The sequence below is a fragment of the Mytilus californianus genome, unplaced genomic scaffold, assembly GCF_021869535.1.
Source record: "Mytilus californianus isolate M0D057914Y unplaced genomic scaffold, xbMytCali1.0.p SCAF_5, whole genome shotgun sequence".
Taxonomy (NCBI): domain Eukaryota; kingdom Metazoa; phylum Mollusca; class Bivalvia; order Mytilida; family Mytilidae; genus Mytilus; species Mytilus californianus.
In genome coordinates, this window is record NW_026262701.1 from 10,121,708 (window position 1) to 10,265,886 (window position 144,179).

Sequence of the window (144,179 nt, forward strand, 5' to 3'; positions counted from 1 at the left end):
CATACTATAAGCAATAGGTCATCTATATTCGGTGTATTAAATAATTGTATTAAAGGTGTACATGTATTTCCGGTTTGGTTTATCTGACCTTGACCTCATTTTCTTAGATCATAAATGTTAGTGTGATACTTGTACATGTAGTAAAATTTATATTTAGAACTTTCAACACAAAATCAATGGGCAGTATAGTAGGTGAGACATTTCAGCGTGTGCACTCTTGTTTAATTTCAGCTTAGTGTTTCATTTTAGTAAAAAGCAAGGTTCATATCTATATTAACTTGTTTTGTCCTGATATGCATGTAATATTTGCAACTGGACATTAAACACGAACTCATTATCATCATTCAGCCGAAAAACACTACTAAAATTTAAATCATTAATTTTTTTTCACATTTCATTAATGGTTGTGCTTTCTTACAAGCAAATGTTGCAACATTGTATTTAATATATTGTCTGATACTTGTTGTATGACATTGTATTTAATATATTGACTGATATTTGTTGTACATGTTGTCTGACATTGTATTTAATATATTGTCTGATACTTGTTGTATGAAATGGTAGCAGAGGTAAATTAATAGTATTTGAGAATTGATGAATGATAATTACTTTATTGATAAACTTCTTTGGTATCTATCAGTCAGATATAACAGACCAATATACATTGAATAGAGATTTTCCTTTAGAATCTACAAAAGTATATGAAAGGTACTTTAGTTCAGTTTTGTCCTGGAAGTTTAGGCAGTATGGTCAGGGTTATTCCTGGAAGTTTAAGCAGTGTGGTCAGGGTTATCTATTTTCTGGCAAATATTAATCAACCAATCAAAGTAGTATTTTGTTTCTGTCAGAGAAACGCGATAAAAATTAAAAATATAAAGAAAGTAATTTATGCTGGAAAATTTATGAAATTTATATAGCAATGCACATTGAATCAAGGCCAAATGTTGCTAATAACATAAATGGAGGAGTCGTTTCACTTTATAAATATACATTAAAGACTGAATGCTACCAGAAGATAAAACCAGGATTTGTATTACTTTCATATTTAATTTGGGCAGTAAAGTGTCAATAGAAATGATGACATACTGATGTGTTCAGAAATATATTTTGTTTTGTGATAACTACATAAATGATTATCATTACAGCTATCTATTGTGTTGTTTGTGTTCCAAAAAGTAGTTGACAGAAGGACTGGTCAAACTTTTACACCTAAAAAAGAAGAGACTCATAAGCGACCAGCTGATGATCAAATTAGGACTGATGAATCTGAAGCAAAATTCAAAAAGTGACATAACAATTTCAACATATTGTTTATTTTTGTAATAAAATATTCGAATGTTTGATACGTTCATCTAACATTAATATTAAATGTTATCTCTTCAATTTTTCATCCATCCTAAACCTCTTTCCAGGGGAAGACATTATTTTTGTAGTGTAATTTCTAAAATTACAAACATGTATTATACTGTATACAGTTATACACATCAAAGTTTTATGCCAGTCATTTTATTTGTTTTGGCATCAATTAATGTCCATTTCATTCAATACCAAGAAAAATATATTTTCGAAGTAGTGAACCTTTAACTACTTTTGTTTATTACCTACATCTTAAAATTGAGGTTGTTGTCTTTTCTCATACATCATTTCTCTGATACCTTATTCCATGTCCCTTTTCATTAAATAACAAGGTTCCAAGCTTACTATAAACTGGGCAAAGAATATTAGTCTACTGTGTAACAGGTATGAAGATAGGACTTGTAGGAAAATTAAACAAGTCTAGAATGTCTTGGTTAAATCTTAAATACAAAGGTTATCTTTTAGAAAGTGTTTTTTTATTCCCCCTGCTTGACTAGAGTCAGGAGTAAATAACAACATCATGTCAGTCTGTCCTTCACACTTAAGGTACCAATCCTCCCCCTCTAGTTTGTCTCTGTCAACCAACTAAAATGGCTGAAAATAAAACATGAAGGTAAATGGAAATAATTTCCCATATATCTTGAAGACCATAATATATGGAAAAAATCTTTAAGCAAACATGCTGAAAATGTCAAATATACCAGTCAACTGCTTCTAAAATTATTCGAACACCCCTTTTAAGAATAAGGGTATCTGGATGATTCGTTCCAACTCCGATTCGTACCAACAAATTCGTTCCAAGTTGCTTGGTCAGTTCGTTCCAACTTTTTCAAGACCATTTAAATAGCCTTATTATTTTAATTTTTAATGCTGTATTTATATAAAATGTATATAAATAGTTATCTAAAAAAATTTCTATGGTTTATTAATTGCGAAGAAAGATATATTGGGAATGATATTAGGTTAGTATTTCATGACAATTTAATATTTTAAATATGAATAAAGTACTAACTAGTGTTATTTTCAAGGAAATCGTTATCATTATAATTGATTATTGTATTTCAATGATGTGCACATAATAATTGTTTATGCATTCATCAAAAGAATAATGCCGTACTTAGCTTGGGTCAAAGCTTGGGTCATAAATGCTTGTAAATAATAATTGAAGCCATACCACATTTACTATGTTTTTCTTACGTGCAACGTTACTACTCATTAGCACTGGTTGTGTATGTTTTACAATATAAGATTTTACTCATTTTCCTTGTACGAATTGACTAGCATTCAGAATAAGCACCATTATTTTGACTTTTTGACCATTTTTTCTATCGTGTGTAAAAAATATAAATAGATGAACAAAAGCTTGTTATGTACAATAACAACTAAAATACATGACCTTCGTAATGATGAAACCATAAATTGACCCCTCATAGTTCAAGATAACGGGTTTACAAATAGTTGTTATATATTATTCCGATAAGCTTAAAATCTTCACCAAAACATGATCTTCATAAATACCAATATAAAGGAAACCATCATTTGACTGCTTAGCATCTTGCAAAGTTTTTTAATTTCAACTTTAGGTATGTTTATAATTTTTATCGCTCTAAAAAAGAGATGCAACAGCTACCCAAGTGATATTCAAACTAATCAGTCAAACACAAACTGGCAAAAAAAGGCGAAAAGACAAACAACATTACACAAAGCACAACAGAAAAAAAGAGCATCATGAACTCCACCTAAGCCGGGGGGATTGCAGGTGCTCTGGGAGGGTAAGCAGATCCTTCTCCACATGTGGCACCCATCATTTCAACACATTTCAACAAGTACATCTTATATATCTCAGTGAACTTGACAACAATGATACAACCGAAAATAGAAGGTTTGCTTTATGTTTATATATCTTGAAATAGACACTTACGGCCGGCTTCAACCTAGTATATGAGACAAAATGTGACAGTTTCAGTTTTCCTATTAACAACTTTATATTTCTCAGTAGCAACATCTCCTTTGACCAGCATATGATATTATCATATCTTAATGCACACCACACAATACGAACTGCTAGTTAACATTATACGGACCTTATCAACATGGGTGTGCTCCCTACACAGAATAATCCTCCAGCTGGATTTGAGAAAAAACGGTTGAAATTAACATTACACAAGTTTTAACTGCAACCAACACCATTTCAATGACTGAAAAGACAGGTCTTTGTCTCAACTCTGGAGAGAATTATTTCCTTGTCATATCCTACAATACCATGACTGGTGACGTTGCATAGCAGGAGACGCTTGCCTTGTCGAGTGTAAGTGGTGTTGGTAAGAGTTCATGCTACAAATCTCTCCTTTTCTTGTTCACGAAATGCGAAATATTACTGGATTTCCATGTCAAAGTGCCGAATGTCGGTGGTTTTCTCAGGGCTTCCTCCACCAATAAAAACTGACCGCCACGAAATAGCACAATAATACTGAAAGTGGCATTAAAAATCAAACAATCAATCAATCAACCATGTCAAAGTGAAAGAGGATAAACTTGCCCTTCTGGAGCACATGGGTGCACCTGTAGTGTTATATTTTGTGGGACTCGTGTTGGTTTTGCTTTAGTATCCTTTGTAGTTTTTTTATGTTATAAATATCAATATTTCAGGATTGTTTCTTTCTGACATTATCTTATAAATCCTTCATGATAGCTATGTTCCAATTGTGGTAACGACAATCTTTTCGTCTTTCCTCGAATGTGACCTACCGAATTCAACTTATCACTGGGTTTGTACTAACATTAGCAACACGATGGGTGCCACATGTGAAGCAAGAACTGTTACCCTTCTGGAGCAAATGAGGTCACCCCAAATTTTTGTTGGATTCGTTATGCTCAGCTTTTAGTTTTCTATGTTGTGTGTTGTGTACTGTTTATTTTTGTCGTTTGTCGATTTTTTTGGCATTACATTGGCAGTATGTTTTCGACCTACGAGTTTGAATATCTCTCTGGTATGGTATCTTTTCCTTTTCTTTTTCGTGTTGCTCAATATTCAGTATTTTGTATTTTTTTTTATGGAATGGTGGTATTAACAATGTTGTTCGTTGATAATAAGTCATAATATGAAAATGTTTTATTCTTTGAATTTTTTTTTAAATATATATAAAATGTATTATTCCATCTCATTTAGCCGTGCTGAAATAAAAATTTGAATAAGATAAGAACCATGTTTTTTTGCCCTTGAATTGGTAGAAATTTTCAAATTATGTAAACTTTATTGACAAATGAATATATTTACTTGTCACATTAATTGTGCATTTAACAAAAGTGATGATATTACAGCTTTCGAGTGTTTGATACTCGAGTAACTGTGAGAAACGCTTACAAAATGATTTATTTTGTTTTGCAAAGACCGTAATTTGTTAAGGGAAACTTCCCGATGAAAATTCGATCAGAAATAAAATCGGAGTTGCAAAATGCCAATATATGATAAAGATATTGTGAATAGTTTATTTACGTCAGTACTTAAAACCTTCCATCCTTTATGGGTGGATTTTAAATAGATAAATAAAATCGTATTATAAAAAAGCAAAATGAGGATGTTAAATTTGATGTATGCCTTTGTGTGCTTCTCCGTTACATTTGTTTGTTTTTATAGTGATTAAGATAATAACAAAATGTTGACTGCTGTACCCCTATTTTTGACAATTTTACCTATTGTGTCTGTTGTCTAGCTATAAAACCAGGTTCAATCCACCATTTTCTACATAAGAAAATGCCTGTACCAATTCAGGAATATGACAGTTGTTATCCATTCGTTGGATGTGTTTGAGCTTTTGATTTTGCCATTTGATTATGACTTATACCTAGAAATTGACTATGAGGGTCGGTTGAAAAACAAAACGTTACGACAAAAGAGATGATTTCAGCTTCCCAATTATGAATTTTCATTTTTAAACCAAGAGTTCCAAATGGTGGAGTTAAAATCATCACTTTGTAAATTTTATTGACACCATCACGAGTTGGTTGACAGTTATGGAATATCCGTTTCACAGATGATATCGGAAATGTTCCTTAACTACAATCCCGTTCCCTTTTCACGAATGTGACATACCGAATTAGACTATGTACCCCTCTTTGTGACATTTGTACCTATTGTGTCTGTTTGTTTTGTTCACACATCGTTGTCAATATAATGGAATTTGATGCGACTGTCATACAAGTAAGAGGTTTAGCTAGCTTTAAAACCAGGTTCAATCCACCATTTTCGACATAAGAAAATGCCTGTACCAAGTCAGGAATATGACAGTTCGTTTGATGTGTTTGAGGTTTTGATTTTGCCATTTGATAAGGGACTTTCCTTTTTGCATTTTCCTCGGAGTTCAGTATTTTTGTGATTTTACTTTTTATTGAATGCTTATCAGGCCAACTGAATACATACTTGCTGTTTGTCTCCATACAAAAAAAATAGACTACGTATGTATAATTGCCTTTTGAAAATATGCCATGTACACTTGTACAGTCTTTTTCATTGCAAAATAAACCCAAATGATAATTAGAATTATGAAGTTGCATACATAGTGTTAAAATACATCATGTGCGTAAGATTCTGAGATAGTTTTAAAATTTAGTTCAAACGGTTCAAAACAGTAGCGGACAAAAAAGGGTAACGGAAGGACGAACGAAAACCGCAATCACTAAATGACACCTGCTTAAAAAAAGTGGCGGTTTGATAAGCAGCAACCTTCTTTAAAAATAAGAACATCGACATTTTTGTTTGAGATATATTGTGTTAATTTTTCGTTTTCGGTAGGAAAATATTAATGACAAGATCTTGAAATTAGACGATATCTTCCAAGTTTTTCAGTTTTAATTTCGATTTTTGCAAATATGATCAATTACTTCAAATTACGTATATTTTCCTTTTGTAAAAGTACATCATGTGAGTTTTTTTTACAAGATTCTGAGATAGTTTCAAAATTTCTGTCAAACGGTTTAATCTGTCAGATTTCCTTAACTACGTAGTTTTATCGCTTCCGGTTTTGGTTAAAGTTCATATTGGACAAAGCAATAGGTTTAAGTGTGCGCTGTTCGGAGAATGTTTCTCTCTGTGCGTTCGTTGTGTTTCAGGTGTGTTTTATTTTGATGTACTTTTACAAAAGAAAAATATACGTCATTAGGTAAATCTGACAGATTAAATGATATCTTGAATCTAGAAAATACTACGATTAATAAATTTTACAACTGCGTGATTATTATATTTTAAATTGTGGAAAAGATGGCTTATCATACATTTTCCCTTTAAAAATGAACTAGAGTAGATTTATATCACTTCCGGTTTTGAGTAAAGTTCATATTGGACAAAGCAATAGGTTTAAGTGTGCGCTGTTCGGAATTCCTTCCGTGGGTTCGTTGTTTTTCATTTGTCTTCTATTATAATCCTCTGTAATTAAGAACTTAGGTTACTTATTCAACAATTAGTTCACATTAGACAAAACAATTTGTTAAAGTGTTGCACTGTTCCGTGAACTTTTCTTTCCGTGCGTTCGTTGTTTTTCGTTTGTGTTCTATTATAATCATCAGTAATAAAGAAATTATGTTACATATTCAACACAATTGGTTTGGTTTCTTATATCTATTATTTAAACATATCTTTCACTAATTAAAACTTACTGGTGTTGCTGTTGCATTCACAGAAACTGTCACACATGGACATTCACGACGGCAAGCTAAAACTTGATTACTGAAATAAAAATTATAATATTTCAATTGTTCGAGGTCGGCCATTTACCGGGTTTTATACAGGTAATCGTTACCTGCCTAACGGTCATTTAAAATGTTTTTAAAACAAAGCTGTTGATTTTTAATACATACATATTTGCCTTTTAATTACGATCTGTGACAAATCCTTTCTCGAACAACTTCGATCATGTATTTTACGTTAAATTGTAATAATAGTGAGAAAATGAGAACAGCAATTGTTTTGATTATGTGTTTGCTTAACAACATGAAGAGGGTTGAGGGAAACAAATTTTGCTTAAATTATGAAGGTTACATGGTTTTGTTAAATTTTGTATTGAAGGATATCATTAACAAAACTCCGAGGAAAATTTAAAATTGAGAGTCCCTTATCAAATGGCATAATCAAAAGCTCAAACACATCAAACGAATGGAAAACAACTGTCATATTCCTGACTTGGTACAGGCATTTCCTTATGTAAGAAATGGTGGATTAAAACTGGTTTTATTGCTAGCTAAACCAGCGTTGTTTAAAATCTTGAAGTATTCATATGATCGTATGTTTTGGTAAAGACTGAAGGACTTTTAGAAAAACTCGGCTGGCAGACAAATTCATAGGGAATTGGCCCAATCTCAAATTGTTCAATTTAATTCAGAAAAGTTTGATTACATTAGTTTATTTCATTACAAAGAAAAACAAAATATATCTTTATTGTTTCTTGTTTTTGTTTTCATCTAGTATCCTCCTTGTACAAAACTGGATATCCGAATTTCAAGCAGTAGATATTGGAATTCCAATTTGTACTGGATTCTAACAAGTTTAAATCATAAGTCCAATTTCTACTTGTAGATATTGGAACTCCAACTTTTACTAGGAGGATTTTTGATCCTACTGGATTCCATTTTGTACCGCAAAATATATATGAATTAAACAATCCAAATCTATTTACTATTGGATATGTGATATTTTCAAAAATTAGGGCAAGTGAACTCACGGTTAACTGAACGATTTAAGATCAAAACATTTATTTTTGGCGAACAAACTGCACTCCATGGTTCTAGGTTTTCTGTTTACCATGCAATGCTTAAATCAATGTCGAATTTAATCTGTCGGTATTGTTTTAAAGGTAAAGTAATTTTTTTATAATTTGTTTGGAAGTATGATGGAAGGAGGGCTAAGGGATGAACTTATCTGAGTGGTAATATTTGTTATTGTTGTGGTGGGGTGAGGGGTATTTATTCTTAATTAAGGTTACAATAAATTTTATCATGGAGTAACATTTGCAATGAAATTACTTGCATTGTATTTAGCGTTCATAATCCCTTTTTTTTAATATTTTGCAACATTAATTTACCATACAATGTTCAAATCTCATAAATGCAATGAAGGAAGATACAAATCAAAGTAACACAAACACAAAAGCTAAGGGAATCACATGAACAACCGCGTTCTTTGACAGTCAATATTTATTAATAGGCATGTTCCTAATCAGCAGCATGTAATATTCTGTTATTACAATGACTCAGCTTATAAGATTATATAACAATAACATAAACGGTACCAATTGTGCTGCACCAGATGCGCATTTCGACAATCAATGTCTCTTCAGTGATGCTTGAAGCCAAAATATTTTAAAATCCAAAGCTTATAAAAATGATGAAGAGCTATAAACCAAAAAGGACAAAAAAAGTATAGCCAAAAGCCGGGCAAGAAATCAGAGCTTTGCATGAGGGAGATATATTCCTTAATTAAAAAAACTTCCAGAATTTTTTAACAGCAAATTTTATTATCACAAATAAGGTATTTGCATGCCACGTCGGGATATTAGCGCGATTTCATATATGTTAAAGTTGCTACCTGACACTCATGTATTTATAACGTTACTTATATAGCAATGGCTAGACGTTAAATATACACGATCTATACACAACGCATTTATCTACTTTACACAACATTTTATGGTGCCGTGACTGACGGGAAATTGGTTCAACAATGGAAACAAAGTTAAAAGCAATACGTGCCGGCAACAAGACAGCAGTGACGAAGCTATGGACCAAATTTGAGGAGCTAAAGGAGAATCTGAACAATGTTGAAATGGAGGAATTCAAAGCCATAAAGGATGCCGTAACCCAGAAAAAGAAGATTCTACAGGATTTGAACGTGAAGATGTTAGAAGTCCTACACGAGGATCACATTGAACAAGAAATTAAGACTCGGATGAGTATATGTTTAATTTAGACAGTAAACTTAAGCAATTACGAAAACTCACAATCAATCAAATCAAACGAAACTTCAGATTTACAAGTACAGTCAACAATAAACGCTATATACCTAGATCAAAGAATTGTTATTCAAACACATCAGCGGTTTACTCGCGAATCACTAGTACAAGTATTCCTTACTAATTTACAATCATATAGTTCGCTTATACCACCACCAGCCCAACCACCAAGTATATTTAGTAATAACCATATATTACCTAAATTAGATTTGCCACATTTTGACGGGAATGTTTTACAGTGAAGCACATTTTGGGACTTATACGAATCTACAATACATTTTAATAGTAGCCTAACACCTATACAAAAACTCAGTTATCTCAAACCCAGTTTTAGGGAATCGCCGCCCAAACCATAGCACGATTTGCGCTTCCACACGTCAATTATGAGACAGCTGTATGTTTGCTTAAAGAGATTTGGACACCCACAACAAGTTATAAACGGTTACATGAAAGCTTGAATGGATCTTCCCTCGCCGTCAAATGATTAAAACAGTTTACGAAGTTATGGAGACTACCTAGAATCATACGTTAGAGGTCTTGAATGTTTGGGTCAAACACAAGAAATGTATGGCGCGGTACTAGTACCTATTTTTATAAGTAAATTGCCAGTAGAAGTAAGGAAAAGTATAGCCCGTGAATATGATAGCGATCATATAACCTTAGCAACTTAAGAAAAGCCATTACAAAAGAAGTGAAAATTCTTGAAGCGGGACAATTTGCCGACCAGTTTCATACGAGAAACATACTACAGAAGCTAATATTTTATTCGACGAAGTTGCCTAACGTTCATTTATCACCCAGAACATAGCTAAAAAATTATAAATGAGACCAAGCTGAAAAGACACAATTGAACTGTCAGCTTTTGGAGACAAGGAGAAGAATATACGCCATTTGGATACAGCCGTTCAACTACAAACTGACAAAGGTGAAATTGTAAACATTAATGCATTGATTGTTCCAGATATTGCAGTCCCACTTCAACACCAGATGAAATAAGTAACACGCAATTTGTCATACTTGAAAGATTAGAAAATCGCACATCCTGTAAATAACGATGGTAGCTTTGAAATATCACTCTTATAGGAGCCAATTATTATTTGGATATTCAAGATCACCTGATCAGAGGCAATGGACCTACAGCCGTCGCATCACAGATTGGTTACTTGCTATCTGGATCCGCAACAAGAACCGGAAAGAACTCGTATACTTCATCCGTACTTTTAAATGTTATTTCACACCATACAGAGGAAAGCGACATCGATAAGTTCTAAAATCTAGAATCGCTAGGAATACGTTCACCACAACAGGACGATGAGGATAGTTTTGTAAAGACTTATCAACAAGACTGTATCAAATTTGAAAACGAACGTTATTCAAAGTTGCCATGGAAACTGGATAATCCGGATTTACCTTCAAACATCATGATCGCTTAAGCAAGGACTGAAAACACAATTAGAAGACTAAGTCGTGAACCACATTTATTGAGAAATATTCAGAAATTATTGAAGACCAAATGAAGAGAGGGTTCAAAGAGAAGGTAGACGAGAAAAACGACAATGGCAAAGCATTCACTATATACCACATCATGCCATAAAAAGGATTCAACACCAATTCGTATAGTTTACGACTGTAACTGTAAAAAGTCTTCAGATCACGCAAGTGTATATGGCTGCTTAATGTCAACTCCACCCGACTTGAATGACTTGACAAAAATATTAATGAGAATTAGAACCAAAAAGAACGCAATAAGCACGGATATTGAAAAAGGCGTTCCTACATATTAGATTAGATGAGAAAGATCGAAATTTTACCCGCTTTTTTTGGTTGACCGACAAATCTAATCCCAGCAGTACTTTTACAACATATCGATTCAAATTCATTTTGTTTGGTCCAACACATTCATCTTTCATCCTAAACGCAACTCTGCTTAAACACTTGCATGCATGCAACACAGATATATCAGCATTAATGAAGAATGAACTTTACGTAGACAATATTTTGTCGAGTTTGGAAAATGAAGATGACGCCGTAAATGATTTTGTACAAGCCCGATCATTGATGTCGGAGGCTGGAATTAACCTTCGTTCTCGGAGTTCAAATTGCTCAAAACTTATAGATTTTGCCAAACAAAATAACTTATTTGAAAAAGAAACTTTAGTCAAAATACTTGGACTGGAATGGGATACAGATAAAGATACAATCACCTTTCAAAAAGTCGACTTATTTAAATTTGATATTGAACTTCCAAATATTACAAAACGTGAAATTCTTAAACAGTCGTCACGTATTTACGATCCGCTAGGATTACTTAGCCCTGTATCCGTACGATCAAATATTTTGAAGAAATTGTGGGAACAGAAATACAGATGGGATGAACCACTACCATTAGCAATACAGACAACATGAACACATTTAGCCAAGGATTTGGAGAAAGCGACCTATACAGAATTGAATAGACCGTACTTTACCAATTTGCCAAATCAGAAAAACCAACTTCACGTTTTTGTAGACGCTAGTACAACTGCATACGGAGCAATTGTATACATATGTAACTATCATGAGTCAGCTTTAGTTATTGCAAAAAATAGAGTAGCACCGCTCAAACAACTGTCAATACCACAGCTGGAATTAATGGGCGCATTGATTGGAGCACGACTAGCCGATCATGTTACATCAGCTTTACAAAATTTGATAGAAGACATATCATTTTGGTCAAACAGTCAGATAGTACTACAGTGGTTATTAACTTCAAAACAATTGAAAAGATTCATAGGAAATGGAGTTACGGAAATACGTAAATTGACCAATACACAAGAATGGAGATATTGCCAAACGAAAGATAATCAAGCTGACTTTCTTACTAGAGGACTCAGCGTGTCACAGTTTGAAAAGAACGCACTATGGTTCAACAGACCCGAATGGATCACCGATAAACCAAAATGGCCGTCGTGGAAGCCAAATGACACAACAGTGTTACTTACGAGCACAGATTTAGAACAATCAAGTACAACGGAAAATGAATAGATTATCAATAAGGAATACACCAGATTATGCAAATGACCAGATATAGTACATTTACAAAATTACTACGAATAACAGCTTATGTATTTTGATTTATACGAAATTGCCGTTCGACAATATTACAGAGAAATAAGGCGAAATACTTTTCAAGAGAGGAATTGCAGGATGCAATAGAGTATTGGATACTAAATTGCCAACGAACTTCATTTAAGGTCGAAGTTTTAAACTTGAAATTAAAGGATACTAAATTTAACCCATTGTTTTAGTAAGACAACTTAGATTATACCTAAATACCAAATACGCAATTTGCTGTTGTGGGAGAATTCATAACGCACCTGTATGTGAAAATACAAAATTTCCTTATTTATTACCAAGAAATCATCATTTTACGAAATTAATTGTCCTTGATATACACAAGTACACGAAACAGGCAGTAGTATTATCAACAGTGACCGAGATACGACAAACTTACTGGATACTCCGAATTCTTCAATACGTAAGAGGAATTTTGCGAGATTGCGTAATTTGTCGAATATCAACAGTAAACCATATACAGCTCCTGATCCGCCGCCACTCCCGAAAGTTCGATTACTGGAAGCGGCGCCTTTTACAACTACTAGCGTTGACACTACTGGAGCGCTGTACGTTAGAGATAAACATGATACTAAAACAAGGTTTTTATATGTCTATTTACTTGTGCTTCAACGAGAGCCGTACACCTGGAAGTTGTACCGGACCTTTCAGAAAAATAATTTTTACAAGCCTTTAGGAGATTCGCTAGTCGTAAATCTAGACCACACACTATGATTTAGGATAACAGTTCGACATATTTAGCCGCCTTGAAAACATTGAAGACATTAACCCAATCACAAACGCAAAACAATACATTGTCAACACATGGAACAAAATTGGAGATTTATACCGAAAAAAGCGCCATGGTATGGTTGATGGTGGAAACATTTCATCGGAATTACAAACAAAAACTTATTTGAGGAAAACATTAGGTAGATCTTACGTTACCATAGATACCTTTCGAACAATTGTGACAGAAATAGAAGCCATCATTAATGATAGACCATTGACCTACGTATCACCGGATATTGAGGACGAGGAGTCGTTAACTCCGTCACACTTACTGTACGGAAGAAGAATAACTTAAACACCATATCCACAACAGATAGTTGAATTCATTGCTGTAAATAGTGGAAACATGAACTGTATAAACATTTGAATAAACAATTGAGTTTAATAGAGAATTTTTGGAACCGGTGGAAATCCGTGTATAAAACGACACTGAGAGAATTTCATCGCCAAACAGAAAACAATTTACAAATTATTCGAGTTGGAGATGTGGTGCAAGTCTAAGATGATAAATTACTGAAAAACCGATGGAACATTGCTGTAGTTGATGAATTGATCACCAGAAACGATGGTTTTACATGAACAGCTATAATACGAACTTGTGCAGGACGCCCTTTAGTAAAACTGTACCCGCTCGAAATCCGAACAAACATTAACAACTTAAAGAACTAACATGATGATACTTCAACAGATAGATCTACAAAAATTCTATTAAAACGAGAGGCATCTGTGCGAGCTCGAGAGAACATCAATAAATGGACTACCAAAAAGTGATCTACTTGCGGACAACTATGTGTATTAACATAGACCTCTTTAAGAAAGAAAGTCGTTAATAAGTGAATTATTTTAATTTGTTTTAGATAAACAATTAATTATTTAATTTTCAGTAATATCTATTCGATTGGCATTTAAAGTAATTGATATTTTTTATATTTTAACTTTTGCCGGCACCGAGAATGTCGGAAATTTAGCGCAATTTCATATATGTTAACGTTGCAACCTGACACTTATGTATTTATGACGTCACTTATATGGCAATGGCTAGACGTTGAATAAACACGATCTATACACAACGCGTTTATCTATTTTACACAACATGCTAGTACCGTAGTACTAGCTACTGGGGCTTGTGATACCGTCGGCTACTATCAGTCCACTAGCAGAGGCATCGACCCATTGGTAGTAATAACATAAACGGTACCAATTTTGCTGCACCAGATGTGCATTTCGACAATCAGTGTCTCTTTAGTGATGCTCGAGGCCAAAATATTTGAAAATCCAAAGCTTATCAAAAGGATGAAGAGCTATAAACCATAAAGGACAAAAAATATAGCCAAAAGCCGGGCAAGGAATCAGAGCTTTACATGAGGGAGATATATTTCTTAATTAAGAATAACTTTAAAAATTTTGTAACAGCAAATTTTAATAACACAAAATCCGTATTTTCATGCCAGTACCGTTGTACTGGCTACTGGGGCTTGTAATACCCTCGGGGACTATCAGTCCACCAGCAGAGGCATCGACCCAGTGGTAGTAATAACATAACCAGTACCAATTTTGCTGCACCAGATGAATATGATGGCAAGGGGGTATTTTGCTGACAACCAGATTTCTATGATCTTAACTAGATCGATCCAACATTCAATCAAAATTGCTGTCTAGATATATATATTTGTGTATATTACTTCAGAATTGAAAGAAAAATATGATCAGCAAGACACAAATGTTCAAATAACTTGTGCAGAGAAGACCCGTTTCTGTATTCAACATTCAATAATCCCCAGCATGTATTATAAAGTACATCACTTCTAACCGCGGGTTTTAATAAATGTTTGATAATAAAGGTATAGAATGAGCATTTTCGGGTTTTGTAAAAAACACTTACGCGCAAAGTAGGCTACATTCATTACCATGAGTCTCATTAGTTGTGGAGCAAACTGGATCCCAAACCGCAGGACAAGTACAGCTATTTTGAGAATACACAATATCTAAAACGAAAACAATGCGACAATAAAAAATTTTCTTAAAAATTACACATTTAGTTTTTATTTCAGAGCATTTCCCTTTGAGCTATATTTGTAGCCTTTGGGAATACAAAAAACTCATCAAACACTGAAATTAATATATGTTTTTCTATTTTTACTAGATAAATTCGGAGAATCATATCGGTCCACAATGACAAATGTTCCACTAGATGATGCATTCGGAGAAATGGTGATTATCACCATAAATTTTGCCAAAACTCCATCTTGGCTGGTTGCATTGTCGAAAATGTATTTAGTAGGTAAGGTTAATATGACAATTTATCTCATCTAAACAATCCGAAAAGTTGTACCTGTCATGGCCATTTTAGATGGTGTATAATATCACTGTATTCATACGTTATCATTAAGGTAGAATAGCAAAGTTACAGAAATATCATTGCTTGGTTAAAATTTTAATTTTGTTTTCAAATATAGAGATTTATTGTGGAAGTATGAATCTGTCATACAAGACGGAAATTTTAACCAGTTTTAAAACAAGGTTTAACCAACAATTTTGCTAGTTAAATGAAGGTTCCAAGTCAGGAATATGACTGTTGTTTTCCAGTCGTTCATTGGTTCACATAGTCGAGTGTTTGAATTTCACCCGAATCACGACAACCTTATGTGTCTTTGTCCATCTATTCTTGTAATTTGCCTGCATTCTGCACTCGGTTTAATTGCAAAATATGTTTTAAGGATATGTTGTTCATGTTTATACTTTCACAAAAGCTATCCTATTAGAAGCACAAGTGATATTTATAAAACAAAATCTGATAAAACATAAAATTTATTCAACGGATTTGTTGAGGAGATTGCACTAACATGGTCCATCCGTCTGTCCTTTACATGCTTTACATATTTCTTCTGTTTTTGATTAAATAATGATTTGTTTGGACAAGAACTGTACGATATGTGTTTTGTTTTTTCGTCACCGTCAAATAGCGAGCGCATACTTTAACACACGACGGGTGCCACATGTGGAGCAGGATCCGCTTACCCTTCCGGAGCACCTGAGATCACCCCCAGTTTTTGGCGGGGTTCGTGATGCTTAGTCTTTGCTTTTCTATGTTGTGTCATCTGTACTATTATTTGTCTGTTTGTCTTTTTATTTTTGGCCATGGCGTTGTTTTCGATATATGAGTTTGACTGTCCCTCTTGTATTTGTCGTCCCTCTTTTAAAAGATATCACGTGCAACATAGTGTTGTTGTAAGAGTGTTTTGATGTTGATATACATAAAAACGAATATGTTAATCAAGGAGATTGTCCAGAAATATTACCTGTAGTTATGAACAGTATTAGGACAATCAACAACAGTTTCGTCATCGTGTCTTCTTTATAGGTCGCTTTAGTAAAACACAGTTATTCCTTCAACACAAAACATACAAAAGTGAGAGATTTTGATGACAAAACGAATAATAATAATAATTATAAAAATAATAATAATAATAATAATAATAATAATAATAATAATAATAATAGTGATTATAATAATAATAATAATATAATAATAATAGTACTAATAATATAATAATTATGAATCAAAAATAATATTATCAATAATGATAATAGTAGCAATAAAAATATAATGATAACAAATAAATCACTAGTAGCAAGATTTCAGTCTGAAACGGTCATTTTGGTCTGATCAAGTCTGAATCAACTGAATTTACCGCTAGGGAAAAACGTTAAGACTTTTTAAGACACTCAGACGCTGTTCAGATATGTCGTGTTCAGTCCGTTCATTCATGTCAAGATAAACAAGACAGAAGGCTCTAGCTGTTAAACAAGATATGTTCAGACGGTTTTAGACGAATTCAGACCAAACATAAAAAGTAATGTTCAAAATTTTCAGATCGGGTTAAGATCCGTTTAGTGTGTCAGAATGATATTAGGAGTTACGCCCCTTCATGTGGATGATACATTTTAATTATAAAAAAATTACAATATAAATGCTAGAATGAAAAACGTATATTTTTAATAATTAAACATAAAATCATTGGTTGACTTTTTATTTCTGTTGGTCTTTTTTTAAGAGATTAGTGATTTTGTTTTGTTGAGGAAATAACTTATTCGCCTATAACTGTTTATGATTTTATTTTATTTTTTATTTTCTGATGTTTATTTATGTATTTATCTACTTATTCTTTGAAAAGAAGTAATTGCAAATTTTAAACATAACATTATCAAAAGAGTGAAAACACCTTATAAATTTCATGCTTCTGAAGCACGTTTCTGGATTTAACTTCATCGGGAACGATCAACGTAAATACAAATATGTTTTATGTCAGATAATTTATATCGTTAATTTCGCTATCTTTCGATACTTTCCTCTAAAACTTAATAATTACTTCGTGGCATTTAGTAATCATTCCCCGTGCGTGCTATTCTTTTTATATTTGGACAACCGTCTCTTTTTTTTTTTTTTGCTTTTTTTTCGTAGTGATGCGTAGTCACCAAGGCCGCATCAGGGAACCATGTCTCCGAGTGCAGTTAATATTCTGAAAACTGCACTTAGACCGTGACGAGACAATAAAACTATAAATAACATACCATCGGAAAAAAGAAGATGTTGATGGGAGGGGGCGGGGAGGAGGTTACAGAATAGAGAATGAGTGGCAATAAATATAAAGAATAGAGAAAATGAATAAAAAAAAATAAAGAATAGAGAATAATAAGGTGCTTGAATATAAAGAATTGATAATAATAGACAAAAAGTTTAAAGAATAGAGAAAATCGGCATAAAAAATTAAAGAATAAAGAAATAAAGGACCCCCTCCAGATCCTCATAGAAGTTTTCGTTAACACAATACAACCTAATTTAAGTTCAGCATCGAGTATATATCCTTGTAAATGCGTTAATCCTTTCTTTCATTTTAATAACAATTTTATTTAATATAAAATAATTATGTATTTATTTGTTTATTCAAGTTGCACTATAGCAAATAATTCTTCTTCGTCTTTTTCTTCCTATAATAGTAATAAATGTATTCGTTATTTAATATTTTCTGTCAATAAAGATTGAATTCGATGGCACGTGCCACTAATCAAAAATGATCCTTAAACTATCAAAAACTTGGCAATTACAATGGCTATTTCACAATTACATCATATGTACACCTGTCATGGTATCATAGCTCCGTTCATGTATGTGTAATTTAAGGTTCTGACACATTTTATAATAGCTTCTTTCTGAACACTTTTGACGACATTCTTAAAACTGCACGAACATATCACAAAACCGCAAATTTAGTGGTTAAAGAATAAACGATAATGACAAAAAAATAATTAAAAACTAAAAACAAAACAAAATTCTGTTGGAAGTAGCATATATTTACATGTATAAATTGTCTAGTGCCTTTATTACAGCGGTATACTTGTTTTATACACAGACCATATTCTGATCATATTCTATGCTAAGATATTGACAAGACAGAAGTAAATATGTTAAAAGTCGTTTTAAATCAATTCATTTCACAGCTGAGGCAAATGTTCCTTCCCATTGTTGAATGGAGGTTAAATAAATGTGAACAATAAAAAAGATGTATATTTCTTAGGCATGGAGCTAGGCATTTCTGAAGTATCTTTGATAGCAATTTTTCCTATCAACAATGTATGCTGGTATATACGTAACTCTAGGTGTTTACCTAAAATGTTATGTATATGTAAAAGTTTAAGATTTTTTTTTTAATATTTGCCAAAAAAAAAACATTATCCGGAAAACCATATAATGGCGTTTTGTCCTTTAATTCTTTTTTCGTGATTTTCTAACCTACCTTCTAATTGATACGTTAATCCAAACAGTGCAAGTGTGTAATGCAAACATACAAAATTCGGCTTTGGTGTATCATGTTAAAACAATACCCATAAATTATGATAATTTTCAATAATTTTAGATAAGATTATGCAAGGAAATGTGTTATTGTTTTCTATTTATCTAGCAAAATTGTATCTTTTTTAACACAAAGATGTCGATAAATACATTTGATACCCTGCATTTATCATGCATTTCAATAGCATATTGTCAAATTGTTAAAAGATCTCCTCCTTAACAGGGAATCCGTTAGTATTGAAAGTCCCTGTCCTAAATTATTGAATTTGTCATTCTGCATTGACAATATTCAATTTATCTTGGTGTAAGTAATACGCACTCATTCGGGCTAACACCCTTAATGTGTATCTAATACATATTATTTTCTCCCTCGTTTCACCCCTCCGATAATAAAGCTTTTTCTTAACTAGATATCGTAGAAAAACCAAACACAGTATAGGGTTGTGCGTTCGCTACAAGATCGCCTTGAATTTAACATGTTCAACATAAATATATACAATTAGCCATGCAAAAAGGCATAACATTTGTGTCAACTAATTCTGCCTCTTTAAAGGTCAAATGAAAGTTAGTCATTTCACTCTACTATGGAATGAAATGAACGAGAGAACTTTTGACGTGGTATAGTTATAATATAACTGTTCTTTATACTTATACTTAGTTTGTACTGCAAGCCGAAAAATCCACTTTGCTCTCTGGATGTGGCTTGGTTTTTGTTTTTGTTTTTGGTTTGTTTGCTATATTATTGACGTAAATAAAACCGACAACTCCTTTTATTCAGATATATAATTTGAGTTCTGTAAATTTCTAGACGTACGTAAGAATGAAAGACGAAAATGCAGGTTTCATAAATGGTCATCAAAGAGCGACACAATTAAAAACAAATAAAAATATAGTTATTACAGCTACAGTCATTTTTTTTTTCTCTATCAAAACATATTTGATACTTTTTGCGCTATTGTCATATATCAAAAAAAATCTAACATTTCCATAAGCTTTCTGTGATTTCCCCGATTCACCATTATGATGTCATGCCACTTGCTATATGGATTCAGAAAACAAATTTACGAAATCTATGACCACACAATTGTAACTGTTCCTATCTTTATTAACAAAATTTAGCGTAAATATTTACAACTATAAAAATTAGTAACAGTGGTGGTCTATTCTGCCCGGAAAACAATGCGAACTAAATCTGTGTACAGTGCACGTGGCGGATCCAGTCTTTTTAAATGGGGGTTCCCACCCAAGGATAAAGGGAGGGGATCCAACCGTATGTCCTTATTAACAAGAGGGGGTCCAAAATCCGCCCCCCCCCCCCCCCCCATCCGCCACTGTGTGTACCACTGACATTAAATTTTACAAATATGCAAATCGATACTTGTTCTGTTAGGACAGTTTTCAAGTTTATATAATAGAAGTAGGTGAATTTTACAGCAGACATATTGGTTTTCAAAGTTTAGATAGAGGAATTGTCTACCCCCGATCAAGAATCTCATTAAATTGTACAGATGTGCATACGTATTAGTCTAAAATATAATCTTTCATCTTATCAAATTTGAATCTCATGATTTTTGTAAAAAGGCGGAATTAAATTTCCAAAGTGATATTCAAACTTTTTATTCAAAGACAAACTGACAACGCCATGGCAAAATAAAAAAAAAGTCAAAATGACAAACTGTACAGATATGCTAACTTAGAATATATAGAACATACTTTATGACTTCATAACCATAGAAAGACAACGAAAGATCAAATCATAAACAAAATTGTATTGAAAGGTCAATGATGAGAAAATTTTAACATTTGTTATACCTAGTACTTCATAATCTTTTTCTGAAAAGTTTTGTCGTCCTGAATATGCATGAAATGTTTGCCACTGGACGTTAATCAACCAACAATCAATTAATCTTTTGCTCTAAAAAATTAATTAAACAATATAAGCCACAATTGTATCCATCACTTGGTGTCTGTTTAGGGGCCAGCTGAAGCACGCCTCCGGGTGCGGGATTTTCTCGCTGTGTTGAAGACCCATTGGTGGCCTTCAGCTGTTTTCTGCTCTGTGGTCGGGTTGATGTCACTTTGACACATGCATTCCCCATTTCCATTCTCAATTTTGAATAGTATAAAAAGTTGTTTTATTTAAAAGAGACTTTGAATAATAACTTTAAAACACAGTTATGTTATAATTGAACGAGTTCATAAAAACTAGAAATAAAGGACTATATATATATACTGGAGTAAAACCAAAAGTTTGTTCCGACACTAGACTTGTAGGCAACGGCTCAGATGTACTTATTTATACTGGATAACCTATATGTGTGGTCATAAAAATTACAGACTAATTTCCTCTATGTAAACGGACAGAAAGTCACAGGACAAAAAGTCACAGGACATAAAGTCACAAATTTGATAGGACAAAAAGTCACAGGACAAAAAGTCACAAATAATTTGTTGACAATTGTTTGAATATATAAGAGAAAGATCTTGAAATATTTTCTTTTTATCACATATATTCATTTTTAAGTTAAGGAAATTGTTCATAAGCCTTGATAAATGAAAGTTTATTAAATTTTAATCATGCAAAGGATATATTTCTTGGCACAATGAAGCCATTTAAGTACCAAGCCACTTTGACATTTTGTTTTCATAACAACTATTTGATCATTTATATTTATTGAATAAATTTTAATTACAAAGTTGCTTCATATATAAAAGTTCAAGAAAAAACAAAAACTTTATTTTTTAAATTAGTGTTTTCTTGTTTAAAGAAAAATAATCTCAAAACTGAATTGTGACTTTTTGTGCTGTGACATTTTGTCCGTGACTTTTTGTCTGTGACTTTTTGTCCTGCGACTTTCTGTCCTACATTCTATGTAAACACAAGGAGATGTGGTATAATAAGAATTGCTAATGAAACAACTATCCGTAAAGTTCAAATGAGGTGGACGAAAGCCACCAGAGACAACCGTACGGCCTTCTAAAAACCATTCCGTTAAGTTGGCTAAAAACGGTCCCAATATGAAAAATATAAAATAATCAAACTCTGAGAAAACTAACGGATTTTACTCAGATCCATCCATCTTGACACCTCAATAATGCGAACACTTTATAATTTTAAACCTAACTGACTCGCAATTTTATAATAAACAATAATTATGAACTTTTTAAAATAAGTTATCCATGGGGAATACTTAAAAAATCATCTTATTCACGATGTAAAAATGAATATTTAAAACTTTTCCGTTATATGTTACCTGTGAAATGGCGTAGTTTTATTTTTTTGGCGCAAATGAAAGATTGATTTTTTTTTCAAAATTGGCGCAAATGCAATGCACCCCTCTTTGGAATCATTTAAAAAGGTAAAATTCACCTGTATTGGTATTGCTGGTATTGCTGGTGTATATTTGTCACACGTTCCATCTACAATATACGGAAATGACACGGCTGGGTATTGTAAAGTTACTGAAGGACGTTTAATGTCAAATTCATATCCCCGGGCGAAAACATGATTATTTACCGGTTTGTCAAAACGCCGTTTGTACACTTACCAAAGTGTATTGATCTTTCACGCTGTCTAGTCTAAGATTAAAAGTTTAGGCAATTTTTGTAGGTTTTTAAAGTGAACGGAAAATGAGCTTTGCAACAGTGTCTCTAACGATAAAAAAAAAATAATGTGGTCCGTCAATATGACATATTACAGAGGCAGGTATAAATATTTGTAAAATTGGCTTAAATATTTCATTTAACAGCAATTTGTAGAACTGATTATTTTGATCCCTCGAATACGTGTAAAATAATGAGTATTTATATTATTTAGATTCTTTCATATAATTGTTTTTGTTTATTGTATTCACGAATTTTATATAAACTCATGACGTTTAGACCTTGACATTTCGTGTAGACACCTGGGGCGTGTTTTATTGGTCTATTCTGCACATCTCCAGAATGTCTTCTGGTGAAGAGTTCAAAAAAAATGAATCTGGAGATAACCTGGAGATATTCTACGGAAGATCAATAAAACAAAAATTCAATTTGCCGTCGAATATAGCAGATTTTTGTTATGTTGGATGACATATTAAATGAAGTTTACGATGATTTTATAGAAAATTAAGATACGTCCGGTAGACATGACTGTAAAAGTGTGCTCTGTTCGTGACATGTTTCTTTGTTCTTTCCTCTGACTCAATTTTTCTAGACAAATCAGGCGTAACCCCCACTATTTGATTTTTAAGAATAATCTTAAACTGCACAAAAATTCGTCAATGTTTGTCTCGAATATGATCAAAAAGGACATCTTGTCTATTCAATTTTTTTAAAGTAACCAAACTGGATTATTTTTGTATAAAGCAAAGATATCGGAAAGTTCTCAAAATCATTTTTCTCTGGTGGTCCTTGAAGAAAATCTCCTGGTCCTAACTATTATTTCTATTGCATAATTTCGATGGTCAAAACCTTCGGACCACCACTTTTCAAAAATTTTCATTGTATATGGATCTATATGCAAGTATATATATAGAAAGTATACCAGACATTTCTCAGACTGTTTTTTCTTCTTTTTTTTTTTAGTAAATCCGTTGGTTGTGTACTGATTGATACTTCAGTCTTGGAGAACAAGATTTATTTCAGTACTATAGTTGTAATTAGCTTTGAGCAAACTTCCAGTAATTGCAAATACCCTTATTTTTGTGCTTTGTGTCTATTGTCTTAATGTAAGTTTTTTTGTGTGTCTCGTACCGATCTTTTGAGTTAATCTAATTGCAATTGATTTGTGCAGGTTGTTCTAATATTGTTCTGTTACACCACTGTCCCAGCCTCGGGGAGGGTTAAGCGCTCACAAACATGTTATTGTACTGTTACACCACTGTCCCAGGTTAGGGGGCTGGTTGGGCCGGATCCCGCTAACATGTTTAACCCCGCCACATTCTGTATGTATGCTCTGTCCAAAGTCAAAGTCAAATGTAATTCAGTGGTTGTCGTTTTTTGCTGTGTTAAATATTTGTTTTTCGTTCATTTTTTTTGTACATTAATTAGACCGTTAGTTTTCTCGTTTGAATTGTTTTACATTCGTCATTTCGGGGCCTTTTATAGCTGACTATGCGGTAAGGGCTTTGCTTATTGTTGAATGCCGTACGGTTTCCTATAGCTGTTAATTGCTGTGTCATTTGGTCTCTTCTGGAGGGTTGTCTCATTGGCAATCTTCGTTTTTATATCAACCCTGCCATATTCTGTGTGTATCTATCCCAAGTCAGGAGCCTGTAGTTTAGTTGTTGTCGTTGGTTCATGTCTCGACTCATATTTGATATTTTGTAAATTATTTTGTTATGTACAATTAGGCCGTAAGTTTTCTCGTTTGAATTGTTTCGCACACTTTTCACGTCTGGCCTTTTGACAGTATCGGGTTTTGTCATTGTTGAAGGCATTAATTACGGTTGTCTATAATTGCTTACATCCACTTCATATTTGAACTCCTGTGGATAGTTGCCTCATTAGCAATCATACATTTCTTCGTTTTTATTTATTTACCTGACTTTTAAACTCGTGTTTTGAACCGAGTCCTGAACATGCATGACATATTTGTCACTGGGCGTTAATAATTAGCAACAAACAATCAACCAATTAAACTTGTGTTAAATAAGAAGAAAAACCATTTGATATTCATTAATTTAGTGGGGTGGGCTGGTAATTAAGAGCTGAAAAATATGCATAATAAGCGACAGATTAAAAATGTTAATAATGCCCTCTATAAATTTAAACTGACAACCACGGAATAGCCCAACTTAGTGTTGAAAGTAGCGTATAACACCAATCAATCAAAATCCCTTCCCTATAATATCAAATAGTCGTCCCTTAACTTTTATTGTCCGTGTAGTTCTTATATTTATCCAGCTTATCGTCATACAGGGATGTCCTATTAAGACTGTCATACCATAAAAACGTTTATAACACAGCTCACATTCCAATATATCTGCATTCATAAATTTATTAATGTCATTTAGACTAAACGACGCCATGTTTGTTATGTGCCTCTGCCGTCTAAACTACCTATCAAAAAAGAAGAGGTGGAAGAGGGCCAGAAGATCTTCCCTATGCAAAAAAACAGAAATGGACCTCTTCTGGCTCACTACCGAAGAACAAAAAAACACGCCCCTGTTTCTTGTCGAAGACTGATTTACCCGGTACGTCTAAACACCACCTAGGCCGCCTTGGTGCACTAAGCTCTGAAAACTGCACTAAGCCCATGATGGAACAGTCATATAAGTACCAAGGTAATTCAGTATGATAATGTTGTAAATAAAGAGCATATATTTAAATTTTATTGTAAATGTATTTATAAATGAAAGAGTTATAAACATTTTACATGGCACGCGCCGACTTTTGTATAATGTGTCCAGTTATCATAGTGTTGATTGAATCCACCGAAGCTTGACGAGTTCATATAAACCAATACCAATATCTTTATTCCCATAACCATTGCAGATACATAGGTACAGAGAGAGTGCAAAATATGTACATGAATATGCATCTATTTACAAAACATATATACAATACAGTGGTTTCCAAATAATATACATTTTAGCTAGGAGGACCCACATGTTTATTTATACACTTTATAAACTTACATAATCTTTTTAGCTCTGAATTTTTGTTCAATTTGCTCATCAATTTTCTAAACTTTAGTGTATTAACATAAGCCAGATAGTACTTATCAAGGTATAATTTTCTACTGTCGTTAAAAAATGGACATTCTAGCAGATAATGAAATTCGTCTCCAATGCTACCAATATTACAAAGATGACATTTTCTATCATTTCTATTAACATTGTTCCACCTCCCTGTCTCTATTGAGAGTCTGTAGTTTGTGGTTCTATATCTACATAAAATAATACTTTCGTGCATATCCAACATATCAAAATATTTGTTTTCAAAATTTAATTCTAACTTAAAAATTCTATAATTTACTGATTATGTAGACTCTTGAAATTGTGTATTCCACAACTGTTTGTATTGGTCTTGTAATCGCAACTTTAGTGCATTTTTTAATCATATATCATTACCAAAACATTAAGAAATCCAAATGTTTGAAAAACCACATTCATCCAATATATTTTTAACTTCACTCACAAAAAATGTACATACATTATTAACAGTAAATAGTGTTTTTTATAGTGTATATGCGATAGAAGATAACTTAGTCTCTTTAGCAGATACTAATTTACACCAATAAGATACTATTTTTAATTTAAAGGATATCTACCAAGTTCTCCGTATACCATATAGCTAGGTGTGGAATTTTCAGTTTCAAAAGAAGTTTACAGAATTTCTGATGGATTCTTTCTATAATTTCAACATCACCATGCCCCCAAATTTCACCTCCATACAAAAGTATGGGTTTCACAACTATATAGAAAAGATCTAAGTGACACTGAGTGGAAATATTACGTATGCGGCCTGATTTCAACACCTTAAACATAGCTTGTGTGGCTTTTTCTGCTAGGTGTTTCTGTGCTAATTTAGTATTACCAGTTCTAGATAATAATATGCCCAAATAGTTAAATTCTTTTAATATTTTCAATGTCAGTGCCGTCTATAGCTATATAAAAATGTAAATTTGACGGTATTCTGCCTCTAGAAAAAATCATCACTTTAGTTAACTTTAAGCTTCCAAATATTACAGTATTCACTGAAAGAATCCAGCTGTTTCTGTAAATCATCAGCACTTTCTGCCAATAGTACTATGTCGTCTGAACTAAGGATATAAATGGAAAGGTTAAATATGCACCAAGATCGTAAATTAAGATTGATTATTATAATGTAAACAAATATGTTCAAAGTTGGTTCGAAAATCTTAAGAGATTTAAAAGTTATCATAAAAAAGAAGATGTGGTATGATTGTTAATGAGACAACTCTCCACAAGAGACCAAATGACACAGAAATTAACAACTATAGGTCACCGTACGGCCTTCAACAATGAGCAAATTCCATACCGCACAGTCAGCTATAAAAGGCCCCGAAATGACAATGCAAAACAATTCAAACGAGAAAACTAACGGCCTAATTTATGTACAAAAAATGAACAAAAAACAAATATGTAACACATAAACAAACAACAACCACTGAATTACAGGCTCCTGACTTGGAACAGGCACATACATACAAAATGTGGAGTTAAACATGTAAGCGGGATCCCAAGCCTCCCCCTAACCTGGGACAGTGGTGTAACAGTACAACATAAGAACGAACTATAAAAATCAGTTGAAAGAGGCTTAACTCATCAGATGGATACAAATACAAATACTACAAATACAAGTTAACATTTTTACGGGGCACGCGCTCTTCTTGTGTTATGTCTGATCACCTTGAAAATTGATCCAACCAATCTTTAACTGGTAAATTATGTTTCCTTGTTGCTAAGTAGTAATGATAAAAGGGCTGTTGATCTTTTCTTTGATGCTTTGTTAGAAAAAATATATTTGGAAAAAGTGATTGTTTAATTGCGCTATTTGAAATAAAAACAGTGAAACAATAGAAATTGGCTTTTACTCAAAGACATATCTGATTTACCTATGGCGTTTTTGTCGTTTGGTTGCTGTCAAATTGAAGTTTATTCCACATCTCCTATAGTTTGAGTTCTGTTTGATTACTTTTTATTACCGTCTCCTCGGAGACGGTATTAAGAGTTGAACGATGGACAGTCTGCGGGCTGAAGGCTTTCTTACTACCTAATTGGAAGATATTACTGACGCTGTCATAATTAAATTTCGTTCATTGGTTGGGACAATTCAAACCTAGTAAATGTCTTTTAATCCCGTAGAGTGTCGGATCTGAACTCTTTATTTTAGTAAATAGATTTGCCTGGTTACCAATCATGCATATCGGTACACAGGTAACACTTATCTATAAATAGCCAAATCTCCTGAAGATTTGTAAACACACACGTGATTATTTCATGTTACGTACATTTTATACGTGAAAACATAAGAAAACTTTTAGGAAAATGCCTTTTTCTTAAGTTATATTTATTTATACTCAGTAAGATTTGATTTGATTTGATTTTTGGTGTTTTAACGCCACTTTTAAGCACCGCTTTTAGGCTATTTCGTGGCGGCCAGTTTTTATTGGTGGAGGAAGCCGGAGCGCCCGGAGAAAACCACCGACCTTCGATAGGAAAACTGACAATCTTAGTCAATTAAGATTGGAGTCGAGTGCACCCGCACGAGCGGGGTTCGAACTCACAACCTCAGTGTTGACTGGCTAGTGATTACAGTAGTAACTACTTAGACCACTCGGCCACCGAGGCCCCCTACTCAGTAAGATAATCTACAGGCAACACAAACATTTTAAAACGGAGCTATCAAATAATTTCTGTTCGATTAATATTAATTTACACAAGAATTTTTATCTCAGGGGGCGGGGGCGGCGGCGGTGGCACTTCGATCTTTCCAATACCCCACCCTTTATATATATATATATATATATATATATATATTAACAAGTCTAAATTGAAAACAACGTTCAAACCTATGATTGCGTTGGATAAAAACCGCAATTTTTATACGTGTGCATGCAAAACAAATTTCTTGGTAGAAGGGTCTAAATACAGCACAAACAACATTTTCCAAAAGGCCAAATGAGTGAAAAAGTATATTTTAACAAAACGCATTTGACTAGCAGGTCGAACAACTGATGTTCTTAAACCCTGCTGACTGCCATTGGCGATTGACAAATAAACGGATCACAAGATGTAACAATAAGTTTTTATCATTAATTTATTACCAAACAGAAAACAATAAACTTGCGGAAAAGATGGTATACCGCAAACATGAGGTGCAAACATTTGTACACCATATCCGGATTTCGACAATTAATGTCTCTTCAGTGATGTTAGGAATCGAAACGGTATTTGGAAGGCCATATAATTTACCTCAATTTAGGATAGACTCTTGAATTTTGAAAGAGTCAAAATAGGATGAACGGATCATATAAGTCCGAAGGCAAATTTGACTATATATATTGAATGATAAAAGAACATACATGCAGTTACCCTAGCTATCATATATATTTTTTACAATAAGTATATATACCTGCACATAGCTATCATTGTTACGCTATTTCCTGGGGAGATACTAGTAAATAGATTTGACAAATATCTTAAACATTTACGAAAGTGATTTTAGAGACATATATACACAATCTCTGGTGATTTTAATTGCATCTGTAAAAAAATATCGACATCTGATTAGTTTCAGATTCAATCATCATCCTTGTCTTATATTTCACCTAAATTTCTCGACCTCATGCAATTTCATGAAGCTTCAAACAGTGACCTATCCCAGCGACTCATCCTTTCCACTCATTACATAATAAGTGCCCCCACACATACCCCAAGATCGTTTGGCTGAGTTGGATGTTGTCTAGATCTACCTAGCTAGGTCTTCCTAGCAAGATATAGCAGAGGTTGAAGAACAGAAGACTAAAAATATATCTAAAAGGGAATATAAGAAGAGCAAAAAACTACTCTCAGACGATGTATGCTAACATATTTTAAGCAATGTTTAATTTCTATGAATGATTTTAAAGGAGATGTGAAGTATACATAATTAATTTAGACAGCAACCCAATTAAGCAACAAACAAAACGTGACAATTTACTTCTAAAGTTCAATCTACGGTCTTCTTCAATGGACATGTCATTACAACATTTTAAAGTTTTGTATCTTCCCAAGTCTAACTATAATATATAGAATAGTTGTGAATATGTGAGCCAAAATTAGTTCCTGTGAAAAAAGTTCCAGTGGAACAAATATCACAGGAAATATATTCTGGGAGAACTTTTTTCACAGATAATTTCTATATGATTTGTTTCATCTCTATAAAATAAGTTCCACAATTTACCTGGTGAAATAAGTTCTGGGTTTGTGAAATTTGTTCCTTACCTAGTGAAATAAGTTCCAGGTTTGTGAGATTTGTTCCTTACCTGGTGAAATAAGTTCCTTGTCTGTGAAATATGTTCCACTGGTTATACAAGTTATCTTTTATACTGAGCATTGTTATCAGTGAGCTTAAAGTTATAATTCAAGTACATTATAAAAACATGTATTATATTGATAATGTAATAAATAAAAGGTGTAAACATCCAATATGGATTCTGTGGAGTATAGCAAAATGGTTAATTACATTATCCATACAAAAATATCCAAATGACAATAATTTAATGAGGCAGATAAGCGAAGAATAAGAAAAATCCGTCAGAAATTTTGTATAGATCAATCATTTATTTATGAATATTGCAATTCAACATATGTTACTTCATATCAGAATTTGTAGATAAACTGTTTTCACAGAAATATGTCTCATCCTTTTGTAATTTTGATTATGCAAATGTTGAAATTAAAATAGCAATACTTTAACATGTTTCATAAGTTATGCAAATATTCAAAGTCAATTAACCATGACTGAGGTACATGGCTAAACAATTTCCATGTAAATGAGATGTGCCAAAGCTAATACAACTGCATACCAAATACCATTGAATTATTATAAGTCGTTCCCTTTAAACAAACCTAAACACAAACATTAACTTATAAACTATGTAAAAGTTTCAAAGTCAATGAACCATGAAGAGGGGGTGAGGCTATATAATATCCATGGAAACGATATTTGCAAATGCCAATAAATTTGCATACCAAATATCGTTTACTTAACATTAGCAGTTCATCTTAAACTGATCTAATCACAAACTAATACATGTAAACTAAGCAAAAGTTTCTAAGTCGATAGACAATGACTGAGGGGGCGGGGCCAAATATTCTCTATGGTAATGAGATGTGCTAATGCTTATACAACTGAATACCAATTAACATTTGCCTACCCTAAATGGTTCCCCTTGAACTGACCTAATCACAAACTAATACATGTTAACTTAGCAAAATTCTCAAAGTCAATAGACGATGACTAAGGGAGCCAAATAATCTCCATGGAAATAAGATATGCCAATGCTTATACAACTGCATACCAAATATCATTGACCTACCACTAGTGGTTCCCCATAAACTGACCTAATCACAAACTAATACATGTAAAATAAGCAAAAGTTTCAAAGTCAATAGACCATGACTGAGGGGGCAGGGCCAAATAATCTCCATGGAAACGAGATGTGTCAATGCTAATACAACTGCATACCAAATATGATTGACCTACCACTTGTGGTTCGCCATAAACTAGACCTAATCACAAACTAATACATTGTTGACGACGCCGCCGCCGCCGACGCCGGAAACAGCATACCTATGTCTCGCTTTTTGACTCCGTCAAGGCGAGACAAAAAATGAAATAGTGTGTTTTAAATATTTATCGCAGTTGTTAATCATAGTTGTGCATTTGTTTTTTAATCATATTATCTACGTACAATATATATGCTGACTTAATTTGAATTTCTCAAAGATTTACCTTATTTTGAACGTTGTCGTGTTGTTTAAAGACTTCAATGTTGAATATTAAACTTGTCAGGTACAACTATAGAATGTTTTGCTTGATATAAAATTAATGCATCATGTTAATCTATAACACCCGGAACTTATTTAACATTTAGTAAAAAAATTAGTTCCGGAACAAATTTTACAGTGCTGGAACATATTTTCTTAAAATATATATTCCGGGTAAAAATTTTCTGTGATATAAATTCCGGTGGAACATATTTCCTATGAAATAAGTTCCAGCGGAACAAATGTCACGACGGAACATTTTTTTTGTTACAAAAAATAATCTTAATAGCAAAAAATAATTCAGATATTACTTGGAACTATGAGCAGGGTCAGGAACAAACTTCTAATGTTTGTTTTGAGGTTTATTGACTATTTATACTAGACATGCTAAATGAGAGAAAGAGAAATAAAAGAAAATTATAAATTTAAAAGACGAAAATACTGTTGGCACTTTAAAAGATTATTCTTAATTGTATGTTTTCTACAAGAATTGTAAAAACAAGTATAAACATACATATACTATGATCATAAAACAAAAAGACATTTATATGTCAACATACGAACGGTCTCCCACAAAAGATTATGTCAATCCAGTATGTCAAGTTTTTAAGGGTAAGTATGATAAGGGCCTTATTCGTCATCCAACATTAAATGGTATAGTAAATAAATATGAAGATATGTACAAGTAAAACAATAACAAAAGATACAGTATCAAGCTGTATGCTTGATTAAGTTTTGGTCAAATTTGTTGATTCTCTTATGTTGATGGCCTCATAGTGAACTTAGAGTAGCTTTGCCGAACTTATCACCTTCTTTATAACCAACGACGTCTATTATGATTTGAAAAAAAATGGCGGCGAAACTACTTTGTTTTCAGGCGCTTACAATAGGTCTTATATAACAAATTACCCGTCTCACGACTCTGAGTATTTTTCATCAAAAAATAAAATCAAGAAGTCCAATAAAACCAAATAATCTGAAAAAAGAAACATTTAATTGTTAAGGATACTCATTATTCAAATATAGAAAAAGAGGCGTGGGGCATTCCACATTGCAGTCCAACTACAATGAATAGACAAAATCTTCATCGACAACAAAAATAACCATATATATATGTGAAGCTTTACATTTTAAGGATCATTTTTGAAAAGATGTGAGATACCGTTGGAAATATATTAATTGTGTTCTTATATGTTTAAATTTTACTACGTTTCACTCTCTACCAGGCATGGGGCGAATTACATTGCAATGTTATGCATTATATTACAATTACTTTGACCAAACCATGCATTATATTACAATTACAATTACATGCATTTATCAAAGTAATGCATTATATTACAATTACTTTTGCAAAGTAATGCCTTGAATTACACATTGAAAATTGAATTTGAAAATTTTATTAGTGAATAGAAAAATTAAACATTTTGAAAAACAACTACAAGTCACAAAAGATTCTAGCTTATGCAGTAACTGTTCCATGAATTGAATATAAGTATACATGTAAAAAGTCTATTTAATTTGACTTTTACAATTTTTAATTATTTTAACTTAATGTTGACTTTACTTTTATAAATATACTTTTTGTTGTTTTTCTTTAAATTTTAAACGAAATATTTAATTACTGTGAATTACTTCCCTAATTATAAAATAAACATAGACCTTAATTAAAATTAACATATTCTTAATTAATCAAGAAATCTTAAATTTGGTTTAGTTAAAACTCCAACAATATGTTAAAGATGTAGTATGTGAAAAAAGTAATGACATGTAATGTAATGTAATGCATGAAATTACACAACTTTTTGCTAAAGTAATGCATTATATTACAATTACATGTAATGCACAAATTGCTGCATTACACATTGAATGCAATTACTTGGAAAAATGTAATGCATTACCATGCATTACAATTACAAATTTGCATTACCCCATGCCTGCTCTCTACACTTTTCGATGCCTATAATGAACGAAAAACTTTCAGGTGGAAGCGGCCATACTTTTCTAACACAAATAAACAAATAAACAAGCAAACAACCAAAGAAAAAGCCAACGAACAACTCCGATCTGTTTGAAAAAAAATAATCGATAAAAAGACATTACCCCCAATTTCCAGTTTTAATACTTTCCCCCCAAAAAAATTGGTAAATCTAAAAAAAGGTATAAGCCTTTTATAATTTGTGTTATCTACTACAATTTACATACAGTTTTGAACGAATTGAACTACAAAGAGAAAAAATTTTCCACTTTCATCAGCTATGAGACGGCTAGCTTTTTAGAAAAGCTATTACTTGTTCAGTTTATAAGAATTCATAATTGAAAGGGTTATTTGCATGAGTATAGATCAATTGCTTTTCTTTCACCCAAGCCATGCATATACTCAGAGGACAAAAAGGATAAAAAACTTGAACACAAGTACAGTATAAGTAAACTTTTTGAAAATAAAATAGTTCCCTACTTTATCATCTTACTATTTTATGACGTATTAGGACCTAAATTAAATAAAAAAATTTTGCAAAGTTTTAAAATATCCAGTTACCTTTAAAGAATAATGATAAGATCCGAAATAAGGTAACTTTAAACTGTGAAGGAAAACATGTATATATGATGAATCGTTCTAAACCCCAACCCTTTTACATAAGTCTTATAAAATAACCTTCTCATTATAAATTCTGATGTACGTATAGCACCTTTAACTAACAATTATAAGAAAGTTTAATTTAAGACCACTTAAATTCTAAATTCTTATTTGTAAATATATCCAGTTCTTACTTAACTTATTCTTACACTTCAGCACATTATGAATATTATTTTTAAAATTTTATGATGACAATCCTATGAATTAGTTATAGTATTAATTATTTAGTAATTATTATTGCCTTAATTCAGTCATCTGTACATAATTAAATGTTTCCTTATGTTCTAAGGTGTATATAGTTGCTACAATTATACCCTATGGGTAGTGCTCCACAATTAATGGAGGAATATACAAGAAACTGAACTGAACTGAACTGATTAATCGTAGAGAGATGTACCTAAATTTATGGTAAATAGTTAACAGAAAAAAGTTTCATTCTCAGTCTTATTTCAACTGTATTAATTTTAAAGACATGTCAGATCCAAACGAAGTCTACGTATATGTACATGTATACGTCTTGTCTTGTCTATAGTCGGGAAATTTTCAATTCAATTCATTTCATTTGAAAACGTTAAAAATAATATAGATCTTATTCATTGCAAAACGTGGCGTCCTTTTTGGATAAAACCCCTGTTTCATCTACGAGGAAAGTCCTATAATATAAGAATGCATTTATAGGTGTGGTTGAACATTGATAGTAAAAAAAAGGAAAATCTGGCATCAATAGAGCGCATAATAAATTAAAAAATAATTCCCGAAATAAATGTATATAAAATATGTGTGTGACTATTGAAAGTGTATCCACATATTTACAAGACACTGTCGCTTTTTTCACTCGTTCTTGTCCAGTAACACCGTGTATCATCGGTACAGCGGATATAGGTACTAACCAAGCGGACGTGATCGATTTTTCTTCTGACACGGTAAGAAAGTCTTTGTTTTGTTTACATAATATCAATGTGTACCTCAATCTAAACATAATTGTTGTTTTAAGAAATGATTTGGTCGTAGGTTGATGATTAGAGAAGTCTCATTATTTTCCTAAAACAAGAACGCTTACTAAAACATGTGCAAATACTTGTCAAAGAAGTTGGCGCTCGTCTCATCCGATATGATTCTATATTCAATATTGCAACTCTTTTTCTGATAGAAGGCCATGCACTGTGTGTACGTAATAAGTATAGCTGTTTCAATAATTGGCATTGAAATCTTTCATACATATGTTATTTTTCGATATTTTATTCCGAAAAGAAGCGTTGTGTACAGTGTATAGCTGACCACATAAATCCTTCTGTACAGTGCATAGTTAAATGAATGTACGGTATATAGCTTTTCACCCTTCGAAGTACCTATTAAGCTGTATCCGCTGTACCGATGAGTGAGTAATAAATTCCTCAAACGAGTTTGAATAGGGAAATACAATCTGAAGAAGGAATTTGTCATCAACATTTTAATAAGGCAATATTTGGTTTTAAATGAAGCCCGTTCTTATCTGTATTTGTTGCCGTACTTATCAAAATACGATTTTCAAATAATCAAACTCAAACAGTAAAGTTTTGTTTCTCCTTAAAATCGTTCTTCTCCAGTATTACCATGATTACAAGCCTGAACGAATTTCAATGAGAAAATAAATTCTGAATAATGAATTTGACTCCATTTTTCTGTCAGTTTTCTGTCCCAATCAAGACCGACCCCCCTTTCACAAACGGGCTAAAATAATGCGTACATTGAACTCCCGTCATTTATCATATTTGGTTTTTTTCTTAACATTTTCAGGTAGTAAGATTTGGTTTTAAATCGAGCTCATGAGAAATTATGAACTTTTTGGTCTTACAGAAAACATGTTATTTCATATCAATTTAATGTTGTTTTTGCAAGACTCATAATCAAGAATTGCGAGAAAGACTATTTCGCAGACTGTTGAAAGATATACAGTCCGTTCTTACAACGAATAAGTCCTTGTGCACAGATGTTTAATAAAAATAAAACAAAAACTCGCCCATAAGCCAAACCAAAGAAAGAAACCAATAAAAGCACGTACTCTACCAAGATATTAGACTTATCAAAACAAAACAAAAAACACATTGTATGTTTATATTAAATAAAATATGATATTCGTTTATTTAATTGATGTTGGAAAGGAGAAAAAATTCACGAAGAAAAACAAAAACGAACTGATAATAGACAAACTATAAAACAATATCAATTGTTATTTCTTTTACTTTAGAACTGCAGAACGTATAATAACAAAATTAATTTAGCTGACTCATTACACATAAACTGTATAAAAATACATTAAATGGGACTTTTGAGGTTTTTTTCTCCATTATCGTTAAAGTCAATACACAAAGTATTTAATTACATAAATCAATTTCGAAAAAACTTTAAAATTTCGCATTATTAAATTTTTATAAAAAACACTGTTTTAATAACATAATATTCATAAGATAGATTCATAAAATATTGAATCTGAATATTCATAAGCAATAAGGATAATCCAATCAATTTTGTTGATTGGATTATTCACGGCTGAGTAGTTGTGAATCAGTGACACGTGCCCTCATTATTTTATAAAAATATTGAATATCTATTTAAGTTCGTTTTCAAAATATTCCAAAAGTTTCCACTAAAATAGACAACGTGAAACGAATGTAAACATTTGTTCCTGTGTGCATATGCGATGACTTTAAAAGAGTCCTGGGTGCACTTTGTATGTCCTGAGTGCACTCAGGAGGTCCTGGGCAGTGTTTAGACGTACCCGTTGATTTGCAACTGTATTTTTTCTGTTTTGGCACATACTTATATATGAACCTCATTAAATTCGATCTCAAAATAGCGAATATAAAGGAACAGATATTTTAAAGTCTTAATAAATTCCATTGAGCACAAAACTAATCCAAATTCGATTTCAATTATTTCGTGATTCTAAAATACGTTTTTTTTGTGGCAGAAATTGCAATTATTTTTTTTATCTGATATGACTTTGAAACACTGATTTAAGATTTATATTGTCCACAAAATATCATAAAATATAAGGGATAAAAAAGACGCTTTTCTATTATTTTTTTACAAGTTTGTTAATTGTTTAATTATGTCGTAATTTGCTTGGTCAGTGGCGGATTAAGGAGCCGACATATCGCTTCCCCTTTGATTGGATAATATATCATTTTTAGCATAATTAAAAGCATCATTTTTTTTATCCTGGCTACACGTGGCGTTATTTCTCCGTCTGTATAACACAGCTAGTGAATTAGTCTAAATATCCATCCAATGCATAGTAATATTTCTTTTTCATCACTTTTTTTATTCTTAAATATAAGCGTTGTCTATTTCTATCTGACAAGCACACACATGGACTTTTTCATTAGTATAGAAAGTCCCTGGCCAACAATAGCAACAACGTCCTTTTGATGATCAATTCGTTATAAAAAAAACAACTAAACTCTCTAAACTAAACTATGTGGACAGTGGGTCATCGCACACAGGTTTGTTTAACAAGACAGCTGATTGGATAAATGTGATAGATTGTCACGCCTACATTAAACTGTTGTCCAATCAAATGTCAGCAGAAACCTGTCAATAAAAAGGTTACTGCAAGCGTGGATAAGTTAGAGATTTGATTGTGTATTCGATATTTGAACAAAAAGTTAGATAATCACTATTCGTTTAGAATTAAATTGCGAAGAAAGTGTTCGTGTAACAACCCTCCCCTTTATCCGTTTTCGCCTTCTTAATTTTACACTTTCTTTTTTAACAGAAAAGTATTAAATATGAGCGTACTGCAAGTTTCTGAATTTTACAAGCATTCTATATAGCGACTTGTGATTTCCGGGAACGTCATATTTTCAAGATTTCACAGACCTCTGAAAAAGTTAGAACATACAAGTTTCATCTACCATTTGCAGAAAAAACAATAACAAATTATATTTGTAAATTGGAAGAGATTAAGAATTATAGTTTAATATCCGTACTAAAAATCGTCTGAAATATAACAAAACATATTTCTCTCTGCCTGAATGCAATCGAAAGCAAATTTTTATTTTATTCTTCATCTATTTGCAAAAGACGATGAATTCTCCTTAAAACTGTAAATTATTAAACAGGCATACTAACTTTAAAGGATAAAATACAAGTTTGTACTACCATCCAAGGAAATAAGTGTTCCATAAAGTAACTAATCCTTAATTCACAACCGTCAAAACTCAGGACTCATTTTGATATTTACCTGAGAGATCATAAATGACATACATCTACCAAGAACTTATTATAACCAAAATGGCAAAAATGAAACAATATCTATTTTTTTTTTTGGAAGACGAGTAGCAAATTGAATAAGGAAATGTTATTGAAAGAGAATTAAGATATATGATAATTTTTCCAAGCAAAGTGGCAAAAACATGCATACATAGAGTTACGTAGGTGCAAAACAAAACTATATATTAATAGTCAATTTCGACTATTTAATAAAGGATTATAGGTCGAACACGACACACGATTTTTGATTTCCAATGTACATGATTTAAAACCGTGTTTTTTCTTCTACAGATTGCATTTTGAAGAACACATGCTTGACCATGATCGTTGAATGTTCAGCGTACAATATTACATAATATTCAGGATGATTTCAACGAAAAGCAAACGAAAAAGATTTATTTTTTTAAATCCGAGCATTCCTTAAATTCAACATTTAAAACCGTTTTGTTTTACGCAAAACATATAAAATTGAGAATGACTGATGTACTTTTTATTCTCTCTAACACTTAGGATTGGTAGTCCCGACAGCTTTCTCTCCATTAGTAAGGGAGGTCCTGGGTAAGGGAGGTCCTATTCTTAACAGTAAGCGAACACTGAAAAGTCACAGGACAAAAAGTCACAGGACAGGAAGTGACAATTGTTTAAGTATGTAAGAGAAATATCTTGAAAAATTACTTTGTATTACATATATTCTTTTTACAGTTTATGAAATTGTTCATTAGCCTTGGTAAATGCAGATTTATTAAATTTTAATCATGCAAATGATATAATATTTCTTAGCACCATGAAGCTGTTTAGGTACCAATCCACTTTGATAGTTTGTTTACTAAACAATTATTTGTTCATTTAATACATTTGTTTACAGAGTTGGTTTATATATACAATAGTTCAAGAAACATACAAAATATATTTTTTTAAATAAGTATTTTCTCTTTTTCAAAGAAAATAGTCTCAGAAACTGAATTGTGACCTTTCGTCTGTGACCTTTTGTCCACAAGCACGCATTATTTATGAGTAAAGTTGGAACAAAGGTCAATTTGGCTCTGATTCACAACAATTGTTCTCTTGTTAACATGACCTTTTTTGTCGACACGCGCTCGCCGTATCAGGCTAGAACAAATCAATGCATATCAATGTCACATGTGTCTTTTCCTCGACTGAATGTTATTAGCAATATTAATATTGGATACAATTGTAACGTAATGAATTGCATTTGATCCTAGTCCTAAGTTTAATTTTTGGTTGAATCAGTTGAACATCTAAGTGATCGTCGATGTGTAATATTTGACACTGGACAATATTTTAGGAGCGATGCAATACAAATAATGTATTTCTATCAATCATTTACTTCAGTTAAAGACTTTTGAATGTAACAATATGGTACAAATCGATTTGATTTACTGAATTGCATATTTCTTTTTATCGAAATGAAAATATTATAAACTGCTCCCGGTTAATATAAATAAGAAGATGTGGTATGTGTGCCAAATAATCATCTCCATCCAAGTTACAAAGTATAAAACAATTATAGATTAAAAATACGGCCTCAACACGGAGCTTCGGCTCACACCGAACAGCAAGCTATAAGGGTCCCCAAAATGACTAGTGTAAAACAATTCAAAATGGAAAAACAAAGGTATAATCTATAAATACAGTCATTTCGCTACGTTATTCTATAGCTTTTTGGTCAATTTCGAAAAAGCAAGTAAGCATCTCACTGTTTTTTAAATGAGAAGTAACGCTGGTGTTATAAAAAAAATCTGATACGAAACAGAAATATAAACCGTACACAAGATTTTATCAATCGTTGTTTGATATTTTTCTATATGATTTATTCTTGTATTAGTTCTTGCTAAAAAAACTTGATGATAAAAAAAAAATCAAGAGAGGTATCGAAATCGGTCTTTATAGGTACCTAATGGTAAATATAAACTGTCAACTAAATTCTTAAAATATTCTTTATTCTTGTTGCATTTTTTTTGAAAAAATAATGTTTTATTTGTCAATGTAATAATTTTACCCGGTAAATCCTTATATAAGATAAAACATGGAACTTTATTCATTTTACGTCCATAGATAAAACATCATAAGCGTTGCATGGGTAATTATTTAGATAGTTTATGACAACCCGTTTCGGTTGACTGCTTAGATAATCCGTTTATTGAATGGAAATAACTTTCACCAAGCAACTGTCATCTGTATAATATTTAAAAATTTAAAGTAAATTAGATACTTAGAATATATTTTTCTTGACAAATTTTATATGGATCAGAACTATTATTTTACATTAGAAACAAAAAATGTTTAAGAAAATTTCAGAACATCTTTAGGATATATTACTTATCATTATATCTTTACGGGCGGAATGAATAAATACAGGACTACTTTATGTCAGAAAGCACGACTGCAAAATCTTAATGACTAACACATTTCCCGGTTAAGACAAATAATCTTTTCTTATATAACCAATTAAATGTTAAAAATTCTATCGGGAAAAAATGAATTGTACGTTTGCATACGTTATTTAATGAAATAGATATACAGTATTACATTAAAAGACCACAAAAGAATATCCTCCTAGCTATGCCGATTTTATTCATAAAGGGGAGTAACCCCTGATAAACACAGATAAAGTGTCGCTCGTTTTATTTAAAATATTTAAAATCTTAACACGACTGAACACGATCTTACAGCAACTAAAGAGATTTTTTACCTTTGGTCTTATTTTATCTGAACGTGATCTAATCAAGTCTTATTTGAACGCTAGAAGAATCTGTCTTGTTTATCTTGACCCGACTGATCTGACTGAACACGATATATCGGAACAGAGTCTGAAAGTCTAAACCGGTCTTAACGTTTTTCCCTAGCAGTAAATCAAGGCGATTAAGACTTGATCAGACCAAAATGACCGTTTCAGACTTAAATCTTGCTACTAGTGAATGATACTAATGATTATAATACATATAGTATTACTAATAACAACATAATATTTATGATGATGACGACTGACTACATTAATAAATGATTAATATAAATTAAATAGACTACCTATAATTGTCTAAAATATGAAGGTTGTATGCGTTATACACCTTCCCATTCTCCTATCACATGTATTAGTCATTAGTTAATTAACCATTCATATGTGTAAATTAAACACGTGTATAAACATTTTATAGCAGTACATATTGTCGGCCATATTATCGATCAAACATTATCATTTAAACATTTAATTTGATATAACATTTCTTTCTATTCACAAACAAATTGTCCAGAATTGTGTTTTTGGGAATGCAATCAATGTAAGTGGGTGAACGAAGGTCAAGTTGACAACTTTAAGCAAAAATAACGATCGGTTTTATAAAAGATAGTTATCAATAAATTAATTAAGAAGGAATATGATGGCAGTACTAATATTGTTTTTAAAATATTGTTAATGTACTGTTTTAGAAAAAGTTAATTCTGAAATCAGAGATTTGAAAAGTGTACAAATTAAATTGAAATTAATGGCTTTTATCAAATAAAAAGATTATGTATCAAACATACTTTAAGATCAATCTGAAAGGTTATAAAACCGCATAGCAATGAGACGGAAATTCAAATTACTGCTTTGAATGTCTGTATAAAATGAATTGATGTAGTGAATATGATAATTGAAGTCTTTTGGGGTACAAGATGTATAAAAATGAAAAACGGGTTCAGAAAGTATTTATGTTTATACTCATCTCTAGCATTTCGTTAAATGACAGAAAACTCAAATATCCAATTTAAAAGTATGCTTGAATAGATGCTTCATAAAAAGTAAGATGATTTTCATATTTATATACATTTTTAATATGACTCTGGTCTTCTGTAGGAGGAATATTTGCAGATTGTACTTAACCTTTTTTCGATATGTATATATATAAATTACAAGAACAAAAAAGAATAAAGAACTATTGGATACATCCTAATTTGAAAAACGGATCGGTATTTTGTGCAATGATTCGTGTAAAGGTCAAGGGTTGTATATTGATACTCCTTCATACAAAGATTCGATTAATTATCTTTATCGTTATATTTAACTAAGTATTAGAATTTATATCATCCTTAAGTCAATTAAGGATATAAAAACAGAAAACCTGCCAAATGGTATTAAAGTACAAGGTACTAGCGCAATGATGCTTGTTTTAAATTGACCCATGCTGTGTTTACTATATAGTAAACGCATTTATCAGCTTTCATTAAACATGATGAATTTAACCTGTAATTTGTCATCATAATTTAACATTTATTTAACGTATTTTTAGATCTTGTTGTTTAAATTGAGAAAGGAAATGGGGAATGTGTCCAAGAGACAACAACACGACCAAAGAGCATATAACAGTCGAAGGCCACCAATGTGTCTTCAACACAGAGAGAAAATCCCGCATCCGGAGGCGGGCTTCAGCTGGCCCCTAAACTAAAATGTGTACTAGTTCAGTGAAAATGGATGTCATACTAAACTCCAAAACATATAAATGAACTAAAATTAAACTAATTAAATTTAAAGTTCAACTACATTTTCATGGGGATAATTCAGAAGCTTCAAATCTGCAATATTTTAATTGTTTCTTTTTATTAAGAATAAATGGACATTATATTTCTTTAAATGTTATATATTTATCTCGCATTTCAACCTTTCATGAGTAATTATTCTCTTAATTCTGTAACTAAAATAAAATTATATCTTAACAAAGTTTTGCTCCCATTTTACATTTGCTATAACAAATTATTTACCTTGTTATTATTTCATGTTCATAATAACCGCCATTTCTCTGATAAACTTGACTTTGGATGCTGGAAAGCCATGTGTGGCTACGGGGGCGGCCATTAAAATGAATAGTGGGAACTAGTAATACAGTCTTTCTGCATTGAATTGAGGGCAAATTACAGTAAATAGTTCATAACCACTTTTTCTGCATAGAGGGATCATGGGAAGCCAATGCAGAATAATGCTTTCATAACACTGCATTGGACTTGATCCAGCAAAATCAGTACTGTTCAGAAACTTTTCAGATAATTTAGTATGATGTTAATGTGTACACATGGTACAGGTAAATAACAACTACTGGTAAGTTTGAACATAAACTGTCAATAAGTCTGAAAATTAAATAAAAAACTGAAAATGACTTAATAATGTATTGTTCAGTCTTTTCAGAGCAGCTGTTAATATTCAAATGACCGTTTCAGGTCAAAATGAGTTTGCTAGTGAACGTATTTAATAGATTTTTTTTTTAATTTGATATCGTCCTGAATATGCATGGACATTTTCCCTCTTGACTTTTAACTATCAATCAATAAAATTCAAATCTCATACTTCTTTTTCTTCGTGCTTAGATAAAAGCTCACTCACAATCACAAATAAGTCTCTTATCTGTATCACGCTCTATTTTCTAACATTTTCCAATGTTAAAACGCAACTATCACCCGAATTAAGGGCCCAAAAATTTGAAAAAATAATCTAGCGGCGGGAATTTGAAGGAAAACCGTTGTTAATTGAGCAAAAATAAAGCTCGAAATCAAGCATATGTTAACTAAGCTGGACAGGCGAAATATGTAATAAATATATTAAAATCCGAACTGGTCTTTTAAAAAAAAAAATCGCCTCATGATGCAGAAATTCGGACCAAGATTGGATTTTAGAAACACATATAGCGCCAAAACGAAATCGACTCTCGTATGATTAAATGAGGAGTACAAAGACAAATAGGGGCGACATGCAAATGAGAAAAACGCAAGAAATCATCTGCAAAGTTTTGAATGATTCAATATAGTTTCATTCACAAATACATTACGGATACAAGTACTTTTGGTTCTGTATAAATGTGCCGACATCAGTTACATTAACTTTAAACTTTACGTGTCGACTTACCTTAAACTGTTTCTGAACTTTATGTTTAACAATAAAACATCCCCTCATTTATATAAATGTATGAGGAAATTGTTACATAAATATTTAAAAAAGAGAAAATTAATTGACAAGGAAAATTATCTTGACAATAGTCAAATGTGCATTCATTGGTACATAACAAACAGATAAATAAGGAAAATAGAAGGATGTAAAGTGTTTCTGACTATATTTTCTGGAATTCCTTATTGCTAGGTTTCCTTGAACGAATGTAGGGCATTTTGTCGTAATTAAAGCTGAAAAGATAAATGAATTAAAAGATTCGATATATGTGATGACGACGTCTATAGACAAATCAAAACAAATATATATACAATGACAAAGAGAATGATTATGATAATAACACTGAATAATCAAATGAAATCATCAGTTTGTCGCAACAATCTGCATTTTAATCATGCATGCAATATTATTTGTAATTTAAACATATTAAATGAACCAATGGAATCAATAGTATCTTCTTATTACATTTACAGATACTTTATATGATGGTCTTTTATAATCGTGGTTGTGAAAAAATCCAATATTAGTAAGATGATTCGTAGGCATATTTCATATTCAGTAGAAACAAAGGGATTTACGTAAAATATCTGTAATCCTTGACTTCTGTTCTAAGAGAAAATAACATTTATCGTAGTTTTGACAAAAAAGATGTGAAAGTACCAAAAAAAGGTTATGATAAAATTACCTCTTTACCAGGAACGATTTGCTTAAAGTACCACACTGGCTACAGAAACAGTATAAGTGCAAAACACATTGTTGGTATGCTATGATTTTATATACTTGATTTTTTTGAAGTGTTTGAATATATACTTTTGGTGGCAAGATCTGCATCAAAACGAAATACTCCAAATAATGAACCACATTAAGAAATGACAGAAAACAATCACTGAAAAGGATCCGGAGCTTGAATAGGTAAAAAACAAAATAAAAATAAACACGTGCGTATTCATGGTAGTAGACATTGGTACATGCACAGTATAAAATACACACAAAAAGCAAAGGAACGACGCTTTTATTGTTGTTATACATCCCAAAGTCATAGTGAGGTCTTTAACACAGAGCAAAAAAAAAAACTCTCTCACCTCATTGCAAGTTTACGACGGCCCCTAGCACCAGCCTTAAGTGGAATTCTTTGCAAAAATAATTTGGATAGACTGTGTAAGATGTGATACCACATAATCGGGATCGGTTAAAAAGAACATACTGGAAAGTAGTATAGATTTAAAACAAATTATGCTTGCGCATGTAGGTGTACATAAAAGATATATGTAGAATAATTTTTTTGTAATAAAGGTATCAGATGAAAGGTGAAATACTGATGATCCTTGTAGAGATGATTTTGAATAATGCAAAAATGTATGAATTAATTTTAAATTTGAGGGCATATATTGCCTGTATCCAGATATAAAGTACCTGGTTTGGTTTATTCAATATTCCGGTAACCAGTAAGGTCTGATGAATAAATAATATATTGATCCCGCCCCCATAAAATGTTTGGAAGTGAAAAATTAAACTTGGATAGGAATGAAGGCCAAGAATATGCGGTGTGTATCTTATTAAGATTTTAGTACACAAACTGGCCTAAAATTGAGAGAATTATGTGGTACACATAAGAGAAGCATTTTCAATAGTTGGTAAAAGCACTGTGGGAAAGAACTTCGCTTCGAAAGGCGCATGTAGTGTACAAAACTAACTTGTTATATTATTATCTTATTGATATTTTAGATAAATCATGAAGTAAAACCGAGAAGCAAAGGTTGTAAGATCAGTATGATAAACAAGTAATTAATATACAGGATCAAGGAACCGTACAATGTTTTGAATAACAAACTGCAAGATAAATAGGATAATTATGTAAATATAAAGAGACATGGTAAACATGTTCATCGCACATTCCATGTCGTACTTAAAGCGTAGTGTCTATAATAATACATTTCACCGATTTTTTTTTGTTTAACGTATGAATTTTGCTTGTAAAAAACACACCAGAAAACAAAATAAAAAACTGAGGAACTAGTAACTGTTACAGATTTTGATACACGTGTTCTGAAATTATCAGCATTGTTTGCAAATAGTACATACTTTATAGGAGAATCATTAAAATCAGCAGGTAATATTACATTGTCGGGATTTTCTATTGTTTTAGTCTACACAACATTTACAACAGTTAATATACAATACCAAAATGAATGACGAATAGATTGGTGAAAAGAAGGTAAATTCAGCGAATATTTCATCTTTAGCGGAAAATTGTCGGCGACTTATTTGATTTATACAGTGATGTGGCATCCCCTCATGACGCTATAGGACTATTGTGGCACGTCGTATGAATGAATTAAGTATTTATCTCCAATTTTGCTAATAATTGCAAATGTTCAAGCGTTTTAAAATGAAAAAAAAAATATACTGATTAATTTCCAACGAAATTATTTGTTTTCCAATTAAATAAAAGAAATCACTGCCGGCTATCAACAGTGCATTTCAACTTGATAACGTCTTTTCATTATAGTTATACCTTGAGATAAGTAAATGAATGTTTGTATGCAGGTTTGCAGGAAACACTCATTTGCATAATAAATTGTTTGCGGTAGTACAGTAGGGGTTACGATTGCAGTAAACAAGTGTCAGATTACTTAATTAAAACTCTTTTTTTATAATTATCTTAAATTGGGACTTGTAAAGACAAATTGAACTATAATTTCAATTACTACTTCTGAATAATACACTAACGCATAACCAAAGAAAATATTATTCGCTTCCTCTTCGAAATTAAAGATAACCCTAACGATAACATGGTATGTTCCATTTGTTATCATATGAATGTACGTGCAGTTCCAGTTTCATAAATAACAGACGGAATAGAAAACACCTGGCATTTAGATGTATAGGTATTTAATGTGTTTGAAGATATTTCAATACATTAGTAATATACATTATCATTAGTATATAGACTACCCTTATTAGTCACATTAGTATTATACATTAGCATTAGTATATAGACTGCCCGTATTAGTAACAAAAGTATTATACATTAGCATATTAAGTATATAGACTGTCCGTATTAGTCACATAAGTATTATACATTATCATTAGTATATAAACTGCCCGTATTAGTCACATAAGTATTATACATTAGCATTAGTATATAGACTGCCCGTATTAGTCACATTAGTATTATACATTAGCATTAGTATATAGACTGCCCGTATTAGTCACATAAGTATTATACATTATCATTAGTATATAGACTGCCCGTATTAGTCACATTAGTATTATACATTTAGCATTAGTATATAGACTACCCGTATTAGTCACATTAGTATTATACATTAGCATTAGTATATAGACTGCCCTTATAAGTCACATAAGTATTATACAAAGTCGTTAGCATTAGTATATAGACTGCCCGTATTAGTCACATTAGTATTATACATTTAGCATTAGTATATAGACTACCCGTATTAGTCACATTAGTATTATACATTAGCATTAGTATATAGACTGCCCTTATAAGTCACATAAGTATTATACAAAGTCATTAGCATCAGTATATAGACTGCCCGTATTAGTCACATAAGTATTATACATTAGCTTCAGTATACAGACTGCCCGTATTAGTCACATTAGTATTATACATTATCATTAGCATATAGACTGCCCGAATTAGTCACATAAGTATACATTAGCATTAGTTTATAGACTGCCCGTATTAGTCACATTAGTATTATATATTATCATTAGTATATAGACTGCCCGTATTAGTCACATAAGTATCATACATTAGCATTAGTATATAGACTGCCCGTATTAGTCACATAAGTATCATACAGTAGCATTAGTATATAGACTGCCCGTATTAGTCACATAAGTATCATACATTAGCATTAGTATATAGACTGCCCGTATTAGTCACATTAGTATTATACATTATCATTAGTATATAGACTACCCGTATTAGTCACATAAGTATTATACATTAACATTAGTTTATAGACTGCCCGTATTACATTATCATTAGTATAAAGACTGCCCGTATTAGTCACATAAGTATTATACATTAGCATTAGTATATAGACTGCGCGTATTAGTCACATAAGTATCATACATAAGCATTAGTATATAGACTGCCCGTATTAGTCACATAAGCATCATACATTAGCATTAGTATATAGACTGCCCGTATTAGTCACATAAGTATTATACATTAGCTTCAGTATATAGACTGCCTGTATTAGTCACAATAGTATTATACATTAGCATTAGTATATAGACTGCCCGTATTAGTCACATAAGTATTATACATTAGCATTAGTATATAGACTGCCTGTATTAGTCACATTAGTATTATACATTATCTTTAGTATATAGACTGCCCGTATTAGTCACATAAGTATTATACATTATCATTAGTATATAGACTGCCCGTATTAGTCACATAAGTATCATACAGTAGCATTAGTATATAGACTGCCCGTATTAGTCACATAAGTATCATACATTAGCATTAGTATATAGACTGACCGTATTAGTCACATTAGTATTATACATTATCATTAGTATATAGACTACCCGTATTAGTCACATAAGTATTATACATTAACATTAGTTTATAGACTGCCCGTATTACATTATCATTAGTATAAAGACTGCCCGTATTAGTCACATAAGTATTATACATTAGCATTAGTATATAGACTGCGCGTATTAGTCACATAAGTATCATACATAAGCATTAGTATATAGACTGCCCGTATTAGTCACATAAGCATCATACATTAGCATTAGTATATAGACTGCCCGTATTAGTCACATAAGTATTATACATTAGCTTCAGTATATAGACTGCCTGTATTAGTCACAATAGTATTATACATTAGCATTAGTATATAGACTCCCCGTATTAGTCACATAAGTATTACACATTATCATTAGTATATAGACTGCCCGTATTAGTCACATTAGTATCATATTTAAGCATTAGTATATAGACTGCCCGTATTAGTCACATAAGTATCATACATAAGCATTAGTATATAGACTGCCCGTATTAGTCACATAAATATTATACATTAGCATTAGTATATAGACTGCCCGTATTAGTCACATTAGTATTATACATTAGCATTAGTATATAGACTGCCCGTATTAGTCACATAAGTATTATACATTAGCATCAGTATATAGACTGTCCGTATTAGTCACATTAGAATTAAACATTAGCATTAGTATATAGACTGCCCGTATTAGTCACATAAGTATTATACATTAGCATTAGTATATAGACTGCCCGTATTATTCACATAAGTATAATACATTATCATTAGTATATAGACTGCCCGTATTAGTCACATTAGTATTATACATTATCATTAGTATATAGACTGCCCGTATTAGTCACATTAGTATTATACATTAGCATTAGTATATAGACTGTCCGTATTAGTCACATTATAATTATACATTATCATTAGTATATAGACTGCCCGTATTAGTCACATTAGAAATATACATTAGCATTAGTATATAGACTGCCCGTATTACATTATCATTAGTATTACACATTATCATTAGTATATAGACTGTCCGTATTAGTCACATTAGTATCATACATTATCATTAGTATATAGACTGCCCGTATTAGTCACATAAGTATTATACATTAGCATTAGTATATAGACTGCCCGTTTTAGTCACATTAGTATCATACATTAGCATTAGTATATAGACTGCCCGTATTAGTCACTTAAGTATTATACATTAGCATTAGTATATAGACTGCCCGTATTAGTCACATAAGTATTATACATTATCATTAGTATATAGACTGCCCGTATTAGTCACATAAGTATTATACATTAGCATTAGTATATAGACTGCCCGTATTAGTCACTTTAGTATTACACATTATCATTAGTATATAGACTGCCCGTATTAGACAAATAAGTATTAAACATTAGCATTAGTATATAGATTGCCCGTATTAGTCACATTATTTTTATACATTAGCATTAGTATATAGACTGCCCGTATTAGTCACATAAGTAGTATACATTAGCATTAGTATATAGACTGCCCGTATTAGTCACATAAGTATTATACATTAGCATTAGTATATAGACTGCCAGTATTAGTCACATTATTTTTATACATTAGCATTAGTATATAGACTGCCCGTATTAGTCACATAAGTAGTATACATTAGCATTAGTATATAGACTGCCCGTATTAGTCACATAAGTAGCATACATTAGCATTAGTATATCGACTGCCCGTATTAGTCACATAAGTATCATACATTTGCATTAGTATATAGACTGCCCGTATTAGTCACATTAGTATCATACATTAGCATTTGTATATAGACTGCCCGTATTAGTCACATTTTTTTTATACATCAGCATTAGTATATAGACTGCCCGTATTAGTCACATAAATATTATACATTAGCATTAGTATATAGACTGCCCGTATTAGTCACATAAGTATTACACATTATCATTAGTATATAGGCTGCCTGTATTAGTCACATAAGTATTATACATTAGCATTAGTATATAGACTGCCCGTATTAGTCACATAAGTATTATACATTAACATTAGTATATAGACTGCCCGTATTAGTCACATTAGTAATATTCATTATTATTAGTATATAGACTACCCGTATTAGTCACATTAGTATCATACATTAGCATTAGTATATAGACTGCCCGTATTAGTCACATAAGTATTACACATTATCATTAGTATATAGACTGCCCGTATTAGTCACATAAGTATTATACATTATCATTAGTATATAGACTGCCCGTATTAGTCACAAAAGTATTATACATTAGCTTTAGTATATAGACTGCCCGTATTAGTCACATAAGTATTATACATTAACAATATATAGACTACCAGTATTAGTCTCATAAGTATTATACATTATCATTAGTATATAGACTGCCCGTATTAGTCACATAAGTATTATACATTAGCATTAGTATATAGACTGCCCTTATTAGTCACATAAGATTTATACATTAGCATTAGTATATAGACTGCCCGTATTAGTCACATTATTTTTATACATTAACATTAGTATATAGACTGCCCGTATTAGTCACATAAGTATTATACATTATCATTAGTATATAAACTGCCCGTATTAGTCACATAAGTATTATACATTAACATTAGCATATAGACTGCCCGTATTAGTCGCATAATATTATACATTAGCATTAGTATATAGACTGCCCGTATTAGTCACATTAGTCTTACACATTATCATTAGTATATAGACTGCCCGTATTAGTCACATTAGTATTATACATTATCATTAGTATATAGACTGCCTGTATTAGTCACATAAGTTTTATACATTAGCATTAGTATATAGACTGCCCGTATTAGTCACATTAGTATCATACATTAGCATTAGTATATAGACTGCCCGTATTAATCACCAAAGTATTATACATTAGCATTAGTATATAGACTGCCCGTATTAGTCACATTAGTATTATACATTATCATTAGTATATAGACTGCCCGTATTAGTCACATTAGTATCACACATTATCATTAGTATATAGACTGGCCGTATTAGTCATATACATTAGCATTAGTATATAGACTGCCCGTATTAGTCACATAAGTATCATACATTAGCATTATTATATAGACTGCCCGTATTAGTCACATTTTTTTTATACATTAGCATTAGTATATAGACTGCCCGTATTAGTCACATAAGTAGTATACATTAGCATTAGTATATAGACTGCCCGTATTAGTCACATAAGTATCATACATTAGCATTAGTATATCGACTGCCCGTATTAGTCACATAAGTATCATACATTAGCATTAGTATATAGACTGCCCGTATTAGTCACATTAGTATCATACATTAGCATTAGTATATAGACTGCCCGTATTAGTCACATAAGTATTACACATTATCATTAGTATATAGACTGCCCGTATTAGTCACATAAGTATTATACATTATCATTAGTATATAGACTGCCCGTATTAGTCACCAAAGTATTATACATTAGCATTAGTATATAGACTGCCCGTATTAGTCACATAAGTATTATACATTAACAATATATAGACTACCAGTATTAGTCTCATAAGTATTATACATTATCATTAGTATATAGACTGCCCGTATTAGTCACATAAGTATTATACATTAGCATTAGTATATAGACTGCCCTTATTAGTCACATAAGTATTATGCATTAGCATTAGTATATAGACTGCCCGAATTAGTCACATTCTTTTTATACATTAACATTAGTATATAGACTGCCCGTATTAGTCACATAAGTATTATACATTATCATTAGTATATAAACTGCCCGTATTAGTCACATAAGTATTATACATTATCATTAGCATATAGACTGCCCGTATTAGTCGCATAAGTATTATACATTAGCATTAGTATATAGACTGTCCGTATTAGTCACATTAGTATTACACATTATCATTAGTATATAGACTGCCCGTATTAGTCACATAAGTATTATACATTAGCATTAGTATATAGACTGCCCGTATTAGTCACATTAGTATCATACATTAGCATTAGTATATAGACTGCCCGTATTAGTCACCAAAGTATTATACATTAGCATTAGTATATAGACTGCCCGTATTAGTCACATTAGTATCATACATTAGCATTAGTATATAGACTGCCCGTATTAGTCACCAAAGTATTATACATTAGCATTAGTATATAGACTGCCCGTATTAGTCACATAAGTATTATACATTATCATTAGTATATAGACTACCCGTATTAGTCAAATTAGTATTATACATTATCATTAGTATATAGACTGCCCGTATTAGTCACATAAGTATTATACATTAGCATTAGTATATAGACTGCCCGTATTAGTCACATTAGTATTATACATTATCATTAGTATATAGACTGCCCGTATTAGTCACATAAGTATTACACATTATCATTAGTATATAGACTGCCCGTATTAGTCACATTAGCATTACACATTATCATTAGTATATAGACTGGCCGTATTAGTCATATACATTGGCATTAGTATATAGACTGCCCATATTAGTCACATTAGTATTATACATTAGCATTAGTATATAGACTGCCCGTATTAGTCACATTAGTAATATTCATTATCATTAGTATATAGACTGCCCGTATTAGTCACATAAGTATTATACATTATCATTAGTATATAGACTGCCCGTATTAGTCACATTAGTAATATTCATTATCATTAGTATATAGACTGCCCGTATTAGTCACCTTAGTATTATACATTAGCATTAGTATATAGACTGCCCGTATTAGTCACCTTAGTATTATACATTAGCATTAGTATATAGACTGCCCGTATTAGTCACATAAGTATCACACATTATCATTAGTATATAGACTGCCCGTATTAGTCACATTAGTATCATACATTAGCATTAGTATATAGACTGCCCGTATTAGTCACATAAGTATCATACATTAGCATTAGTATATAGACTGCCCGTATTAGTCACATAAGTATCATACATTAGCATTAGTATATAGACTACCCGTATTAGTCACATTAGTATTATACATTATCATTAGTATATAGACTGCCCGTATTAGTCACATAAGTATTAAACATTATCATTAGTATATAGACTGCCCGTATTAGTCACATAATTATCATACATTATCATTAGTATATACACTACCCGTATTAGTCACATAAGTATTATACATTAGCATTAGTATATGGACTGCCCGTATTACATTATCATTAGTATATAGACTGTCCGTATTAGTCACATAAGCATCATACATTAGCATTAGTATATAGACTGCCCGTATTAGTCACATTAGTATCATACATTAGCATTAGTATATACACTGCCCGTATTAGTCACATACGTATCATACATTAGCATTAGTATATAGACTGCCCGTATTAGTCACATAAGTATCATACATTAGCATTAGTATATAGACTGCCCGTATTAGTCACCAAAGTATTATACATTAGCATTAGTATATAGACTGCCCGTATTAGTCACATTAGTATTACACATTATCATTTGTATATAGACTGTCCGTATTAGTCACATTAGTATCATACATCAGCATAAGTATATCGACTGCCCGTATTAGTCACATTATTTTTATACATTAGCATTAGTATATAGACTGCCCGTATTAGTCACATAAGTAGTATACATTAGCATTAGTATATACACTGCCCGTATTAGTCACATAAGTATCATACATTAGCATTAGTATATAGACTGCCCGTATTAGTCACATTATTTTTATACATTAGCATTAGTATATAGACTGCCCGTATTAGTCACATAGGTAGTATACATTAGCATTAGTATATAGACTGCCCGTATTAGTCACATAAGTATCATACATTAGCATTAGTATATAGACTGCCCGTATTAGTCACATTAGTATTATACATTAGCATTAGTATAAAAACTGCCCGTATTAGTCACATAGGTAGTATACATTAGCATTAGTATATAGACTGCCCGTATTAGTCACATAAGTATCATACATTAGCATTAGTATATAGACTGCCCGTATTAGTCACATAAGTAGTATACATTAGCATTAGTATATAGACTGCCCGTATTAGTCACATAAGTATCATACATTAGCATTAGTATATAGACTGCCCGTATTAGTCACATAAGTATTATACATTATCATTAGTATATAGACTGCCCGTATTAGTCACATTAGTATTATACATTAGCATCAGTATATAGACTGTCCGTATTAGTCACATTAGAATTAAACATTAGCATTAGTATATAGACTGCCCGTATTTGTCACATTAGTATCATACATTAGCATTAGTATATAGACTGCCCGTATTACATTATCATTAGTATTACACATTATCATTAGTATATAGACTGTCCGTATTAGTCACATTAGAAATATACATTAGCATTAGTATATAGACTGCCCGTATTACATTATCATTAGTATTACACATTATCATTAGTATATAGACTGTCCGTATTAGTCACATAAGTATTATACATTAGCATTAGTATATAGACTGCCCGTATTAGTCACATTAGTATCATACATTAGCATTAGTATATAGACTGCCCGTATTAGTCACTTAAGTATTATACATTAGCATTAGTATATAGACTGCCCGTATTAGTCACATAAGTATTATACATTATCATTAGTAAATAGACTGCCCGTATTAGTCACATAAGTATTATACATTAGCATTAGTATATAGACTGCCCGTATTAGTCACTTTAGTATTACACATTATCATTAGTATATAGACTGCCCGTATTAGACAAATAAGTATTAAACATTAGCATTAGTATATAGACTGCCCGTATTAGTCACATTATTTTTATACATTAGCATTAGTATATAGACTGCCCGTATTAGTCACATAAGTAGTATACATTAGCATTAGTATATAGACTGCCCGTATTAGTCACATAAGTATTATACATTAGCATTAGTATATAGACTGCCCGTATTAGTCACATTATTTTTATACATTAGCATTAGTATATAGACTGCCCGTATTAGTCACATAAGTAGTATACATTAGCATTAGTATATAGACTGCCCGTATTAGTCACATAAGTATCATACATTAGCATTAGTATATCGACTGCCCGTATTAGTCACATAAGTATCATACATTTGCATTAGTATATAGACTGCCCGTATTAGTCACATTAGTATCATACATTAGCATTTGTATATAGACTGCCCGTATTAGTCACATTTTTTTTATACATTAGCATTAGTATATAGACTGCCCGTATTAGTCACATAAATATTATACATTAGCATTAGTATATAGACTGCCCGTATTAGTCACATAAGTATTACACATTATCATTAGTATATAGGCTGCCTGTATTAGTCACATAAGTATTATACATTAGCATTAGTATATAGACTGCCCGTATTAGTCACATAAGTATTATACATTAGCATTAGTATATAGACTGCCCGTATTAGTCACATTAGTAATATTCATTATTATTAGTATATAGACTACCCGTATTAGTCACATTAGTATCATACATTAGCATTAGTATATAGACTGCCCGTATTAGTCACATTAGTAATATTCATTATTATTAGTATATAGACTACCCGTATTAGTCACATTAGTAATATTCATTATCATTAGTATATAGACTGTCCGTATTAGTCACATTAGTATTACACATTATCATTAGTATATAGACTGCCCGTATTAGTCACATAAGTATTACACATTATCATTAGTATATAGACTGCCCGTATTAGTCACATAAGTATTATACATTATCATTAGTATATAGACTGCCCGTATTAGTCACAAAAGTATTATACATTAGCTTTAGTATATAGACTGCCCGTATTAGTCACATAAGTATTATACATTAACAATATATAGACTACCAGTATTAGTCTCATAAGTATTATACATTATCATTAGTATATAGACTGCCCGTATTAGTCACATAAGTATTATACATTAGCATTAGTATATAGACTGCCCTTATTAGTCACATAAGATTTATACATTAGCATTAGTATATAGACTGCCTGTATTAGTCACATTATTTTTATACATTAACATTAGTATATAGACTGCCCGTATTAGTCACATAAGTATGATACATTATCATTAGTATATAAACTGCCCGTATTAGTCACATAAGTATTATACATTAACATTAGCATATAGACTGCCCGTATTAGTCGCATAATATTATACATTAGCATTAGTATATAGACTGCCCGTATTAGTCACATTAGTCTTACACATTATCATTAGTATATAGACTGCCTGTATTAGTCACATAAGTTTTATACATTAGCATTAGTATATAGACTGCCCGTATTAGTCACATTAGTATCATACATTAGCATTAGTATATAGACTGCCCGTATTAGTCACCAAAGTATTATACATTAGCATTAGTATATAGACTGCCCGTATTAGTCACATTAGTATTATACATTATCATTAGTATATAGACTGCCCGTATTAGTCACATTAGTATCACACATTATCATTAGTATATAGACTGGCCGTATTAGTCATATACATTAGCATTAGTATATAGACTGCCCGTATTAGTCACATAAGTATCATACATTAGCATTAGTATATAGACTGCCCGTATTAGTCACATAAGTAGTATACATTAGCATTAGTATATAGACTGCCCGTATTAGTCACATAAGTATCATACATTAGCATTAGTATATCGACTGCCCGTATTAGTCACATAAGTATCATACATTAGCATTAGTATATAGACTGCCCGTATTAGTCACATTAGTATCATACATTAGCATTAGTATATAGACTGCCCGTATTAGTCACATAAGTATTACACATTATCATTAGTATATAGACTGCCCGTATTAGTCACATAAGTATTATACATTATCATTAGTATATAGACTGCCCGTATTAGTCACCAAAGTATTATACATTAGCATTAGTATATAGACTGACCGTATTAGTCACATAAGTATTATACATTAACAATATATAGACTACCAGTATTAGTCTCATAAGTATTATACATTATCATTAGTATATAGACTGCCCGTATTAGTCACATAAGTATTATACATTAGCATTAGTATATAGACTGCCCTTATTAGTCACATAAGTATTATGCATTAGCATTAGTATATAGACTGCCCGAATTAGTCACATTATTTTTATACATTAACATTAGTATATAGACTGCCCGTATTAGTCACATAAGTATTATACATTATCATTAGTATATAAACTGCCCGTATTAGTCACATAAGTATTATACATTATCATTAGCATATAGACTGCCCGTATTAGTCGCATAAGTATTATACATTAGCATTAGTATATAGACTGTCCGTATTAGTCACATTAGTATTACACATTATCATTAGTATATAGACTGCCCGTATTAGTCACATAAGTATCACACATTATCATTAGTATATAGACTGCCCGTATTAGTCACATTAGTATCATACATTAGCATTAGTATATAGACTGCCCGTATTAGTCACATAAGTATCATACATTAGCATTAGTATATAGACTGCCCGTATTAGTCACATAAGTATCATACATTAGCTTTAGTATATAGACTACCCGTATTAGTCACATTAGTATCACACATTATCATTAGTATATAGACTGGCCGTATTAGTCATATACATTGGCATTAGTATATAGACTGCCCATATTAGTCACATTAGTATTATACATTAGCATTAGTATATAGACTGCCCGTATTAGTCACATTAGTATTATACATTATCATTAGTATATAGACTGCCCGTATTAGTCACATAAGTATCATACATTAGCATTAGTATATAGACTGCCCGTATTAGTCACATAAGTATCATACATTAGCTTTAGTATATAGACTACCCGTATTAGTCACATTAGTATCATACATTAGCATTAGTATATAGACTGCCCGTATTAGTCACATAAGTATCATACATTAGCATTAGTATATAGACTGCCCGTATTAGTCACATAAGTATCATACATTAGCTTTAGTATATAGACTACCCGTATTAGTCACATTAGTATTATACATTATCATTAGTATATAGACTGCCCGTATTAGTCACATAAGTATTAAACATTATCATTAGTATATAGACTGCCCGTATTAGTCACATAATTATCATACATTATCATTAGTATATACACTACCCGTATTAGTCACATAAGTATTATACATTAGCATTAGTATATAGACTGCCCGTATTACATTATCATTAGTATATAAACTGTCCGTATTAGTCACATAAGCATCATACATTAGCATTAGTATATAGACTGCCCGTATTAGTCACATTAGTATCATACATTAGCATTAGTATATACACTGCCCGTATTAGTCACATACGTATCATACATTAGCATTAGTATATAGACTGCCCGTATTAGTCACATAAGTATCATACATTAGCATTAGTATATATACTGCCCGTATTAGTCACCAAAGTATTATACATTAGCATTAGTATATAGACTGCCCGTATTAGTCACATTAGTATTACACATTATCATTAGTATATAGACTGCCCGTATTAGTCACATAAGTATTATACATTAGCATTAGTATATAGACTGTCCGTATTAGTCACATTAGTATCATACATCAGCATAAGTATATAGACTGCCCGTATTAGTCACATTATTTTTATACATTAGCATTAGTATATAGACTGCCCGTATTAGTCACATAAGTAGTATACATTAGCATTAGTATATACACTGCCCGTATTAGTCACATAAGTATCATACATTAGCATTAGTATATAGACTGCCCGTATTATTCACATTATTTTTATACATTAGCATTAGTATATAGACTGCCCGTATTAGTCACATAGGTAGTATACATTAGCATTAGTATATAGACTGCCCGTATTAGTCACATAAGTATCATACATTAGCATTAGTATATAGACTGCCCGTATTAGTCACATTAGTATTATACATTAGCATTAGTATATAGACTGCCCGTATTAGTCACATAGGTAGTATACATTAGCATTAGTATATAGACTGCCCGTATTAGTCACATAAGTATCATACATTAGCATTAGTATATAGACTGCCCGTATTAGTCACATAAGTAGTATACATTAGCATTAGTATATAGACTGCCCGTATTAGTCACATAAGTATCATACATTAGCATTAGTATATAGACTGCCCGTATTAGTCACATAAGTATTATACATTATCATTAGTATATAGACTGCCCGTATTAGTCACATTAGTATTATACATTAGCATCAGTATATAGACTGTCCGTATTAGTCACATTAGAATTAAACATTAGCATTAGTATATAGACTGCCCGTATTAGTCACATAAGTATTATACATTATCATTAGTATATAGACTGCCCGTATTAGTCACATAAGTATCACACATTAGCATTAGTATATAGACTGCCCGTATTAGTCACATAAGTAGTATACATTAGCATTAGTATATAGACTGCCCGTATTAGTCACATTAGTATCATACATTAGCATTAGTATATAGACTGCCCGTATTAGTCACATTATTTTTATACATTATCATTAGTATATAGACTGCCCGTATTAGTCACATTAGTATCATACATTAGCATTAGTATATAGACTGCCCGTATTAGTCACATTATTTTTATACATTATCATTAGTATATAGACTGCCCGTATTAGTCACATTAGTATCATACATTAGCATTAGTATATAGACTGCCCGTATTAGTCACATTAGTATCATACATTATCATTAGTATATAGACTACCCGTATTAGTCAAATTAGTATTATACATTATCATTAGTATATAGACTGCCCGTATTAGTCACATAAGTATTATACATTAGCATTAGTATATAGACTGCCCGTATTAGTCACATTAGTATTACACATTATCATTAGTATATAGACTGCCCGTATTAGTCACATTAGAATTAAACATTAGCATTAGTATATAGACTGCCCGTATTAGTCACATAAGTATCACACATTATCATTAGTATATAGACTGTCCGTATTAGTCACATTAGTATCATACATCAGCATAAGTATATAGACTGCCCGTATTAGTCACATTAGTATTATACATTAGCATCAGTATATAGACTGCCCGTATTAGTCACATAAGTAGTATACATTAGCATTAGTATATAGACTGCCCGTATTAGTCACATAAGTATCATACATTAGCATTAGTATATAGACTGCCCGTATTAGTCACATTATTTTTATACATTAGCATTAGTATATAGACTGCCGTATTAGTCACATAGGTAGTATACATTAGCATTAGTATATAGACTGCCCGTATTAGTCACATAAGTATCATACATTAGCATTAGTATATCGACTGCCCGTATTTGTCACATAAGTATCATACATTTGCATTAGTATATAGACTGCCCGTATTAGTCACACTAGTATCATACATTAGCATTTGTATATAGACTGCCCGTATTAGTCACATTATTTTTATACATTAGCATTAGTATATAGACTGCCCGTATTAGTCACATAGGTAGTATACATTAGCATTAGTATATAGACTGCCCGTATTAGTCACATAAGTATCATACATTAGCATTAGTATATCGACTGCCCGTATTAGTCACATAAGTATCATACATTTGCATTAGTATATAGACTGCCCGTATTAGTCATATACGTATCATACATTAGCATTAGTATATAGACTGCCCGTATTAGTCACATAGGTAGTATACATTAGCATTAGTATATAGACTGCCCGTATTAGTCACATAAGTATCATACATTAGCATTAGTATATCGACTGCCCGTATTAGTCACATAAGTATCATACATTTGCATTAGTATATAGACTGCCCGTATTAGTCATATAAGTATCATACATTAGCATTAGTATATAGACTGCCCGTATTAGTCACATAGGTAGTATACATTATCATTAGTATATAGACTGCCCGAATTAGTCACATAAGTATACATTATCATTAGTATATAGACTGCCCGTATTAGTCACATTAGTATTATACATTAGCATCAGTATATAGACTGTCCGTATTAGTCACATTAGAATTAAACATTAGCATTAGTATATAGACTGCCCGTATTAGTCACATAAGTATTATACATTAGCATTAGTATATAGACTGCCCGTATTAGTCACATAGGTAGTATACATTAGCATTAGTATATAGACTGCCCGTATTAGTCACATAAGTATCATACATTAGCATTAGTATATCGACTGCCCGTATTAGTCACATAAGTATCATACATTTGCATTAGTATATAGACTGCCCGTATTAGTCACATAAGTATCATACATTAGCATTAGTATATAGACTGCCCGTATTAGTCACATTAGTATCATACATTAGCATTAGTATATAGACTGCCCGTATTAGTCACATTAGTATCATACATTAGCATTAGTATATAGACTGCCCGTATTAGTCACATAGGTAATATATATTAGCATTAGTATATAGACTGCCCGTATTAGTCACATAAGTATCATACATTAGCATTAGTATATAGACTGCCCGTATTAGTCACATTAGTATCATACATTAGCATTAGTATATAGACTGCCCGTATTAGTCATATAAGTATCATACATTAGCATTAGTATATAGACTGCCCGTATTAGTCACATTAGTATTATACATTAGCATTAGTATATAGACTGTCCGTATTAGTCACATTAGAATTAAACATTAGCATTAGTATATAGACTGCCCGTATTAGTCACATAAGTATTATACATTAGCATTAGTATATAGACTGCCCGTATTATTCACATAAGTATAATACATTATCATTAGTATATAGACTGTCCGTATTAGTCACATTATAATTAAACATTAGCATTAGTATATAGACTGCCCGTATTTGTCACATTAGTATCATACATTAGCATTAGTATATAGACTGCCCGTATTACATTATCATTAGTATTACACATTATCATTAGTATATAGACTGTCCGTATTAGTCACATTAGAAATATACATTAGCATTAGTATATAGACTGCCCGTATTACATTATCATTAGTATTACACATTATCATTAGTATATAGACTGTCCGTATTAGTCACATAAGTATTATACATTAGCATTAGTATATAGACTGCCCGTATTAGTCACATTAGTATCATACATTAGCATTAGTATATAGACTGCCCGTATTAGTCACTTAAGTATTATACATTAGCATTAGTATATAGACTGCCCGTATTAATCACATAAGTATTATACATTATCATTAGTATATAGACTGCCCGTATTAGTCACATAAGTATTATACATTAGCATTAGTATATAGACTGCCCGTATTAGTCACTTTAGTATTACACATTATCATTAGAATATAGACTGCCCGTATTAGACAAATAAGTATTAAACATTAGCATTAGTATATAGACTGCCTGTATTAGTCACATAAGTAGTATACATTAGCATTAGTATATAAACTGCCCGTATTAGTCACATTAGTATTATACATTAGCATTAGTATATAGACTGCCCGTATTAATCACATTATTTTTATACATTAGCATTAGTATATAGACTGCCCGTATTAGTCACATAAGTAGTATACATTAGCATTAGTATATAGACTGCCCGTATTAGTCACATAAGTATCATATATTAGCATTAGTATATAGACTGCCCGTATTAGTCACATAAGTATCATATATTAGCATTAGTATATAGACTGCCCGTATTAGTCACATAGGTAGTATACATTAACATTAGTATATAGACTGCCCGTATTAGTCACATAAGTATCATACATTTTCATTAGTATATAGACTGCCCGTATTAGTCACATAAGTATTATACATTAGCATTAGTATATAGACTGCCCGTATTAGTCACATAAGTATTATACATTAGCATTAGTATATAGACTGCCCGTATTAGTCACATTAGTATTATACATTAGCATTAGTATATAGACTGCCCGTATTAGTCACCAAAGTATTATACATTAGCATTAGTATATAGACTGCCCGTATTAGTCACATTAGTATCATACATTAGCATTAGTATATAGACTGCCCGTATTAGTCACATAAGTATTATACATTAGCATTAGTATATAGACTGCCCGTATTAGTCACATTAGTATTATACATTATCATTAGTATATAGACTGCCCGTATTAGTCACATAAGTATTACACATTATCATTAGTATATAGACTGCCCGTATTAGTCACATTAGCATTACACATTATCATTAGTATATAGACTGGCCGTATTAGTCATATACATTGGCATTAGTATATAGACTGCCCATATTAGTCACATTAGTATTATACATTAGCATTAGTATATAGACTGCCCGTATTAGTCACATTAGTATTATACATTATCATTAGTATATAGACTGCCCGTATTAGTCACATTAGTAATATTCATTATCATTAGTATATAGACTGCCCGTATTAGTCACCTTAGTATTATACATTAGCATTAGTATATAGACTGCCCGTATTAGTCACATAAGTATCACACATTATCATTAGTATATAGACTGCCCGTATTAGTCACATTAGTATCATACATTAGCATTAGTATATAGACTGCCCGTATTAGTCACATAAGTATCATACATTAGCATTAGTATATAGACTGCCCGTATTAGTCACATAAGTATCATACATTAGCATTAGTATATAGACTACCCGTATTAGTCACATTAGTATTATACATTATCATTAGTATATAGACTGCCCGTATTAGTCACATAAGTATTAAACATTATCATTAGTATATAGACTGCCCGTATTAGTCACATAATTATCATACATTATCATTAGTATATAGACTGCCCGTATTACATTATCATTAGTATATAGACTGTCCGTATTAGTCACATAAGCATCATACATTAGCATTAGTATATGGACTGCCCGTATTACATTATCATTAGTATATAGACTGTCCGTATTAGTCACATAAGCATCATACATTAGCATTAGTATATAGACTGCCCGTATTAGTCACATTAGTATCATACATTAGCATTAGTATATACACTGCCCGTATTAGTCACATAAGTATTATACATTAGCATTAGTATATAGACTGCCCGTATTAGTCACATAAGTATTATACATTAGCATTAGTATATAGACTGCCCGTATTACATTATCATTAGTATATAGACTGCCCGTATTAGTCACATAAGTATTATACATTATCATTAGTATATAGACTGCCCGTATTAGTCACATTAGTAATATTCATTATCATTAGTATATAGACTGCCCGTATTAGTCACCTTAGTATTATACATTAGCATTAGTATATAGACTGCCCGTATTAGTCACATAAGTATCACACATTATCATTAGTATATAGACTGCCCGTATTAGTCACATTAGTATCATACATTAGCATTAGTATATAGACTGCCCGTATTAGTCACATAAGTATCATACATTAGCATTAGTATATAGACTGCCCGTATTAGTCACATAAGTATCATACATTAGCATTAGTATATAGACTACCCGTATTAGTCACATTAGTATTATACATTATCATTAGTATATAGACTGCCCGTATTAGTCACATAAGTATTAAACATTATCATTAGTATATAGACTGCCCGTATTAGTCACATAAGTATTATACATTAGCATTAGTATATAGACTGCCCGTATTAGTCACATAATTATCATACATTATCATTAGTATATAGACTACCCGTATTAGTCACATAAGTATTATACATTAGCATTAGTATATAGACTGCCCGTATTACATTATCATTAGTATATAGACTGTCCGTATTAGTCACATAAGCATCATACATTAGCATTAGTATATAGACTGCCCGTATTAGTCACATTAGTATCATACATTATCATTAGTATATAGACTGCCCGTATTAGTCACATTAGTATTATACATTAGCATTAGTATATAGACTGCCCGTATTAGTCACATTAGTAATATTCATTATCATTAGTATATAGACTGCCCGTATTAGTCACATAAGTATTATACATTAGCATCAGTATATAGACTGCCCGTATTAGTCACATAAGTATCATACATTAGCATTAGTATATAGACTGCCCGTATTAGTCACATACGTATCATACATTAGCATTAGTATATAGACTGCCCGTATTAGTCACATTAGTATTACACATTATCATTTGTATATAGACTGTCCGTATTAGTCAAATTAGTATCATACATCAGCATAAGTATATAGACTGCCCGTATTAGTCACATTATTTTTATACATTAGCATTAGTATATAGACTGCCCGTATTAGTCACATAAGTAGTATACATTAGCATTAGTATATAGACTGCCCGTATTAGTCACATAAGTATCATACATTAGCATTAGTATATAGACTGCCCGTATTAGTCACATTATTTTTATACATTAGCATTAGTATATATACTGCCCGTATTAGTCACATAGGTAGTATACATTAGCATTAGTATATAGACTGCCCGTATTAGTCAAATAAGTATCATACATTAGCATTAGCATATCGACTGCCCGTATTAGTCACATAAGTATCATACATTTGCATTAGTATATAGACTGCCCGTATTAGTCACATTAGTATCATACATTAGCATTTGTATATAGACTGCCCGTATTAGTCACATTATTTTTATACATTAGCATCAGTATATAGACTGTCCGTATTAGTCACATTAGAATTAAACATTAGCATTAGTATATAGACTGCCCGTATTAGTCACATAAGTATTATACATTAGCATTAGTATATAGACTGCCCGTATTAGTCACATAGGTAGTATACATTAGCATTAGTATATAGACTGCCCGTATTAGTCACATAAGTATCATACATTAGCATTAGTATATCGACTGCCCGTATTAGTCACATAAGTATCATACATTTGCATTAGTATATAGACTGCCCGTATTAGTCACATTAGTATCATACATTAGCATTTGTATATAGACTGCCCGTATTAGTCACATTATTATCATACATTAGCATTAGTATATAGACTGCCCGTATTAGTCACATAGGTAGTATACATTAGCATTAGTATATAGACTGCCCGTATTAGTCACATAAGTATCATACATTAGCATTAGTATATCGACTGCCCGTATTAGTCACATAAGTATCATACATTTGCATTAGTATATAGACTGCCCGTATTAGTCACATTAGTATCATACATTAGCATTAGTATATAGACTGCCCGTATTAGTCACATAAGTATCATACATTAGCATTAGTATATAGACTGCCCGTATTAGTCACATTAGTATTATACATTATCATTAGTATATAGACTGCCCGTATTAGTCACATTAGTATTATACATTAGCATTAGTATATAGACTGTCCGTATTAGTCACATTATAATTAAACATTAGCATTAGTATATAGACTGCCCGTATTTGTCACATTAGTATCATACATTAGCATTAGTATATAGACTGCCCGTATTACATTATCATTAGTATTACACATTATCATTAGTATATAGACTGTCCGTATTAGTCACATTAGTATTATACATTATCATTAGTATATAGACTGTCCGTATTTGTCACATTAGTATTATACATTAGCATTAGTATATAGACTGTCCGTATTTGTCACATTAGTATTATACATTAGCATTAGTATATAGACTGCCCGTATTTGTCACATTAGTATCATACATTAGCATTAGTATATAGACTGCCCGTATTACATTATCATTAGTATTACACATTATCATTAGTATATAGACTGTCCGTATTAGTCACATTAGAAATATACATTAGCATTAGTATATAGACTACCCGTATTACATTATCATTAGTATTACACATTATCATTAGTATATAGACTGTCCGTATTAGTCACATAAGTATTATACATTAGCATTAGTATATAGACTGCCCGTATTAGTCACATTAGTATCATACATTAGCATTAGTATATAGACTGCCCGTATTAGTCACTTAAGTATTATACATTAGCATTAGTATATAGACTGCCCGTATTAATCACATAAGTATTATACATTATCATTAGTATATAGACTGCCCGTATTAGTCACATAAGTATTATACATTAGCATTAGTATATAGACTGCCCGTATTAGTCACTTTAGTATTACACATTATCATTAGTATATAGACTGCCCGTATTAGACAAATAAGTATTAAACATTAGCATTAGTATATAGACTGCCTGTATTAGTCACATAAGTAGTATACATTAGCATTAGTATATAAACTGCCCGTATTAGTCACATTAGTATTATACATTAGCATTAGTATATAGACTGCCCGTATTAGTCACATTATTTTTATACATTAGCATTAGTATATAGACTGCCCGTATTAGTCACATAAGTAGTATACATTAGCATTAGTATATAGACTGCCCGTATTAGTCACATAAGTATCATACATTAGCAGTAGTATATAGACTGCCCGTATTAGTCACATTATTTTTATACATTAGCATTAGTATATAGACTGCCCGTATTAGTCACATAGGTAGTATACATTAGCATTAGTATATAGACTGCCCGTATTAGTCACATAAGTATCATACATTAGCATTAGTATATCGACTGCCCGTATTAGTCACATAAGTATCATACATTTGCATTAGTATATAGACTGCCCGTATTAGTCACATTATTTTTATACATTAGCATTAGTATATAGACTGCCCGTATTAGTCACATAGGTAGTATACATTAGCATTAGTATATAGACTGCCCGTATTAGTCACATAAGTATTACACATTATCATTAGTATATAGGCTGCCTGTATTAGTCACATAAGTATTATACATTAGCATTAGTATATAGACTGCCCGTATTAGTCACATAAGTATTATACATTAGCATTAGTATATAGACTGCCCGTATTAGTCACATTAGTAATATTCATTATTATTAGTATATAGACTACCCGTATTAGTCACATTAGTATCATACATTAGCATTAGTATATAGACTGCCCGTATTAGTCACATAAGTATTACACATTATCATTAGTATATAGACTGCCCGTATTAGTCACATAAGTATTATACATTATCATTAGTATATAGACTGCCCGTATTAGTCACAAAAGTATTATACATTAGCTTTAGTATATAGACTGCCCGTATTAGTCACATAAGTATTATACATTAACAATATATAGACTACCAGTATTAGTCTCATAAGTATTATACATTATCATTAGTATATAGACTGCCCGTATTAGTCACATAAGTTTTATACATTAGCATTAGTATATAGACTGCCCTTATTAGTCACATAAGATTTATACATTAGCATTAGTATATAGATTGCCCGTATTTGTCACATTATTTTTATACATTAACATTAGTATATAGACTGCCCGTATTAGTCACATAAGTATTATACATTATCATTAGTATATAAACTGCCCGTATTAGTCACATAAGTATTATACATTAACATTAGCATATAGACTGTCCGTATTAGTCGCATAAGTATTATACATTAGCATTAGTATATAGACTGCCCGTATTAGTCACATTAGTCTTACACATTATCATTAGTATATAGACTGCCTGTATTAGTCACATAAGTATTATACATTAGCATTAGTATATAGACTGCCCGTATTAGTCACATTAGTATCATACATTAGCATTAGTATATAGACTGCCCGTATTAGTCACCAAAGTATTATACATTAGCATTAGTATATAGACTGCCCGTATTAGTCACATAAGTAATATACATTATCATTAGTATATAGACTACCCATATTAGTCACATTAGTATTATACATTATCATTAGTATATAGACTGCCCGTATTAGTCACATAAGTATTATACATTATCATTAGTATATAGACTGCCCGTATTAGTCACATAAGTATTATACATTAGCATTAGTATATAGACTGCCCGTATTAGTCACATTAGTATTATACATTATCATTAGTATATAGACTGCCCGTATTAGTCACATTAGTATCACACATTATCATTAGTATATAGACTGGCCGTATTAGTCATATACATTAGCATTAGTATATAGACTGCCCGTATTAGTCACATTAGTATTATACATTAGCATAAGTATATAGACTGCCCGTATTAGTCACATAAGTATCATACATTAGCATTAGTATATAGACTGCCTGTATTAGTCACATTATTTTTATACATTAGCATTAGTATATAGACTGCCCGTATTAGTCACATAAGTAGTATACATTAGCATTAGTATATAGACTGCCCGTATTAGTCACATAAGTATCATACATTAGCATTAGTATATCGACTGCCCGTATTAGTCACATAAGTATCATACATTAGCATTAGTATATAGACTGCCCGTATTAGTCACATTAGTATCATACATTAGCATTAGTATATAGACTGCCCGTATTAGTCACATTATTTTTATACATTAGCATTAGTATAAAGACTGCCCGTATTAGTCACATAAATATTATACATTAGCATTAGTATATAGACTGCCCGTATTAGTCACATAAGTATTACACATTATCATTAGTATATAGGCTGCCTGTATTAGTCACATAAGTATTATACATTAGCATTAGTATATAGACTGCCCGTATTAGTCACATAAGTATTATACATTAGCATTAGTATATAGACTGCCCGTATTAGTCACATTAGTAATATTCATTATTATTAGTATATAGACTGCCCGTATTAGTCACCTTAGTATTATACATTAGCATTAGTATATAGACTGCCCGTATTAGTCACATTAGTATCATACATTAGCATTAGTATATAGACTGCCCGTATTAGTCACATAAGTATTACACATTATCATTAGTATATAGACTGCCCGTATTAGTCACATAAGTATTATACATTATCATTAGTATATAGACTGCCCGTATTAGTCACAAAAGTATTATACATTAGCATTAGTATATATACTGCCCGTATTAGTCACATAAGTATTATACATTAACAATATATAGACTACCAGTATTAGTCTCATAAGTATTATACATTATCATTAGTATATAGACTGCCCGTATTAGTCTTATAAGTATTATACATTAGCATTAGTATATAGACTGCCCGTATTAGTCACATTAGTATCATACATTAGCATTAGTATATAGACTGCCCGTATTAGTCACCAAAGTATTATACATTAGCATTAGTATATAGACTGCCGGTATTAGTCACATAAGTAATATACATTATCATTAGTATATAGACTACCCATATTAGTCACATTAGTATTATACATTATCATTAGTATATAGACTGCCCTTATTAGTCACATAAGTATTATACATTAGCATTAGTATATAGACTACCCGTATTAGTCACATAAGTATCATACATTAGCATTAGTATATAGACTGCCCGTATTAGTCACATTAGTATTATACATTATCATTAGTATATAGACTGCCCGTATTAGTCACATTAGTATCACACATTATCATTAGTATATAGACTGGCCGTATTAGTCATATACATTAGCATTAGTATATAGACTGCCCGTATTAGTCACATTAGTATTATACATTAGCATAAGTATATAGACTGCCCGTATTAGTCACATAAGTATCATACATTAGCATTAGTATATAGACTGCCTGTATTAGTCACATTATTTTTATACATTAGCATTAGTATATAGACTGCCCGTATTAGTCACATAAGTAGTATACATTAGCATTAGTATATAGACTGCCCGTATTAGTCACATAAGTATCATACATTAGCATTAGTATATCGACTGCCCGTATTAGTCACATAAGTATCATACATTAGCATTAGTATATAGACTGCCCGTATTAGTCACATTAGTATCATACATTAGCATTAGTATATAGACTGCCCGTATTAGTCACATTATTTTTATACATTAGCATTAGTATATAGACTGCCCGTATTAGTCACATAAATATTATACATTAGCATTAGTATATAGACTGCCCGTATTAGTCACATAAGTATTACACATTATCATTAGTATATAGGCTGCCTGTATTAGTCACATAAGTATTATACATTAGCATTAGTATATAGACTGCCCGTATTAGTCACATAAGTATTATACATTAGCATTAGTATATAGACTGCCCGTATTAGTCACATTAGTAATATTCATTATTATTAGTATATAGACTACCCGTATTAGTCACATTAGTATCATACATTAGCATTAGTATATAGACTGCCCGTATTAGTCACATAAGTATTACACATTATCATTAGTATATAGACTGCCCGTATTAGTCACATAAGTATTATACATTATCATTAGTATATAGACTGCCCGTATAATTCACAAAAGTATTATACATTAGCATTAGTATATAGACTACCCGTATTAGTCACATAAGTATTATACATTGACAATATATAGACTACCAGTATTAGTCTCATAAGTATTATACATTATCATTAGTATATAGACTGCCCGTATTAGTCACATAAGTATTATACATTAGCATTAGTATATAGACTGCCCTTATTAGTCACATAAGTATTATACATTAGCATTAGTATATAGACTGCCCGTATTAGTCACATTATTTTTATACATTAACATTAGTATATAGACTGCCCGTATTAGTCACATACGTATTATACATTATCATTAGTATATAAACTGCCCGTATTAGTCACATAAGTATTATACATTATCATTAGCATATAGACTGCCCGTATTAGTCACATAAGTATTATACATTAGCATTAGTATATAGACTGCCCGTATTAGTCACATTAATATCATACATTAGCATTAGTATATAGACTGCCCGTATTAGTCACCAAAGTATTATACATTAGCATTAGTATATAGACTGCCCGTATTAGTCACATTAGTATCATACATTAGCATTAGTATATAGACTGCCCGTATTAGTCACCAAAGTATTATACATTAGCATTAGTATATAGACTGCCCGTATTAGTCACATAAGTATTATACATTATCATTAGTATATAGACTACCCGTATTAGTCAAATTAGTATTATACATTATCATTAGTATATAGACTGCCCGTATTAGTCACATAAGTATTATACATTAGCATTAGTATATAGACTGCCCGTATTAGTCACATTAGTATTATACATTATCATTAGTATATAGACTGCCCGTATTAGTCACATAAGTATTACACATTATCATTAGTATATAGACTGCCCGTATTAGTCACATTAGCATTACACATTATCATTAGTATATAGACTGGCCGTATTAGTCATATACATTGGCATTAGTATATAGACTGCCCGTATTAGTCACATTAGTATTATACATTAGCATTAGTATATAGACTGCCCGTATTAGTCACATTAGTAATATACATTAGCATTAGTATATAGACTGCCCGTATTAGTCACATTAGTATTATACATTAGCATTAGTATATAGACTACCCGTATTAGTCACATTAGTATCATACATTAGCATTAGTATATAGACTGCCCGTATTAGTCACATTAGTATTATACATTAGCATTAGTATATAGACTACCCGTATTAGTCACATAAGTATTATACATTAGCATTAGTATATAGACTGCCCGTATTAGTCACATTAGTAATATACATTAGCATTAGTATATAGACTACCCGTATTAGTCACATAAGTATTATACATTAGCATTAGTATATAGACTACCCGTATTAGTCACATTAGTATTATACATTAGCATTAGTATATAGACTGCCCGTATTAGTCACATTAGTAATATACATTAGCATTAGTATATAGACTGCCCGTATTAGTCACATTAGTATTATACATTAGCATTAGTATATAGACTACCCGTTTTAGTCACATTAGTATCATACATGAGCATTAGTATATAGACTGCCCGTATTAGTCACATTAGTAATATACATTAGCATTAGTATATAGACTGCCCGTATTAGTCACATTAGTATTATACATTAGCATTAGTATATAGACTGCCCGTATTAGTCACATTAGTATTATACATTAGCATTAGTATATAGACTGCCCGTATTAGTCATATTAGTATTATATATAAGCATTAGTATATAGACTGCCCGTATTAGTCACATAAGTATTATACATTAGCATTAGTATATAGACTGCCTGTATTAGTCACATTAGTATTACACATTAGCATTAGTATATAGACTGCCCGTATTAGTCACATTAGTATTATACATTAGCATTAGTATGTAGACTACCCGTATTGAACTTGCAGTTTTCATTGCGTCTTTCTGAATTATTCTTGTAAGAAAGGTATTCAAAGTCAACATTTAATTTATATTAACAAATGTGCTTAAGGTTGATCAGATCTTATTTCTGAGCATCCTTTCTGGTGATGTTGCAAAAAACTTTCATATTTTATTTTATTAAGTACCATTCAATATACAACAAAAAAATTATGACTTGAAATTTAAAGATTAAACTATCAAAAAAACAATTGCTTTTAAACGCATTTACAATTTTTAGAAAAAAATCTTTTAAAATCAAGGGCAGTAACTTGTAAGTTGTGATCACGGGTCTTATTTTCTTGAAAAATAAAAAAAAAAGAAACACAGACTGTTCTTTCAAATTTTTATATAATTATCTGCCCTTGATTTTAAATGATTTTTTAAAATAATTCCTGCTGATTTTAATGATTCTCCTATAAAGTCTGTACTATTTGCAAATAATGCTGATAATTTCAAAACTCGTGGATCAAAATCTGTAACAGTTACTAGTTCCTCAGTTTTTTATTTTGTTTTCTTGTGTGTTTTTTACAAGCAGAATTCATTCGTTAAACCAACAAAAATCGGTGAAGTATATTGTTATAGACACTACGCTTTAAGTACGACATGGAATGTGCGATGAACATGTTTACCATGTCTCTTTATATTTATACAATTATCCTATTTATCTTGCTGTTTGTTATTTAAAACATTGTATGGTTCCTTGATCCTGTATATTAATTACTAATTTGTTTACTATACTGATCTTACAACCTTTGCTTCTCGGTTTTACTTCATGATTTATCTAAAACATCAAGTGTTACACAGTATTTTTTTTTAAATTAATGGTGTTTTTATGTAAGTTATCCTCGTCAAATCCCCAGTCATTCGATGCATTCTTTTACCTGCAATATGAATGAACATTTACTCGTTCTTAGTGAAATATCGAATAGTGAATGCTTTTGAAAGGACAATTAATGTCCATTGAATATTTTCTTTCTGTATATCAATCTTTTTTTTGTGATTATACACTCAAATATGTGCAGAAAAACCAGTCAAATATCTAAGAAAAAAAATTGTCCGCTACTACAAATTATCATGGACAATCAAACAAAATGGGTTTGAATTTTCAGGACACAACAATAAGATAATAATATAAGAAGATAGTTTTGTACACTACATGCGCCTTTTGAAAGCGAAGATCTTTCCCACAGTGCTTTTACCAACTATTGAAAATGCTTCTTTTATGTGTGCCACATCATTCTCTCAATTTTAGGCCAGTCTGTGTACTAAATTCTTAGTAAGATACACACCACATATTCTTGGCCCACATTCCTATCCACGTTTAATTTTTCACTTCCAAACATTTTATGGCGGCGGGATCAATATATTTTTTATTCATCAGACATCACTGGTTACCGGAATATTGAATAAAGCAAACCAGGTACTTCATATATGGATACAGGCAATATATGCCCTCAAATTTAAAATTCACTCATAGAGTTTTGTATTATTCAAAATCATGTCTACAAAGATCATCAGTATTTCACCTTTCATCTGATACCTTTATTACAAGAATTTTATTCTACATATATCTTATATGTACACCTACATGCGCAAGCATATATTGTTTAAAATCTATATACTTTCCAGTATATTCTTTTTAACCGATCCCGATTATGTGATGTCACATCTTACAAAGTCTATCCAAATTATTTGTGCAAAGAATTCCACTTTAGGCGGTAATAGGGGCCGTCGTTAACTTGCAGTGAGGTGAGAGTTTTTTTTTTTTTGCTCTGTGTTGAAGACCTCACTATGAGTTTGGGATAAAGAACAACAATAAAAGCGTCGTTCTTTTGCTTTTTGTGTGTATTTTATACTGTGCATGTACCGATGTCTACTACCATGAATAAGCAAGTGTTTATTTTTATTTTGTTTACCTGTTCAAGCTCCGGATCCTTTTCAGTGATTGTTTTTTGTCATTTCTCAATGTGGTTCATTATTTGGAGTATTTCGTTTTGATACAGATCATGCCACCAAAAATAAATATTCAAACAATTAAAAAAAATCAAGTATATAAAATCATATCATACCAACAATGTGTTTTGCACTTATACTGTTTCTGTAGCCAGTGTGGTACTTCAAACAAATCGTTCCTGGTAAAGAGGTAATTTTATCAGAACCTTTATTTGGAACTTTCACATCTTTTTTGGTCAAAACTACAATTAATTTATTTTCTCTTAGAACAGAAGTCAAGGATTACAGAAATCGTACTTACTAATATTGGATTATTTCACAACCACGATTATAAAAGACCATCATATAAAGTGTCTGTAAATGTAATAGGAAGATACTATTGATTCCATTGGTTCATTTAATATGTTTAAATTACAAATAATATTGCATGCATGATTAAAATGCAGATCGTTGCGACAAACTGATGATTTAGTTTGATTGTTCATTGTTATTATCATAATCATTCTCTTTGTCATTTTATATATATTTGTTTTGATTTGTCTATAGACGTCTTCATCACATATATCGAATCTTTTAATTCATTTATCTTTTCAGCTTTAATTACGACAAAATGCCCTACATTCGTTCAAGGAAACCTAGCAATAGGGAAATCAAGAAAATATAGTCAGAAACACTTTACATCCTTCTATTTTCCTTATTTATCTGTTTGTTATGTACCAATGAATGCACATTTGACTATTGTCAAGATAATTTTCCTTGTCAATTAATTTTCTCTTTTTTTAAATATTTATGTAACAATTTCCTCATACATTTATATAAATGAGGGGATGTTTTATTGCTAAACATAAAGTCCAGAAACATTTTAAGGTAAGTCGATACGTAAAGTTTAAAGTGAATGTAACTGATGTCGGCAAATTTATGCAGAACTAAAAGTACTTGTATCCGTAATGTATTTGTTCATGAAACTATATTGAATCATTCAAAACTTTGCAGATGATTTCTTGCGTTTTTCTCAATGGCATGTCGCCCCTATTTCTCTTTGTACTTCTCATTTAATCATACGAGTGTCGATTTCGTTTTGGCGTTATATGTGTTTCTAAAATCCAATCTTGGTCCGAATTTCTGCATCATGAGGCGATTTTATTTTTGAAAAGACCAGTTTGGATTTTTATAAATTTATTACATATTTCTCCTGTCCAGCTTAGTTGATTTCGAGCTTTATTTTTGCGCAATTAACAACGGTTTTCCTTTTAATTCCCGCCGCTAGATTATTTTGTCAAAATATTCGGGCCCTTAATTCGGGTGGTAGTTGCGTTTTAACAATGGAAAATAAAGCGTGATACAGATAAGCGACTTATTTGTGATTGTGAGTGAGTTCTTATATCTAAGCACGAGGAAAAAGAATTATGAGATTTGAATTTTATTGATTGATAGATTTTTGTTAAGATTCAAGAGGGAAAATGTTTATGCATATTTAGGACGATATCAAATTAAAAAAAAATCTATTAAATACGTTCACTAGCAAACCTATTTTGACCTGAAACGGTCATTTTGATTTTAACAACTGCTCTGAAAAGACTGAACAATAAATTATTAAGTCATTTTCAGTCTTTTATATAATTTCAGACTTATCCCTAGTTTATGTTCAAACTTTCCAGCAGTTGTTATTTACCTGTACCATGTGTACACATTAACATCATACTAAATTATCTGAAAAGTTTCTGAACAGTACTGATTTTGCTGGATTAAGTTCAATGCAGTGTTATGAACGCATTATTCTGCATTGGCTTCCCATGATCCGTTTATGCAGAATAGTGGTTATGAACTATTTACTGTAATTTGCCCTCAATTCAATGCAGAAAGACTGTATTACTCCTTCCCACTATTCATTTCAATGGCCGCCCCCTTACACTAGTAGCAAGATTTCAGTCTGAAACGGTCATTTTGGTCTGATCAAGTCTGAATCAACTGAATTTACCGCTAGGGAAAAACGTTAAGACTTTTTAAGACTTTCAGACGCTGTTCAGATATGTCGTGTTCAGTCCGTTCATTCATGTCAAGATAAACAAGACAGAAGGCTCTAGCTGTTAAACAAGATATGTTAAGAAGTTTTAGACGAATTCAGACCAAACATAAAAAGTAATGTTCAAAATTTTCAGATCGGGTTAAGATCCGTTTAGTGTGTCAGAATGATATTAGGAGTTACGCCCCTTCATGTGGATGATACATTTTAATTATAAAAAAATTACAATATAAATGCTAGAATGAAAAACGTATATTTTTAATAATTAAACATAAAATCATTGGTTGACGTTTTATTTCTGTTGGTCTTTTTTTAAGAGATTAGTGATTTTGTTTTGTTGAGGAAATAACTTATTCGCCTATAACTGTTTATGATTTGATTTGATTTTTTATTTTCTGATGTTAATTTATGTATTTATCTACTTATTCTTTGAAAAGAAGTAATTGCAAATTTTAAACATAACATTATTAAAAGATTGAAAACACCTTATAAATTTCATGCGTCTGAAGCACGTTTCTGGATTTAACTTCATCGGGAACGATAAACGTAAATACAAATATGTTTTAATCAGATAATTTATATCGTTAATTTCGTTATCTTTCGATACTTTCCTCTAAAACTTAATAATTACTTCGTGGCATTTAGTAATCATTCCCCGTGCGTGTTATTCTTTTTATATTTGGACAACCGTCTTCTTTTTTTTTTTTTTGCTTTTATTTCGTAGTGATGCGTAGTCACCAAGGCCGCATCAGGGAACCATGTCTCCGAGTGCAGTTAATATTCTGAAAACTGCACTTAGACCGTGACGAGACAATAAAACTATAAATAACATACCATCGGAAAGAAGAAGATGTTGATGGGAGGGGGCGGGGAGGAGGTTACAGAATAGAGAATGAGTGGCAATAAATATAAAGAATAGAGAAAATGGATAAAAAAAAATAAAGAATAGAGAATAATTAGGTGCTTGAATATAAAGAATTGATAATAATAGACAAAAAGTTTAAAGAATAGAGAAAATCGGCATAAAAAATTAAAGAATACAGAAATAAAGGACCCCCTCCAGATCCTCATAGAAGTTTTCGTTAAAACAATACAACCTAATTTAAGTTCAGCATCTAGTATATATCCTTGTAAATGCGTTAATCCTTTCTTTCATTTTAATAACAATTTTATTTAATATAAAATAATTATGTATTTATTTGTTTATTCAAGTTGCACTATAGCAAATAATTCTTCTTCGCCTTTTTCTTCCTATAATAGTAATAAATGTATTCGTTATTTAATATTTTCTGTCAATAAAGATTGAAATCGATGGCACGTGCTACTAATCAAAAATGATCCTTAAACTATCAAAACTTGGCAATTACAATGGCTATTTCACAATTACATCATATGTACACCTGTCATGGTATCATAGCTCCGTTCATGTATGTGTAATTTAAGGTTCTGACACATTTTATAATACTAGTAGCTTCTTTCTGAACACTATTGACGACATTGTTAAAACTGCACGAACATATCACAAAACCGCAAATTTAGTGGTTAAAAAATAAACGATAATGACAAAAAAATAATTAAAAACTAAAAACAAAACAAAATTCTGTTGGAAGTAGCATATATTTACATGTATAAATTGTCTAGTGCTTTTATTACAGCGGTATACTTGTTTTATACACAGACCATATTCTGAACATATTCTATGCTAAGATATTGACAAAACAGAAGTAAATATGTTAAAAGTCGTTTTAAATCAATTCATTTCACAGCTGAGGCAAATGTTCCTTCCCATTGTTGAATGGAGGTTAAATAAATGTGAACAATAAAAAAAATGTATATTTCTTAGGCATGGAGCTAGGCATTTCTGAAGTATCTTTGATAGCATTTTTTTCCTATCAAAAATGTATGCTGGTATATATGTAACTCTAGGTGTTTACCTAAAATGTTATGTATATGTAAAAGTTAAAGATTTTTTTTTTAATATTTGCCAAAAAAAAAACATTATCCGGAAAACCATATAATGGCGTTTTGTCCTTTAATTCTGTTTTTGTGATTTTCTAACCTACCTTCTAATTGATACGTTAATCCAAACAGTGCAAGTGTGTAATGCAAACATGCAAAATTCGGCTTTGGTGTATCATGTTAAAACAATACCAATAAATTATGATAATTTTCAATAATTTTAGATAAGATTATGCAAGGAAATGTGTTATTATTTTCTATTTATCTAGCAAAATTGTATCTTTTTTTACACAAAGATGTCGATAAATAAATTTGATACCCTGCATTTATCATGCATTTCAATAGCATATTGTCAAATTGTTAAAAGATCTCCTCCTTAACAGGGAATCCGTTAGTATTGAAAGTCCCTGTCCTAAATTATTGAATTTGTCATTCTGCATTGACAATATTCAATTTATCTTGGTGTAAGTAATACGCACTCATTCGGGCTAACGCCCTTAATGTGTATCTAATACATATTATTTTCTCCCTCGTTTCACCCCTCCGATAATAAAGTTTTTTCTTAACTAGATATCGTAGAAAAACCAAACACAGTATAGGGTTGTGCGTTCGCTACAAGATTGCCTTGAATTTAAAATGTTCAACATAAATATATACAATCAGCCATGCAAAAAGGCATAACATTTGTGTCAACTAATTCTGCCTCTTTAAAGGTCAAATGAAAGTTAGTCATTTCACTCTACTATGGAATGAAATGAACGAGAGAACTTTTGACGTGGTATAGTTATAATATAACTGTTCTTTATACTTAATATACTGAGTTTGTACTGCAAGCCGAAAAATCCACTTTGCTCTCTGGATGTCTCTTGGTTTTTGTTTTTGTTTTTGGTTTGTTTGCTATATTATTGACGTAAATAAAACCAACAACTCCTTTTATTCAGATATATAATTTGAGTTGTGTAAATTTCTAGACGTACGTAAGAATGAAAGACGAAAATGCAGGTTTCATAAATGGTCATCAAAGAGCGACACAATTAAAAACAAATAAAAATATAGTTATTACAGCTACAGTCATTTTTTTTCTCTATTAAAACATATTTGATACTTTTTGCGCTATTGTCATATATCAAAAAAAATCTAACATTTCCATAAGCTTTCTGTGATTTCCCCGATTCACCATTATGATGTCATGCCACTTGCTATATGGATTCAGAAAACAAATTTACGAAATCTATGACCACACAATTGTAACTGTTCCTATCTTTATTAACAAAATTTAGCGTAAATATTTACAACTATAAAAATTAGTAACAGTGGTGGTCTATTCTGCCCGGAAAACAATGCGGACTAAATCTGTGTACAGTGCACGTGGCGGATCCAGTCTTTTTAAATGGGGGTTCCCAACCAAGGATAAAGGGAGGGGATCCAACCATATGTCCTTATTAACAATAGGGGGTCCAAAATCCGCCCCCCCCCCCTAGAAGTAGGTGAATTAAACAGCAGACATATTGGTTTTCTTGGTTTATATAGAGGAATTGTCTACCCCCGATCAATAATCTCATTAAATTGTACAGATGTGCATACGTATTAGTCTAATATAATCTTTCATCTTATCAAATTTGAATCTCATGATTTTTGTAAAAAGGCGGAATTAAACTTCCAAAGTGATATTCAAACTTATTATTCAAAGACAAACTGACAACGCCATGGCAAAATAAAAAAAAGTCAAAATGACAAACTGTACAGATATGCTAACTTAGAATATATAGAACATACTTTATGACTTCATAACCATAGAAAGACAACGAAAGATCATATCATAAACAAAATTGTATTGAAAGGTCAATGATGAGAAAATTTTAACATTTGTTATACCTAGTACTTCATAATCTTTTTCTGAAAAGTTTTGTCGTCCTGAATATGCATGAAATGTTTGCCACTGGATGTTAAGCAACCAACAATCAATTAATCTTTTGCTCTAAAAAATTAATTAAACAATATAAGCCACAATTGTATCCATCACTTGGTGTCTGTTTAGGGGCCAGCTGAAGCACGCCTCCGGGTGCGGGATTTTCTCGATGTGTTGAAGACCAATTGGTGGCCTTCGGCTGTTTTCTGCTCTGTGGTCGGGTTGATGTCACTTTGACACATGCATTCCCCATTTCCATTCTCAATTTTGATTGTATAAAAAGTTGTTTTATTTAAAAGAGACTTTGAATAATAACTTTAAAACACAGTTATGTTATAATTGAACGAGTTCATAAAAACTAGAAATAAAGGACTATATATATACCGGAGTAAAACCAAAAGTTTGTTCCGACACTAGACTTGTAGGCAACGGCTCAGATGTACTTATTTATACTGGATAACCTATATGTGTGGTCATAAAAATTACAGACTAATTTCCTCTATGTAAACACAAGGAGATGTGGTATATTAAGAATTGCTTATGAATTTACAACTATCCGTAAAGTTCAAATGAGGTGGACGAAAGCCACCAGAGACAACCGTACGGCCTTCTAAAAACAATTCCGTTAAGTTGGCTAAAAACGGTCCCAACATGAAAAATATGAAATAATCAAACTCTGAGAAAACTAACGGATTTTACTCAGATCCATCCATCTTGACACCTCAAACATTCAAACACTATATAATGTTAAACCTAACTGACTCGCAATTTTATAATAAACAATAATTATGAACTTTTTAAAATAAGTTATCCATGGGGAATACTTAAAAAATCATCTTATTCACGATGTAAAAATGAATATTTAAAACTTTTCCGTTATATGTTACCTGTGAAATAGCGCCAATGTAGTTTTATTTTTTTGGCGCAAATGAAAGATTGATTTTTTTTTCAAAATTGGCGCAAATGCAATGCACCCCCTCTTTGGAATCATTTAAAAAGGTAAAATTCACCTGTATTGGTATTGCTGGTGTATATTTGTCACACGTTCCATCTACAATATACGGAAATGACACGGCTGGGTATTGTAAAGTTACTGAAGGACGTTTAATGTCAAATTCATATCCCCGGGCGAAAACATGATTATTTACCGGTTTGTCAAAACGCCGTTTGTACACTTACCAAAGTGTATTGATCTTTCACGCTGTCTAGTCTAAGATTAAAAGTTTAGGCAATTTTTGTAGGTTTTTAAAGTGAACGGAAAATGAGCTTTGCAACAGTGTCTCTAACGATAAAAAAAAATAATGTGGTCCGTCAATATGACATAATACAGAGGCAGGTATAAATATTTGTAAAATTGGCTTAAATATTTCATTTAACAGCAATTTGTAGAACTGATTATTTTGATCCCTCGAATACGTGTAAAATAATGAGTATTTATATTATTTAGATTCTTTCATATAATTGTTTTTGTTTATTGTATTCACGAATTTTATATAAACTCATGACGTTTAGACCTTGACATTTCGTGTAGACACCTGGGGCACTATTTGATTTTTAAGAATAATCTTAAACTGCACAAAAATTCGTCAATGTTTGTCTCGAATATGATCAAAAAGGACATCTTGTTTATTCAATTTTTTTAAAGTAACCAAACTGGATTATTTTTGTATAAAGCAAAGATATCGGAAAGTTCTCAAAATCATTTTTCTCTGGTGGTCCTTGAAGAAAATCTTCTGTTCCTAACTATTATTTCTATTGCATAATTTCGATGGTCACAACCTTCGGACCACCACTTTTCAAAAATGTTCATTGTATATGGATCTATATGCAAGTATATACATACAATGTATACCAGACATTTCTCAGACTGTTTTTTCTTCTTTCTTTTTTTAATAAATCCGTTGGTTGTGTACTGATTGATACTTCAGTCTTGGAGAACAAGATTTATTTCAGCACTATAGTTGTAATTAGCTTTGAGCAAACTTCCAGTAATTGCAAATACCCTTATTTCCCTGCTTTGTGTCTATTGTCTTAATGTAAGTTTTTTTTTGTGTGTCTCGTACCGATCTTTTGAGTTAATCTAATTGCAATTGATTTGTGCAGGTTGTTCTAATATTGTTCTGTTACACCACTGTCCCAGCCTCGTGGAGGGTTAAGCGCTCACAAACATGTTATTGTACTGTTACACCACTGTCCCAGGTTAGGGGGCTGGTTGGGCCGGATCCCGCTAACATGTTTAACACCGCCACATTCTGTATGTATGCTCTGTCCAAAGTCAAAGTCAAATGTAATTCAGTGGTTGTCGTTTTTTGCTGTGTTACATATTTGTTTTTCGTTCATTTTTTTTTGTACATTAATTTGACCGTTAGTTTTCTCGTTTGAATTGTTTTACATTTGTGATTTCGGGGCCTTTTATAGCTGACTATGCGGTATGGGCTTTGCTTATTGTTAAATGCCGTACGGTGACCTATAGCTGTTAATTGCTGTGTCATTTGGTCTCTTCTGGAGGGTTGTCTCATTGGCAATCTTCGTTTTTATATCAACCCTGCCATATTCTGTGTGTGTCTATCCCAAGTCAGGAGCCTGTAGTTTAGTTGTTGTCGTTGGTTCATGTCTCGACTCATATTTGATATTTTGTAAATTATTTTGTTATGTATAATTAGGCCGTAAGTTTTCTCGTTTGAATTGTTTCGCACACTTTTCACGTCGGGCCTTTTGACAGTATCGGGTTTTGTCATTGTTGAAGGCCTTTATTACGGTTGTCTATAATTGCTTACATCCACTTCATATTTGAACTCCGGTGGATAGTTACCTCATTAGCAATCATACATTTCTTCGTTTTTATTTATTTACCTGACTTTTAAACTCGTGTTTTGAACCGAGTCCTGAACATGCATGACATATTTGTCACTGGGCGTTAATAATCAGCAACAAACAATCAACCAATTAAACTTGTGTTAAATAAGAAGAAAAACCATTTGATATTCATTCATTTAGTGGGGTGGGCTGGTAATTAAGAGCTGAAAAATATGCATGATAAGCAAAAGATTAAAAATGTTAATAATGCCCTCTATAAATTTAAACTGACCACCACGGAATAGCCCAACTTAGCGTTGAAAGTAGCGTTAAACACCAATCAATCAAAATCCCTTCCCTATAATATCAAATAGTCGTCCCTTAACATTTTTTGTCCGTGTAGTTCTTATATTTATCCAGCTTATCGTCATACAGGGATGTCCTATTAAGACTGTCATACCATAAAAACGTTTATAACACAGCTCACATTCCAATATATCTGCATTCATAAATTTATTAATGTCATTTAGACAAAACGACGCCATGTTTGTTATGTGCCTCTGCCGTTTAAACTACCTATCAAAAACGAAGAGGTGGAAGAGGGCCAGAAGATCTTCCCTATGCAAAAAAACAGAAATGGACCTCTTCTGGCTCACTACCGAAGAACAAAAAAACACGCCCCTGTTTCTTGTTGAAGACTGATTTACCCGGTACGTCTAAACACCACCTAGGCCGCCTTGGTGCACTAAGCTCTGAAAACTGCACTAAGCCCATGATGGAACAGTCATATAAGTACCAAGGTCATTCAGTATGATAATGTTGTAAATAAAGAGCATATATTTAAATTTTGGTGTAAATGTATTTAGAAATGAAAGAGTTATAAACATTTTACATGGCACGCGCCGACTTTTGTATAATGTGTCCAGTTTTCATAGTGTTGATTGAATCCACCGAAGCTTGACGAGTTCATATAAACCAATACCAATATCTTTATTCCCATAACCATTGCAGATACATAGGTACAGAGAGAGTGCAAAATATGTACATGAATATGCATCTATTTACAAAACATATATACAATACAGTGGTTTCCAAATAATATACATTTTAGCTAGGAGGACCCACATGTTTATTTATACACTTTGTAAACTTACATAATCTTTTTAGCTCTGAATTTTTGTTTAATTTGCTCATCAATTTTCTAAACTTTAGTGTATTAACATAAGCCAAATAGTACTTATCAAGGTATAATTTTCTACTGTCGTTAAAAAATGGACATTCTAGCAGATAATGAAATTCGTCTCCAATGCTACCAATATTACAAAGATGACATTTTCTATCATTTCTATTAACATTATTCCACCTCCCTGTCTCTATTGAGAGTCTGTAGTTTGTGGTTCTATATCTACACAAAATAATACTTTCGTGCATATCCAACATATCAAAATATTTTTTTTCAAAATTTAATTCTAACTTAAAAATTCTATAATCTACTGATTATGTAGACTCTTGAAATTGTGTATTCCACAACTGTTTGTATTGGTCTTGTAATCGCAACTTTAGTGCATTTTTTAATCATACATCATTACCAAAACATTGAGAAATCCAAATATTTGAAAAACCACATTCATCCAATATATTTTTAACTCCACTCACAAAAAATGTACATACATTATTAACAGTAAATAGTGTTTTTAATAGTGTATATGCGATAGAAGATAACTTAGTCTCTTTAGCAGATACTAATTTACACCAATAAGATACTATTTTTAATTTAAAGGATATCTACCAAGTTCTCCGTATACCATATAGCTAGGTGTGGAATTTTCAGTTTCAAAAGAAGTTTACAGAATTACTGATGGATTCTTTCTATAATTTCAACATCACCATGCCCCCAAATTTCACATCCATACAAAAGTATGGGTTTCACAACTTTATAGAAAAGATCTAAGTGACACTGAGTGGAAAGATTATGTATGCGGCCTGATTTCAACACCTTAAACATAGCTTGTGTGGCTTTTTCTGCTAGGTGTTTCTGTGCTATTTTAGTATTACCAGTTCTAGATAATAATATGCCCAAATAGTTAAATTCTTTTAATATTTTCAATGTCAGTGCCGTCTATAGCTATATAAAAATGTAAATTTGACGGCATTCTGCCTCTAGAAAAAAATCATCACTTTAGTTAACTTTAAGCTTCCAAATATTACAGTATTCACTGAAAGAATCCAGCTGTTTCTGTAAATCATCAGCACTTTCTGCCAATAGTTCTATGTCGTCTGAACTAAGGATATGAATGGAAAGGTTAAATATGCACCAAGATCGTAAATTAAGATTGATTATTATAATGTAAAAAAATATGTTCAAAGTTGGTTCGAAAATCTTAAGAGATTTAAAAGTTATTATAAAAAAGAAGATGTGGTATGGTTGCCAATGATACAACTCTCCACAAGAGACCAAATGACACAGAAATTAACAACTATAGGTCACCGTACGGCCTTCAATAATGAGCAAAGTCCATACCGCACAGTCAGCTATAAAAGGCCCCGAAATGACAATGTAAAACAATTCAAACGAGAAAACTAACGGCCTAATTTATGTACAAAAAATGAACAAAAAACAAATATGTAACACATAAACAAACAACAACCACTGAATTACAGGCTCCTGACTTGGGACAGGCACATACATAAAGAATGTGGAGTTAAACATGTTAGCGGGATCCCAACCCTCCCCCTAACCTGGGACAGTGGTGTAACAGTACAACATAAGAACGAACTATAAAAATCTGTTGAAAGAGGCTTAACTCATCAGATGGATAAAAATACAAATAGTACAAATACAAGTTAACATTTTTACGGGGCACGCGCTCTTCTTGTGTAATGTCTGATCACCTTGAAAATTGATCCAACCAATCTTTAACTGGTAAATTATGTTTCCTTGTTGCTAAGTAGTAATGATAAAAGGGCTGTTGATCTTTTCTTTGATGCTTTGTTAGAAAAAATATATTTGGAAAAAGTGATTGTTTAATTGCGCTAGTTGAAATAAAAACAGTGAAACAATAGAAATTGGCTTTTACTCAAAGACATATCTGATTTACCTATGGCGTTTTTGTCGTTTGGTTGCTGTCAAATTGAAGTTTATTCCACATCTCCTATAGTTTGAGTTCTGTTTGATTACTTTTTATTACCGTCTCCTCGGAGACGGTATTAAGAGTTGAACGATGGACAGTCTGCGGGCTGAAGGCTTTCTTACTACCTAATTGGAAGATATTACTTACGCTGTCATAATTAAATTTCGTTCATTGGTTGGGACAATTCAAACCTAGTAAATGTCTTTTAATCCCGTAGAGTGTCGGATCTGAACTCTTTATTTTAGTAAATAGATTTGCCTGGTTACCAATCATGCATATCGGTACACAGGTAACACTTATCTATAAATAGCCAAATCTCCTGAAGATTTGTAAACACACACGTGATTATTTCATGTTACGTACATTTTATACGTGAAAACATAAGAAAACTTTTAGGAAAATGCCTTTTTCTTAGGTTATATTTATTTATACTCAGTAAGATTTGATTTGATTTGATTTTTGGTGTTTTAACGCCACTTTGAAGCACCGCTTTTGGGCTATTTCGTGGCGGCCAGTTTTTATTGGTGGAGGAAGCCGGAGCGCCGGGAGAAAACCACCGACCTTCGATAGGAAAACTGACAATCCTAGTCAATTAAGATTGGAGTCGAGTGCACTCGCACGAGCGGGGTTCGAACTCACAACCTCAGTGTTGACTGGCTAGTGAGTACAGTAGTAACTACTTAGACCACTCGGCCACCGAGGCCCCCTACTCAGTAAGATAATCTAAAGGCAACACAAACATTTTAAAACGGAGATATCAAATAATTCCTGTTCGATTAATATTAATTTACACAAGAATTTTTATCTCAGGGGGCGGGGGCGGCGGCGGCGGCACTTCGACCTTTCTATGGCAGAGGTGAGCAGCTGAGACATCCAATACCCCACCCTTTATATATATATATATATATATATATATATGAACAAGTCTAAATTGAAAACAACGTTCAAACCTATGATTGCGTTGGATAAAAACCGCAATTTTTATACGTGTGCATGCAAAACAAATTTCTTGGTAGAGGGGTCTAAATACAGCACAAACAACATTTTCCAAAAGACCAAATGAGTGAAAAAGTATATTTTAACAAACCGCATTTGACTAGCAGGTCGAACAACTGATTTTCTTAAACCCTGCTGACTGCCATTGGCGATTGACAAATAAACGGATCACAAGATGTAACAATTAGATCTTATCATTAATTTATTACCAAACAGAAAACAATAAACTTGCGGAAAAGATGGTATACCGCAAACATGAGGTGCAAACATTTGTACACCATATCCGGATTTCGACAATTAATGTCTCTTCAGTGATGTTAGGAATCGAAACGGTATTTGGAAGGCCATATAATTTACCTCAATTTAGGATAGACTCTTGAATTTTGAAAGAGTCAAAATAGGATGAACGGATCATATAAGTCCGAAGGCAAATATAATACAAGCCCAAACGAAAAAATATAAACAAGTCTAAATTGAAAACAACGTTCAAACCCATGATTGCGTTGGATAAAAACCGCAATTTTTATACGTGTGCATGCAAAACAAATTTCTTGGTAGAGGGGTCTAAATACAGCACAAATAACATTTTCCAAAAGACCAAATGAGTGAAAAAGTATATTTTAACAAAACGCATTTGACTATATATATTGAATGATAAAAGAACATACATGCAGTTACCCTAGCTATCATATATTTTTTACAATACGTATATATACCTGCCGTGACATAGCTATCATTGTTACGTTATTTCATGGGGAGATACTAGTAAATAGATTTGACAAATATCTTAAACATTTACGAAAGTGATTTTAGAGACATATATACACAATCTCTGGTGATTTTAATTGCATCTGTAAAAAAATATCGACATCTGATTAGTTTCAGATTCAATCATCAACCTTGTCTTATATTTCACCTAAATTTCTCGACCTCATGCAATTTCATGAAGCTTCAAACAGTGACCTATCCCAGCGACTCATCCATTCCACTCATTACATAATAAGTGCCCCCACACACACCCCAAGATCGTTTGGCTGAGTTGGATGTTGTCTAGATCTACCTAGCTAGCTCTTCCTAGCAAGATATAGCAGAGGTTGAAGAACAGAAGACTAAAAATATATCTAAAAGGGAATATAAGAAGAGCAAAAAACTACTCTCAGACGATGTATGCTAACATATTTTAAGCAATGTTTAATTTCTATGAATGATTTTAAAGGAGATGTGAAGTATACATATTTTAATTTAGACAGCAACCCAATTAAGCAACAAACAAAACGTGACAATTTACTTCTAAAGTTCAATCTACGGTCTTCTTCAATGGACATGTCATTACAACATTTTAAAGTTTGTTATCCTCCCAAGTCTAACTATAATATATAGAATAGTTGTGAATATGTGAGCCAAAATTAGTTCCTGTGAAAAAAGTTCCAGTGGAACAAATATCACAGGAAATATATTCTGGGAGAACTTTTTTCACAGATAATTTCTATATGATTTGTTCCATCTCTATAAAATAAGTTCAACAATTTACCTGGTGAAATAAGTTCTGGGTTTGTGAAATTTGTTCCTTACCTAGTGAAATAAGTTCCAGGTTTGTGAGATTTGTTCCTTACCTGGTGAAATAAGTTCCTTGTCTGTGAAATATGTTCCACTGGTTATACAAGTTATCTTTTATACTGAGCATTGTTATCAGTGAGCTTAAAGTTATAATTCAAGTTCATTATAAAAACATGTATTATATTGATAATGTAATAAATAAAAGGTGTAAACATCCAATATGGATTCTGTGGAGTATAGCAAAATGTTTAATTACATTATGCATACAAAAATATCCAAATGACAATAATTTAATGAGGCAGATAAGCGAAGAATAAGAAAAATCCGTCAGAAATTTTTTATAGATCAATCATTTATTTATGAATATTGCAATTCAACATATGTTACTTCATATCAGAATTTGTAGATAAACTGTTATCACAGAAATATGTCTCATCCTTTTGTAATCTTGATTATGCAAATGTTGAAATTAAAATAGCAATACTTTAACATGTTTCATAAGTTATGCAAATATTCAAAGTCAATGAACCATGACTGAGGTACATGGCTAAACAATTTCCATGTAAATGAGATGTGCCAAAGCTAATACAACTGCATACCAAATACCATTGAATTATTATAAGTCGTTCCCTTTAAACAAACCTAAACACAAACATTAACTTATAAACTATGTAAAAGTTTCAAAGTCAATGAACCATGAAGAGGGGGTGAGGCTATATAATATCCATGGAAACGATATTTGCAAATGCCAATAAATTTGCATACCAAATATCGTTTACTTAACATTAGCAGTTCATCTTAAACTGATCTAATCACAAACTAATACATGTAAACTAAGCAAAAGTTTCTTAGTCGATAGACAATGACTGAGGGGGCGGGGCCAAATATTCTCCATGGTAATGAGATGTGCTAATGCTTATACAACTGAATACCAATTAACATTTGCCTACCCTAAATGGTTCCCCTTGAACTGACCTAATCACAAACTAATACATGTTAACTTAGCAAAATTCTCAAATTCAATAGACCATGACTAAGGGAGCCAAATAATCTCCATGGAAATAAGATATGCCAATGCTTATACAACTGCATACCAAATATCATTGACCTACCATTAGTGGTTCCCCATAAACTGACCTAATCACAAACTAATACATGTAAAGTAAGCAAAAGTTTCAAAGTCAATAGACCATGACTGAGGGGACAGGGCCAAATAATCTCCATGGAAATGAGATGTGCCAATGCTAATACAACTGCATACCAAATATGATTGACCTACCACTTGTGGTTCGCCATAAACTAGACCTAATCACAAACTAATACATTGTTGACGACGCCGCCGCCGCCGACGCCGGAAACAGCATACCTATGTCTCGCTTTTTGACTCCGTCAAGGCGAGACAAAAAATGAAATAGTGTGTTTTAAATATTTATCGCAGTTGTTAATAATAGTTGTGCATTTGTTTTTTAATCATATTATCTACGTACAATATATATGCTGACTTAATTTGAATTTCTCAAAGATTTACCTTATTTTGAACGTTGTCGTGTTGTTTAAAGACTTCAATGTTGAATATTAAACTTGTCAGGTACAACTATAGAATGTTTTGCTTGATATAAAGTTAATGCATCATGTTAATCTATAACACCCGGAACTTATTTAACATTTAGTAAAAAAATTAGTTCCGGAACAAATTTTACAGTGCTGGAACATATTTTCTTAAAATATATATTCCGGGTAAAAATTTTCTGTGAAATAAATTCCGGTGGAACATATTTCCTATGAAATAAGTTCCAGCGGAACAAATGTCACGCCGGAACATTTTTTTTGTTACAAAAAATAATCTTAATAGCAAAAAATAATTCAGATATTACTTGGAACTATGAGCAGGGTCAGGAACAAACTTCTAATGTTTGTTTTGAGGTTTATTGACTATTTATACTAGACATGCTAAATGAGAGAAAGAGAAAGAAAAGAAAATTATAAATTTAAAAGACGAAAATACTGTTGGCACTTTAAAAGATTATTCTTAATTGTATGTTTTCTACAAGAATTGTAAAAACAAGTATAAACATACATATACTATGATCATAAAACAAAAAGACATTTATATGTCAACATACGAACGGTCTCCCACAAAAGATTATGTCAATCCAGTATGTCAAGCTTTTAAGGGTAAGTATGATAAGGGCCTTATTCGTCACCCAACATTAAATGGTATAGTAAATAAATATGAAGATATGTACAAGTTAAACAATAACAAAAGATACAGTATCAAGCTGTATGCTTGATTAAGTTTTGGTCAAATTTGTTGATTCTCTTATGTTGATGGCCTCATAGTGAACTTAAAGTAGCTTTGCAGAACTTATCACCTTCTTTATAACCAACGACGTCTAGTATGATTTGAAAAAAAATGGCGGCGAAACTACTTTGTTTTCAGGCGCTTACAATAGGTCTTATATAACAACTTACCCGTCTCACGACTCTGAGTATTTTTCATCAAAAAATAAAATCAAGAAGTCCAATAAAACCAAATAATCTGAAAAAAGAAACATTTAATTGTTAAGGATACTCATTATTCAAATATAGAAAAAGAGGCGTGGGGCATTCCACATTGCAGTCCAACTACAATGAATAGACAAAATCTTCATCGACAACAAAAATAACCATACATATATGTGAAGCTTTACATTTTAAGGATCATTTTTGAAAAGATGTGAGATACCGTTGGAAATATATTAATTGTGTTCTTATATGTTTAAATTTACTACGTTTCACTCTCTATCAGGCATGGGGCGAATTACATTGCAATGTAATGCATTATATTACAATTACTTTGACCAAACCATGCATTATATTACAATTACAATTACATGCATTTATCAAAGTAATGCATTATATTACAATTACTTTTGCAAAGTAATGCCTTGAATTACACATTACATTTGAAAATTTTATTAGTGAATAGAAAAATTAAACATTTTGAAAAACAACTACATTTCACAAAAGATTATAGCATATGCAGTAACTGTTCCATGAATTGAATATAAGTATACATGTAAAAAGTCTATTTAATTTGACTTTTACAATTTTTAATTATTTTAACTTAATGTTGACTTTACTTTTATAAAAATATTTTTTGTTTTTCTTTAAATTTTAAACGAAATATTTAATTACTGTGAATTACTTCCCTAATTATAAAATAAACATAGACCTTAATTAAAATTAACATATTTTTAATTAATCAAGAAATCTTAAATTTGGTTTAGTTAAAACTCCAACAATATGTTAAAGATGTAGTATGTGAAAAAAGTAATGACATGTAATGCCATGTAATGCATGAAATTACACAACTTTTTGCTAAAGTAATGCATTATATTACAATTACATGTAATGCACAAATTGCTGCATTACACATTACATGCAATTACTTGGAAAAATGTAATGCATTACCATGCATTACAATTACAAATTTGCATTACCCCATGCCTGCTCTCTACACTTTTCGATGCCTATTATGAACGAAAAACTTTCAGGTGGAAGCGGCCATACTTTTCTAACACAAATAAACAACCAAACAACCAAAGAAAAAGCCAACGAACAACTCCGATATCTGTTTGAAAAAAAAATAATCGATAAAAAGACATTACCCCCAATTTCCAGTTTTAATACTTTCCCCCCAAAAAAATTGGTAAATCTAAAAAAAGGTATAAGCCTTTTATAATTTGTGTTATCTACTACAATTTACATACAATTTTGAACGAATTGAACTACAAAGAGAAAACATTTTCCACTTTCATCAGCTATGAGACGGCTAGCTTTTTAGAAAAGCTATTACTTGTTCAGTTTATAAGAATTCATAATTGAAAGGGTTATTTGCATGAGTATAGATCAATTGCTTTTCTTTCACCCAAGCCATGCATATACTCAGAGGACAAAAAGGATAAAAAAACTTGAACTCAAGTAAAGCATAAGTAAACTTTTTGAAAATAAAATAGTTCCCTACTTTACCATCTTACTATTTTATGACGTATTAGGACCTAAATTAGATAAATTTTTTTGCAAAGTTTTAAAATATCCAGTTACCTTTAAAGAATAATGATAAGATCCGAAATAAGGTAACTTTAAACTGTGAAGGAAAACATGTATTTATGATGAATCGTTCTAAACCCCAACCCTTTTACATAAGTCTTATAAAATAACCTTCTCATTATAAATTCTGATGTACGTATAGCACCTTTAACTAACAATTATAAGAAAGTTTAATTTAAGACCACTTAAATTCTAAATTCTTATTTGTAAATATATCCAGTTCTTACTTAACTTATTCTTACTCTTCAGCACATTATGAATATTATTTTTAAAATTTTATGATGACAATCCTATGAATTAGTTATAATATTAATTATTTAGTAATTATTATTGCCTAAATTCAGTCATCTGTACATAATTAAATGTTTCCTTATGTTCTAAGGTGTATATAGTTGCTACAATTATACCCTATGGGTAATGCTCCACAATTAATGGAGGAATATACAAGAAACTGAACTGAACTGAACTGATTAATCGTAGCATGGAAGTACTACTAGTATATTCAATATAGTACTTCCATGGTCTTAATATCCATCCAATGCATAGTAATATTTCTTTTTCATCACTTTTTTTATTCTTAAATATAAGCGTTGTCTATTTCTATCTGACAAGCACACACATGGACTTTTTCATTAGTATAGAAAGTCCCTGGCCAACAATAGCAACAACGTCCTTTTGATGATCAATTCATTATAAAAAAAACTACTAAACTATGTGGACAGTGGGTCATCGCACACAGGTTTGTTTAACAAGACAGCTGATTGGATAAATGTGATAGATTGTCACGCCTACATTAAACTGTTGTCCAATCAAATGCCAGCAGAAACCTGTCAATAAAAAGGTTATTGCAAGCGTGGATAAGTTAGAGATTTGATTGTGTATTCGATATTTGAACAAAAAGTTAGATAATCACTATTCGTTTAGAATTAGATTGCGAAGAAAGTGTTCGTGTAACAACCCTCCCCTTTTCCCGTTTTCGCCTTCTAATTTTTACACTTTCTTTTTTAACAGAAAAGTATTAAATATGAGCGTACTGCAAGTTTCTGAATTTTACAAGCATTCTATATAGCGACTTGTGATTTCGGGGAACGTCATATTTTCAAGATTTCACAGACCTCTGAAAAAGTTAGAACATACAAGTTTCATCTACCATTTGCAGAAAAAACAATACCAAATTATATTTGTAAATTGGAAGAGATTAAGAATTATAGTTTAATATCCGTACTAAAAATCGTCTGAAATATAACAAAACATATTTCTCTCTGCCTGAATGCAATCGAAAGCAAATTTTCATTTTATTCTTCATCTATTTGCAAAAGACGAAGAATTCTCCTTAAAACTGTAAATTATTAAACAGGCATACTAACTTTAAAGGATAAAATACAAGTTTGTACTACCATCCAAGGAAATAAGTGTTCCATAAAGTAACTAATCCTTAATTCACAACCGTCAAAACTCAGGACTCATTTTTGATATTTACCTGAGAGATCATAAAGGACATACATCTACCAAGAACTTATTATAACCAAAATGGCAAAAATGAAACAATATCTATTTTTTTTTTTGGTAGACGAGTAGCAAATTGAATAAGGAAATGTTATTGAAAGAGAATTAAGATATATGATAATTTTTCCAAGCAAAGTGGCAAAAACATGCATATATAGAGTTACGTAGGTGCAAAACAAAACTATATATTAATAGTCAATTTCGACTATTTAATAAAGGATTATAGGTCGAACACGACACACGATTCTTGATTTCCAATGTACATGATTTAAAACCGTGTTTTTTCTTCTACAGATTGCATTTTGAAGAACACATGCTTGGCCATGATCGTTGAATAATAAGCGTACAATATTACATAATATTCAGGATGATTTCAACGAAAAGCAAACGAAAAAGATTTATTTTTTTAAATCCGAGCATTCCTTAAATTCAACATTTAAAACCGTTTTGTTTTACGCAAAACATATAAAATTGAGAATGACTGATGTACTTTTTATTCTCTCTAACACTTAGGATTGGTAGTCCCGACAGCTTTCTCTCCATTGGTAAGGGAGGTCCTGGGTAAGGGAGGTCCTATTCTTAACAGTAAGCGAACACTGAAAAGTCACAGGACAAAAAGTCACAGGACAGGAAGTGACAATTGTTTAAGTATGTAAGAGAAATATCTTGAAAAATTACTTTGTATTACATATATTCTTTTTACAGTTTATGAAATTGTTCATTTGTCCACAAGCACGCATTATTTATGAGTAAAGTTGGAACAAAGGTCAATTTGGCTCTGATTCACAACAATTGTTCTCTTGTTAACATGACCTTTTTTGTCGACACGCGCTCGCCGTATCAGGCTAGAACAAACCAATGCATATCAATGTCACATGTGTCTTTTCCTCGACTGAATGTTATAACAATATTAATATTGGATACAATTGTAACGTAATGAATTGCATTTGATCCTAGTCCTAAGTTTAATTTTTGGTTGAATCAGTTGAACATCTAAGTGATCATCGATGTGTAATATTTGACACTGGACATTATTTTAGGAGCGATGCAATACAAATAATGTATTTCTATCAATCATTTACTTCAGTTAAAGACTTTTGAATGTAACAATATGGTACAAATCGATTTGATTTACTGAATTGCATATTTCTATTTATCGAAATGAAAATATTATAAACTGCTCCCGGTTAATATAAATAAGAAGATGTGGTATGTGTGCCAAATAATCATCTCCATCCAAGTTACAAAGTATAAAACAATTATAGATTAAAAATACGGCCTCAACACGGAGCTTTGGCTCACACCGAACAGCAAGCTATAAGGGTCCCCAAAATGACTAGTGTAAAACAATTCAAAATGGAAAAACAAAGGTATAATCTATAAGTACAGTCATTTCGCTACGTTATTCTATAGCTTTTTGGTCAATTTCGAAAAAGCAAGTAAGCATCTCACTGTTTTTTAAATGAGAAGTAACGCTGGTGTTATAAAAAAAATCTGATACGAAACAGAAATATAAACCGTACACAAGATTTTATCAATCGTTGTTTGATATTTTTCTATATGATTTATTCTTGTATTAGTTCTTGCTAAAAAAAACTTGATGATAAAAAAAAATCAAGAGAGGTATCGAAATCGGTCTTTATAGGTACCTAATGGTAAATATAAACTGTCAACTAAATTCTTAAAATATTCTTTATTCTTGATGCATTTTTTTTGAAAAAATAATGTTTTATTTGTCAATGTAATAATTTTACCCGGTAAATCCTTATATAAGATAAAACATGGAACTTTATTCATTTTACGTCCATAGATAAAACATCATAAGCGTTGCATGGGTAATTATTTAGATAGTTTATGACAACCCGTTTCGGTTGACTGCTTAGATAATCCGTTTATTGAAATGTAAATAACTTTCACCAAGCAACTGTCATCTATATAATATTTAAAAATTTAAAGTAAATTAGATACTTAGAATATATTTTTCTTGGCAATTTTATATGGATCAGAACTATTATTTTACATTAGAAACAAAAAATGTTTAAGAAAATTTCAGAACATCTTTGGGATATATTACTTATCATTATATCTTTACGGGCGGAATGAATAAATACAGGACTACTTTATGTCAGAAAGCACGACTGCAAAGTTTTAATGACTAACACATTTCCCGGTTAAGACAATTAATCTTTTCTTATATAACCAATTAAATGTTAAAAATTCTATCGGGAAAAAATGAATTGTACGTTTGCATACGTTATTTAATGAAATAGATATACAGTATTACATTAAAAAACCACAAAAGAATATCCTCCTAGCTATGCCGATTTTATTCATAAAGGGGAGTAACCCCTGATAAACACAGATAAAGTGTCGCTCGTTTTATTTAAAATATTTAAAATCTTAACACGACTGAACACGATCTTACAGCAACTAAACAGATTTTTTACCTTTGGTCTTATTTTATCTGAACGTGATCTAATCAAGTCTTATTTGAACGCTAGAAGAATCTGTCTTGTTTATCTTGACCCGACTGATCTGACTGAACACGATATATCGGAACAGAGTCTGAAAGTCTAAACCGGTCTTAACGTTTTTCCCTAGCAGTAAATCAAGGCGATTAAGACTTGATCAGACCAAAATGACCGTTTCAGACTTAAATCTTGCTACTAGTGTTAGCAACACATGGCTTTCCAGCATCCAAAGTCAAGTTTATCAGAGAAATGGCGGTTATTATGAACATGAAATAATAACAAGGTAAATAATTTGTTATAACAAATGTAAAATGGGAGCAAAACTTTGTTCAGATATGATTTTTTTTGTTACAGAACTAAGAGAATAATTACTCATGAAAGGTTGATATGCGAGTTAAATATATAACATTTATTGAAATATAATGTCCATTTATTCTAAATAAAAAGACAACAATTAAAATATTGCAGATTTGAAGCTTCCGAATTATCCCCATGAAAATGTAGTTAACCTTTAAATTAATTAGTTTAATTTTAGTTCATTTATATGTATTGGAGTTTAGTATGACATTCATTTTCACTGAACTAGTACACATTTTCTTTTAGGGGCCAGCTATAGCCCGCCTCCGGATGCGGGATTTTCTCGCTGTGTTGAAGACACATTGGTTGCCTTCGGCTGTTTTATGCTCTTTGGTCGTGTTGTTGTCTCTTTGACACATTCCCCATTTCCTTTTTCAATTTAAACAGCAAGACATAATAATACGTTAAATAAATGTTAAATTATGATGACAAATTGCAGGTTGAATTCATCAAGGTTAATAAAAGCCGATAAGTGCGTTTACTATATAGTAAACACAGCATTGGTCATTTTAAAACAAGCATCATTGCGCTAGTACCTTTTACCTTAATACCATTTGGCAGGTTTTCTGTTTTTATATCCATAATTAACTTAAGATGATTTAAATTCCAATACTTACTAAAATATAACGATAAAGATAATTATTCGAATCTTTGTATAAAGGAGTAGTTTTCCATTGTACTTTCCTTTTTTATCAATATACAACCCTTGACCTTTACATGAATCATTGCACAACATACTGATCCGTTTTTCAAATTAAGATGTTTCTAATAGTTCTTTATTCTTTTTCTGTTCTTGTAATTTATATATATATATATATATATAAAGAAAAGTCAAATAGAATCCGTATGCTGGTAACATATAAGAAAAATAATATAAGATAATGACGGTTTCAATTCATCACTTTTACTAGCGCTTTCACTGCTTTCCGGAAGAAGAAAGAAGAATTATTCATTAACATTCTCAACCCGGGATTAAATGATAAATTATATTTTAATTTTTACGAAACATTTTAAAGACTTTACTCCAATTTTAAAATGACATTAGTAGTCTCCCTTGTATTTGTTTACGTCATACTATTGTTAACGTCAATCAATTGTTTTATAACTTTTATGTATACAAGTCACATTACCTGAAGATCTGTGAAAGTTGTGAAAGCGATAGTAAAAGTGATGAATTGAAACCGTCATTATCTTATATTATTTTTCTTATATATATATATCGAAAAAAGGTTAAGTACAATCTGCAAATACTCCTCCTACAGAAGACCAGAGTCATATTAAAAATGTATATACATATGAAAATCATCTTACTTTTTATGAAGCATCTATTCAAGCATACTTTTAAATTGGATATTTGAGTTTCCTCTCTGTCATTTAACGAAATGATATGAGATGAGTATCAACATAAATACTTTCTAAACCCGTTTTTCATTTTAATACATCTTGTACACAAAAAGACTTTAAATATCATATTCACTACATCAATCCATTTCATACAGACATTCAGAACAGTAATTTGAATTCCCATCTGATTGCTATGCGGTTTTATAACCTTTCAGATTGATTTTAAAGGTAGTTACCATAACACTTTCTCTGAAATGATTTGATTTTCAAAAAACAAAGAAAAGTTCTTGTATAAATATTATAATGGAAAACGCAAATATTTTATAACACTTTGTGAAAAGTAAAAAATAACAAAAATACCGAACTACGAGGAAAATTCAAAATTTGTTCGTCCAAAAGATTATATTCTGAAGTTTTCAAATAATGATAAAATCTCTGAAACTGCTTCAAGTAAAAATGTTAACATTTTAATAAATAGAAGATAATTCTTTGTAATTGAATTGAGAAAAGTTGTCAATTTATTTTGTGTTGTTGAGTCTTTACTATAGGATACATTGTAATTTCCATAAATTATACTTGTATGTTTAATACATTATCTTTTAAATTGATAAAAGCCATCAATTTCAATTTAATTTGTACACTTTTCAAATCTCTGATTTCAGAATCAACTTTTTCTAAAATAGTACATAAACAATATTTTAAAAACAGTATTAGTACTGCCATCATATTCCTTCTTAATTAATTTATTGAAAACTATCTTTTATAAAACCGATCGTTATTTTTGCTTAAAGTTGTCAACTTGACCTTCTTTCACCCACTTACATTGATTGCATTCCTAAAAACACAATGCTGGACAATTTGTTTGTGAATAGAAAGAAATGTTAGATCAAATTAAATGTTTAAATGATAATGTTTGATCGATGATATGGCTGACAATATGTACTGCTATCAAATGTTTATGTTGTTATTAGTAGTACTACATGTATTATAATCATTAGTAACATTTATTATTATTATTATTATTATTATTATTATTATTATTATTTTTATCTTTATAATAACTGTTATAATTCGTTTTGTCATCAAAGGCTCTCACTTTTTTATGTTCTGTGTTGAAGGAATAACTGTGTTTTACTAAAGCGACCTATAAAGAAGACACGATGACGAAACTGTTGTTGATTGTCCTAATACTGTTCATAACTACAGGTAATATATCTAGACAATCTCCTTGATTAACATATTCGTTTTTATGTATATCAACATCGAAACATTCTTACAACAACACTATGTTGCACGTGATATCTTTAAAAGTATGCGCTCGCTTGTTGACGGTGACGAAAAAAAAAAAATTTCGTACAGTTCCTCACCAATCAAATCATTCTTTAATCAAAAACAGAAGAAATATGTAAAGCATGTAAAGGACAAATCCGTTGAATAAATTTTCTGTTTTATCAGATTTTGTTTTATAAAAATCACTTGTGCTTCTAATAGGATAGCTTTTGTGAAAGCATTAACATGAACAACATATCCTTAAAACATATTTTGCAATTAAACCGAGTGGAGAATGCAGGCAAATTACAAGAATAGATGGACAAAGACACATAGGGTTGTCGTGATTCGGGTGAAATTCAAACACTCGACTATATAAACCAACGAACGACTGGAAAACAACAGTCATATTCCTGACTTGGAACCTTCATTTAACTAACAAAATTGTTGGTAAAACCTGGTTTTAAAGCTGGTTAAAATTTCCTTCTTGTATGACAGATTCATACTTCCACAATAAATCTCTATATTTGAAAAAAAAAATTAAATTTTAACCAAGCAATTATATTTCTGTAACTTTGCTATTTTAACTTAATGATAACGTATGAATACAGTGATATTATACACATCTAAAATGACCATGATAGGTACAACCTTTCGGATTGTATAGATGAGATAAATTGTCATATTAACCTTACCTACTAAATACATTTTCGACAATGCAACCAGCCAAGATGGAGTTTTGGCAAAATTTATGGTGATAATCACCATTTCACCGAATGCATCATCTAGTGGAACATTTGTCATTGTGGACCGATATGATTCTCCGAATTTATCTAGTAAAAACGGAAAAACATATATCAATTTCAGTGTTTGATGAGTTTTTTGTCTCCCAAAGGCTACAAATATAGCTCAAAGGGAAATGCTCTGAAATAAAAACTAAAGTTGTCATTTTTAAGAAAAATTTTATTGTCGCATTGTTTTCGTTTTAGATATTGTTCATTCTCAAGATAGCTGTCCTTGTCCTGCGGTTGTGGATCCAGTTTGCTCCACAACTAATGAGACTCATGATAATGAATGTATCCTAATTTGCGCGTAAGTTTTCTTTACAAAACCCGAAAATGCTCATCCTGTACCTTTATTATAAAACAAGTATTTACTAAAACCCGCGGTTAGAAGTGACGTACTTTATAATACTAGCTGGGGATTATTGAATGTTGAATACAGAAACGGGTCTTCTGTGCACAAGTTATTTGAACACTTGTGTCTTGCTGATCATATTTTTCTTACAATTCTGAAGTAATATACACAAATATATATATCTAGACAACAATTTTGATTGAATGTTGGATCGATCTAAATAAGATCATAGAAATCATTGGTTGTCAGCAAAATACCCCCCTTGCCATCATATTCATCTGGTGCAGCAAAATTGGTACGGTTTATGTTATTACTACCACTGGGTCGATGCCTCTGCTGGTGGACTGATAGTCCCCGAGGGAATTACCAGCCCCAGTAGCCAGTACTACGGTACTGGCATGCCAATACGGATTTTGTGTTATTAAAATTTGCTGTTACAAAATTTTTGAAGTTATTCTAAATTAAGAAATATATTTCCCTCATGTAAAGCTCTGATTCCTTGCCCGGCTTTTGGCTATACTTTTTGTCCTTTTTTGGTTTATAGCTTTTCATCCTTTTAATAAGCTATTGATTTTCAAATATTTTGGCCTCGAACATCACTAAAGAGACATTGATTGTCGAAATGCACATCTGGTGCAGGAAAATTGGTACCGTTTATGTTATTACTCTGCTAGTGGACTGATAGTCCCCGATGGTATCAAAAGCCCCAGTAGCCAGTACTACGGTACTGGCATGTTGTGTAAAGTAGATAAACGCGTTGTGTATAGATTGTGTTTATTCAACGTCTAGCCATTGCCATATAAGTGACGTCATAAATACCTAAGTGTCAGGTAGCAACGTTAACATATATGAAATTGCGCTAAATTCCCGACATTCTCGGGCCGGCAAAAGTTAAAATATAAAAATATCAATTACTTTAAATGCCAATCGAATAGATATTACTGAAAATTAACTAAATAATTGTCCATCTAAAATAAATTAAAATAATTCACTTATTAACGACTTTCACTCTTAAAGAAGTCTATGTAAATACACATAGTTGTCCGCAAGTATATCACTCTTTGGTAGTCCCTTTCTTGATGTTCTCTCGAGCTCGCACAGATGCATTTCGTTGTGATAGAATTCTCGTCGATCTCTCTGTTGAAGTATCATCATGTTAATCCTTTAATCCTTTATGTTTGTTCGGATTTCGAGCGGGTACAGTTTTACTATAGGACCTCCTGCACAAGTTCGTATTATAGCTGTGCATGTAAAACAACCCTTTCCGGTGATTAATTCATCAACTATAGCAATGTTCCATCGGTTTTTTTTGGTAATTTATCATCTTGGACTTGCACCACATCTCCAACTCGAATAATTTGTAAATTGTTTCCTGTTTGGCGATGAAATTCTCTCAGTGTCGTTATATACACGGATTTCCACCAGTTTCAAAAATGCTCCATTAAACTCAACTGTTTATTCAAATGTTTGTACAGTTCATGTTTTCCACTATTCAAAGCAATGTATTCAACTTTCTGTTGTGGATATGGTGTTAAAGTTATTCTTCTTCCGTATAGTAAGTGTGACGGAGTTAACGACTCATCGCCCTCAATATCCGGTGATACGTAGGTCAATGGTCTATCATTAATGATGGCTTCTATTTCTGTCACAATTGTTTGAAGTGTATCTATGATAACGTAAGATCTACCTAATGTTTTCCTCAAACAAGATTTTTTTGTAATTCCGATGAAATGCTTCCACCATCAACCATACCATGGCGCTCTTTTTGGTATAAATCTCCACTTTTGTTCTATTTGTTGACAATGTATCGTTTTGCGATTGCGATTGGGTTAATTTCTTCAATGTTTTCAAGGCGGCTAAATATGTCAAACTGTTATCCTAAATCATGGTGTGTTGTCTAGATTTACGACTAGCGAATCTTATAAAGGCTTGTAAAAATTATTTTTTTAATAGGTCCGGTACAACTTCCAGGTGTACGGCTCTCGTTAAAGCACAAGTAAATAGACATATAAAAACTTTGTTTTTAGTATCATGTTTATCTCTAACGTACAGCGCTCCAGTAATGTCAACGCCAGTAATTGTAAAAGGTGCCGCTTCCAGTAATCAAACATTCGAGAATGGCGGCGGATAAAGAGCTGTATATGGTTTACTGTTGATTTTTTGACAAATTACGCAATCTCGCAAAATTCCTCTTACGTATTGAAGAATTAGGGGTATCCAGTAAGATTGTCGTATCTCAGTCACTGTATTTTAACATACAGATGCGTTATGAATTCTCCCACCACAGCAAATTGCGTCTTTGGTATTTAGGTATAATCTAAGTTGTCCTACTAAAACAATGGATTAAATTTAGTATCCTTTAATTTCAATTTAACACTTCGACCTTAAATAAAGTTCGTTGGCAATTTACTATCCAACACTCTATTGTTATATTTTCCAAACTCGACAAAATATTGTCTACCTAAAGTTCATTCTTCATTAATGCTGATATATCTGTGTTGCATGCATGCAAGAGTTTAAGCAGTGTTGCGTTTAGGATGAAAGGTGAATGTGTTGGACCAAACAAAATGGATTTGAATCGATATGTTGTAAGAGTACTGCTGGGATTATCTTTGTCGGTCAACCATAAAAGCGAGTAAAAGTTCGATTTGCGTGCTTATTGCGTTCCTTTTCGTTCTAAATCTCATTGATATTTTTGTCAAGTCGTTCAAGTCGAGTGGAGTTGACATTAAGCATTAAGCAGCCATTCAAACTTGCGTGATCTGGTGACTTTTTACAGTTACAGTCGTACACTATACGAATTGGTGTTGAATCCTTTTAAAGGCATGAAGTGTTATATAGTGGTTACTTTTGCCATTGTCGTATTTCTCGTCTATCTTCTCTATGAACCCTCTCTTCATTTGGTTTTCAATAATTTCTGAATATTTTCTCAATAAATTTGGTTCACGACTTAGTCTTCTAATTGTGCTTTCAGTCCTTGCTTTAGCGACCATGATGTTTGAAGGTAAGTCCGGATTATCTAGTTCCCATGGCAACTTGGAATAACGTTCGTTTTCAAATTTGATACAGTCTTGTTGATAAGTCTTTACAAAACTATCCTCATCGTCCTGTTGTGGTTTACGTATTCCTAGTGATTCTATATTCTAGAGCTTATCGATGTCGCTTTCCTCTGCATGATGTGAAATAACACTTAAAAGTACGGATGAAGTATACAAGTTCTTTCCGCTTCTTGTTGCAAGTCCAGATAACAAGTAACTAATCTTTGATGCGACGGCTGTGGGTCCATTGCCTCTGATCAGGTGATCTTGAACTCTATCCCAATAATAGTTTGCTCCAATTAAGAGTGATATTTCAAAACTATCATCGTTATTTACAGGATGTGCGATTTTTAAATCTTTCAAGTATGGCAAATTGCGTGTTACTTATTTCATCTGGTTTTGAAGAGGGACTGCAATATATGGAACAATCAATGCATTAATGTTTACAATTTCACCTTTGTCAGTTTGTAGTTGAACGGTTGCTGTATTCAAATGGCGTATATTCGTCTCCTTGTCTATAAAAGCTGACAGTTCAATTGTGTCCCTTCAGCTTGGTCTTATATGTAATTGTTTAGCTATGTTCTGGGTGATAAATGAACGTTGAGCACCTTCGTCGAAAAAATATAAGCTTCTGTAGTATGTTTCTCGTATGAAACAGGTCGGTAAATTGTCCCGCTTCAAGAATTTTCACTTCTTTTGTAATGACTTTTCTTAAGTTGCTAAGGTTACATGATCGCTATCATATTCACGGGCAATACTTTTCCTTACTTCTACTGGCAATTTACTTATAATAATAGGTAATAGTACCGCGCCATACATTTCTTGTGTTTGACCCAAACATTCAAGGCCTCTTACGTATAATTCTAGATAGTCTCCATAACTTCTTAAACTGTTTTAATCCTTTAACGGTGAGAGCAGATCCATTAAAGCTTTCATGTAACCGTTTATAACTTTGTGTTGGTGTCCAAATCTCTCTAAGCAAACATACGGCTTTCTCATAATTGACGTGTGTAAGCGCAAATCCTGCTGTAGTTTGGGCGGCGAATCCTTAAAACTGGATTTGAGATAACTGAATTTCTGTATTGGTGTTAGGCTGCTATTAAAATGTATTGTAGAGTCCAAAAATGTGCTTCACTGTAAAACATTCCCGTCAAAATGTGGCAAATCTAATTTAGGTAATCTGTGGTTATTACTAATTATACTTGGCGGTTGGGCAGGTGGTGGTATAAGCGAACAATCTTATTGACTATTATATGATTGTAAATTCGGCAGGAAAGTTGCGTGATTGATTTCCGGTACGATTTTCCTTAAATGGAATACTTTTACTAGTGTTTAGCGAGTAAACGGCTGATGTGTTTGTATTACAATTTTTTGATCTAGGTATATAGCGTTTATTGATGATTGTTCTTGTAAATCTGAAGTTTTGTTTGATTTGATTTCTTATATAAGTTTTCGTATTTGCCTAAGTTTACTGTCTAAATTAAACATATACTCATCCGAGTCTGTAATTTTTTGTTCAATGTGATCCTCGTCTTCTCATCTTCTCGTTCAAACCCTGTAGAATCTTCTTTTTCTAAATTACGGCATGCTCTGTGGCTTTGAATTCCTCCATTTCAACGTTGTCCGGATTCTCCTTTAGCTCTTCAATTTTGGTCTATAGCTTTGTCACTGCTGCTTTGTTGCAGGCACGTATTGCCTTTAACTTCGTTTCCATTGTTGAACCAATTTCCCGTCAGTCACGGCACCCATAAAATGTTGTGTAAAGTAGATAAATACGTTGTGTATAGATCGTGTATATTCAACGTCTGGCCATTGCTATATAAGTAACGTCATAAATACATAAGTGTCAGGTAGCAACTTTAAAATATATGAAATCGCGCTAACTTCCCGACATGGCATGAAAATACGGATTTTGTGATAATAAAATTTGCTGTTACAAAATTCTGGAAGTTATTTTAAATTAAGGAATATATCTCCCTCATGCAAAGCTCTGATTTCTTGCCCGGCTTTTGGCTATACTTTTTTGTCCTTTTTGGTTTATAGCTCTTCGACCTTTCAATAAGCTTTTAAGGATTTTAAATATTTTGGCTTCAAGCATCACTGAAGAGACATTGATTGTCGTAATGCGCATCTGGTGCAGCACAATTGGTACCGTTTATGTTATTGTTATATAATCTTATAAGCTGAGTCATTGTAACAACCGAATATTACATGCTGCTGATTAGGGACATGCCTATTAATAAATATTGACTGTCAAAGAACGCGGTCTCGTTCATGTGATTCCCTTAGCTTTTGTGTTACCTTGATTTGTATCTTCCTTCATTACATTTATGAGATTTGAACATTGTATGGTAAATTAATGTTGCAAAATATTAAAAAAAGGATTATGAACGCTAAATACAATGCAAGTAATTTCATTGCAAATGTTACTTCATGATAAAATCTATTGTAACCTAAATTAAAAATAAATACCCCCACCCCACCACAACAATAAAAAATATTACCACTCAGATAAGTTCATCCCAAAGCCATCCTTCCATCATACTTCCAAACAACTTATAAAAAAAATGATTTTACCTTAAAAATAATACCGACAGATTAAATTCAACATTGATTTAAGCATTGCATGGTAAAATAATTACAGAAAACCATGGAGTGCAGTTTGTTTGCCAAAAATAAATGTTTTGATCTTAAATCGTTCAGTTAACCCTGAGTTCATTTGCCCTAATTTTTAAAATATCACAGTTTCAATAGTAAATAGATTTGGATTTTATAATTCATATATATTTTGCAGTACAAATTGGAATCCAGTAGGATCCAAAATCCTCCTAGTAAAAGTTGGAGTTCCAATATCTACTAGTAGAAATTGACCTTATGATTTAAACTTGTTAGAATCCAGTACAAATTGGAATACCAATATCTACTGCTTGAAATTGGGATATCCAGTTTTGTACAAGGAGGATAATAGATAAAAACAAAACCACGAAACAATAAAAATATATTTTGTTTTTCTTTGTAATAAAATAACCTAATGTAATCAAAATTGTCTGAACAGAGATATGAATTTGTCTGCCAGCCGAGTTTTTTCTAAAAGTCCTTCAATCTTTACCAAAACATACAATCATATGAGTACTTTAAGATTTTAAACAACGCTGGTTTAGCTAGCAATAAAACCAGGTTTAAACCACCATTTTTACATAAGGAAATGCCTGTACGAAGTCAGGAATATGACAGTTGTTTTCCATTCGTGTGTCGTGTTTGAGCTTTTGATTTTGCCATTTGATAAGGGACTCTCAATTTAAACTTTTCCTCGGAGTTCGCTATTTTTGTTATTTTGCTTTTTAGTGTACGAGAATTTAATAATGTTTTAGATATTGTCTATCAGATACAAAAATAGTTTTGTTAATGATATGCTACAAAATTTAACAAAACCATGTTACCTTCATAATTTAAGCAAAATTTGTTTCACTCAACCTTCTTCATGTTGTTAAGAAAAAACATAATCAAAATAATTGCTGTTCTCATTTTCTCACTATTATTACAATTTAACGTAAAATACATGATCGAAGTTGTTCGAGAAAGGGTTTGTCACAGATCGTTTTTAAAGGCAGATATGTATGTATTAAAAATCAACAGCATTTGTTTTTAAAACATTTTAAATGACCGTTTGGCAGGTAACGATTACCTGTCTTAAAACCGGTCCATGGCAGACCTCGAACAATTGAAATATTATAATTTTTATTTCAGTAATCAAGTTTTAGCTTGCCGTCGTGAATGTCCATGCGAGACAGTTTCTGTGATTGCAACAGCATCACCAGTAAGTTTTAATTAGTGAAAGATATGTTTAAATAATAGATATAAGAAACCAAACCAATTGTGTTGAATACGTAACATAATTTCTTAATTACAGATGATTATAATAGAACACAAACGAAAAACAACGAACGCATGGAAAGAAAAGTTCTCGGAACAGTGCAACACTTTAACAAATTGTTTTGTCTAATGTGAACTAATTGTTGAATAAGTAACCTAAGTTCTTAATTACAGAGGATTATAATAGAAGACAAATGAAAAACAAAGAACCCACGGAAGGAATTCCGAACAGCGCGCACTTAAACCTATTGCTTTGTCCAATATGAACTTTACTCAAAACTGGAAGTGATATAAATCTACTCTAGTTCATTTTTAAAGGGCAAATGTATGATAAGCCATCTTTTGCACAATTTAGAATATAATTATCACGCAGTTGTAAAATTTCTTAATCGTAGTATTTTCCAGATTCAAGATATCATTTAATCTGTCAGATTTACCTAATGACGTATATTTTTCTTTTGTTAAAGTACATCAAAATAGAACACACCTGAAAAACGACGAACGCACGGAGAGAAACATTCTCCGAACAGCGCACACTTACACCTATTGCTGTGTCCAATATGAACTTTTATCAAAACCGGAAGCGACAAATCTACGTAATTAAGGAAATCAAACAGATTAAACCGTTTGACAGAAATTTTAAAACTATCTCAGAATCTTGTAAAAAAACTCACTTGATGTACTTTTACAAAGGGAAAATATACGTAATTTGAAGTACTTGATCATATTTGCACAAATCGAAATTAAAACTGAAAAACTTAGTAGATATCGTCTAATTTCAAGATCTTGTCATTAATATTTTCCTACCGAAAACGAACAATAAACACAATATATCTCAAACAAAAATGTCGATGTTCTTATTTTTAAAGAAGGTTGCTGCTTAATAAACGCCACTTTTTTTAAGCAGGTGCTATTAAGTGATTGCGGTTTTCGTTCGTCCTTCCGTTACCCTTTTTTGTCCGCTACTGTTTTGAACCGTTTGAACTAAATTTTGAAACTATCTCAGATTCGTACTCACATGATGTATTTTAACACTTTGTATGCAACTTTATAATTCTAATTATCATTTGGGTTTATTTTGCCATGAAAAAGACTGTACATGTGTACATGGCATATTTACAAACGGCAATTATACATACGTAGTCTATTTTTTTTGTATGGAGACAAGAAGCAAGTATGTATTCAGTTGGCCTGATAAGCCAGTTATAATGTAACGAAGACGCACAAAAAGGCATACATCAAATTTAACATCCTCATTTTGCTTTTTTATAATACGATTTTATTTATCTATGTAAAAATCCAACCATAAAGGATGGAAAGTTTTAAGTACTAGCGTAAATAAACTGTTCGCAATATCTTTATCATATATTGGCATTTTGCAACTCCGATTTTATTTCTGATTGAACTTTGTTCGGGAAGTTTCTCTTAACAAGTAAAGTTCTTTGGAAAACAAAATAAATCATTTTGTAAGCGTTGCTCACAGTTACTCGAGTATCAAACACTCGAAAGCTGTAATATCTCACTTTTGTTAAATGCACAATTAGTGTGACAAGTAAATATATTCATTTGTAAATAAAGTTTACATAATTTGAAAGTTTTTACCAATTCAAGGGCAAAAACACATGGTTCTTATCTTATTAATTTTTTTTATTTCAGCACGGCTAAGTGGGATGGAATAATACATTTTATATATATTTCAAAAAATTCAAAGAATAAAATATTTTCATATTATGACTTATTATTAACGAACAACATTGTAAATACCACCGTTCCATAAAAAAAAAAAAAAATACAAAATACTGAATATTGAGCAACACGAAAAAGAAAAGGAAAAGATACCATACCAGAGAGATATTCAAACTCGTAAGTCGAAAACATACTGCCAATGTAAAGGCAAAAAAATCGACAAACGACAAAAATCAACAGTACACAACACACAACATAGAAAACTAAAAGCTGAGCATAACGAACTCAACAAAAATTTTGGGTGACCTCATCTGCTCCAGAAGGGTAACAGTTCTTGCTTCACATGTGGCACCCGTCGTGCTGCTAATGTTAGTACAAACCCAGTGATAAGTTGAATTCGTTAGGTCTGGGAAAGACGACGTGATTGTCGTTACCATAATTGGAACATACCTATCATGAAGGATTTATAAGATAATGTCAGAAAGAAACAATCCTGAAATATTGATACTTATAACATAAAAAAACTACAAAGGATACTAAAGCAAAACCAACACGAGTCCCACAAAATATAACACTACAGGTGCACCCATGTGCTCCGGAAGGGCAAGTGTATCCTCTTTCACTTTGACATGAGTGATTGATTGATTGATTGTAGCATGAACTCTTACCAACACCACTAACACTCGACAAGGCAAGCGCCTCCTGCTATGCAACGTCACCAGTCATGGTATTTTAGGATATGACAAGGAAATAATTTCTCTCGAGAGTTGAGACAAAGACCTGTCTTTTCAGTCATTCAAATGGAGTTGGATGCAGTTGAAACTTGTGTAATGTTAATTTCAACCGTTCTTCCTCAAATCCAGCTGGAGGATTATTCTTCGTAGGGAGCACACCCATGTTGAGAAGGTCCGTATAATGTTAATTAGCAGTTCGTATTGTGTGGTGTGAATTAAGATATGATAATATCATATGCTGGTCAAAGGAGATGTTGCTACTGAGAAATATGAAGTTGTTAACAGGAAAACTGAAACTGTCACATTTTGTCTCATATACTAGGTTGAAGCCGGCCGTATGTGTCTATTTCAAGATATCTAAACATAAAGCAAACCTTCTATTTTCTGTCGTATCATTGAGAAATGACGGGTGACACATGTGGAGCAGGATCTGCTTACCCTCCCAGAGCACCTGAAATCCCCCCGGTTTAGGTGGAGTTCATGTTGCTTTATGTTGTGTTTTGTGTAATGTTGTTTGTCTTTTCGCCTTTTTTGCAACGGAGTTGTCAGTTTGTGTTTGACTGATCAGTTTGAATATCACTTGGGTAGCTGTTGCATCTCTTTTATTGAGCGATAAAAATTATAAACATACCTAAAGTTGAAATTAAAAAACTTTGCAAGATGCCAAGCAGTCAAATGATGGTTCCTTTATAATGGTATTTATGAAGATCATGTTTTGGAGAAGATTAAAGCTTATCAGAATAAGATATAACAACTATGTGTTAACCCGTTATCTTGAACTATGAGGGGTCAATTAATGGTTTCATCATTACGAAGATCATGTATTTCAATTGTTATTGTACATAACAAGCTTCTGTTCATCCATTCATATTTTTTACACACGATAGAAAAATGGTCAAAAAGTCAAAGTAATAGTGATTATTCTTAAAAGGGGTGTTCGAATAATTTGGGAAGCAGTGGACTGGTATATTTGACATTTTCAGCATGTTTGCTTAAAGATTTTTTCCATATATTATGGTCTTCAAGATATATGGCAATTACTTCCATTTACCTTCATGTTTTATTTTCAGCCATTTTTGTTGGTTGACAGAGACAAACTAGAGGAGAGGATTGGCACCTTAAGTGTGAAGGACAGACAGACATAAGGTTGTTATTTAATCCTGACTCTAGTCAAGCAGGGGGGGGGGGATAAAAAAAAACACTTTCTAAAAGATAACCTTCGTATTTCAGACTTAGCCAAGACATTCTAGACTTGTTTAATATACCTACAAGTCCTATCTTCATACCTGTTACACAGTTGACTAATATTTTTTGTCCAGTTTATAGTAAGCTGTGAACCTTGTTATTTAGTGAAAAGGGCCATGGAAGAAGGTATCAGAGAAATGAAGTATGAGAAAAGACAACAACCTTAATCTTAAAATGTAGGTTTTAAATAAAATTAGTTAAAGATTCACTACTTCAAAACTATATTTTTCTTGCTATTGAATGAAATAGACATTAATTGATGCCTAAACAAATAAAACGACTGGCATAAACCTTTGATGTGTATAATTGTATACGGTATAATAAATGTTTGTAATTTTAGAAATGACACTACAAAAACAATGTCTTCCCATGGAAAGGGTTTTAGGAGGGATGAGAAATTGAAGAAATAACATTTAATATTAATGCTAGACGAACGTATCAGACATTCAAATATTTTATTACAAAAATGAACAATATGATAAAATTGTTATGTCACCTTTTGAGTTTTGCTTAAGATTCATCAGTCCTAATTTGATCACCAGCTGGTCTCTTATGAGTCTCTTCTTTCTTAGGTGTAAAAGTAATATAAATCCTGGGTTTTTTTCTGGTAGCGTTCAGCCTTTAATGTATCTTTATAAAGTGATACAACTTCTCCATTTATGTTATTAGCAACATTTGGCCTTGATTCAATGTGCATTGTTATAAAAATTTCATAAATTTTCCAGCATGAATTACTTAGTCAATATTTTTAATTTTTATCCCGTTTCTCTGACAGAAAAAAATAATACTTTGATTGATTGACTAATATTTGCCAGAAAATAGATAACCCTGACCACACTGCTTAATCTTCCAGGAATAACCCTGACCACACTGTCTAAACTGCCAGGCCAAAACTGAACTAAAGTACCTTTCATATACTTTTGTAGATTCTAAAGGAAAATCTGTATTCAATAAATATTGGTCTGTTATATCTAACTGATAGACACCAAAGAAGTTTATCAATAAAGTAATTATCATTTATCAATTCGCAAATACTAGTAATTTACTTCTGCTACCATTTCATACTACAAGTATCAGACAATATATTAAATACAATGTCATACAACAAGTATCAGACAATATATTAAATACAATGTTGTAACATTTGTTTGTAAGAAAGCATAACCATTAATGAAAAAAAAATATTATTTAAATTTAAGTATTGTTTTTCAGCTGAATGATGATAATGAGTTCGTGTTTAATGTCCTGTTGCAAATATTACATGCATATCAGGACAAAATATGTTAATATGGATATGAACCCTGCTTTTTACTAAAATGACACACTGAGCTGAAATGAAACAAGAGTACACACGCTGAAATGTCTCGCCTACTATACTGACCATTGATTTTGTATTGAAAGTCCTAAATATAAAGTTTTACTACAAGTATCACACTAACATTTATGATTCAAGAAAATGAGGTCAAGGTCAGATAAACCAAGCCGGAAATACATGTACATCTATAATACAATCATTCCATACACCGAATACAGATGACCTATTGCTTATAGTATGAAGAAACAGACCAAACCATGGATATTTTCTATTGACAAATGAACCATGAAAATGAGGTCAAGGTCAGATGAACCCTGTCAGACAGACATGTACACCTTAAAATCATTCCATGCATCAAATATAGTTGACTTATTGCTTATAGTATCTAGGAAACAAAGTTAGCCAGGAAAACTGAACATTGACCACTGAATCATGGAAATGAGGTGAAGGTCAGATGATACCTGCCAGACAGACATATACACCTTACAATCATCCCATACACCAAATATCATGAATTTAGTTGACCTATTGCTTAAAGTTAAAGAAAAAAAAGACCAAAACATAAAAACTTAAAATGAGCAATGAACCATGAAAATAAGGTCACGGTCAAATAAAACCTGCCAGACTGACATGTACATCGTAAAATATTTCCATACACCAAATACAGTTGATTTTAGGCATAAAGTATTAGAAAAACAGATCAATACAAAAAAACTTAACATTGAGCAATAAACCATGAAAATGAGGTCAAGGTCAAGAAAAACCTGGCAGACTGACATGTACACCGTAAAATATTTCCGTACACCAAATATAGTTGACCTATTGCATACAGTATTAGAAAAACAGACCAAAACACAAAAAAATAACTTTAAACACTGGACCATGAAAATGAGGTCAAGGCCGACGACACCAGCAAGTTGGACATGTACAACTTACAATCATAACATACACTAAATATAGTAGACCTATTGTTTATAACATCTGTGATATGGACTTGACCACGAAAACTTAACCTTGTTCACTGATCCATGAAATGTAGTCGAGGTCAAGTGAAAACTGTCTGACAGGCATGAGGACCTTGCAAGTTACGCACATACCAAATATAGTTATCCTATTGCTCATAATAAGAGAGAAATTAACATTACAAAAAATCGTAACTTTTTTTTCAAGTAGTCACTGAACCATAGAAATGAGGTCAAGGACAATGGACATATGACAGGCGGAAATTTTATATCATAGGGTATCTATATACAAAGTATGAAGCATCCAGGTATTCTACCTTCTGAAATATTAAGCTTTTAAGAAGTTGGTTAACGCCGACGACGCCGCCATATCACTATCCCTATGCCTATATACTGACCATTGATTTTATGTTGATAGTCCTCAATATAAAGTTTTACTACAAGTATCACACTAACATTTATGATCCAAGAAATGAGGTCAAAATCAGATAAACCAAGCCGGAAATACATGTACACCTTTAATACAATCATTGGCAGAATCATGCTTAGCTTATTTCTTTGGATCAAAACTGAAGACTGCTATTTTAATTCAAATTCGGAATGTTTATAGGAAGACAATAATTCTGATGACTGTTGTGCTTTAAAATTTGGTTTCTAATTAAATATCTATTCATATGTATGACAAAGAAAGAACTTTTAATCACGGGGGATTTATAAGATTTGGTCATCGGTAACCTGTATTCTTACTTGAAACATATCACTCATATTTGTTTTAATGTTTGGTCATAAGTCATATCTGTAGCAATAGAAAAGTAATGGCATTTTCAATTTGTTTTCGACTTATGAGTTTGAATATCACTTTGGTATCTTTTTCATGTTCCTCAATTTTTAGTATTTTGCTTTGTGTTTCATGGAATGTTGTTTGTCTTATCACAATGTTTTACGTCTTTCTTCGACTTATAAGTTTAGTTGCCCCCTTGGTATATCCTGCTATTTGAAGTGCTATTTACCTTCCAGTGTTTTGAAGAAACTTAATGTTTAGGATGCTACCGAAACTAGAAGGTTTGCGTCATATCTTGATCTTTTCCTCGATATTGACGCAGATTGAAAACTTTAAAGTAAAATATAGTAGGGATGGTTTTAACTTTCCAATTGTCATCTTTCCATTCTCAGCTGTAACATATATATATAGAATCCCAGATCATAAGTATGGAAACTCACAATTATTATAAGTCATCTTGGTATTCTAGTATTGTATTTATTTGAAGATTTATTGATGTTCGTATAAACAATTTTGACGTTGTAAAGGTTAACAATATTTTACTAGATATTGGATTTACTGGAACAAATACTAAAGATGATATATAAATGTTTCAAAAGGAAAATTGGGTACTTATCTTAAATTTAAAAAAAATCTTCAATGGGGAATCATATTAATGTCAAGTTAAGAAAATTCTGTATTGAAAAAGACTAATTCAATTTAGAATGAATGCTCATCATTTAGATATTGTGGCAGGGTATTTATGCATCCCTAACAACAACAAAGACACAAAGTACAGATCTGACAGTCAGTAACTGCGAGTACTCTCAGATCTGTACTTTGTGTCTTTGTTGTTGTAAGGGATGTATAAATACCCTGCCACGTCCGTTCTGTGTTTTTGTTAGATGTTTTTCTGCATTTTATCGAGCTGATGAGTTAAGCCATTTTCAGCTGATTTTTATAGTTTGTTCGTATGTTGTGCTGTAACACCACTGTCCCAGGTTAGCGCTCACCAACATGTGTAACCCCTCCACATTATTGAAGTGCCTGTCACAATTCAAGAGTCTGTAGTTCAGTGATTGTCGTTGGTTCATGTCTGTCATATATGTTTTTCGTAAATTGTTTTGTTAAAAATAAGGCCGTTTGTTTTCTCAATTGTTTCATATTTTTCATGTCGAGGCCTTTTTATAGCCGACTTTATTATACCTCAGTTATAATTTTCTATATACAATAGGTACACAATGTGTTCACTATTTTTCAAATTGCATGGGTTGATCTATTTGACCGGTCAATAGTTTGCAACTATTTGACCTCAATGAAACTTGTTGACTGCAAACGTCAATATATTTCGCAGAATTTAAACTGAAGCTACGGGATTGGCTAATAGATTTTTAAGAATTCTTTCGGGGTTATCAGACTTCATTTCAATTATTAACGTCGATTCCCGAGTCGTTCAAACACACAACAAGTCACATCAGACGACAGGATCATGGATCAGTCAGGGCGATTTGTGTGGAACCAACTGTTCTTAATTCCTTACTCGGTAAGTTCATGGGGGAAATTTGCATGTCAGACGGAAACAATTAGGCTTACAAATCAATATCGACAATATTTTTTAAAACATTTCATTCAGTCTAGAGACTTAGATATTGTTTGTTTGTCCTTTCGGTATAACAAAACACCGACCGACTGGTTATTTGGGGAAAAGTCAGTTTATTGGAAAATTGTTTACATTCAATATATGCTTCCTCAAGAATAAAATTCCTTTTCCTTTCATATGCAATAAATGTTATCAAAAATGAAATTCGTCTTCAACAAGCATATTTTTACATTTCCTACAAAATCTTCTATAATTATCGATTCTTTTATCAGTCAGGGGCATTACTTATACAAGTGACTTTTAAATTACCTATACAAGTAATGTTGAAAACAAGGCTATTTTAGATATTACTTATATAAATAACTTAAATATTATTTTTATAGGTGTCCAATTATACAGATTTTACTAAATATAACAAATTTTCACAGTCACCTGGTTATTTTTCCCATGGAATATAAAAACCAATTCCTCTGAAACACTTGTCTTTCATATCAACGCTTCTGGGTCAAAGATTGGTCTCTTGGGATTATTAAAATATCATTTTCCTTGAAAATCTTGAAGGTAGACAGATATAAATAGATAGAAACTTGTGAATTAATTAAGACTTGAAGTTATTAATAATTTGTAACCCAAAACAATTACATATGTTCCTTAGATAAGTGTTATTATTAATTCTTTCAAAGATGTATAACATAACTTATTCAAGTAATATTTTTGTCATTATTTTTAAAGTTACCCTTTATCTCTATACTCCTCTCAAATCTAATAAATTCTTAACTTTATGAGATAAAATAATGTAAAAATTCATGAAAACTACATTTAGTCCATGCTTCTTTTGAAATTTAAAATAACTCTATTAAGTAATTTTATAATTTTTAAAAACAAAAATTACCTATATATTAAGGAACTAAAAAATTACCTCTTTAAGTAACGCCCTTGACTGTTTATATCGACCTTTCTCAATATCTAACTGATCAGCATTTATTCTAAATTGAAGTTGTCTTTTTTAATACAGAATTTTCTTAACTTGACAATAATATGATTCCCTTTTGAAGATTTTTTTTTAATTTAAGATAAGTACCCAATTTTCCTTTTTAAACATTTGCATTATCATGTATAGTATTTTGTCCAATAAATCCCATATCTAGTAAAATATTTTTAACCTTTACAACATCAAAATTGTTTATACGAACATCAATAAATCTTCAAATAAATCCAAAACTAGAATACCAAGATGACTTATAATAATTGTGAGTTTCCATACTTTTGATCTGGGATTCTATATATATATGTTACAGCTGAGAAATGGGAAGATGAGAATTGGAAATTTAAAACCATCCCATTAGTACTGTATTCTACTTTAAAGTATTCAATCTGCGTCAATATCGAAGAAAAGATCAAGATATGACGCAAACCTTATAGTTTTGGTAGCATCCTAAACATTAAGTTTCTTCAAAACACTGGAAGGTAAATAGCACTTCAAATAGCAGGATATACCAAGGGGGCAACTAAACTTATAAGTCGAAGAAAGACGTAAAACATTGTGATAAGACAAACAACATTCCATGAAACACAAAGCAAAATACTAAAAATTGAGGAACATGAAAAAGATACCAAAGTGATATTCAAACTCATAAGTCGAAAACAAATTGAAAATGCCATTACTTTTCTATTGCAACAGATATGACAATTATAACCAAACATTAAAACAAATATGACATGATATGTTTAAAGTAAGAATACAGTACAAAGTAGGTTACCGATGTCCAAATCTTATAAATCCCTCGTAATTAAAAGTTCTTTCTTTGTCAAACATATGAATAGATATGTAATTAGAAACCAAATTTTACAGCACAACAGTCATCAGAATTATTGTCTTCCTATAAACATTCCGAATTTGAATTAAATAGTAGTCTTCAGTTTTGATCCAAAGAAATAAGCTAAGCAGGATTCTGCCATTTTGTTTTACAATAATAATCTTGTCGGAAGGGTAGTTTTGGCAGCAGTGAGAATTTAAAAGGACTGTAAACAAAATTTTTTCAAATTAAATAATTCTGGAACTTGTTTATTGCAATTGTTACCCCTTCAAGGTGAATGAAGACAAATTTATTTGATTTTTGGTGGAATGAGAGATAAAAGTTGATTTTGTATAGCTTTCCAACGACTGAACAAAATTATGAAACATTCACTGGTGTAATGCCCAGCGAGAGGTTCTGGAAAGCTTCTGGATAAAAGAACGAAATGTACTTCAATCAAACGGCATCAACAGGAAATACTAGTAGTTTGATAGAGGTGCTCTTCTATTATTCTGTAAATATTCATAAAAACCACGGCATTTTGACAATATTAGATATACATTTATAGATACAAAACCACGTTTTATTAGAGTATTGAGTTTTGTTTTGTTAAAGAGGTGCAATATCAAGGATTAAATCAATATTTATTAAATCGTATTACGGAGTTTTTTTACTTTAAAATAAACAACTAGTATTATAAATATGTGGTATGATTGCAATGAGACAACTACCCACTAAAGTTCAAATGAAGTGGATGTTAGAAATCATAGGCAGCCGTACGGCCTTCAACAGTGAGAAAACCCCATGCCGTATAGTCGGCTATAAAACATGAAACAATTCAGTTGAGAAAACTAAATTTTCTGCTCAGTATCGCCTTTTCTAGACGATTCGTTACATATAATGATTTGCTTGTTGGTTAATTGTTTAGTACTTCGATATAAACAGTTAAGTAAAGATTTCAATAAAACCGTACAAGTACAAAATATAGAAAATTAAAAAAGAAGAAAATACATAATATATATCGTTGTATCACAAGTCGTTAACATTATTCCTACTGGTTTCACTGCTCATGGAAGATACTCATGATAAACATCTATAGTACAACATAACAATGTTAACGTTGTTACTGGTAACGTTATGATACAAACACACTACACAACAAAGGAAGTAAGACATTAAGGATGCATTCTTCTGACTTTTCAGTCTCGTTGAAATCTCGTTCTGAAATTATTTCCAAAAAAATTGATCCAAGTGGAAAATATCAATGAATTTAACAAATGTTATAATCAAACTAAACTCTGTAAACAAATTGTGTATTTACAATGAGTAGTTTTTGAGTATTCCATATTTCAAATTTTATTACCAATCAAATCAGTCATTCTGCCAAAATTTTGAGAAAATAGGTGGGGGTTACAAGAAATGATTTAACCAGAAACATGTACATCTCTTATCACTTTTTTCTTTTCAAATTTCTTAGATATGTATTGTTTTAATCATTTATAACAAAGAAGTAAGATGCATTTTGTTCTTAAAACAGAGAAAAATCACAAATTTACAAAATTGACAGTATGGTAAATTTGACACAAAAAGCATCAAAATATAATAAAACGTTCTTATATTAACGTTTAAATTATAAATTAGAATTGCATAAAACTGAGAAAAAAAAACAACATGAAAACAGATGACCATGATGGATGTCTGTGTAACGTCCAGTAGAAAATTAAATGCATATTCATGGAGAGAACAATATAATGTCATTTAAATATAAACACTGCCATCCTTACCAGACAAATCCTGACTCCGAACCGACCAGTATTTGCTCTTACTCCTATTTGCCACGTTCTTAGTGAAAAAGTAGCAAATACAAATGTTCAAGTCATTGGTTTGACCAGGCCAGGGCTAGAACCAACGGTCTCCCTCACTTGAGGTGAGCAACAGAAAAAACATATTATATATAATATATAAAATAATATTCAACAATCATAATTGAAACTTTATTTTATTCTTTGATTTTTTAATATATATAAAATATATTATTCCATCTCACTTAGTGCTGAAATAGAAATGTTAAATAAATTAGTTTTAAGAAAATAACATTGAACACCTAATAACGGTTGGATGACTGAATAATTGTTGCTTAAAGTAGAAAAAAAATCTTATAAAAACAGAAAGCAATCAGAATCAACAAAAAACAAACAGAAAAAAACAATTGATACATTCTGAATGGTTTTATGTCTTGTTGCATCAGAAAAAAGGTTCTTAAACGTACATAAAACCTCAAGTTTTTGAAACGCGGCGCATCATGGTATATTGCTTTTTACGTTGTTAGACACCAATTCACAACGGGCCTCAGTGGCCGATTGGTCTTAGTAGTTCGACCACTGTATTACAAGCCTGTCAACACTGAGCTCGAATCCCGTACGTGTTAGGTGCGCTCGACTAGGATTGGTAGTTTTCCTACCGAAGGTCGGTGGTTCTCTCCATGCATTCCGGCTTCCTCCACCAATAAAGACTGACCGCCACGCAATAGCGCAATAGTGGTGAAAATGGCGTTAAACACCAATCAATCAATCAATCAATCATTTGTTTCAAGAGGACGAGGCACTATAAAATCCTCACTTTAAATTTGTTGTTTATGTTGATCTTCATAGTCGGTAATGTTTCCATCCATTCCTAACGAATTTCCTTCAGAACGTTTTTTTGTCCGAAAAACCCACGATAAATCTAGAATATTTCTATTGTAATCAAATTCGAATACCATTTTATTTTGTTTTCGTTAGAGAAAACCAAGATGAGAATTCTATTGTATTATGCTACCTTACCTGTACTTGTATATACTATGCCAATACTCAAAGGAAGAAGGCTGATAAGAACAATGTTTTTGTCTCTTATACGGTGAAATCTTTAGAATTAAGGATTTTTTTGATGAATGAAAAACTTTATTTTCTTGACACTGCAATTATCATTTAACAAAAGGGATAAGTTTACAACTTTCGAGCGCGTATAATACTCGATAATTGTGATTTATTGTGATACCTCTTATCTCCTTGCAAAGACCGTTTTATTGATAAATGAAACTCTCCAGCATAATTCGGTAAAAAAAAAATATGCGGTGCACAATTTCAATAAAGGTGAAGATATTGCGATCATTTTATCGAAAGCCGATCAGGTCAACTAAATACACACTTGGTTCTTGTCTAAATACAGAAAAATAGGCTACGTATGTATAATTGCTGTTAGTAACTAAGACACAGTACTTATCATGGCAATGTAAACCGAAAAGATTGTTAGAATGAAGAAGTTGAATACGAAGTGTAAAAGTACATCATGTGAGTGAGATTCTGTGATGGTTTCAACATTTCTGTCAAACAGTTCAAAAGCAGTAGCGGACGGACAGACGCTGCCATCACTATATAACAGCTGCTTCAAAAAAGTGGTGGTATAATAGGCAACAACCTTCTTAAAAATAACATCGACACCATTGTTTGAGACATCGTACATGTATGACGAATTTTCTTGTTTGATAAGGCTGTTGTTCATCTCTTAATATTAATGACAGGATCTAGAAATTAGACAATATCTCTAAGTTTTTCAGTTTCAATTTCGATACTTACAAGAATGCACAAAGGAAAATATACGTAATTAGGTAAATCTGAATGATTAAACCATATCTTGAACCTGGAGAATACTAGAACTAAGAAATTTTAACTTCGTAATATTCATATTTCAAATTGTTCAAAAGACAGGAAAGTAAATATTAGACAAAGCAATAGGTTTAGTTTGCACTGTTTGGAAAACTTTTCTCTCCGTGCGTTCGTATTTTTTTTACATTTGCAATCCTCTGTAATTAAGAAGTTAGGTTACCTATTCAACACAATTTGCTTAGTACATTATATCTAGTATTCAATCATATCTTTCACTACAATTTATAAACTTACTTCTGTCCCATTCGTAATAACGTTCACAATTGTTAAGAGTAACATGGACATTGATGGTGGCAAGCTTAAACTTCACCGTTGAAATATAAATTAAAGAATTGCATTTCAAAATGTTCAACGTCTGTCAAATACTAGTTTTAGGAAACTTATTCGCTCTTGGCTTAGCGTACTTTAATATGTATTGAGATAAATGCTTTTGGTTTTTATTACATATATAAATTGCCTGTAAATAAGGTTCTGTGACAAATCCTTTCTCGATTAACTCAGCAATTATATCATACATTAAGTTGTAATAATGCTGAGAAAAATTATATCATTACAAATACTTTTATACCCAGCAGTTGATTTGATTAATCGTTTTGAAATAAGTCACCACTGCAGGACGTCCAATAGGTTTAATTTTGTGCAGTATATAACGTAAAATAAAAGTGATACGTGGAAGTACAGGTTAAAGAGATAAAAAAAAATGCATCAGATTGAAGTGAACTCTGCGATGTATCTGGTATCATATGTTTATCTATTGAATTTAAAAGCTGTGAAAGTTCGTTGTGGTGTCCTGCTTCCCTGAACAATTTCTGGATTCGCCCGGATCCCTTCCCTCCCAAAAAAAAATAGTTTCAACAAAGTACAAAAAATAAGGATATGTTGTTTACACTGTTAATTTATGGTCTTTAGGTTAACAAAATCATTTAAATAGAATTTTCTATCATGAATTAATACAATTATATCAAACACGACCCCAGAAATGTAAATGGATTGACCCGTTACCCTGACAATACACCTGTGAATTAATTGCTGGTCATTTACCACTGATTTATGACATTTCTTTTACCACAAGTGTTTACCTAAGATTATCTTTGATAATTATAATAAATAATAAGGGACACATTGTTACAGATTATAAAAAATTAGTTGAAATGTTTTATAATCAATTAACCGTACTCAAACATCAATGAAATTTGGTGTGCATAAAGTAAGGACTAAGTGTTCCAAACTACTCAATGGGCGTTTTGTATTTCTAATGCCTAAAAAATCATAATAAAACAAAATAAAAAATAATCTAAATTTTCTCAAATCTCTTGTAAACGAAAATGAACAATTTGTCAACTTAAAAATCAGACTAAGATCGATTGGAAATTTTTTTGCTCGACTAAAACACTTGTTACCGTACCACGAAATTGCAAAGAGACAAAAACAAAAGATAATTGTAATATAATAATTACATACAGATAAATTGATCTAGACCAGAATATCGATCCCCTACCAATGTTCCTCTGGATTTATATTAGCCTTTCCAAGCTAAGGGAGAGTTAAATCTTGGTTTGTCACACTTCCGGTATTCGTTTGAGTCGAAATACTATGTACCTCGAAATATTTCTCTTGTCCAGCTGACTTTGAGATAACGGAAGTCGACTGTATATAATCAGGCCTGTTACAAAAAGTCCAATAATATTGAGTCTTTCTACTAATGTTTTAAGAAATGGGTCTGTAAGCCTCTTCACTATCGTCTCATTTTCATTAGCAGATATTCACATAGGCATTTTGTCATTGTATTCAATTGCCTTTTTTGCGGTACATTATTACAAACAAAATATGATAACATAAATATACTTTCGTGAAATTTTGTATTGATAATGTATTCACTGTTTATTCTTTTTTTTTCTACGCAAACACATTTGGCTTTACAGCATGAAGAGGGTTGAGGGACCCATTTTGGCGTAAATTAACATGATTATCTTCTGAATATAAGACATTATTGAAAATTTACATTTGTTTTGTTAATATTGATGAACATCATATACATAAATATATTTCATCCAATATAATTTTTGTTTTGTTTAAGAATGTCCTTATAATTACCAAACAAATTTTATAATAGAAGTGATTGATCATATATAGTTATCTATAATTTGATCAAATAATTTACATTAAAGACTGTTAAAACCTCATACGAAATTATATTTTAGTAAAGATTGAAGCACTTTTAGACAAACTTTGCTGTCAGATAAATTCATATAAAAATTGCCCAACATTTACTTTTTGATTCAGACAAGTTCAATTACATTATACGAATAAGGAGATGTGGTATGATTGCTAATGAGACAACTATCCACCAAAGTGTAAATGAAGCGAATGTAAGCATATTCTTTGATCTAGATTTAACTTTAATTACCGGGGTTTTATGAGATTTGAACATTGGTAAATATCAAAATCAGCTATTCTTTAACACATCGTTTCTTATCTTTTTATTATTAAAATATCACTTTATGTTTACACAGACATAAAGTTCCTATTACATAAGTGGAATCCGTCATATTGTTTGACAAATCAAAAAAAAAAACAAAAAAAAAAAACATTGATAAGTCGCATTCGTCGAGTAAAAAAACGTTCAAAAGAAGGAAATCTTTGGCTAAAAATATTTTAAACGTACCATTGGTCCTCATTTATATCCCATAACGGTTAACCAAATCAGTATTGCGTCCATATTCCTTTGAAAAGATGAATGGATTAGTCACCAAATGCAAAACACCAGACATATAAATAAGAATGTAATACGCGCGTGCATGCTACATATGTAATACGCACGTTTATATTACATAAGACTCAGCAATTGCATTTTAATCAAAACAGTTGAAAATTAAAACAAATTAGAAAGGTAAAAATCTCTATGAATCAGTCATCCAAATAAGTTGTTTAAAATGTGGATAAGGTCAATACTACCTTGGAATGTTTCGAATATTGTTGAACATTTAAAGAACAGTTTTGTTCACAAAATATTCCCGGAACCATTATATTTTCTGTCAGCTAAGTAGTGTTGCAATACCATATGGACAAAATGTTCACATCTGTAGCAACTATATCATTTAAAACCCTTGCATGGTACATTAGCTTCCATGAAGCGGGAACCCTTGATGAAGTGTATCCTGATAGGAAATACACCATATCACCTGTTAATTTTATACCTCATATACAGATGGTGCGAAAATATTGATGCAAAGAAATCAAAGTTCAGAAACGGATGAATGAAAACTCTATTGTGTTTCAATTTATTTTTTCAATAATCCCTGACTATCAATGTCTAATTATAGGTCTAGATATAAATAAGACTAAAATGTATTTGCGGTCAATTTGATTTCAAATACAAAGTGATTAATGCAATGAACATAGTCATTTGAGTTATACATTTTTTGTTATAGGGACAGAAACCATCATATTTATATCGAAACCTAAAATTAAAGGATAATACTGACTGCTTGTCATTTATTGCAGATGTTATTTCTGTTTTGTATTATGTATTTGTTGGGAGGAAATCCAATTGCTCCAATTATATTTTTATTTTCGAAACACTACAACATATACTTAAAAAAAACTTAAAACTAGTCATAAATTACAAGAAGAACTGCTGATGCGTTCAGTAAGGACTGACTACATCATTCTACAAATAAAAGCAAACATTTAGTACTTATCCAAATGATGTTTTATAAGGAATGCATTCTTAACAAACCATTATTATTGCATTGCCTTTCAAATACAACGTAATATATTTTGTTTAATGATGCTTGCTTTTCAATGAAACAATTTACAAAAGACATGCAAATGTTAAATATTGTCTCCCACGGCAAAACGTTTCGGTGAATAAGATTTTGACATGAAGGATATAAGTAAAACTATTTATTAAAAATCTGATTTTCAGTATGCTATAAATATCAAAATTCCAGTAAGTTAAAATAAAATTTGTTTAGTTATTCTTAGTGAAGTAAATACAAGGATAATTGGCACTACCGGTTTTTCCTTCGCGCAAAATCGTGTTATACCTATTAATTTTGTTACTATTGAAACGCCTAAATTAATTTGATATTTAAAATTCTTCTTGTGAGAAGAAATGGCCGTGTCTGTTTTTGTGTTTGTTTTTAACACTCAAGATATTTTTTTTGTTCAGCCACCTCAGACGACAGTTTAGACAATAATGTATCCCTGTCATCCCAATTATACTATGTAAACTTTAAAATCAATAGAAATGATAAAAATGTTCTCCCCCAGGCATCTATAGCCTAAACCAGTTTGGCAAACGATTTTGAATTTTCGAATTCAAAATGCTCTTCAACTGCCTTAATTTGTTGTGTCATAGTTTATATTGACGTATCAATGATGAGTCTTGAGTAGACGAAACATGCGTTTGGCGTACAAACTTATTAGACTTGTATCTTTGCCGATTTTTTTTTAAACATACCGGCCACTCTGAGTTTGAAAGATGGCATTGAAAGTAAACGCATCATAGATACCAGGATTAACATTTTGTACCTTATAAAGACTCATCAGCCACGCTCGAATCATAAAAGTTAAAAAGTCAAAGAGCATTTAGGATCCAAAATTCGGAAAGGTTTTGCAAAATACAGCTTAGATAATCTATTTTCGGGGTACAAAATCCCTGAAAGACCCGTTCTTTTTCGTAGAAGTTCGACTGTGTCATTCGATGTAGTTTTGTATACTTTATCACCATATCCGTTTATTTTATTTTGTTTTGGTTTTGGTTTTGGTTTGATGCATTTTGTCTTTTTGTCTTTTTGTTTAACACATTGAATTTTGTTCGTAGAGGATTAGCAGGTGAATGAAAATTAGTTTAGTTTTTATTAATCCCGATTAAAGATCGGGAGCATAACTTGTACATTCGGTGTTGTGTGCACTTAGGTTTTTTTCCCCAGTCAGAGATTGTCGGTTTTTAATTTTCTGAAATTTCGTAATTAATTTTGCCGTTCAACTGCGTAAATTTGAGCGCCACTGATGAGTCTTAAGAGGAAACAAGCGTCTTGCGTACTAATTATAAGCCTTGTAGTATGATGAGCTTAGTTACGATGCTCAATACTTTAACATATTTTATATTTCAGGTATATTTTCAAAATGAAGAGCACAGCATTTCTATTTTGTCTTGTTTTCATAGCAATAGGTAACATTTATTCCTTATCAGGTAAAACAGTGAACTCACAGTGAAAAATGTAGTGAACAGTATTCAAAACTAAACTACACACGTGTAATAAATGTGTCTATTGAATGAAAAGTTACCTTCATTTTATTACACTTATAAATATAAAGACAAAAGCTATGCGTTTCAATATTGAATAAAGAAAAAGACACTTTCTTTGAAATTCTAAATAGCCAATGCTGAATTTGAAGTGATTATAGACATGTACTTAAATGCTAAAACATTGTCTGATGTATTAAAATATACATTTTTAAAAATGAAATAGAATAAACCTAGTTTCATCTATAGTAAAAATATCCGCATTAAGGTGAAATGCCACCAAATCACAGTACGTCTAATCCGGTTTCATAAAATAAGGTCGAAAAAAATAGTCCTTTGAATTTGACAGTTGTAGGAAGTTAACCCTACATTTCATTGCAAAAAAAATGCTTAGTCATAAACATATATCTTGGGTGTTTCAAAGCACCATTCCTTTTTTATTTGGTGTTTCTGTAAAGCAAAATATTGTTCGATGAAATAGTGTCCCCGAAGACTGTATTATGAAATAGGGACATATAATGGTTCCCTTTTAGTAAATAATTAGTTGTTACTACTTCAAAATACATTCCATTTACATATTTCTGTATTTTTATTAAAGAATTACTCAAGAAAAAGTCCTATGAAATATTCTCCCGGAGACAATATATATCATGACTTTGTAATATGAAATTTTGCCCGTATCTATGAAATAATGTCCAGAGAAGGACAAATTTCCATATGGAATTTTATTCATATACAGACAATATTTCATGAATAGTATGAAATGTTGTCTTGTTAAAAGGAAGTTATCCAAGGATAAATATTGTGTATATTAAGACAATATTTCATAGATGGATTGTCATGAAATTTTTATATTTATTGATTAACAATTACATCACAAGCAAGATTATTGCTAAGTGTGCAGGGACAGCCACGTACATTTGAAGAAAACAAACATTAATGTATGAGCACGTGCAGATCTTAAATTATAATAACGGCATTGAATAATATACCAAAAACAAACAATCATTTACATATACATGATCAACACGCGCAATTGTGTCAGCGTTTGTGTGTATGAAAAATATATAAACATACAAAACCGCCATTTTGAACACAAACTATTGTTTACATATTCATTCTGAATGACAACGACGAAAAAACAAATTTTGCGCTGATTGTGGGCGTGAACAATTTACATATGTGTTTTTATTTGTGACGATAGAATAATCTCTATCTTTCAGGTCTAGGCGTTTGCCCTTCAACTGCATAGATGGAGTAAAACAAACAAATGACACTAGAAATTATTAAGCTAAGGTTCCAACTCAATCAGTCGAAGTTGACCTCAGGTGAATTTGGATATTCTATTCTAGATATCTGGGTAAATGGATGGCTATTTTCTTTTTCATTATTACAGAGGTCAAGAAAAGTTCAAATTGTAGTGTATATAGCAGCTTGTTGATAAATCAATTTTATTGTATGTTTTTTTTTTATAATAAAGTAGCGTTATATTACGTATTTAGTATCTCAGACGGTAGAATTGATAATCAGTACGATTTTTTCTTATTTCAAAGAGACACATAGAAAATGCGTGCAATAATGTGAACAGTTGTACAAGGAATGTTATGTATATATGAAAAATAAAATATGTCGATTTGAGAATCTTCGTTTTAGGATATTATGATATTGGTAAAAATTTATACGAAAGTATTTTATCAATCTTTAGAGACGAATGAAGGTAGCAAACAAAAAATGACGGATCACATTAACTCTTCAATACGCCAGACCGGCTGCGTCGACAGAAAAGCGTCTCTCGCTATTTATGCAGTCCCCAGCATGCAAATTAACACTCAGTACAAATGTCACAACCGGGAATAGTGTTAGCTAGTAGATTCTTGTAATTAAAGATATAATTGTATATTGAATATTGATTAATGGTACTGGTTGGTGGTAACAAGGTTCAAAACTTTCTTTATGATTATGTTCTTGTTCGAACTTGTTCAGTTGCAGACTTTAAAGTCTGCACCAGTTCCGATTAATTCCTTGTTAGTTGCTTAATGTCCAGTGCACCAGAACCGATAAACTGGATTTATCAGTCTATTATTATTTGATTTACAACATTAATCTATTTAATCTTCATTTTCTCCTCAAACGTAATTTCTCGTTTTGATTTGTACAGACATTTTTCCCGTGCTTGAGGTGTATGCTTTGATGGTTTTTTTAAGTTATGGTGTATCTACGTTTGGAGAAATCTTCTCTGATGTGTGCTAAATCATTTTCTCAATTAAAGGTCAGTTTGTGTAAAAAAGTTTAATGAGACGCACATCGACTATAGTGTGGTCCCCTTGCTTCAATAAATTTTTCACTTTCAAACATTTAAAGAGGTCGGCAAGGAGAGGCGTACAGTTCGTTCCAATAAGCATGCCGACAATTTGTTGAAATAGTCTACTCCAAATTCAACAAATATGTTGTCAATAAGAAACTCCAGCATACTGACCACTTGTTCCTTTGTGTATATAAATAAGAAGATGTGGTATGAGTGCCAATGAGATAACTCTCCATCCAAGTCACAATGTGTGAAAAGTAAATAATTATAGGTCAAAGTACGGACTTTAAAACCGAACCTAGGCTCACACCGAACAGCTAGCTATAAAGGCCAAAAAATGACCAGTGTAAAACAATTCATACAGGAAAACCAACGGTCTAATCTTTATAAAAACGAGAAAAGAAAACACTTATAAACTACACCAACAAACGACAAACACTGAACAACAGGCTCCTGCCTTAAGGCAGGTTCATACAAATGCAGCGGGTTTAAACGTTTTAACAGGCGCCAACCTTCACCCTAACCTGAAACAGAAGTGGAATATTACAACTTAAAAAGACACACTATAAAATAGCAATTGAAATGGCTTAACTTGATCAAAAAGACATATAAACAAAAAATAGGTAAACATACACTGAATGAAAAAGTTTGATCTATGACACATGTAGCATATTTTACCTTTTTGTTCACTATTAACAAATAATGCCGTATGGTATCCAAAAATAATAAATTTACAGCGTATGCTACCATTTTTATATTGAAAAGCATTGTGAATTATTTCTTTAAGACGATTTTTCAATATCACATGGGGAATGGTGGTAGACAGGGTTGAAAAATGAAAAGTTTTGATAGAATTAATTATAGGGAAAGATTAAGATTTTAAATTATCTAGAATTTCTTTAGAGATTTTTTAGAATCCACATATGGATAATACCACTACGCGAGTAAACCGTTTTTTCATTATTTCTGAAGACCCTCTTTCACTCCGGAGTGAATTGTTGTCAAAATAATGGACAATTCCTTTGTAGAACATGCAGATAAGCCGGTAATGTACCGTCATTTGTACGGAATTTTGTGAAGCTTAGGTGTCCAATACAAACAAGGCAAGTACTTTGATTTGCTATTCAATGTAATATTCACTGAAGCCATGAAGAACTTATGATTCGCCAAAATCTAATTCTTGTAAAATGATATGTTTTTATATGTGAGATTATCTGAGTGCTCATTTATTCCTAATTCTTTTATAAGACACTCATTACACTCTAACATACATCCAGATGTGCCCCGTGGTTGTCTAAATGTTGTCTAAATGTCTGTATTGATTTTTACACGCTTTAGTGTGATTTTCGGGCTTACATATGACAGTACGTGTTTGATTTCTTTGCCAGATTATTTCATTGATATTACTCCATGGATTTGTTCTCTAATTCACAGTTGTGGTGTAAACGGCAGTTTGCAAAGAATTCCGTTCAAACCGGTGCTTAGGCTCATATTAAGGTTTGAATGAGGTGATATTGTTATAGCTCCGTGTTGAAGGCCTCACTGTGACTTTGAGAAAAAGAACAGCAATAAAAGCGCTGTGTCATGGATGGATAACACATATCCTTTTTTCCATCATAAACGTATGTAGACTTTTCAGACAGAGTAAGGACTGTTGAAAAGGCATACAACAGTAGATAATGTGGTGAGACGAATTCCGACAATGTTTAGACTGTTAGATTAAAAAAATTTCAGAATTCATACAAATTCAAACACAAATTTGTCATTTCAGAATCTTGGAACTTTGTAGTGTTTGGTCCTAAAATCATTAATTTGGACAAGTTCTATATTTAAAAGCGGCAGAAGAGGAAGGGAAAGTAGGAAGAATAATAATAATAAAAAGGATGCTAACACAAAAGTCGATTAACAGCTACCAACTGTTTATGCACTTTAGAATGAGTGTAAGGCAAGTGACAGAGCTAACAATCTGCTATGGTATGTAAGTTTTCTCACCGATGTGAAGCAAAGGATTCTATCAAAAGTACCACGACTGATGTAACAAACAAAGATTGAACTAATGCGACTTCCAGAACCCCTCGTAATTCATCCTCGGCTCTTGGTAACATTATAGATTAAATTTCATTTTCGGTGTTAAGATAAGTCACGTTAAGACTATGATATCTTGTAAAATCTGAAAATTTGCGATTTCGCAGCTTTATTAGTATAAAGTCTATTTAGCCGAATGTCCACGGGCGTTGGCTATAGTGCAGGAGGAGTCATATCGATGTAACAGAAGCAAGGGTTTAAATACCGCTGAAAGAAGGACAATGAAGTGCTATCTCAAATTTGAAAATTCAAAATTTGGGGTTAGATTCAGAACGAAGTATCTGCACTTTGTGGGATAAGCCCTGTTATAACCTTGACAAGCACACTGATAATATCTCTTGTAGAGTTGACAAATATTAGGACATATCAAATAAAAAGATATCGACATGAATGCACGGTAAGTATAATACTAAATTAAAACTAAGAAACACATCTGTTCTGAAAGGTATTTCATCGTGTTGTACATGCAACCATACATCCATACTGTACTGTGATAAAACCTAGATTAAGCCGACCAGGAAATGTAACATTTAATTGATTGAAGCTACACTATTTCTATATAGAATATTTTGCCGACAAGTTTAAGATTATAAGTTAAGTCCTTTTCAACTGATTGGTATACTTTAGTTATATGGTGTGCTGTTACACCACTGTCCCAGGATAGGGGAGGGTTAGGCGCCCGCAAACTCGTTTAACCCCACCATATTCTGTATGTGCCTATCCCAAGTCAGGAGCCTGTAATGCAGTGATTGTCGTTTGTTGCTGTATATCATATATTTGTATTTCGTTCATTGTTTTGTACATAAATGAGGCTGTTTGTTTTCTCGTTTGAATTGTTTTACAATTGTCATTTTGGGGCCTTTTATAGCTGACTATGCAGTATGGGTTTTGATCATTATTGAAGGCGGTGACTTTTATTTGTTAACTTCCATGTAATTTGGTCTTTGATGGGGAGCTGTCTCATTTGCAATCATACCACATCTTCTTATTATCATATTTACAGTATAAGAGAAAATGTCATGATGTCGTTGAAGTATGAATGAAAGACTTGCGAGAGAAGAACACAAAAGTAATGTCATCAAACTGTAGATATGACCTCTTTAGAATAAATTGTATACGAATCATGTGTAAATTGTGGTGTTAAAATAACACATTCAATCGGATTTCTTTTTTATAACGATTACAACATATAAAAGCCTTGTCGAAGCTTTAATGTGAACTGCTTTATATTTAATGGTTTAATATATTTTATTCATGTATATGTTTCAATACCAATTGGAGCTGAACATGCTCAAATAGAATTGTAAAGTAATAAACTCTCAAGAAAATAAGATTGTATTCTTTTACTTTTTTACTAAATTATTGTTTCCTAATTGTATATTATATCTGCATAAATCACGAAGAAAACCTGAACAACAATAAATTTAGAAGCGAATCGTCCTCAATTGAATCAAGTCTTTTTGCATCTGGAAAGAAAAATCAGAGATTTGTATAAAGACGGTTATCTCCAATAACGATGTAGTATGGTCAGCTGCTAATTTTGTCAAAGCTGACTTTAAATGACTTTGGCTATGTTATATGTTCTTTTTGGTCACATAGTTCTTCAGTGGTTCTTATATATCCTTGGCTTTCAATATTCGACTTTGGGCGTTCCTGATGAAGGTAAATCAAGAAAAGCGATTCGTATGCATGAAATTTATAACGTGTTGTTTTCATTTTTTTTTTTTCATAGTTAAAAAAATCTCTTCAGCAACTGTTGCTTCAAGCGGACAAAACAACCCCTAATTTGTCTACTCGTAAAATATCTAATTTTCGTTAAAAAAAGCCTTTCAACGGTATTTGAATACTAATGTATTTGGAATGTTTTATCCCTTTTTCTCTGCAATATCTGTATTTTTATAACATTAATTTATTACTGGTCAAGGAATATGCACGACAAAAGTTGTTATTCTGGCTCTAGGAAGAGTGATATAGATAAATAATTACTTTTTAAAATTATTGAATCTAATTCATTAATGAACATATTATCAATGTCTCTTCAATCTTAATTGTATTGATAGATCATTAATACAGTCATTGACATTATATACATGTCATTTTTAAGTATTTAACACAAATAATGATTTTGAAGTATGCAGGTGTTAGTTATGATTACCAGACATGCCTCTAAAGAACATATCATCTTGTGCCAATCTAAATATTTTAGTAATACTGTTGTTCATCTCTAAACATTAATAAAGAAAAAATTTCAATTGAGACAATGGTTTCATATTTGCAGCTTCTTTTTCGTTTATTGCAAGAAATGGAAAGACGTTAAGGTTATATGAAAGGCAAAATGCATAGTTACTGACATCTGACAGGAGTACTTCAGGAGCATACTACTATCTGATCAACTTTAACACAACGGGTGCCCAATGTGGGATCACCCCCGGTTTTTGGTGGGCTTCGTGTTGCTCAGTCTTTAGTTTTCTATGGTGCGTTTTGTATATTGTTGTTTGTCTGTTGGTCTTTTTCTTTTTTTGCCAAGGCGTTGTTTGTTCATTTTCTACTTAAGGGTTTAATTGTCTCAGTGATGTCTTTTGCCTCATCATGCGTTTTCGTGTTACATATTTATGACTAAATATTTAGTTTTAAGTGTTATCTGTTGTTTGAACATGTCTTTCCTTTCTACTGTTTTCATTTGTTCTGTTATAGTGTTATCATCTATGATATGGACTTTTGATATTATTTATTCAAAATAATAATGATATTCTATGAATCGAATATATCACCTTAACTGTATTTGACAAAACCTTTTTGGTCCTTAATGCTTTTCAACGTCGTACTTTATTTAGCTTTTTAAACGTTTCTAATTCAAGCGTAAATGATGAATCTTTTGAAGACGAGACGTGCGTCTGGCCTACAAAGTTATAAGCCTGGTATCTTTGATGAGTTTGTTTTAAACCAATGGGTCTATGCCACTGCTGATGGAGCCAGCCCAGTAGTTAGCACTTATGTGTTGACCTGAATAATCATTGATATGGTAATATTAATAAATCAACCGTTAACAATGATTTGAACTGTTCAAAATATTACGGATTTTCTACCTTAGAAATAGATCTTCTAAGCAAAACCTTTCGGAATTTCTGGTCCTCAATGCTTTCTCTACTTCGTACTTTATTTGGCATTTTATTTTTTTTGATTCGAGATTTACTTATGAGTCTTTTGTAGACAAAATGTGCGTCTGGCTTACAAAAATATAAGCCTGGTATCTTTGATGAGTTTTTTTTTCCATATAATTAAAAGGAGATGTGGTATGATTGCCAATGAGACAACTATCCTTCATGGTCCGTTTGGTAGATTATATCTCTTATTTCAACATGTAATTCATCACAATTCTAAAACCTCCTTTTCGTATAAATTTTACGTACCGTTGCTTTATGAACGTTTAAAGAAACATGGACATCTCCCATAGCAAGCAAAATATTGACGACTGAAATACAATTACAATACATGATCAAGTGGTTTTTACGTGCAGTAGACTTTGTTCAAGGAATTGCAACATCAATATTGTAATTACGCATTGTTTTTTTTTATATAATTGTTTTGTGTACTGAAGAATGCTTGCAGAACGACAATTAAGAGTTAAGCTGTAAAACACATGTTCTTATTTTTCGGAACAAGCATGTGAAAAGTGCAATGTGTTCTGCTAAGTAGTTTTCCATTGGCGTAATTTGATTTAGACAGGCAAAATTTATTCTTAAACCAAAAAACTAAATCTGGAATAATAATCGCTATTCCAATTCTATTTTTGATAAGAAAATTAGCCAAACAAGGCGGACAAGGGAAACAAATGCAGTTCAAGTTGGAAAATGAAAATTTAATGCAGTTTTTCAAGTTGGGTGCGAAATTTTGTAAAAATCCGTGAGATTAGCCACGTACTTTTCCTTAAATTTTATGTATATATACACGTAAATGAGACATAAATTTATGTAGACCCTACAATGTATCAAATCTACAAATCCTGAACAGACAGATATTTTTATTTTAATGCTGAAATTAAGGATGTTCGCTCCTCTTGTTTTTGATTTTTTGTCAGAAATTCGGAATCCTCTGGTTTTATCCATGATTTTCCATTAAGAAATTTCGTCCACTAACCCCTACTTTTCTTTTCATAATTTTATTACATATAGTTTAAAAAGCCATATTTGAAAATCTAACAAAATCCTTGTTATTTTTTCAATGTTTTTTGAAGGAAAAAAGGTGCCAATGTTAAATGTATGAAAATTCTAGAGAGAATCATTTTCCGCCAAATTTTCAATGGCTTATATCTCGAAAACAAGCACACGGACCCTTCATTTGTTTCTGCTTTTCAATTTATGACAGTCTTTCAAAAAGCTTGTTATTTTGAAACAGAGTAGCGAACATCCTTAAGGGAAGTATCATCCGTATGTGTTTTCCCTCTGATTCAATGTCATGGTTTCGCTATAGTTTATAAAAATAAATCGACGTGGTATGATTGCCAATGAGACAACTCTCCACAAGAGAATACATGACACAGTAATAAACAACTATAAGTCACCTTACGGTCTTCAACAATCAGCAAAGCCCATACCGCATAGTCAGCTATAAAAGTCCCCGAAATGATAAATGTAAAACAATTCAAACGAGAAAAAACTAAGGTCTAATTTATGTACAAAATATTGAACGAAAAACAAATATGTAACACACGACAACCACTGAATTAAAAGCTCCGACATGGGACAGGCACATGCAGAATGTGGCTGGATTAAACTAGTTTATTGGCGCCAAACCCTCCCTCTAACCTGAGACAGTGGTGCAACGGCACAATACAAGAACAAACTATGCAAAACAATAAACGAAAACCAAATTTGAGAAACAGCAACAAATGACGACCACTCAATTACAGGCTCCTGACTTGGCACAGGCACATATTGAGTGTGGCGGGGCTAAACTAGTTTGAAGGCGCCAACCCTCTCCCTAAAATGGGACAGTGGTGTAACAGTATAACATAACAAACTATAAAAACCTGTTGAAAAAGGCTTAACTCATCAGATGGATACTCATAGAAATACATCTAACAAAAACACAGAGTGCACGTGGCAGGGTACTTATTCATCCCCACAACAAAAAGACACTAAGTACAGATCTGAGGGTACTCGCAGTTACGAACAGTTAGTTCAAAGCCAATAACAACTAATAAAAAAATCATGCATCTAAGACTAAAATATCAATCAGTATACATCCAACATCCAATAGATTAAGTGTAAAGACGTCATTAACAGTCAGCAAAAAAAAACATGACCTTGTGCAATGCCAAGATACAGGTATCGAGCCATGAATGTGAATATGTATATACAAATAATATTTATTTGATTTTAATTTACCGATTACAAAATCAATGTTAATACCAATTAAAACAATATTCAAAGATCTAATTACAGTGTTGAATTGGTAACCTCTTATAATACGTTTATTTGAAGGATCGATAAGTTTACTCGGAACATTTCTAAATTCCCCGGCTCTGTAAACAACATGTCTGTAAAAATTAGGATTTGCTATCCCGCTTGAACTAAGTTTTCTACAGGTACAACCAAACTTCAATGCCAAATCTTAATATCTATGGAAGAATTTCATGAAGGTTTTAAGTAATTTGTGGTAACGAAATTCCTGACTTAATTATTTACCAGTAATACATAGTTTACGTTCATTGAAATCAAAAACGTCAAAACAGACACGGGCATAGCGAACGAGTTGTGATATATAAACACCGTAAGATGGTGCACAAGGAACATCAACGTCCAAAAAAGGAAAAATCGTTCCTTTTGTCGTAAATTTCAGTGTAGAGTTCCCTGTGTAAAACTGAATATCTAAATCTAGGAAAAAGTAAAATTACAAAAATACTGAACTCAAAGGAAAATTCAAAATGGAAAGTCCCTAATCAAATGATAAAATAAAATGCTCAAACACATCAAACAAATGGATAACATCTGTCATATTCCTGACTTGGGACAGGCATTTTCTTATGAAGAAAATGGTTCATTAAACCTCTCACTTGTATGACATTCGCATACAATTCCATTATATTGACAACGATGTGAAAGGACAGTTATTACCTTAAGTAAGTTCCTTTGGGTAAATTTTGTCAGTACATTTAGAAAATTCGTCATTACTTAACGAAAACATATCATCAAGATAACGGTAAATGTTGTTGAATTTATTAATTAAATGCAATTTAGACGGGTCTTTACTGAGTTTAGCTCCTTTTAATTAAATTAACTTTGCAAAGTGTATAATAGGCGTTAGATTTCCGAACATTTTGGCATCGAGTATCACTTAGTGACGCGTTTGGTAAAAGTGCGCTTCGGATGCTGTAAATAATAAATTGTGTACTTTCATTGCTTGGTCAATACCTCTTCTGCATGTTTATCTGCTTGTTCAAAATTGGATCACCAGCTAAACATTTTATTCCGTCGGTACTGGATAGAAAAAACGGATATTATTTTATGAATTTTGCTGTGATGACATTCAGGAAATGATTTTAAATTACAAAATGTACCTGTCTTAAACATAACTCTTACTAGTGTCAATGACTGGCTATAATTATAGTCCTTTGTAGTGATATTAGCTCTTCAAGGTGTGTTTTCGTTTTTCTAATTCCAAATATGTCGGCATGTATCATCTATGACGAAGTGTGCTTTTGGTGCAGTTTTATATTATTACTACGACAAATATCTTGGATAATCGTTTTATATGTCAGATTAATTGCTTAAAGCTTTTTATCAAATGAATGAGTAAATAATACCGCTTCACATGTTTTACAGTCTCTCAATAACAGTTTCATGGAGACAAATACTTAATTTGATTTAATTGAATGTACATAATCTGTGATTGGGCTTTATAAGAAACAATGATCAATTGTCCGTTTTAGGAAATATACTTACGCGCATTCCAATTGACATCGATTACTGAAAGTCACACCAAATGTGGAACAAACTGGATCATATTGCGCAATACAAAAACAAGACTGTTGAGAATACACGGTATCTAAAAGTAAAATTAATAAATATCAAAATTCTGAAGAAAAATAGAAAGCTGCTTTAATAGACATTGGAGCATTTTCTAATTTGTTTTTTGAGACACTTATCAAGAACAAGAAGATCAAAGAAACAAGATCATTTCATTTCACATTCAGATATATTGATGATGTTCTTTTCATTAACAATCAAGACTTTTCTGATTGGGTTCCATTAATATATCCCCCAGAACTAGAAATAAAAGAAACAACACACACGGTTTCATCTTTTTCATTTTAAGACTTATACCTCGAATTTGACATAAGTGGTCATCTAAGTACCAGAATCTATGTGAAACGAGACGATTTTAATTTTGAAATTATAAATTTCTCACACCTTAGCACCAATATACCAGCTTCACTTTCATATTGGATATACATTTCCGAACTCATTCGGTATTCAAGATCTTGAGGCTACTCAGACTTTATAAAACGTCATCAGTGTCTGAGCAAAAAAGTTGATGAACAAGGGTTATGTCAAAGAACGTCTCCACCTTTTTCTAAAAAAGTTCATCGGAGGATATCAAGACCTTGTTGGTAAATTGTCCGTATCAAATTCCAAAATGATACATGATTGTCTTGCAGTATAGATTCTCGGTACTGGCGTTGTTTATAATCTTAATTACGTGTTATAGTGCTCTTTTTATTTGTCTTTGTATATTTTTTACCTTTACTGTTTAGTCAATTTTGGTATATACTTTTGACGTGGCTAGGTATTCATACATCCCGTCATTGTATTATTGTGCTATGGTCATTTTTGTATTTTTCTCTTTTGTTTTTGCATATGTACTTTGTCTTTAGAGTGTCTTTATGCCAATTTGTTTTTCTCTGTTGAAATAGTTATTTGCTTTTATAGTGATTAAGATTATAACCCAATGTTGACTGCTGTACACCAATTTTTGAAAATTGTACCTATTATGTCTGTTTGTTTTGCTCACACATTGTTGTCAATATAATGGAATTTGTTATGACTGTCATACAAGTGAGAAGAAGTGAGAGGTTTAGCTAGCTATACAACCAGGCTTAATCCACTATTTTCTACATAAGGAAATGCCTGTACCAAGTCAGGAATATGACAGTTGTTTCCCATTTGTATGATGTGTTTGAGCTTTTGATTTTGCCATTTGATAAGGGACTTTCCGTTTTGAATTTTTCTTGGAGTTCGGTATTTTTATTATTTTACGTTTTACCATCATTCATATGATTTAAGTCCAATACTTGTATAAAAAATATCGAGGATATCGCAGTAACTACTTAGTACCACATGTTCTGCATACAAATGTTATATATAGTATATTGATTTAGTGTTTAGCGAATAGATTTGTAGAAAAAAAAAAAAAAAACTATTGTGTGACTGACTGGAGGTGTATTTACATTGCAATATCTTGTAATACACTAGTACTAACAAGTGATAATTGATTGGTGTTAGGCACTGAATTTTTCGTGAAAATAGACATTAGTTTTTACCTGTTATAATAATTAGTAGAAGCAACATCATCACCATGTATTTCATTGTGTCTTATTATGGTTGCTTAAATAGACATTGTAGTTATCAATCATGGGACTATATTATGCTTACCGACATAGTTAAGCCGAGTAACAGTAAAAGTTGATGATGATGATGATGATGATGATGATGATGATGATGATGATGATGATGATGATGATGATGATGATGATGAGGAGGAGGAGGAGGAGGAGTAGGAGGAGGAGGAGGAGGATTTTTAAACTGGTTAATAAAATCTCATTAGCTGCAGTCATTTAAATGCACTCTTTATCGATACATTGTTAGACAATTACACAATGCCCTTAACACTAAAAACTTTTCATATCATTTTTGATAACCTTTTCATAAAAACTGAATTTGGTATCGTTGATTAGTTGTTTTAAAAACACTGAGTCGATGCCATTGCTGGTGGGGATCTCACCAACCCAGTAATCAGCACTTTTTGGGTTGACATGAATTATCAGTGATACTATTTTGTCATATTTATAAATTTACTGTTTACAAAACTTCTAATTGTTCGAAATACTAATGATCTTCTACCCAAGGAATAGATAACCTGATCTGAATTTGGCAAAACCTGTCGAGATTTTTGATCCTCAAAGCTCTTCAACTAAGAACAGTAGTCAGCACTATATTTCATCTGTATAAATTAATTGTTTACAAACTTGGAATTGTCCGAAATACTAAGGATTTTCTACCCCAGTGGTAGATTCATTTAAGAAGAATGGTAAAATATTTAGGAAAGTTTGTTCTTCAATGCATTTCAACTTCGTCCTATTTTTGACTTTTTAATTCGAGCGTCACTGATTACTTTTTTTGTAAACGAAGCGGGCGTCTGGTGTACAAAATTAGAAGCGGGTTATCTTTGATGGTTTCTTTTTTATATAGATGTTTTTATGATTATACTTTCATTATCCTTCACAAACATGTTGTAAAGTAAAATTAATGATTCCAAATGACCTTCTCATGTTAGTTCAGTATTGTAAAACAATTCTGGTCCCTTAGAAGCGATGAATTTCTAAAATTGTGTACCCTAAAAAGTTGTTTATCTTCGGGCCTCGCACTCAGCGAAATAACCTTTTCCGGGTTGACAATTTTTGGGATATTCTCCTTTTCAACGGGGCATAATTGTATAATATTATTATTTGTTATTGTTATTATTATTATTGTTATAATTATTATTAATCTTATTTTTTTTATCATCGTTATTACCTTCAGATGGATTTTGATTGGTCTACTAGTGGTATTGACTCTACCTTCATAAACATAATAGATATGCAATCAATTCACTGTCTTTAACTATTATCAACTATTAAGTATATCTGCAGACTTACCTTCTACGATTTACTATGTATGGGAATTTTCTACTCAACTATACAATATGTGCAACCTCACCTGATATATATGTACATGTAATAATATAAAAAACATAATATATTACTAGATTACGTCAAAGAAAATGGATTGTCAGAAAAAATTTCAATCTATTAGTTAATACAACAGAAAAAAAAGGTAAAGAACTTTATAATTATTCTTGGCAAACATAACCTTGAACATTGAAGGTGTTCAGGATTCAAGGTTATGTTTTATCAAAAATGATTTTAAAGTTCTTTATAGCACATTTCCCCTTTTCGACTCACGATTCTTATTTTTGGATTCGAGCTCCTTCTTTGAGTCAATTGTGTATGACTGATATTAATAACATCGACGAAACGTTATGGCTACCAGTTTGTTGAAATTATAATGATTATTATAGAATTACATTTATTATATGGCCATGTTTTTTTTTCAAAGATTACAGTTTATATAAAATGAACTTAGTGATGTGTATTTATTTGAAAAATTTAGAATGGATTCTAGTGAACCTCGTCAGCTAACAGTTTTATCATCATGAACAAATAATCTAAACATGATAACCATCATCATAATGAACACATATCAAATGAAAAATAGGGCTTACTTATACATGTTTAAAGAACAGGATAGATACTTTTGAAATGAAGGTGTATAGCATGTATAGGCTCAGAATCAAACAAGTAAAACACAAAAGCATCGAGGATCATTTCGACATAAAAGAAGTCAAGGAAGGGACTCTGATGTTTAATCCAAAATATAAAAATACAAATAATAAAGACAAACATTCTGGGGATTCAGATTTGCATTCTCAAGAACAAGATTGATATTCAGAAGAACAAGAAAAATATCCATAGAACAAAATTCACGAAGATAATTAGATCAATATTCACGGAGACAGGATGTGCAATAACATCGATGGCAAGATGATCAGTTTATACGAAGACAGATGAAAATTATTTCCTTACACCAGATGATGGGTATTACAATGTAATAGAAACAAAATGATCAGCATTATGATAGGCGAATAGGTTCGACATCACGATATTGCTATGATGACAGAGTTGATAATGTCTTGCAACGTGAAAACAGAACAGACAATTATGGAAATTAAGTCATATAAAAGAACAAATAATAATCATTTCTCAAAGGAGTTATATCTTGAATTTTAATCACAGATGGACGATATAGGTATATAGGAAATCCCACTTCA

At 31.6% G+C, this 144,179-nt stretch overlaps 4 long non-coding RNA genes across 5 annotated transcripts; 1 reads left to right on the plus strand and 3 right to left on the minus strand.

Annotated features, from left to right (window-relative positions):
* Positions 1–4,453: 4,453 nt before the first annotated feature.
* On the minus strand, positions 4,454–90,678 carry LOC127703300 (uncharacterized). Of its 2 annotated transcripts, none has more exons than XR_007982899.1 (5): positions 90,555–90,678; positions 16,541–16,628; positions 15,124–15,226; positions 7,009–7,078; positions 4,454–4,530 (listed from the first exon to the last, which is right to left on the minus strand). It is a non-coding gene; the product is annotated as an uncharacterized LOC127703300 (long non-coding RNA). The 2 variants fall into 2 exon arrangements; XR_007982897.1 differs by lacking the exon at positions 90,555–90,678 and adding an exon at positions 30,068–30,212.
* An 11,852-nt stretch (positions 90,679–102,530) lies between these two features.
* Positions 102,531–111,313, plus strand: LOC127703301 (uncharacterized). Its single transcript, XR_007982900.1, has 3 exons — positions 102,531–102,629; positions 109,460–109,529; positions 111,242–111,313. It is a non-coding gene; the product is annotated as an uncharacterized LOC127703301 (long non-coding RNA).
* Positions 111,314–121,662: 10,349 nt separating this feature from the next.
* On the minus strand, positions 121,663–123,691 carry LOC127703302 (uncharacterized). The gene is made up of 2 exons (XR_007982901.1): positions 123,622–123,691; positions 121,663–121,736 (listed from the first exon to the last, which is right to left on the minus strand). It is a non-coding gene; the product is annotated as an uncharacterized LOC127703302 (long non-coding RNA).
* Positions 123,692–134,221: 10,530 nt separating this feature from the next.
* LOC127702562 (uncharacterized) lies at positions 134,222–143,006 on the minus strand. The gene is made up of 5 exons (XR_007982495.1): positions 142,948–143,006; positions 141,574–141,637; positions 139,976–140,078; positions 136,442–136,503; positions 134,222–134,497 (listed from the first exon to the last, which is right to left on the minus strand). It is a non-coding gene; the product is annotated as an uncharacterized LOC127702562 (long non-coding RNA).
* Between the last annotated feature and the right edge of the window lie 1,173 nt (positions 143,007–144,179).